The 118047-nt window shown below is 40.2% G+C and overlaps 6 protein-coding genes and 1 long non-coding RNA gene across 21 annotated transcripts; 3 read left to right on the top strand and 4 right to left on the bottom strand.

The window, feature by feature from the left end:
• Positions 1 to 33316: 33316 nt before the first annotated feature.
• On the bottom strand, positions 33317 to 36131 carry c1d (C1D nuclear receptor corepressor). Of its 3 annotated transcripts, none has more exons than XM_015945019.3 (5): positions 36039 to 36131; positions 35602 to 35746; positions 34596 to 34662; positions 34105 to 34160; positions 33317 to 34022 (listed from the first exon to the last, which is right to left on the bottom strand). In XM_015945019.3, the coding sequence occupies exons 1-5, from the start codon at positions 36059 to 36061 to the stop codon at positions 33819 to 33821; spliced, it is 495 nt and encodes a 164-aa protein (XP_015800505.3). In that variant the 5' UTR covers positions 36062 to 36131; the 3' UTR covers positions 33317 to 33818. The 3 variants fall into 3 exon arrangements, with proteins under 3 accessions (XP_015800505.3, XP_015800507.3, XP_015800508.3); XM_015945021.3 differs by having other exon boundaries at positions 35975 to 36103; XM_015945022.3 differs by having other exon boundaries at positions 35919 to 36062.
• Positions 36113 to 49305, top strand: LOC107376075 (uncharacterized). Of its 6 annotated transcripts, XM_054750399.2 has the most exons (11): positions 36113 to 36202; positions 36550 to 36741; positions 36831 to 37009; positions 39203 to 39288; positions 39519 to 39599; positions 42260 to 42377; positions 43037 to 43212; positions 43462 to 43674; positions 43841 to 44042; positions 48480 to 48602; positions 48937 to 49305. In XM_054750399.2, the coding sequence occupies exons 6-11, from the start codon at positions 42368 to 42370 to the stop codon at positions 49023 to 49025; spliced, it is 813 nt and encodes a 270-aa protein (XP_054606374.2). In that variant the 5' UTR covers positions 36113 to 36202; positions 36550 to 36741; positions 36831 to 37009; positions 39203 to 39288; positions 39519 to 39599; positions 42260 to 42367; the 3' UTR covers positions 49026 to 49305. The 6 variants fall into 6 exon arrangements, 5 of the variants coding, with proteins under 5 accessions (XP_054606374.2, XP_054606375.2, XP_070398693.1 ...); XM_054750400.2 differs by lacking the exons at positions 36113 to 36202; positions 36550 to 36741; positions 36831 to 37009 and adding an exon at positions 37727 to 38565; XM_070542592.1 differs by lacking the exons at positions 36113 to 36202; positions 36550 to 36741; positions 36831 to 37009; positions 39203 to 39288; positions 39519 to 39599 and adding an exon at positions 39622 to 40188 and having other exon boundaries at positions 48937 to 49074; positions 49182 to 49270.
• LOC129166959 (uncharacterized) lies at positions 49303 to 57105 on the top strand. Of its 8 annotated transcripts, XM_070542587.1 has the most exons (8): positions 49303 to 50089; positions 50254 to 50503; positions 50590 to 50708; positions 50882 to 51024; positions 51197 to 51461; positions 51581 to 51761; positions 56733 to 56832; positions 56957 to 57105. In XM_070542587.1, the coding sequence occupies exons 1-6, from the start codon at positions 49867 to 49869 to the stop codon at positions 51718 to 51720; spliced, it is 1140 nt and encodes a 379-aa protein (XP_070398688.1). In that variant the 5' UTR covers positions 49303 to 49866; the 3' UTR covers positions 51721 to 51761; positions 56733 to 56832; positions 56957 to 57105. The 8 variants fall into 8 exon arrangements, with proteins under 8 accessions (XP_070398688.1, XP_070398685.1, XP_070398687.1 ...); XM_070542584.1 differs by having other exon boundaries at positions 51581 to 56832; XM_070542586.1 differs by having other exon boundaries at positions 56733 to 57105.
• dnaaf10 (dynein axonemal assembly factor 10) lies at positions 52499 to 58000 on the bottom strand. Its single transcript, XM_015945023.3, has 8 exons — positions 57732 to 58000; positions 57210 to 57310; positions 56942 to 57072; positions 56770 to 56871; positions 55334 to 55449; positions 53484 to 53618; positions 52992 to 53089; positions 52499 to 52913 (listed from the first exon to the last, which is right to left on the bottom strand). Exons 1-8 carry the CDS (start codon positions 57915 to 57917, stop codon positions 52706 to 52708), a joined length of 1077 nt encoding a protein of 358 aa, XP_015800509.3. The 5' UTR covers positions 57918 to 58000; the 3' UTR covers positions 52499 to 52705.
• Positions 58001 to 58191: 191 nt separating this feature from the next.
• Positions 58192 to 62378, top strand: pno1 (partner of NOB1 homolog). Its single transcript, XM_015945024.3, has 7 exons — positions 58192 to 58504; positions 58935 to 59081; positions 59176 to 59259; positions 59488 to 59548; positions 59643 to 59760; positions 61949 to 62019; positions 62128 to 62378. The coding sequence occupies exons 1-7, from the start codon at positions 58307 to 58309 to the stop codon at positions 62193 to 62195; spliced, it is 747 nt and encodes a 248-aa protein (XP_015800510.3). The 5' UTR covers positions 58192 to 58306; the 3' UTR covers positions 62196 to 62378.
• A 171-nt stretch (positions 62379 to 62549) lies between these two features.
• ppp3r1a (protein phosphatase 3, regulatory subunit B, alpha a) lies at positions 62550 to 115954 on the bottom strand. Its single transcript, XM_015945025.3, has 6 exons — positions 115688 to 115954; positions 91911 to 91950; positions 73278 to 73454; positions 73030 to 73089; positions 71834 to 72018; positions 62550 to 64814 (listed from the first exon to the last, which is right to left on the bottom strand). Exons 1-6 carry the CDS (start codon positions 115688 to 115690, stop codon positions 64767 to 64769), a joined length of 513 nt encoding a protein of 170 aa, XP_015800511.1. The 5' UTR covers positions 115691 to 115954; the 3' UTR covers positions 62550 to 64766.
• On the bottom strand, positions 107899 to 115681 carry LOC139062127 (uncharacterized). Its single transcript, XR_011515710.1, has 2 exons — positions 110531 to 115681; positions 107899 to 110196 (listed from the first exon to the last, which is right to left on the bottom strand). It is a non-coding gene; the product is annotated as an uncharacterized lncRNA (long non-coding RNA).
• Positions 115955 to 118047: the final 2093 nt, after the last annotated feature.

A 118047-nucleotide genomic window follows, 5' to 3' on the forward strand; every position in this document is an offset into this window, starting at 1 on the left:
AACAACTGGCATTTGTGAAAACCGGAAGAGTTGCTGCAAAAGCTGAATGGAAGGAAAGGAAAATGCTGCTTTGAAAGCATTGCTTCTAGACCCCAAACACTGAAAAGCTTAACAGAAATGTCCCCACAATGCCGTAATTCACCAGGTTTTGTTGTCTCACAATGTATCGTAAAAGAACTGTGAATTCTTCTTGCCTTTGAATGCCACATTTTGCATCACACAGCTGCTCTCCCAGTCTCTCAAATGGATAAAATTAAGATGTACTTTAACAGAATCCAACTTTTAACACCATTGATGTCCATGGACACCTTTTGGTGCTGATCAGTGACATCACTCAATGCCAAAATTGTAAATGGCCTGTATTTGTACAGCACCCTCTTGGATTCTACGGCCATCCAAGGCACTTCACAACATGATCCGTCATCCACACATTCACACGCTGGTGATGGTGAACTACGATGTAGCACTGGGGCACACAGGCAGACGTGAGGCTGCTGGCGCCACCGGTCACTCTGTCCACCACCAGCAGGCCAGTTGGGTTAAGTGTTTTGTCCAAGGACACAAAGGCAGCTTTCTCTGTTGCAATATTCTGACGTCTTAACAAAGTCGTGAAAGGGCTGAGAGAGACACAACAGCCATCGTATCTCCTGGTCACTTTCCCCTTCCCAGAAAGTGGATAGGAACTCTTATAGTGGACACTGCAGCTGGACGCTGTTAGCTGGTTTCAAACGTGTCTCAAATAATAAAATACTTTTACAAGACATTTTAACAAATAGTCCCGCCACAAGGCATTAAACCGAGAAAAAGGAATAAAGCCAGCAAATGTGCACTATTGTAAAAGCTAATTTCACCATCAGTCAGCTGGAGTCAGGCAGGTCACCCAGTAAAAACAAGAACTCAAGACTCGCTGTTACCACTGCTCCTCATGAGCTGACATCAGTTGTTTTGACTCCACTAGAAACCAAATGGAACCGTATTCTTGGCGGTCGGCTGAGGTTAACGCTTCAGTTTCAGAACTGATTCAAAACATGGCTCTCCACCAAGGCATCCACCATGTTGGGCTGAGTATTATCTAATTCCCAGCGACACTTTCCTCCACGCTGGAAAAGCTCAGTGAGATTGGAAGTAATATACCAAACAGTGTGGAGAGATCATTTTGATACCGTGTAAAAGATTGGAAAAGCACAGGGGACGCACAAAAAAGCCTCTTAGATTGTATAACTTAATCATGCATGAAAGAAAGCAATATAGAAACATTCAGGGCCAATTCAAAATCACTGAACATTTTTCACCTCCTGCTCACGCTCTCCAACTCCTGAGCTTCACTGGCTGGGGCAGCACGGCTCTAAAGCCAAGCTTTTATGAGCTTTGGCCGTTCATGTTGATGATTGAATCCCTTTATTAAAAAAATACAGCTTTTTCCTTTCAATACCCGCTTTAGTGTTAGTGAGCTAAAACCAAACTAGCAACCCCACAATACTCACTGCCTCATCATTTTGAAGCTACGGGATATGAAAAACTGTTTGACTAATGTCTATCAGCGGACTCCGTGAAATCACGGTGAAAAGAGGAAAAGAAGCAGAGGAAAGAAAGTGAATCAGTCCCGGAGCTTGTTTTTAAATCCATCCCAGGGAACAGCTGTTGTTCATTCTGTACAGAGAAAAAGCACCAAATCAGGCTGTTTTTAGCCCAAATAGCTTACGCACAATTACTCTGCCGGGGATCTGTGTGTGTTGGCTCGTTGCTGTAGTTCTCCCTATGTTTTCTTAATAATTCGCTTGTGTTGTCATGGGTAGATTGTGTGTCTGGGCAGGCAAAGCTTTTCAAGGCTGCTTAATCTACTCCTAGCCTGTCTCTTGTTGCCTGTCCTCTGTGTCTTAATCACAATGATATTCTGTACCATGAGTCCAGGTGTTTGTTTTTCAGGGTTCTTGTACGGTTCCGAAAATTAACCTTTTAAAAGTTGCACCATTTGGCTTCTTGCCTTAAAATGTTTGAGAACTCTCAAATAGTCAGGCTAAAAGTTGAGTGAATTAAAGGAGACATGACGTATATGGAGACACATAATGGCTCTATAGTCTATAGAAAACATGTTTATGAAGTTGTTTGCACTAAATCCCTCTCACATAACATGATTTCAGCTGTTTTATTCTTGACATTTTAAGGACCTTCCAGAATGAGCCGTTTCAGGGCTCTGTGCTGGAGCTGACCACGCCCACCCATGTTCTGCTCAGGCTGCTATAAGTAAAAAAAAAACAGTGAAATGCTGGAGGGGCTTGTAGTAGAGCTGCTGCTCTTCCAGCAGCAGCTCTCTCATGCAAGTGAGAGATGGTCCTGTTCTGCTTGCTCTGTTTGTGACATCACAAATGGGGACTTTTTTTATACGGCCATTTTAGGCACATAATTCCTGAAACCAACAACTGACAGAAAACAAATAGATGGGTTTTTTCAAGCTTAGAGTGTTTTTAGAGACAGTAGAGAGTAGGGATGTTCAGATCCAATCACATGACAGGAAATCGATGCTAATCACGTGTTTTCAGACTTGATCGGAATCTGACTTTACCTCCCAATCCGGACTCAGATACTTGGTTTGACTTACAGGGGGAGCTATGGGAAACCTGGTTCTCCTGAAAGGTTGTAGGGCTCAACTTATGCACCCAGAGGGAGCCCGAAAAAATATCCTCTTTCTACCTGAGTAGAAGATCCACTTCCAGGTCGATAACACGATGGCGCCTGTGCCACAGTCACTGGCCACTTTTTCAAACTTTTATCTACTAACCTCCTCCTTTCTGCCTTAAGTCTGTGGTCCTCTTCAGTAGTGTTCCAGCTACCATCCCCTATGATTGCCAGACTCTTCTGTCCTTCTGTTCCTCCGCAATTGCCCAAGATGCGCCAAGGATTTAAAGGCACAGTCTGCAACATTTAAATGTAGAATAACTTTAAAAATGTTTTATTTTGACCATCTGACCCAATTTTATTAAAAAAAGTAAATAATCTTTAATATTTCAATTTTCTCCTAAGTCCCTCCCCTGCCCTGTAGAGCTCAGCCAATATTTCTGCAAGCCTAACGCGTTGACCAATAGCGCTGCGTTACCACCAGGGGTAGCTGTCAATCATCGAGCACGAGCAGGTCTCAGCGTGCACAACAGTGTCACACGCCTCACTCGGCTTACTGCAGAAACATGGAGCAACAAAACCCCAAATTACCGATTCCTCGACTGCCTTCCACATCTCAAAAAATATTTAAAAAGTTTAAAAGCCCTTCTTCAAAAGTGGCTGTAAGACGTTTGAGACAGTCGAGTAGAATTTACATTGGAGATTGTTTTACACACGATAGAGTGATTTTCGTGATCTACACGGCCTGAAAACGGATGAAGAGTTGGCAAAGTATCTTTTGGACAGGTAAGTTATTTATTGTTTTTCGGATAAATTTACTTAAAATCTTTCTTTCACTGAAAGAAGTAATAGAGCAAACAAGCTTTGTATGCTTGGTGTCCTATTGGCTAATGTAGCATTAGCTTGAATGCTAAGTCGACATGAATCGATGCTAGTCGAACTAGTTTGCTATATTTGGAAGAAGTTTGAGTAACGAAAGGGGATTTTAGTTTTTTTTATATGGGGGTTAATAATTAGTGTGGCGTTTAACTATAGGCCATATCAGTGTATTGTTTTAAGCTCTTGTTTATAACTTCCCCGTTAGCGGGGTTCGGTTAGCATCTTGAAAGCTGAATTAGATGTTTACACTTTCCTGAGCTGCGTGTTTGATTAAAATGAGTAATCAGCAGCTCATGTAGTACTTGTAGAAGTCTGAGGAGATGATTCAGCAGTTAGAATTAGGTGTGATTGATCAGGAACGTATCCGAAACCTTACGTTTCCATTAGCACTGAAAGACATATTGTGCTAACCTGGGTGGGCCACGTGTACAGATTACTGTCTGAGTTTGTGGTCTTACCTACGTGAAAACTCCATATTAAAATAAAAGCAATGATAATCAGCTCGTGCAAAAATCTGTGAAGGCTGGGGAGACATATGTTTAGCTTGTGATCACTAATTTTTGGGCTTTGTTTTTTACAGTCATCGGTCCAAATATGAAGCATCAACATCTACACCATTGAAACGCCAACTGTTTATTTCTCCAACACCAGTGCCAGCTCTGTCTAGCATTCATGGAGAGTCATCTGAAAGGTAAATAGCTGCGTAAAAACCTCTACCAGGAATATTATAATTTTGCCTCTGTTTGTTTTAAGTTAGTGGTGGATTATTTTGAAAAAATTCTAGAAATGGGATAACGAATGACTATAAGAAAATGTATAGAAATAAATAGTAAAACTACATTTTATATAGCACCTCTCAAGATAAAACTCTTGAGGCACTTCACAACAACAAAATTAAACATATTTAAAAAAAATATATTTTTATTTCAAAGTTTATGAGAAAAAAATAACACAATTGTGTTTTTAAAATGTAAAGAGAGAGACAGGAAATTATTTGTAAAGAAGGAATTCAGTGGATACAGAGAATGCGTAATAAGTAGAGGGAGAAAAATAAGGAAAGGGTGATGATGACGGCCAATAGACGAGGTCTACCTTCAAAATGATAAAATATGTATTGATTCTAATCATATTCTTGTGCTTGTATTTTATTTTCATAGCTATGAGAATTTGGAGGAGATGATGGAACAAGGTGAAACTAAGAAACCATGATCATCAACCAACGTTTGACAAGCAAGAAAGGTCTTCCTCGACGCTACAAGCTAAGGCCTGAGGATCCAAGGCGTTACGGTTTGCTGTCCGGAGTCCCTGCACCATCAACGGAGGAACTTCTACAACACCTACGGACTTGTGGTGATGGTAAAATAAAACATTGTCTGCCTTACATCTTCCACACAATAGTCCATTGCTAATCGAGTTTATTTTTTATTTACAGGTAAAACTTTGCCACAGACATAGGTGTTGGGGGAGGCAAGAGAAAACCCAAAACCTTCTTTATTTTTGTTTCCTGTGTTTTATTTATTTACTTTTTTAAATAAAGATATATTTTGGGGAAATAAGGACTAATAATTTAAAAATGTATGTAAAATGCTGGAGGTAGACATACGTTTTTGTTGTTGTGCAGGAGTTTTAAAATTTATGGTATTTTTACAAATGCAACAGAGAGTTATGCTTTAGAACACTTTATTAGAGCATCAAACAAAAATATATAAAAAACAAACTTATGTAAAATATCAAATATATACATTTATTTACAATCGTCTTGGAATAAAACCAGTGTAGTTACTATTGGGGTCAGGGAATTTTCCCTTATCCTCCAGACAACGCAGCTTGGGATTACTACTCTGCGTCCTCCACCAAGTTTTCCATGCTGCCATGCTACAAATTGTCTGTGAGCTGCATGGTGGAACTGTCTGTTGTCCTCACCAGGGTCCGGGTCATCATAAACTGCTCGAAACTCATTCCACAATGTTCTGGCCAGGCGAAGAACACCATTTTGCAAAATAAACTCCTCCATGTGTGGTACAGTTGAAATACATGTCTGGGGAGGCTTTTGGCAGCATTTCTTTTCCAAATCAGTTGGCATATCTCTGCAGTGGGAGCATACACACCATGAAGGTTGATTGGATGTTGGAGGTGTTGTGGCATTTGGACCAGAGAGGGCAAGTACATCAAAGAGAACACCAGGGTCTCTGTCCAGCACCATGGTAAGGATGTCAATAGCCTGCTGAGGGTTCAGGTTCTTTATGTGTTGCTACAAAAGTGGAAAGAGATGCTACAGCAACAGTTTTTAGGATAATTTAGTGTAATTTTGTTATGCTTACACGTTCAAAGTCTATTCGCTCGGAACGAAGATTCCGAACTCGAGAGACATCTTCATCTCCAAGGTCCACAGCTGAGTGTCTCGCACTTCTTCGGCCTCTAGACGCACCACGGCCTCTGGATGCACCACGGCTTTGAGATGATGGTGGGCATCTCCTTTTTGCACCACGTCTTGAGGATGCAATGGGAGGTTCAAACTCTTCCTCAGAGGATTCCTCAATCACTGAACTCTAAATTGTATTAGAATAAAAAAATTATACTATTATAAAAAGTATTCTTGCATATTAATCAATTTTGACACAGATCAGGTTTACATCTAGTCAAAATTTGGGCTAAACCAACAATAAACAGAAACCCTATGAAAACAACCATGATTGTAGGAGGACTACACAGAATGCAGTGTTTATTCATGATTTCCACATAAATTATATGCTATGATATATTCATCCCATCTTGAATGGCAAAGCAATTAAAAATAAGCTAATTACTCGTAATAAATGCTAACAATTTGATAGGATTAATTTTATTTAATATAGATTGTCAACTGTTACTGGTATTTTAAAATATATTTATAGATATTCTTTATAAAATGCCTTTTGTAAACAGTAAGTGTTTAATGTGCTGGTTAAAAACAACTTTCTTACCTCAGATAACTCCATTGCTAACACTAGCTCAGCTCTATTATGAAGAAGCAATGCTCCGATGTTGACTCTGCTTTTCCTGCGCGTGCACATTGGGAGGTGTGGCTTTCGGCTCTTTCAGGAAGGGCGGGGGAGTGAGCAACAGCCGTTCAAATTTAAAAATCTCCTCCTCACCCTGACGGCGTCATTTTACGGAGCGTGCCTTTAACTTCCTGTTTGTTTACGTGAGCAGCGCGCTGGCCTGGAGCCAAATGCTGATTCCTACCCGGACGCCTCCAGCGATGTTTATTGGATCCTAGGAAAATGTCAGAGGAAAAGGGGTAAACAAGCAGGAATCCAGATGAAAATAAGACTTCTTTTAAAGTGTGGTTTATCTAGTAAACGTCAACATGATCTTTTAGCTTTGTGTCCTTTTGGAGACCTGGGCGCCACTTCTGCATTCCCGCCAGGCTGTGATGTAGTGTGATTTCTCCATCCAAGTGTTTTAAGGTCTGTTTATCCTCATTCTTCAGTGGTTTCTCCTCCTTTTCCATTCATAAGTGGTTTTAACAAACACTGTGGATTGTCCACATGGTCCAAACAGTTCTTTCCTTCAGGAGTTTAGTGACTTTACAACGTCCACTGTGAAGCTGCCCAGACTGGTGATTGTTGGTGATTCTAACATCAATGTTGATGATCCCTCAGACCATTTTACCATGAATTTCTCCAGCCTCATGGACTCCTTCAGCTTTACCCAGCATGTTTCTGGCCCCAAACACACCATGGGACACACTCTAGACCTTGTTTTTACCCTGAGTCTAAATGCTGGCAGTGTTTGTCCTGAGGACGTTTATATTTCTGATCACCATTGCATTTTCTTTAACTTGTCTCTTTCTGCGTCCCCACCTGCTCGCCATCTGGTAAGTTCCTGTTTTCTTAATGAGAGCACAGATAGCAAATTTTCTGCAGATGCTTCACGCACATCACTGCCCTCCTCTGCAACTTCCTGCACATTTGCACTGGTTCATCAGCAGGTGCGTCACATTCTACATATTCCTCCCCATGACTCTCACAGATATTGTGAACCACACAACAGGTCAGCACCATGTATTTAAGAAGCTCTACATCACTGTTGTTTCTCTTCAGAAGACATCGCCACCTACCCTTAAGCCTCCCAAATGCATTTTCAACCACAACTCTGGCTCTGCACATTTTCCTGTTGAACGTCTGTTGTTCAGCAGTGAGACGACCGTTTTCTGAAAATGGGTTTATGAGCCAGTTCTGTAGAGGATAGGCAGAGTGCCCTAGCACATAAAAGCCTACATTTACTCCCTCAATGTTCTTGGTGCTAGTCGGGTGCAGCTGTCCATGAGCAACCAAGTCCCAAAATGTGGACAATCACAGCACACGGGCATCATGTAAGCTACCTGGCTGACCTGCATTAACATTCCAGAACATGCCTCTGCCATCCACAATGCCCTGGAGGATTATGAAATGCCAACCTTTCCTATTGAAATAGTCTGTGTGGAATCCCTGTCGTGCGATTATTGGGATATGGGAACCATCGATGGCACCCGAAGCCCCCACCTGGTCTCACAATAGTCAGCCATTTTCTGTAGCTTTTGCAGAGTTGGAAAAGCAACAACCTCTGTAAGCAAGATTTTACAGACAGCCTTACAGAAGTCCCGCACACAGCGGCAACCAGAGGTCGTGCTGACACCAAAAAGAAGTCAGATGCTCCTGTATTCACTGTTAGTTGCAAGCTTCCACAGTGCAATTGCAACTCTTTTCCTGAGTGGCACACAGGCTCTGGAGTTGGTGTTCCTCTTCTGCATGGCTGGACAGAGTGTACAAGTAGCCAGGGCGCATGATCAATTGAGTCACAGTGACAGGACACACACTGTCACAGACGTATGACATTCTGTCTCAATCTGTCCCCCGTCTGTATTCTGGGCATGTGTGTGTGAGTGTACGCGCATGTGTGTGTGTGTGTGTGTGGGGGGGGGGGGGGGGTGTCTTGTTCTGTGTGAAAATGAAGTGGTACAAGTGATAATGCTGCAGGATTTCATAATTGTATCCTTCTCAGCAGCAGCACTGCAGGTGTCCAAAATGTGCGTAAGCCAGGTCCTTAGTCAACTTAAAGTTGCGCACATTTTTATGCTAAATTTTCTTTCATGTATCCCAAAGCTTGCGTGGAAAGTTGCTTACGCAGATTTCCGACCCCGTTTTGTGCGTAAGCAAGCTTGATAAATGAGGCCCCTGGTTATAATTTGTGATACAAAATTGTGAATGATACTGCCGTTGTAATATCCCACTGAAAACGTACAACCTCCTTTTCTATTTGCTAAAATTGAAACATTGTGGATAAAGTACTCCAAACATCTTTTACAAAACACTATTTTATAAATATTACATGTCAAAGAAGACAGAGTAAACTATGTTACATGATCAAAGTAAAGTGCTCCGAGAGTTGACGTCACTTCTCCCAGCATGCAACAGTTCAAATCGAAATGGCGCCATCTTGGCAGGCAGAAGCCCGCAGCTGGGCTATTTGTTGTCAGAAAACTCAAACGGGAAATATGGTCGATTCCTGTTGTGACCCAGGATGCCAGAACAGATGCGACGACATAAGGGATGAGCCTTCTACAGGATTCCCCAAGATCCAGAACGCCGCAAACGTTGGATCACTGCAGTAAAACAACAGTGACCGGGCTAAAATGAAGCTGTGGGATCCCGAGAGTAAAGATTTTCGCTAATGCAGCAACCACTTCATATCAGGTGCTTAAACCAATGTTTCCTCAACTGTATATGGTATTTATTTTAAATGTGTTTATTGCGATTCTTAGTGGGCTTCCTAAACTTATTTTGGCGTGGCTTTTTCTGTCTTATTACTCACAGCAGCAAGTAAACATCACGTAAAATGTTGCCTCGTGAGTTCTGCGTGCTGCCGTTTACGTGTCTTATGATCACAGCAATTAACCGGCTAAGCTGTATTTCATTTTAAGCAATGGCTGATCAATTGTCAGATCACACATATAAAGCACTTTGGATTGGACTTATCAGGATGCTGTGAGGGCTGCTAGAACGGCCTATTTTGCAGACATCATTGAAACAAACTCCAAGAATCCCAAGATTCTCTACAAAACACTGAACTCTGTTCTGGTGTATCAGGAGCCCAGCTTCATGTCCACTACAGCTGCTGGAAACTCTGAAGATTTTCACAAATTCTTTCTTCACAAAGTATTTGGCATTAGAGCAGCTATTTCTGGTAATTCTATTGACCCTGTTCCAGTTCCTCCATCACCACCCACCCTGAGCTCCCTCAATACCATTTGTTATTCTGAGCTGAGTAAGCTTGTTGCGAGGCAGAAGCCATCTGGCTCTCCACTTGATGTTCTGCCGCCTCGTCTCTGGAAGGCTGCCTTTCCGTGTCTTGGCCCATCACTTGGTCAGATTATCAATGGGAGCCTCAGCACAGGTGTGGTCCCAGCTGCTTTGAAAGCAGCAGTTGTTCGGCCGACCCTGAAGAAACCTGGTGCTGATGTCTCTGTGATTGCAAATTACAGGCCTATCTCTACCCTGCCTTTTACATCAAAACTGCTTGAGAAAGTCGTTTATCAGCAGCTGGTCTCACATTTAGCTGACTCTGATCTGTTTGAGGTTTTTCAATCAGGGTTCAGGTCTGGCCATAGCACGGAGTCAGCTCTACTGAGGGTCCTAAATGACATCTATCTATCACTAGATCAGGGCACATCTGTGGTGCTTCTGTTGTTAGATATGATGGCAGCTTTTGACACAGTTGACCACGTGATTCTGCTTGATCGCTTAGACGATGGGTTGGGATCAAAGGGTCTGCTCTGGATTGGTTTAGATCGTATCTCCACAACAGGACATTCTGTGTTAAACTAGGTGATGTTTTTTCTTCTTGGGAGGGGCCCCGCTGGGGGGTCCCACGGGGATTGATCCTTGGTCCTCTTTTGTTTGCCATTCATTTGCTTCCTCCTGGGTCAGTCTTTTGTAAACATGGCCTATCATTCCATCTCTATGCTGAGGATTGCCAGATTTAAGCTGGGTGAACACTGTGCGACTTTTTCACTTTTTTGAGACGATTTTCCACTCGTGCGAGAATCCACGAGATCGGGGCGAGTTTTGGGCTGAGCGTCGTGTAGTGTACAGGGGGTTACGAGAAGCGATTAACACCACGTGACCAGCTACCGATCAGCAATCGTGAGCTTGCACGGGCTTCTGGAGTGTTTGATATTTTGCTCGTTCCTCGTGAGGGTTGAAGCGGCGCAGCGAGAGGCTGCGACCCAGAAAGTACCAGAACCGCTCCCGGCGCATGCTCAGTCATGCATCAACACTGCTCGCCCGCTATTTCCCTAATAACCCTAATGTTCATTTTTATTTCTACAAGTTTTTTTTACACACAATGACAAGGATTGTCAAGAAAGCGTGTTTATCATGTTCATGTCAAATTAAACTGATCACAAAACACAGATTTACTTTCTTTATTTCGTTTTCCTCATCCAACCCCCATAAATCCCTGTTTATCCTCCTGCAGCACTCCTGAAGGACAACAGGCAAAACAAGACAAAAAAGTCTGACGTGTTGTGTAAAAACTGCTATTTTTAGCATATTTTTAGGGCCGACGTGTTGCTACCAGACGTACAGTGTGAGCAGTCAGGTCGCATTCGAGAACTGGGTCGTACAGTGTGAGCACGACTCGTGAGATCTGCCCTGCGAGGAAGTCGTACAGTTTGAGCTGAAGCTGAGTGCTACGAATGAAAAAGTCGCACAGTGTCCGCTCATCTTTACTCTCCATTGTTCTGCTTTCTTTCCCTCATCTGTGATCGGTTGACATGCTACTTCTGTTGCTACAATAAATTCATCATGTGGTATTTTCTTTGGTGTTACTGCAAAGTTTAAACCTTTTTTCTGCTTCTGTTAGTTCGTATTGTGAAAGGTTACATACCCATGTACTTTGTGTGGTATTATCTTGTTTCTCTTTTCTCTTTTTCTTGTTGATGAGATTGTTTAACTTCTTCATGTGTCTGTCTTTTACTTTTATGAACTCTTTTTCCTGTTGCTCCATCATGCGTCCTTTAATTTGTTCCTCCGTTTTTTCATCTAGTTTGTAATTCCTTTTTAAGTCCAGGTGTCTTCTTTCCTGTTCGTTTTCCACTTGCTTCTGTTTGGTTGCGATGTTTCTTATCCTTTCTTTGAGTAGTGCTTTTTGTGTTCTTTCCATTATGTTCGTGCTGTCTTGGTCCGTATCGGTGTTTTCAGCTGTAGGCTTGTTGGCGTGATGTTTTCGTCCCGACATCTTAAGCTGAAGCAAAGGCGGTTCCTTGGACGTGCGTGTTTCTGATGTAAACGTTCCAAACGGTGGAAGTCCTTTGTTCCTTGTTGTCCGTATTTTTCTTTAAACATCTTTGGTACGTTCTTACTGTGTTGCTTTTCTAACTGCATTGTTGGTTCTTTTTTAAAACACAGAAAGGGTTTCTTTTTTACTTTGCTGCTGACAGTTTCGTTCGCGGCTGCAAACTTCCTTAAAGCTGACGCTGATGGTGGCATCACTTCCGCGGGCAGCAGAGGACATTCACCCTCTGCTGCCCGCTCTCCCCTCTGTGTTTCACACACTGTGTTTTAAAAAAAGAACCAACAATGCAGTTAGAAAAGCAACACAGTAAGAACATACGGAAGACATCTATGATAGTTTCCAGTCAGGTTTTCATAGAGCTCAGTCCACTAAAACAGGTCTTCTTAGAGTCTATAATGACCTTCTGACCCACAGTGATACAGGGGACTGTTCTGTTCTGTCCTGCTGGGCCTGACTGCAGCCTTTCACACTCTGTTGACCATCTCTGGAGTGGTTCTTTACCACATCCCTCACCCATGGTGTCCCACAAGGTTCTGTGCTGGGGACTCTGTTCTTCCTTCTCTATCTGCTTCCTCTTCAGCACATTCCGAGCTCCTTTAAAGGAATCTCCTACCATCTTTATGCAGATGACATCCAACTGTACATCTCCTTTAAGCCCCATGAGATGTCTAAGCTGCAGCAGTTACACTCCTGCTTAGACTCTATTAAAACCTGGATGGCTGGGAGCTTTCTACAGCTGAATGAAGATAAGACTGAGATCCTCATCTGTGCCCCAGACAAACTGGCTCCCAAAGTCAGAGACTCTCTTGGTCAGCTTGCTTCTCACACCAAATCCTCTGTCATGAATCTTGGTGTGACCTTTGACCCAGCTCTCACCCTGGATTCTCATGTCAGTTCTCTTGTTCGCTCTTCCTTCTTCCATCTCAGGAACATTGCTAAGCTGAGTCCCATTCTGTCCTGCTCTGAACTTGAGACAGTTATCCACACTTTTACCTCCTCACACTTAGACTACTGCAACTCTCTTTTCACATGTCTGAGCAGAACCTCCCTAAACCATCTACAGGTGGTTCAGAATGCCTGTGCTCGGCTTCTGACCAAGTCCTCCAAACACACCCACATCACCCCGCTTCTTCTCCAGCTTTGTTGGCTGCCAGTCAACTTCAGGGTTCATTTCAAGATCCTGGTTCTGGTCTATAGGGCCTTACATGGACAAGCACCATCATACATTGGTGATCTTCTCAGTCCCTAGACCCCCAGGAGGTCCCTGAGGTCCAGTGACCATAGCCTACTGGTTGTGCAGCGCACCAGGCTAAAGATCAAAGGTGACAGATAATTTGCTGCTGTGGCCCCCAGATTCTGGGATTCTCTCCCCTTGAGCCTGAGATCAGTGGACTCAGTGGTCTCCTTTAAAAAAAACAGCTGAAAACTCACTTGTTCAAGCTGGCTTTTGTATGATCTTCTTCACCACTCTCTCCTTATTCTGTTCTTTTTAATTATTCCGCCTTTCCCCACGATCCACTGATTTCCCTCTTTCCTATTCATTTTCTCTCTCCCTTTCCTTATAGTATTATTTTCTATCACAATTTTAATAATTTTTTTCATCTTAAACATATTTGTAATTATTCTTTAAAATATTTTTACACTTTAATTTTTTAATTTATTTAATTTTTTTTTGTGAAGCACCTCTTGATTTTTATCTTGAGAGGCCCTATATAAAAGATCATTTCCTTTCTTTCTTTTCTTTAATTACATTATTTATATGGACTCTTGGGGATTATTTTGACAGGAGGCAGACAGCGGCAGAGCGCTGATTATTCATGTTCTCTGCAGGCAGCTGCGTCCTGTGCACGGCCACATTTCATTCTCAAAGCGACACCACCAAAAAATATAATTAACACACGATCATTAATGCCTGCTCATATTCTCTGGTCATTTGTGTCTTTGTGGCTGACAGCTCCGCTGCAGCGGAACTCATCACCCGTGCTCCGGTGACTTCACCTCACTGGCGCAGCCGCACAGCACCCACTATGCTACTTTTGCAGTCGGTTGCTGTGCCTAGTACAAAAGTAGCTCATAAGGTGAAAAAGGATGAAGCCAGGTAGCAGTTTTTGTGGTGGATGGAGAGGAGATGCAGGAATGCCAGAGACAGACAGGACAGGAAAATAAAAACAAAAAGAGCTCAGAAAAGAAAATGTAGGCAGATTTATCCCACTTCACCTTTTTATCTTTATTAAGCAATCATTTATAATCATGTAATATTCATATATTTGATATAATTTAGATCAGCTTCAAAACTCAGATCCACACCCAGGGCTGTATCAAGGCATTTTGGGGGTCAAGGCAAAATCAACTCCTGGCAGGTATTCGAAGTTGAGCTGGTATTTGTTTTTATATTAGTCTTTTTTATTTTTGCTGTTGCACTAAATTCCAAAAGTGAATATAGATGTGATCTGTGTGTTAACAAAGTTGTTAAATGTTACAATAAAGTTCATTAAAATAAAAAATAAGAAACATCCTGGATCTGTTTTATCACTTTCTTTAGTCTTTTTTCATGTATTGGAAGTATCAGATTGGGACTCGGTATCGGTAGATTTCCAGACTGGAGGACAACAAAAGCTGATCCGAACATAGTAGAGGCCCACATGTGAGGACAAAAAGACGGATAAGGTGATCTTTCTATGATTCTGGATGTCCCCTTTAAACAAATATTTCTCTGGGCTGCAAATATTGGCATTAAAAACTGAAAATAACCTTTGTGAGGAAATGTGTGAAATGTGTTGCGATAGTCCTCATTTTCATTGTTGCAGAGTCGTCACAAGCACCAGAGGTCTGTCATAAACTTCTTTCATTATAAGGTCTGTTGAGTCAGAAAGTGCGAGAAAAGCAAGATGACTTTGGGAAAAAAAAAGTTGTTAGGAGAATAAAATCTCAATCTGACTTGGTCCGGGATAGCCTCAACAAAATAGCAAATAAAATTTGTCTGAACCAAAAACAAATTTGCACACTTTTGATTAAATTACAAACCTTTTCATGAGATTTTGAAACACGCAAACGTGTCCCTTGCATCAATTTTGTGTGATTGCAGTTAGAACCTTCTATAATTCTCTAGTCGCCAGTTCTAGCAAGTCTGAGCCTTAGTGATGACCAAAAGTATAGCTTATTGTCATCTAATGCTCCTTATTACCTACGTGATGAGCAACTATCTAAAAATCTTCTCGGTACAAAAAATATTTTTCTTTCTTTTTCTAAAAAAGTCTGTAGCATTCATAAAAATTTCTACCTGAAGTCTAACGAAGCTTGTGAAGCCCACTGTTAACCTGACTTCCACTGTAAACACACCAATCAATAGTGTGTGTTTGAGCAGCGGTCGATACGCTCCGTGGGAGTCCATTTGATTGATTTTCCACCTGCTCAGTCGCCTCGATCACCTTGACCTCGATGGTCCGTTCACATGGCCCGCGTTCATTAAACCAAACCGAAGACATGTTTGATAAAACAAGAATACACACACACAAAGACACCAACACACATTTAGGACAATACATGCTTTTAGACTGACTGACACCTTTTAGATGTTACAGAAGAAGCTCCTTGACCAAGAGTCACTGTAAATTATTAAATCTACTGGAGATTTTAGTTCAGGAAGGTAAATAAGTAATGCTGGTGTAAAGTATCTTTATATGGCTCTCTTGTTTGCTCTGCTAACATCCTTTAAAATGTTTTGTTTGAGAGCCTTTTAGGTAAAAAGTTTTATGCATTTTGTATTAGTATAGTTCAATATTTAAATAGGTAAAATTTGACAAAATACAATTTTTTTTAATTCAGAATAAATAATGAATAGATTTTTTATTAATCTAACACACATAATTCTGTTTTTCTACACTTAAAATTTATTTTTGACATTTATACAGTGAGATGGATACAAAAATAAACAGTAGAAATTAAATAAGAAATTAAACAAATAAGAAAATTCTAAGGCATAATCATTAAGAGATCCCCCGTGTTATGAGTCAGACTTATTATTTTATCACCACCCATCAAAGGAAAAGACTTTGTTAGTCCTTTAGCAATTTGCAAAAAGTAAAAGTATTGAAAACAAAAAGAATCTGTGAGACAGTTGTATTTATTCAGAAGAATACAAAGAAAGGCTTTTTCCGTGAGTATTTATCTAATCAACACACACACACACACACACACACACACACACACACACACACACACACACACACACACACACACACACTTGGACATTCTTTCTCCCTGGCTGTGGATAGGGCTGTGGGAATGAGGTCACACCTGCACAAGCTGGCAGGGTGATAAACGATGTTGCTTTAAACTCTGGAGACCGTCATTTTTGGGAGCCACTGTTTATCCTCCATTGAAGTATAATGGGCGCCTTTGAAGGCCGCAGCATTCGGGACAGAGGCTGCCCTCTGTCTGTTGTTTTGAGAGCAGGAGAAACTAGTGCTCGATTAGCTAATGACACATTCTGCTTCGATTTTCCATAATAGGACAAAGCGGCCCTCTGACATTCCGTCTGGCATTCCCTACCCGAGCTGCAGAGGAAAGTTTCTCACAGGTCCCTGACAGCACATTAAATCAGTTCAAAACAGCTCTGCAACTCCACGCTGCCAGTATGAAAACAAACAAAGGAAACAGACATTCAAATGTGAATTTTACTTAAATGTTGGTGAACTTCTTTACTGGAAACCATCAGTCGTCACCCAGAAGCCTTTTGTCAGACTCATGAGCTGTCTTTTCATGCTAGTTTGGAGAAGTCATGTAGATCCTCTTACCACCTGTCTTATCAGATGAGGTTGCATATCTGGGTGCTTTTAGGCCTGAAGCAATAAAGTAACGCGAGAATGACAGACTGATCTGCAGCTGTCTGAGTGTGGACCATTCCAACCCGTCCTCTGAAAGAACCCCGGTGCCTCATAAACACACAAAAACACAAAAAGAGCATTTATAGGTATAAAATAACTACACCAAACATGTATTTAAACATAGACCTGTAGATATATTGCATTACAGCACACCTACTTTGTAAAAACACAAGATTTCATGCAACACCAGAAACAAATTAGTCTCACTGATGTCAGTCCAAGCATGAAGGGAGTGTGTATTAGATCATGCCTGGCCCAAGCCGCCTGCAGCAAGTCAAACATGCATCCAGATTTCTTTGTCTTAAGTGGTTTTAAAAGGATTTATGCAGAAGATAACACACCAAAAGTCTTAACTCAACAGTTTTTACTTATTTTAGTCATCAGTTCTGCAGCTTAAACTTGTTTGTTTAAAAGTAAAATGTCGTTAGAAACTAAGCAAAGCATGAACTTCAATGCATTTACAAGGATTTTGTTTGTGCATCTAAAATTTGCAACTTGTATAATATGTACCCACACGGTAAAATCTTATAAATTACACTTACTTGAAAAAGGCATGCAAACCGATTGCACTTAGGTTAATGAGTACGCAGGACAAGGTAATTACATGTTTAGGTTGCTAGTACTTACAAAGTAAATTCACTTAAGTACAAGTTTCTTTAAATAAGAAAAAACTAGTACAAAGTACCATGAAATATGATCTAGTATTTCTGAGTATATACTTAAGCAGTAGTTATCTGTAGTGCTTTGTACTAGTTTGTATTAGTTATAGTAACTTATCTTTGAATGCATTTTATTTTGTACGCACATAATTACCTAGTCCTGTGTACTTGTTATTCCAAGTGTATATGTAAGTAAGCATTTTCCACTTTCTACAAACCTGAGTCACAAGCGAAATGAATCGATAATAGCAGCTTTTCTTGTTTCATTGTTTAAAAAAAATCTCTATGAAATCGAGCCGCTTCCCTCAGCTAAACAACCTCAGGGTGAAGTTGCAACTATAACAAATGGGTTTAAATAACAACATGCAGCAGCAATCTCCTCACAGCACGGTGCATTGCAGTTGTCATTCATCACACCACCGCAGCATTACGCAGGACTTCCACAACAATTACTTCAGTCATTAAACTCCCAGTGTTGTTGTCGTTTTCTTGGGTGATAAGGGCGATTACTGGCCAAGCGAGGCCTAATCTGCTCTGATCTGCTCTGCGGTAAGAAGAAAAGTAAACCTCAGCTTGCCACTCAAGGCTGAGTGGGGAGGAGGGCTGAACTGCTGTGTTAGGATGCCCCCTAGTGGAGGAGCCGGGTACTATGAGGTTGAGCTCCTTCATTGAGACTTAAAAAGATTCTAAAGAAAATTATACAGTTCTGCAGAAAGCAAATGTATTTATTTCTCAATGTTTTTAACTTTTTTTTAAAGGAATGGTCCTTTAATGCTCCATATGAACAGGGTTTTTGTGATGATTTAAAAAATGCATCAAATGGCAAAAACTGAACAATAAACAAATTTTTTTTTTTCACTTTTATATTTACTGTTTTATTTTTTAGATTGATCACATTTAAGTTTGAACAAAAGCCTAAAATGTTCAGCATTGTTGTATTTCACTTGAGCTCCACATAAGTTTGGTAAATGGCCTTTATTTGACATAGCGCCTTTTAGGGTCCTAGAGCCCCCAAGGTACTTTACAACACAATCAGTCATTCACCCCCACACACACAACATCACACTTTTGGTAATGAGCTACATTTTGGCTATGGGCAGAGGTGAGGTTGCTTTACTCAGGCGCCACTGGAATATTCGACCACCACCATGCAAGATGGATTAAAGCCGGGCGGACACTGTGCGACTTTTTCACTCGTAGCACTCAGCTTCAGCTCAACCTGTACGACTTCCTCGCAGGGCAAATCTCACGAGCCATGTGCTCACACTGTACGACCTAGTTCTCGGATGCGACCTGACTGCTCACACTGTACGTCTGGTAGCAACACGTCGGCCCTACAAAATATGCTAAAAATAGCAGTTTTTACACAACACGTCAGACTTTTTGGTCTTGTTTTGCCTGTTGTCCTTCGGGAGAGCTGCAGGAGGACACACAGGGACTTATGGGGGTTGGATGAGGAAAACGAAATAAAGAAAGTAAATCTGTGTTTTGTGATCAGTTTAATTTGACATGAACACGAAAAACACACTTTCTTGACAATCTTTGTGAGTAAAAAAAACATGTAGAAACAAAAACGAACAACGTGTGTTATTAGGGAAATAGCGGGCGAGCGGCACTGATGCAGGATTGCGCATGCGCCGTGAACGGTTCTGATACTTTTTGGGTCGCAGCTGCTCGCAGCGCCGCTTCAACAGTGCGATACCCTCACGAGGGACGAGCAAAATATTAAACACTCCAGAAGTGTGTGCGAACTCACGATTGCTGATCGGTAGCTGGTCACGTGGTGTTAATCGCCTCTCGTAACCCCCTGTACACTACACGACCGCTCGGCGCAAAACTCGCCCCGATCTTGTGGATCCTCTCACGAGTGGAAAATCGGCTCAAAAAAGTGAAAAAGTCGCACAGTGTACGCCCGGCTTAAGGGTCCATCCCAAGGACAGAGATTAAGTGGCGCTTGAACCTGCAACCTTCCGATACAAGGGCAGACACTTAACTCTTCTGCCACTGTCGCCCCACTTTGTGATCACTTTTCCATAATGTAAATTTTTTTATTTGCTGATTTTTTTCTGAACTGGGCATACAAATTTCTATAAAATAAAGCAGGAAATACCGTTATTTTATGCAAAAACTCTAGTAAATGATGCAAATATTGGCCAGAACCAGATTAAAACAGATCCCTGTCAGTCTTGTCAGTATATGGACCTGCTCCTGCTCTCACAAGCTCTTTTACTCTCTCAGGCTACATCATTCACATCATCATAAAACCAGAGGCCCTTCATCACTTTACAGTACCCAGTGCTACCGTTAGGCCCTCAGCCTTCCCCTCCACACGAGCTGTAAACCGTGGCTCTGATACAGCAGGCAGAAAGAGGGCTTATGGATGTGCCATAAACCCCGTTATTTTATCATGGAGGAGACCTGGTGTATGAGGAAGAGAGCCATCCACTCCATGCACCAGAACAGCTCCTTTTTATCTGTTCGCACAAATGCAACTTATCCTTCAACAAATAAAATATATACATTTATTTTATTTATTTTTTGTTATTGTTTTTACACAACATTGTAAATAAACCCCCACGCAGCTGGAAAAGTGCTACATCCTAAAGTTTACACACATAGATGAACATCCAAAACCCCTTTTCTTTATTTGTATTTCACACATTTTTTTTGTCAGAACAGTTAAAGATGAACAAATCTACAATGGAAACATCAGAAAATATGAGGAACTTGGGTTTAATCATTTAGAAATTTTTATTTTTCATGGTTATGTCTTTTAATTTCACAAATATTGAGCTAAAATGCGGTTTGCTATTAGCTGAGTCATTCAGAACACATAAGATCCAGTTTATTTCTGAAGTGAGTTTAAATTTTTCAAAAACTTTTATTTTGAGTAGTAAATGTCTACAAATGTAAAAGGGAGAAACTGAAGTGAGGAGGTGCAGTGTGATACAGTGAAGAAGTAAACATTTAACACAACACAGATGGCTGAGTGAGACCGGTCCTCCATGGGAGAGCCTGCATGAGTCTCCTTCAGAGTAACCTAACTCTATCTCTGATCACATCGAAACAAGTGATTAAGGCTCCTTCTTTAAGACTGAAATGGACTTTTGCCTTCTAATTCAAATGTTATTTTTATTCATTTATCTATAGTTTTATTTTTTTGTCTGTGGTATTCAAGCTAAATTCAAAACCTACTTTTTACTCAAACTTTTAATTATTAAATTGTTATAAATTCCTGATTTTTAAGGGTTTTTATTTACTTACCCCAGGGTATAATTAGTTTTTATATAATGATCTTATGTTAGTGTCTGTTTTTACTGTTCCTAGTTTTTATTTGTACCTTGTCTCTTGATCATTATGTCTGTGCAGTATTTTGTTTAAAGGCACTATATAAATATATGTATTATTATTATTATTATTATTATTATTATTATTATTATTATTCGGGTCTGTCAGATTTCACGGTTTAAATGAGAAGTTTTATTTTTTATTTCTGGGTAAGGGTTAGGTTCTGAACAATTGCAATTTTAGTACAGCAAATATTAATTTTTATAGTTTGTTTTTTAATATAGATTTTATTATTTTAATGAATACAAATTCTTGGAAGAGGAAGAGTTTTAGATCATTATATGATATGTACAAATATTTGAAATGTAATTATTTAAAGGATAACCCCTTGAGATGCAACATCTCGTTTTCAAGGGGGTCCTTATAAAAAAAAGAAGAAAAGAAAAAGTGTATCAATGACGATACAGACAACAAACTTCAGGTTACAATACACAACACATAAAATCATACACTCAAACATTCATACTGCTCTCTTTACCCATATTCCAAATGCAATCCCTCAAGTTGTATTGGTGCAAAAAAATAAAAAGTAAAACTAAGAATTAGACAGTTACAAAGAATCAAATCAAAAACAGTGACATGTATTCGGTAGATAATCAAACATAGAAGCCTTAAAAGAATTAAAAGAGGTGATAGATCTAATTGTATTAGGTAGCTTATTCCAATCTGATGGTGCTTTTAATTGAAATGCCAGTCGACCAACTTCTTTATTAATTTTGGGAACATAAAAAAATAAGTGTTCAATATGCATTAATCTAAAGGAAGAACTAAATGGGATTAAGTAATGTTTCAAATAATAAGGATACTTTAAGAAATGGCTTTTAAAAATAAACTGTAACCAATGAAAATGCCTTCTTGAGTTTAACGATGGCCAGTTCAAAGATTCGTACATATGACAATGGTGGGTTTTGTATGGACACCTCAAAATAAATCTGCAAAGACTGTTATAAACAACGTTAAGAGGATGAAGATTTGTGTTAGGATTGTTCTGATAAACTATATCAGCGTAGTCAAGAATTGGTAACATTAACTGAGTAATAATTCTTTGTCTGACCTGAAAAGTAAAACAGTTGATAGAAGAGTATAGTATTTTAAATCGGTATGAGATTTTCTTGACCACTAAGTCAATATGTGATCTAAATGACAATTGTGGATCTAAAAGAACTCCTAAATATTTAAGCTCATTTACAGTTAACACTGGTGTGCCGTCTGTAAATGTAATCACATGATCAGTTGGTAAAGAAGTTTGTTTTGTACTGAATAACATATAATAAGACTTAGGCCTACTTTTGTTTCAAAGAAGTTTATTATATGTAAACCAATTTTGAACTTGATCAAAGTCAGACTGCAATGAGCACTGAATATGAGAGGTGTTATCACTAGACAAATAAAGAACTGTATCATCCGCATATAAATGAATTTGAGAATTTGAGCATACCTGTTCCTTTAAAATCACCAAACAGTCACACAAATGAGGCAAGTAGAAAAGATGCATCAATTAATGTTTTATAATTGCATCCCAACCTTCTGAGTCATAACTGAAAGAAGAGGAGCCTAAAGATTCTCATCCATAATTAAGACATAAATGAGGATTTTCCCAGTTGGATGAATAAAACTGGTGCTACAAGTTGCATGACGTTAAACCGATCTGAGCCTTTCTCAGCTGTTGAGTCTTCCATGAACAGAAATCCCATCAAGACCTCTCTGCTTCCACGACGACAGAGCTCCTTCTGAACAAGCACACAGATGATGGTTTATGTGCTGCGTGGCACCATCGTGCACGAGTAAAAGAAGTTAACTTTCAATGACCCTACATGTCTGCACAAGAAGCCATTTTTACACACAAATTTCACCATCGCACACACAAAAGTCCTGAGGGCGATCATTTGTCATGTGGAGAGGAATCTTCAGTCATGCTCCTTACGCTGAGGGTTCAGACTTGAGGCATTCCTCTGGAAATTTATGTCCAAACAGCTGTGGTCTCATCCGCCTTGTGCAGCTAGGAGAAAACGTCGTCCCAGGAATTATGAGGGGAATCCAATCCATTATACACCTCCAATCAACTCCAAGTGTGCACAGATGCACATGTGAGCTGTTTTCTGTGTGCCTCTGCAGAACCTCTCAGTGTGTGTAACAGTGAGCATTTTGTGTGTTTGCAGCTGCCCGTCCCCTCCTACGTGCATGTGTGTGTGTGTGTGTGTGTGTGTGTGTGTGTGTGTGTGTGTGTGTGTGTGTGTGTGTGTGTGTGTGTGTGTGTGTGTGTGTGTGTGTGTGTGTGTGTGTGTGTGTGTGTGTGTGTGTGTGTGTGTGTGTGTGTGCGCGCGCGCGCATTTGCAGCCATGTGCACATGGAATCTAGTGATGGTTGTGTGTTCAGGTCTTTGATGGCTGGACCTGTATTATGAGGCTTTATGCATCGGAAGGCCACGGTTTAAAGTGGAAAAGCCCTGATTTCACATTGCAGCCACATGGACATTTTACCAGATACAAAATAAGGGGGGGGGGGGTCCAGAGGTAGGGACTGGGCTGATGTGATGCATGAGGGCTTCTCGTGTCCTGAAACACCATAAAGCTGCACCTGCATCACTAAAAATACAAAAAAATCCCCCCTTTTGTACAGATTTTAAAGCTAAAGAGAGAAACTAATTATTCAGTTGGATTCTGATAAATTCTTAAACCTTGATGTTTGTGTGGATACAACATAGGAGCTGGAGCGATAATGTAAAGTATGCAAACTCAATGATGTGTGATGATGATGGGGCTTGGTGATGAGGGTTTGAGGCCTCGGTGCATGTTTTCAGCATGGAGTCACTTTCTGTGTAAGGCGGCCGAGCCCCGCAGGCAGGTGGAGTGTTGTATAATAAAGGCTTTGTTTTTCTCTTATCCTGAACTTGTTCCATTATTTCTTTAACTTTCTGGAAAACATCCTTAAAGTTATAAGAAATGTGTTTGGATTTAAAAGAGAAACTGCAAGAAATCCACTTAAATAAAAAAATATTCAATCTTGATGTCATCTCAGATTAATGTTATAAGCTTCTTAAAAAGGCCAAAAAACTAATTTAGGATCAGATGTATGCAATTCACTTTCAGCTTTACCAGGACATTTTTGGAGGAAGTTTTGTTTTGATGGTCTCATCAGATGTCAGAACCCAGATTCAGACACACTCCAATGCATTTCGACTTATAATATTGAAAAAGGATCCACCTTTAATGACTCCTTTGTCACGCATAATCTGCAGTTCAGTAGAGTTTCTTTGTCAGGCACAATAGCTCAATCTATAAACATTATAATCTATATATGAATATAAATAAGCAAAAGAAAATCTTCCTGAACTTTTCAACAGAGTCAACAAGTAAAATCTGAGGTTTGACACCTGATTAAAACAAACAGATGAATACAAACCTTTGGAGGGGAAAATAAAGAAAATCTATTTTTTCCCTTTAAATTTTCTAACTGGAAAATACAAAAAATGTGAAATCTTGTGTTTATGTCTATTTTTTATTACACTTGGGTTTCACACACACACATTTCTCATTCAATTTATTAAAGGGGACATGTGCAAAATTTACCTTTTGCATACTTTTGTGCTTCCATGTGGATCTCTACTGTCTTTATAAACACTCCAAATGTGAAAAAAATCAATCTATCTGATTTCTGTTTGGTTTTGGCCATTAACAAGCCGTTTTTAAAAGTCCCCTTTTGTGATGTCACAATTTGGGAAATTAGAACAGCACTACCTCTCACGTGCTAAAGAGAGTGGCTGGAGAAGCAGCAGCCCTACCCTGAGCCCCTCCTGGATATCTGAGCATCATAGCAGCTCATAGCAGCTTGAATGGTGAATGGGTGGGCGTGGCCGGTTCCAGCTTGATTTCTTAAGTGACAAATTGACAGAACCCTGAAATGGCTCATTCTAGAAGGTACTGAAAATGTTGTGCCTAAAACTGCTGAAATTGCTTTATGTGAGAAGGAGTTTATGCAGAACACTTCATGAACATGTTTTGTGTCGAACATAAACTACAAGAAAAAAATGTCATGTCTCTTTTATTGTACAATTACTCAGAATGTAAAATAATGATCTTATAGAGACTAAGAACTGTTTCTTTGGAGGTTCCTGTATTCTTACATGCTGTGACTTTAGTTTTGTCTTTAGAAAAACTCAGTGTGTGATTTATGTTCATGTGTTTAATCCTTTGGTATCCAAATCAGGTCAATGCAGTCTGCTCTCTGCACACTTTATTCTTTAAGGAGACGTAAAAGTCTTGAGTCAAAGCTAAGTCTACCTTCGTCTCACCTTAAGAGCTCGTTTAATCTTTTGCTCCATGTAATATAAACTTCCTCTCCACAAGCTAGCTGGAAAACAGCATAAATAAACAACCCCCAGAACAAACTGGAGACTATTTGGAGCTTGTTAGGGTTCAACATTAGAGTTTGTTTGTTCAAATTTGCTCATGTGGTGATCTAACTCCTTTATATTGAGCACATATGTGGAAGGGGGCATGAAAAGGCGAGCAGTTGGGGGTGGGGTGGAAAAATCCATATTTTTCCAATATGCAAACGGGGACGTTCATCAGGAGAAGCTTGACAAACGTCTCTGAACCCAGTTGGAAACAACAAGTTTGTGGGAAAAGTCGTGCTGCACCGAGACGGGACTATGGGCTAAACAAATGTCATTTTGGATGCTGGGATGATGGGGAAAAAGAAAGATGATGAAAAGATACATTCCAATGAATTGAACTCACTGGTTTGCTGTTTCCTGGGCTTGATTAGAGAAATGTAGGGACTGCAGATACATTAAGATTAAGATCTGAGCTGTCCAGAGGGAACTACACAGAGGAAACTATGAGAGTGCCTTGATAAACAGTGACATTGGCTTTAATATGAGGAAGTCTCATTACAAACTGTCCTGAAGCCACGGGGACGCAACTGTTTTGTGACTAACTTTTAATCAAAAGGTCAGATTTTAGACCCCGGCTAAATTTAAACAATGCCCAGCTTGATTTGTATCAACTGGAAAGAATATTTTAACAGGATTAGTAAAACAAAAAAAAGTTTCTTCCATTCACAAGGTAAGTGGTTCAAATCGTCTCATAGACAAATCGGAGCTATTTGTCGTGACAAATCCAGCAGCTGCTTCCGATCGCTCTGTGAATCAACTCTGCTGCCACTAGTGACTGAAGAATTAGAGCATTAGTGCATGTTGACCTTGTGTCTACCTGCCCCCCCCCCACCCCCACCCCCCCCCACACACACACACACACTTAAACTACAGAATCAACAGTAACATAATACACACTAATTACCATGATGGATCATTTCTAAAAGAATGACTAATTTACCTCATTAACTTTGTAACTGAAGATCTTCCTTTGATGTGATATCCAACCAGTTTATCTGTGTTTTTTTTTTTTGTTTTTTTTTTGGAGGGGGTGGTAAAATACAAATAAAATGAACTGGTTGGTTTGTCTGGGTGTTCTTGTTCAAGTTTAAAGCATTATAACTACCTGAGAAGTTAAGGTGTTCCCCGATTACAAACCCTGGTTGATCAGGGATGTGAAGGAGGCACTAGGAAGCATAAAGCTGAGTCCACGCTGGAGGCATCAGTGGCGTGGAATGCTAGCAGAACGTAGCTGCTACAAATAGAGCCCATCATGGGATATAAGGTTGACATGGATTGGGTTCTGTTTTTGCCGTGAGCCGCTTCTGATCGGGCTAGACAGGAAATGATATTGTAAAGTTTCTGGTAATTGTCAAAATAAAAGACTATTGCACAGATGCAATTCAAAATTTATGTAAATCACACCTATACGTGTGGCCTGACAACATATTTAATACCAGTATTGTTCCAGAAGTGTAATGGTGTATTTTCTATTGCTTTAATCCTTGCAGTGGAAAGGAACACCTATGTGACATCAAACATGGATATCAAAGGGGATTTCTTTCTTCTTCTTCTTGGTTTAATGGCAGATGGCATAAGAAACCTGTGACCTTTGAAGACCTGAGGGATTTAGTGATCTTGCAAGTCCAGCGAGGAGGACGGCAGAGATGCTGCTTTGCAGCTGCGACTTTTGTTTTACTTTAGCTTTGACTGATTACTATTTGTTGCATTGCTTGTTTTACTTATTTATTTATTTTAATTACTGTTGTGTTACACATTTATGTTGTTTTATTTCTATAATCACATTTTATTGGATATTTTACTATCCATATTAGCTCTTGTTATTTTACATGTTACGCATTTTGATCCTTCCAGCGTTTCCTCTGTGGAGCCCTCTGCCTCAGGACCGGTGGTCGGTGGCGGCGGCTGGGGCGCTCCTTGGGTAGTGCCCAGGCAGTGGTGGGGGTTTCCACCCTCCCTCCCAGGTCGCTCTGGATGGGTGTCTTGGCTGCTGCCGTGGATCTGCTGCTGTTGAGGCAGATGGCACCTTTGATGGTGTGTCTTTCATTACCTGTCCAATCTGAGCTCAGCCTAGTGTTTACTGTGGTCTTTTAATGTGTTGTGTGTGTGTGTTGTGTGTGTTATGTGTGTTATGTGTGTTGTGTGTTGTGTGTGTGTGTGTGTGTGTGTGTGTGTGTGTGTGTGTGTGTGTGTGTGTGTGTGTGTGTGTGTGTGTGTGTGTGTGTGTGTGTGTGTGTGTGTGTGTCTGTGTGTCTGTGTGTCTGTGTGCCTGGGAATGGTTTGTGGATTGGTGGTGAAACTGTCATAATTGTTTTAAGTGTGGGAAACGGAGGGAATGTGGGTTATATGGGTCATTTTAATATGTTAAGCACTTTGTGTTGCTTCCTGTGCATGAAAAGTGCTACAGTTGTGGTCAGAAGTTTACATACACTTGTAAAAAATATAATATAATGGCTCTACTGAGTGTCCCGTTATTTCTAAAACTCAGATTTTTCTCTGATAGAGTGATTGGAACAGATACTTCTTTGTCACAAAAAACATTCATGAAGTTCGGTTCTTTAATGTCTTCATTATGGGTTAACATAGAAAAGTGACCACATTTGCTGGGTCACAAATATACATACAGCAACATGAACTAGCAATTTAGGTGACTTAGAAACGTGTCAGTGAACTGAGCTTCATAGCATGGCCTCTTAACTTCTTGTGAGTGATTATGAGTGACTACAGCGGGTGACTTCTCTTAGGCCAGGTAAATAGGGCCCATTGGATACAAACGCCCACAAACGCTACAATGGGAAAATCAAAGGAGCTCAGCGTGGATCTGAAAAAGCGAATTATTGACTTGAACAAGTCAGGAAAGTCACTTGGGGCCATTTCAAAGCAGCTGCAGGTCCCAAGAGCAACAGTGCAAACAATTGTTTGTAAGTATAAGGTGCATGGCACTGTTTCATCACTGCCAAGATCAGGAAGAAAACGCAAGCTATCACCTGTTGCTGAGAGAAAATTGGTCAGGAGGGTAAAGAGTGAACCAAGAATCACCAAAAAGCAGATCTGCCAAGAATTAGAAGCTGCTGGAACACAGGTGTCATTGTCCACAGTCAAACGTGTTTTGCATCTCCATGGACTGAGAGGCTGCCGTGCAAGAAGGAAGCCCTTGCTCCAAAAGCGGCACCTTAAGGCTCGACTGAAGTTTGCTGCTGATCACATGGACAAAGATAAGACCTTCTGGAGGAAAGTTCTGTGGTCAGATGAAACAAAAATTGAGCTTTTTGGCCACAATGCCCAGCAATATGTTTGGAGGAGAAAAGGTGAGGCCTTTAACCCCAAGAACACCATGCCTACAGTCAAGCATGGTGGTGGGAATATTATGCTGTGGGGCTGTTTTGCTGCCAATGGAACTGGTGCTTTACAGAGAGTAAATGGGATAATGAAGAAGGAGGATTACCTTCACATTCTTCAACATAACCTAAAATCATCAGCACGAAGGTTGGGTCTTGGGCGCAGTTGGGTGTTCCAACAGGACAATGACCCCAAACACACATCAAAAGTGGTAAAGGGATGGCTGAATCAGGCTAGAATAAGGGTTTTAGAATGGCCTTCCCAAAGTCCTGACTTAAACCCCATTGAAAACATGTGGACAGTGCTGAAGAAACAAGTCCATGTCAGAAAGCCATCAAATTTAACTGAACTTCACCAATTCTGTCCAGAGGAGTGGTCACAGATTCAACCAGAAGATTGCCAGAAGCTTGTGGATGGCTACCAAAAGCGCCTAATTGAAGTGAAAATGGCTAAGGGACATGTAACCAAATATTAGCACTGCTGTATGTATATTTGTGACCCAGCAAATGTGATCACTTTTCTCTGTTAACCCATAATAAAGACATTAAAGAACCAAACTTCATGAATGTTTTTTGTGACAAAGAAGTATCTGTTCCAATCACTCTATCAGAGAAAAATCAGAGTTTTAGAAATAACGGGACACTCAGTAGAGCCATTATATTATGTTTTTTACAAGTGTATGTAAACTTCTGACCACAACTGTATATAAATACATTTGATTTGATTTGAGACTCCCGTGGTGTGAACCACACGAGTAAACCGTCCCGCATCACTGATGCCTCCAGTGTGGATCCAGCGTAAGGTTGGATGAAGGTGGGAGGTGAATAAGGACATTTAGTGTAAAGTAAGGAAAACCAAACATCAATATTAAAATATGACTGAAGAGAAGTTTTCTTGCAACAACTTTAAAGCTGTTTGGGATGAAGGTCACAACAGACCAAAAAAAGGTCAAATCAGGCCTGTTTTCGTTATTGGGATAAATGATGATGATGACATCACGTAAACCCTAAATGATTTTATCTATGTTGTCTTTTGATGTTTCTTCCTACACACAAAGTTTACCTTCTGATGTATGACGTGATCATGTTGACCCTCCTGCTTTTACTGTCAGTGCTTCAAATGTTAAAACGATGTTTCTAAAATGCAATGTGAGTTAGAGTCCTGGTCCGGATATCATCACAGGAAGGACTTGAGCAGGTCAGCTATGGCACTTTCGATGTGCTTGCTTGCTCAGCAACAAATCCTGTGTGTGTGGAAGGAATCAGTGGTTGTTCCAGTTCCAAAGAGAGTGTTTCTTAAAGAACCTAATGTCTACAGGCCTGTTGCACTTCTATCCTTGTTGATGAACGCCTGCAGTGAAGCGGTTCTTAACTTAAGTGCAAGAGAAATTGGACCCCATGCATTCTGCATATCAGATGCTACGGTAACTATGCTACATTTGATATCTGAACTAGAATATTGGTTTTTCTTTTGCTGATGCTGATGTTGATGTGTTGGTCATGATTTTTGAGCCAATATCTAAATATTTCCTACCTTATTTACATGATAAAATGTCACTGATAACATCAGTTGATGCCCAACATTTCTGCTAAATCCGTTTTTAAATGCTGAATTTAACCAACAGTTTGATCTCAAACTTTTTTACTGCTTAGTGTTAAAATCAGACATCTGACTAAAGTTAAACAAGTCAAACTTGGTGTACAAAAAAATATTTGAAAATTATTTTAAAGCGTTTATTAAGCAGATGCTACTCAGAAATGTAAATATGCATTTAAATTAAATTCTGCAGCAGCACCGGGCTGCCCAGGATGAGCCCGACTTTAAATTGGCTTTACTGAGGAGGTATATTGGGATCAGCCAATATATGAAAAACTGAAATGTCAGCCCGATATATCGGTCTACCGCTGGTCTAAACACACAGAGAATAGTAAAACTCATGCTGGGCTCTTGTTTGCTGTATTCCTCGGCTTTTTACTAAGACTCTGCCTCAGATTCTTCGTTTATAAATATTGAAAGATTTTTAACTCAATCAGGGTCTGGTACAATGGATCCATGACTTTTTTTTATCGTGTAGACCTCAGAGGGTGAGAGTGAATGGAGTCCTCTCAAAGAGGAAGGTGTCTTTCCTAGAGTCTCCACAAGGGTGCGCCCTTTCTCTGCTCTGGTGTGTTCTGTACACAATGGAGGAGTCATTGTCCTGGCTGGTGTTTAATCTAGTTAGATGGTACAGTGCTGATCCTTCTGCTGCAGGATGGAGGCTGACCTGTTGTGGAGGTTGTGAAAGCCACTCTCTAAACCTGAATGAGGAAGAGGACATGAGCCTGGGCCTCAGAGGTGGTGGAGTCATACAAATACTTGGGAACTGTAATTAATAAACAGTTAAACTTCAATCAAAATATATCTGAGATTTATAAACATGTTTGAACATCAACAGAACACTGTTTTATTCCTTTTGTTGGGTTTTATTTCATGGAAACATGTCGCTTCAAAACAAAAGAGCAGGATTGTGTCGGAAGTCACTACAATAACCAGCCAAGCTAATGTCCCCGCCAGGTACTGCAATGGCGCCCCCAAGGGCAATTTCTGCCCTCTCAAGAAAAATCCAGTGTTAATAAATCATATTAATGTTCACTCAAACCATAAATTGATCTTGTTTATTCAAGTCATAATTGTAAAACAAAATAAAAATAATACAATTAATGAGTAAAGAAATAATCAGAATAAAGACATACATATGTTTCTGTTGCTCACCATTTTAAACAAGTTTTTATCTCCATAGTTTTTGGTGAACACATCAACAGGTGAATTAAACTAAAAATGTGAATTTAACATTTTAAATAACTGAAATGTGTTTTTCTGAAACGTTTGTGTTTGTAAAATTTAAGTTAAATGGATACAAACAGTTTTCTTTTTAATAAAAAACAAATAAAGGGGCAATGCAATACATCGCCATGGGCTAAACTCTACCACATGGACCATTTTTGTGTGCCAGCCCAAAAAACTCTTTGGCTCCATCTGGCCATCTCTATCACAATTTTCTGGAGGCGCCCCTGAGGTACTGATGAGACGGGACTTGTTTATGCATAGGTTGATTCTATAGTTATGCTTTATTGCTGTCATCATGCACAAACTCATCTTTTTTCTCATTCTAGGGAATTTGTGAGCTCTAAGTTGTGCCGTGACTAATTTCCTCTCTTCTTCGAGCTGTTGTGAGATGGTGAACAAGCCACTTCTTAGTTCATCACCACCAGCAGCTGGAGGGGGGTGGGACTGGGACTCCTTATGCTATTTTCATCAATATAAAAAATAATAACAAATAATAGTGATTGTCTGTTGGCCTGGGGACCATTGTTAAAGGTGCATGCTGGCACCTCCTGTTTTGAACTTCACAACCCCAAACCACCTGTGGGCAATGTAAAGTCAAGGAGAAACAGGCTCCAGAATTACGTTTCCCTTTGCTGTCAACAAGCTGAATTTGTACAATCGTTGAAAGTCAGTGGTTGGATTACATTTCATTTTTATCTAACTGCTTTTATTGTATAATTCAGCTCTAATGGGGTCCACTAATCTGCTGGTGGAACAGGAAAATTAAAATCTGGTGCAAAAGTTCATTTATTTCATTAATTCAGTGTATAAGGGTAAACTAATACATGAGATAGACTCATTCCATGCAAAGCCCGATATTTCAGCCTTCATTTACTATCATTGTGATGAGTATGGCTTACAGCTGATGAAAACCCCACATTCAAATCTAAGACAATTAGAATATTGTGAAAAGGTTCAATATTCTAGACTCAAAGTGTCACTCTAATCAGCTGATGAATCCAGAACGCCTGCAGAGGGTTCCTGAGCCCTTAGATCCGGGGGGTCAAACTCAAATGCACGCTGGGCTGAAATGAAAAACTGGGACGAAGTTGTGGGCCAAACCAATATTTATTGAAAAATTTTCACATTTACCTTTATTTACAGATATGTGTTGCTGAATCTTTTCATTTGGAAACAAACTTATGTTTGCATAAACACTGAATCTGGTGTGACCAAATTACACACGAGCATGTAATGTTTAAATAAAACACATTTTATTTAACCTTTATTTTTATTTAACCTTTATTTAACCAGGATAGAGACCCATTGAGGTTAAGAACCTCTTTTACAAGGGTGTCCTGGCCAACACATCAGTTGTTACTCATTATGTCTCAATCATATTACTTTTTTATTCCTTAAAATGCGTATTCAGCATATTTGAATTTTTAACCTTTTGAATCTTTTAAGTATTTGTTTTGTTTTCTTGTTTATTCTTATTTTTTACTCTCCTTTTTTGCCTGTGATGTTTTTGCTAGCCTGGCCAGCAAGCCAGCCAATGTTTCCTTATGAGAATGTCACAGAGCGAGTCTGGCAGGCCAGGCTGTGTGACACCAAGCTGTCCCCACTGAGGGACAATACAGGGATTCTCCATTCTGTTCTTCCATGTCCTCTCCAGTTCTCATTTTAAAGTAGGTTAATTCTTTTTTAGAGGTCAGCAACAAAAACCAAAAAATAGCAATTCTCTTATATGCAAATATCTCACCTTTCATGCTTTGAAGCGGAAAAAGGGCATGAAAACAAAATAATTCAAGCTCAGTTTGCTCCACTATGATGCTCACCTGTTCCAGCCAGAAACACATGCATCTCTGGGGTTGGGCTCTGACCTGAGGATGGAGTTCATCAGTGAGACTCCTGTGTTGTCTAGTTCATCTTCATCACAGACAACAGTTGCTCACATAGATATGTGCTGCTGAACATGGAGAGCATGATTTAAGCTGCTGCAAACCAAGTGTCCCTCTGGGACAATAGTTTATCATACGCAACACCAGAAAACACAACAGCTGCACGGCTTTCAGTCAGCATATTTTATTCTTTTACAAATGTGCTGCACCTGATGTTACATTTGAAAATATAGTCTATAAAAAATGAGTGGCGTAAGACAACTTTCAGCTGAAATATCAATAAGCAACTTTTTGATGCAGTTTTTGGCTTAAATGCTAAAAAAAATTCAAATAAACTAAAACTTGTTGGCCAATAAAATATACAAACTCAGCAAAAACACAACTTTTGATTTATTGAATAATTTTCAAATTAAAAAAATATTTTTGAATAAAGTCATGTTTCAATATCAAGATAAGCTGATGTGAATCTTGACCACTTGCTGTCAGAGATGCAACACAATCACAGATGATGTCTCCAGGAGAGAAAAGTTCTTTTTGTCTCCCAGTGAACAAGAGAAGATTGTTACAATGTTGATTTCTTCAACACCAACTGGTTAAGAAACAAAAAAAAAACTGCCATCAAAATGCCTTTTAGTCCAAATATCAGTGTCTGCTGAGCAAATCCTAAAGTTCAGCTCTGTTTTGGGCGTTTTGCGTTTGAGATGTCAGAAGTTGCGTCGGCCGGTTTCTTAGAAGCAGCCTTTTTCGGTTGTTTGCTCTCCGGATCAAAAAGCGCGTTCCTGAGAAAGCGTGAAGCAGCTCCTTTATCCAGACGAGCAGCTTTCTTTTTGTCAGTGATCTCTTTGACTCTGTTCATGTAAGTCCTTATTCGTTCCTGATGAACAGGGATGATTCATGGAGATTAGACCATCAGAAAAAAAGAGAAAAGCATGAAAACACAGAGAAGAAACACCCACCAGCTCCTGTTTGATCCCATGTTCTCTTGGGTTTATTCCTTGAGTCACCAAGTACACTAGAACGAAAAACAAAAGTTAAGACTGCTTTTTCTACAGGGGCATGATAGTTTTTCATAACTATTTTCATTGATCCTACAATATTAATAGAAATATTTGAAAAAGAAATAAACACCCGGAACAAGTCCATGCCTAGCTCATAAACAGAACTAGAAGGTAAAAAAAAAAACATTTTATTCAGGCTGGAAATTTAATGCTCATTAAATTAACAAACATCCGAGTAACTACCTTTCCACGCTTTCTGATATGACTATGTGAGTTACAAGCAATGGAAATTCAATTTAAATTTATATAGCGCTAAATCACGACAACGGTCGTCTCAAGGCACTTCACACAGTAAATACAGGTCAGTTCATTATATTACTACTTATATTATATATAAGGAAACCAGGAAACATTTATATATGATGTAATTTTTAAAGGAAATTTCTTACTCCAGAATAATGAATTCAGAGTGTAGACAGACATCAAATCCAACTTGGCTTGGTCCAAAGGATCAAGCTGTGGAAAATTAGGAAAAAATAGCATCACATTTTCTATTTAACATCAATTAAACCGGTTAAGTATTTTTACTAATCCATGTGGATCAGTATCCCAACACGCCGCTTGTGATTTCTAATATTATATTACCTTCTCAGTGGCCTAGTGGTAGAGTGTCCGCCCTGGGACTGGGAGATCGGGATTCAAATCCTGGTAGGGTTATACCAAAGACTTTAAAAATTGGACCTAATACCTCCCTGCTTGACACTCAGCTTTAAAGAGGTTGGACTGGGAGGTTAAACCACCCAATAGTTCCCGAGCGCAGCTACAGCTGCAGCTCACCACTCCCCACGGAGACGGGTCAAATGTGGGGATGACTTTCACCAGTGTGTGACGACTAATGGGACTTTAACTTTATTAAGTTACTGTTTAAAGTTTTTATGTCAACCAGCTTTGATCAGGTTCAACATGGGATGCTTTGCTTGAACATGAATGAACAAAACTCAATACCCAGTTTGAATCACATTTTAGGAACAGTGTCAGCTGTTCAAATGTCTCTTAATACCAGCTGGTGTTTATTTATCCTGGCTGTAATTCTTGTTTGCGTCAGTGTTTCATAAATTAGTTAAATAAACTTGTGATATTAAAAAATCCATTAGCAGGAATGAGACAAACTGATCTGTGATCAACTGTTGATAAATAAAAGTAGATAAAATGAGCAGGGATCATCCTAGGACTCATATAGACAGATGTAAATGACTCAGATCTGTATCAAGGACTGAAAAAATAAAATAAATCATGATTGAGACTCTCCGTATTAATTATAAGTTGAGAAAAACTTTGACATGTGGCAATGTCACTGTGTTCCATTACCAAGCGGGGCACACTGCCTTATTATTATTAATATAGTTCCGTAATCTTGTTTTAGATTGTCCATCCGACACTTTACATTCGCTGTACCTTTTCCAGCTGATCATTCCTGGACATGGACATCAGTTTCTCCAGCATGGTTTTCACCGCATTAACGGAGGAGTCGAAAGTAGTCAGCTGTTCGTCTATTTCGTACGGGTAGTCCTCGAGGCTCCTGCTTTCTGCTGCCATTTTCCTGTAAAACGGTAAAAATAAGATCTCATAAATCCCCGCTGTAACTCGGACACACAAACATTCAGATCTCTGACACATTTATAGCCACTAGCTTGGGCTGGTGCTTCCCCATCAAATCTACGGGTCCTCGCGCGCAGTAAATGAGGAGGAAAAGTCATCAAAGATTAACTTACTTATCACAAAACAGTATGAGCAGACAGGCAAACGTCTTGTAAATCTTTATATCTACCTTGTTAGAACGAAACACGCTTTAAAACGACAGGAAATGGCGTTCAATAACAAAGAGCACGCACCCCATTCTGCTCTCTTCTGCCATCTGCTGTCTGGAGGAACGATGTTCTTCTTCGCCTTAAGTTTCTTCTTCTACCTTTTAAAGATGGTAGATGAACAACGCTTGATGCTTCCGCCACCCACCGAAACGGAGTAATTGACGTGATTCGAATCTCCGAATTTGCTGGTAAAACTAAACTAAAATGTGCAAATAAGACGCCACGAGACTGACACAGGTTTTGATAGCTACCATACATGTTTGTTAACGTTAACCTTTAACTATCATCAGCTACAGAGAGGTTCAGTATCACTTTGCTGTAATTTAATCATATTTGCCATTCACGTTAGCGTTTTTATATCCTGCTAACTAAATAAATAACTACACACCAAGTCAGTTCATTTAAAGTGAGTTAGTATCACTTTAATAAGAAAGATCTACATTTACTGAGAAAGTAAAACTAGAGCCGAGGCCATCGTTACCATGGTAACCCGGGGCGTCAGCATGCTAAATGAGCTTGTTTGGTGTGCTTTTAGGGTTTGGCTGCACACGCTCTCAAGCAGTGAAGGCTGGACATGGACAACTGTGATTTGGAAAAGCTCTCAGTCTCTGATGGTGAGCTCCATCTTCTCACCAGAAGTCACAGACTACCAGTGACTGTGGGGAGCAATGTCAACAAAGTAACTCTGGGCCTGAGCACCAGCGACTGTGGAACATCATACAGTATTGTAAGTACTCTCCTGCGTGTTTGGAGAGCTTTTATTTAAATTCTTGTCAATTTTTTTCCTATTAACCCTTTCAGAATCTGTCTTTTCAGCTGTCTGGTTACCGCCCCAGCACTGTTAAACTGAAAGATGGGCTGAACAGAGTAGAAATTGAGGTTGTTGCTGAGGATGGCACGCTAAAAAAATACAGAGTGGAAATCTCTAAGCTCTCGCCAAAGCTTGCAGAGCTCACTAATCTGGCCCTTCAGACCCAAAGTTTATGCATACACCGGTGAGTAAAGACTTTTCTGGATTTATCTCTGCTGTTGTCTGATGCTTACTCAGAAATGAGCCATTTTACCTGTGTAAATCCATGCTTCTTGGTGGCTATGTGTATTCAAATTCACTTGAAAATATAATAGATTGTTTTTAACTTTGCAGTAACATTTTTCTATGGTTATGGTTCCCTTTTATTATAATATGGTAAGGCCCCTTCCCAAGGTTCCAGACAGTCTTATAAAAGTAACAGTAAATGGGCAAAGCAGCTCAGAACCAATTCCCCTGAATGTTGGATACTTCTGTGGAGATCTCAGTCTGTTCAGCAGATGGTGCTATTTCACAGGTATGATAGTTTATCCCAAATATGAATCTGATGTCACATAATCTGTCCTTGTGACCAGATAAAATGTAAAAATCACTCACCAGAATACATAAATCTTCACAAATGTCCTTTTTACGCCTCAATTAAAGATTCATTTCATTGTAAAGGGTTTTGTTTTTTTATTTATGTTTATTGTTTATGTTTATTCGACTTACAATTTATAACCTATAGGGCATGTTGTGAAGACAGAGCGCACACACACACACACACACACACACACACACACACACACACACACACACACACACACACACACACAAAGACAAGTAATGTGTATATAGTTATATATCGAAAGTCGACCCACTTAGCGCCTGTCCCCTGGGAATCAGCTGGAAGGTCCCAGAACTGGAGCTGGACAGGAAAGTGTCTGAGGCTCTGGTTCAGTGTTTGTTTCATTATCGAGGTAAAACTCAGCATTTCAGCTCCTCACAAGCAGATTTATTATGTAAACTTCAAGTAGAAAATGTCATTTTCTGCCCCAAACAAAGACAAAAATGCACATTTTAAAGAAGGAATGAACTCATGAGACTGTGAAAACATCCCCAAGCAGCAGAGAATAAAGTCATTACCTTTTCTTTGATTATTTAAGCATTGAGTCAAAAGCTTGGATAACATTATTTATATTTGATGCACTCTGTCACTCAACAGGATGAAACTGTAGATAAGGATCACATTGCTTTAGTGAAAGGGATATCACTTAAACCAAACTTGTTTCAGTGAACGTAGCTCTAGATTTACTTGTCAAATTCATCTCCAGAAACCATTTGTACCATACCACCTTTATTTATATAGCACTTTAAAACGCAGCCATACGGCTGACCAAAGTGCTGAACAGTCACACAATAAAAACATAAAACAGTACTATAAAATACAGCCAACAATAAAAAAAGACAAGCCGATAAAAAAGTACCAATAAAACCTTACAATGGAAGATAAAATAAAAGTAGTAAAAGCCAAACTAACAGCTAACTATTAAAAGCAAGGGTAAAATAGTGTGTCTTTAGTCTAGACTTAAAATCTCCCAAGGTGGATGCCAGTCGAACTGTGACTGGAAGTTCGTTCCACAGTTTAGGACCCGCAACAGAGAAAGCTCTTTGTCCACATGATTTGTAACACGCTTCCGGGACCTCGAGGAGCAACAGGCTGGAGGACCTGAGTGTGCGACCGGGAGTATAAATTGAAAGAAGGTCAGATAAGTAGGTTCAGGGTAGTGTAGACTTGAAGGAGTTTATACTATTCTCTTCTCCTCGTGTGTTTGGCTGGTAAACCTAGTATTGCTCTCGTTCGTCTTTGGTATTTGACTTGTTTGGATTGGATTTAGGATTAGATGGTTTGGTAACTCGACTTCGGAACGTTTATTGACATTGGCTTTGGATCTCCCTGAGCTTTCCCTCTTATCAGGACTGCTCTTCTTATGTGTACATTTTCAGTTAGTTAATCCCCAACCCTTTCTGGGTTGGTGTTTTCCGTTCTCCCCTTTGTATATAGTCCCTTTAGCTTTGTATATAGATATTATTATTGTTGTTGTAAATACCCTTCGGCGCACCCTTTTGTAATAAAATCTTCTGTTTTAGCGACACAGTACTTTGTTATTATTTCACCCGCACACCTTTTTTATTACTCCCTCTTCCTCATCACTCCTAGAGAGCCGGGGACGTAATAACACAATCAAGATTCATGTCTGGTGTTTAGACAAGCATATTTTTATCATTTATAACAGTTTACAGGAGACTTTTGAGGAAATAGACCTTTGCTTTTATTACACCAGAGTTGTGTCCACCTCTTGCATCATGCATGATTTATTATGATGTTTCTTTAACAAAGGATGTGCCATCGTGACGGCTCTGTCAGAAGTCGGGTCTCACTGTCTGGACTGTCCACACAAACCCACCAGGGAGCCGGATCCAAAGGTTAATATGAAAGTTTAAGCAGCTACAGAATCACTGCTACTGACCTGGACTCTTCTCATCCTTCATTAATAAGCTTTCACCATCCCTCAGCCCCTATGTGTGTGTGTGGTTCCGTGTTAGCTTTTAATGAAAGGATGCATATTGGTTTTGTATCCCAAATGTTATTTTTAGATAAACACGATGCACCAGCTAGGTCTGGTTGTCATCTGAAGTGCCGCCTTTTCTTGCAGGAAGTAACAGAGACTGGCTGGTATAAGGAGAAATTTGAAAGATCTGGATATCTGGGGATAGAAACCAAGCATGTTTGTAAGGTAATTACTTTGTGTGTGTGTGTGTGTGTGTGTGTGTGTGTGTGTGTGTGTGTGTGTGTGTGTGTGTGTGTGTGTGTGTGTGTGTGTGTGTGTGTGTGTGTGTGTGTGTGTGTGTGTGTGTGTGTGTGTGTAGCTTTAACTAAACATCTCATGAACCACTGAACAGATTTTAAAATAAACTTAGAAAGTTGTCACTGAATTTTAAACCTATAACCAATTCAAGATGGCCACCAAACAAATTAGTCAATCTTTTTTCTTTAAGCATCTTTTATACGTTCATTCTGTGTATTTCCTCTAACTGCATTACTTAGTTGTTTTTTAACACATTAAAAGAGTTGTTTTTACCTTGTTTTTTGCTGATGTTTCAACCCTGCCTCAGAGGTTCGAGCGGCGAAGCTCTGAGGAAGACTACAGTGTTAGTCGAAACGTCAGCAAAAACAAGGTAAAACAACTCTTTTACTGTGTTAAATGCAGAACAAGTAATGCATTTAAATGAATCAACCTTTTAGATATGATGCAGCTGACAGCAATACCAGATATAAACTGTTTTTTGTTCCAGAATGGGGAATTTCAGGTGTTCCAGTGCAAGGTAAAGCTAGTATCTATGTCCACACAAGGTAAAAGTGAAATAAAATAACAGAGAATGAGGAAAAAGAATATACATCCCAGATGTGTACGGTACATTGAAATGTTTTTTTAAAGCAAAATGTCTGCAAAACTGCAGTGACGATTATAAAGTTTCACAACTGCTAGGAGGAAAGCTCTATATGGTGCTGCGTCCTTGTGCGTCTAGGATGCAGCAGTCTATCACTGAAGGAGCTAACCTGTTCTGCAACAGGACTGATGTTATGTTAGATTTTAGAGTTCTTCTGGGTCCCACCACCTGCACTGGTTCCATCTGACATCCTGTAGAACAGAGCTGGCCTTCTTAATGAGCTTATCTACAGATTCAGCAATAACGAAAGAGATCACTGGATGTACAAATTATTAACTTTTGTAGTCAGTCAACTTTCAAATAGCTTCACCAGCCAGCTGTCAAGTATCCCATTTTAATGGGGAAACTCCCTTATTTTAGCCCTTTTCCCCAGTGTCTTCACATATTCTTCTTCTTCTAATTATTATATTTATCTTTACAGATACGGAGTTAAAATGTGGTTAATACTGAGCGTCATTGAGAGAGTTTTGCTACATTGCAGGAGATGGAGCTTAATGTTATTGTCAGGTCAAAACAATCATTTTAGTGCAAAACTCTCATGTGAAAGGTGGCAGGTGATGTGTATATCTACCAGGCCTTTCATTAATTAAGATTTACTGTTTGTGTTTATTTTTTGTTAACTTTCCAGAAGCAGAAAACAGTCAGTAGAAAAAAATACATTTTTAACACCATTGGGAAAAATTAATTATATGTTCATGATTAAACCACAACAATTGTTAGAAATTTATCAGAAAAAAAGATGTTTTTTGCAAAAAAGTTTTAGCCTTTCAACTGTAGTGCCCAGCTGTTTCAGTAAAAACACCACCGGTGAGTTGGAAGCTGCTGAAACCTAATAATAGGTATAATAAACAAAGTCAAATTAAATACAAAAACAAATAAAAAAATTAAATGGGAAAAACCATAATGTCTGCTTCAGTTTAGAAACAAAACCAACACTAAAAATGATGTTTCCATTTATCCTCAGAAATGAGAAATTCTTTGGATGAAGGGATAATTTCTTAGAAGGAAATAAAACATATTTATAAGACAAAATTTTACTCAAGATTCAATTCACACATAATAAAAAAGGTCAGACACTGATGACATTAAATTGCTGTTTTTAGCTAATCTTTAAATAAATAAATCTCATTCCTGCTTAGTAATCTCAAAGCTTTTTGTCACGAGTTGGTGTAGGAGGATGATTTAGGACCCAAGATGCAGATACCAGATGGACGAGGCAGAGGTGGAGGATAAAGTAAAAATCCTTTATTAAGGTAGTAATCCAAAGGCAGGAGCCAAAAACCAAAAATCAAAAATCTAAACGGAGTCATCAAAAACACTAGAGAACTGGAAACACTGGAAGCTAAGAACAGGAATGAGACGAGACTGACAAGAATCACCAAAACACTGCTGACAAATAACAATGGACCAACAAGACAGGGCTAACTGGGGCATGATGGGAGGCAGATGAGTTGCAGGTGTGTGGGGAGAGGATCAGGTGAAAGCAATACTTAATCAGGGAGGGAACTCACATGACCTAAGAAAAAACCTAAAAACAAGAAAAGCAACCACATAACTAATATTCTAAAGGAAAGGAGAACTACAAAAGACTGGTGGGACAAAACATATAAAAGAGACCCATAAAATGAAAAGCTGAAACTATAAACACTGCAGAGGGATGACTGGAGAAGACTAAAGGAACACAGGACCTGAGAGATATATTTGGAAGGCTGAAGACCAGGGGACAAATGAGGAACACAAAGAGACACATAAATGAGATGCAGACAAAGGACACATGAGGGCGCTATGAAACACAAAAGGAGAACCTGGAGTGGGAACTGGAGGGGCTGGGGAACAAAGGGACACAGAACATGACACTTTTATTGTGGCAGGATTTCATTTAATGTCCTGTTTTGAAGTCACGCTAATGGAATTGTTGACCAATAGTTTGGTCCGTTTACTGCAGATACACAGCTGGGAGATAAGGCTCCAATTAGTAGAAGAAGGAGAAGAGAATGTGGAGAAGCTGTGTGCCTCGGCTGAAGAGCATCTCAAACTCTACAGGAAACACCTGATGAAAGCAGGTACGTTTACACAAGCATCATCAAAATGATCATCCAGATTAACATTCTCCTTCTGTATCCCACAGATAGATTAAACCATCTGTTAGCTCTATATGTTTGCTCTTGGTCAGAGGACATTATTGAGCTCCAACTTATCACGACATCCCAGCAGCAGCTTTTAAAAACGGCATGCTATTGGGACGGATTTGTGGCGGGCGGCCTCTGGAGCCTCCTCCTCTGCTCTAATGAGCCGGCACTCAAATTTCTGCTGGTGTTTTTTCAGCTATCCGTGCCTTGCTAATTGTTTGATGACTCACTGACGTGACATTTGAGACATATCCCGGAAGACCTAAAGACGACTCACAGGAGCCGAACTGTGAAGCAACACTAGAGAGAGAGAGAGAGAGAGAAGGTGTTTAGTGTTGCAACAGCTGGATCAGGCTGAACCCAGAAACCTGGAGCTCAGTTTAACTCTTTTGCTCCAGTTTAAAGTACAATAACCTTTTTTTTTACATTGTATTTTTAAGCTATTTTTAAGTACTGCAACTTCAGACATTGAATTCAAGTATAATGATTAAAGCAGAGTGAAGGGAAACATTTTTGCTGGGTGGGCATTTATTCAGACACACATGTAAATCCTCCCATTCTGTTGTCAAATGTGTGTTGGTTTTGCTCTGCAGGAGTCGGATTGCAGCAGGAGGATGTGGAGTCTCCTCTGCATCGCCTGGAACAGGCTGCTGGCTGTTATGCGTCAGCTATCAGACTCAGCTTCACAAATGCCAGACTTCACTTTCTGCTCGCTCTGGTTTTAGAGGAGCTACACCATGCTACGGAGATTCATGGCCTCCAGGAAAAGGTTGTCCCTCTCCATGATCAGCTGTTTTTTAGAACAAATGTCAGTGAAATAGAAAGTCCGTTTTTATCACACTGGGTGTATTTTTATAACACGCAATGCTTGGTTTTTGCGTGTATTTGCAAGAACTTTCTCATCTTGCAAAACTCAATCTGCTGTTGAATGCATATTTATATTTCTCATCAAGTGGATTCGCAGATTAAATAATGAGATTTTTACTCATTTTAAAATGATTTTACTGATTCTTGTCAGGGCTGCGCAGTGATGCAGTGGTTAGAGCTGTTGCCTTGCAGCAAGAAGGTCCTGGGTTCGCGTCCCAGCCTGGGATCTTTCTGCATGGAGTTTGCATGTTCTCCCTGTGCATGCATGGATAAGGAGTATCAGCAGCTCAAAGAGCAAGGACAGTCCAGTAATGCTGATTATGTTCAGACGCTCTACATCTGGCTCTCAAAGAAAACCGGCAAGGTGACTTTGTTGTATTTTCACCTCCCTGGTATCACATGATGTCAGTATCCATTCTCTTTTTACTTGTTACTCTGATGGTCATTTAGTTTCCTTCCTCAATAGTTTTTTTTTTTCCATATTAAAATCCTCAAAACATCAACAAATGACTTTGGACCTGTTGTTTCAGGGTAGCAACGCGGTGATGCGGGATGAGGAGAGCTACATGTACCGGGCCTTCACAAAGTACCTGGATGCCTGGTCTCTGAATCCAGACAGCTGGGAGTTCAACCTCCATGTTTGGAGGCTTCTGTTGCTTCAGGGAAGGAGAGAGAGGCTCTGCAGCTCCTTCAGAGTGGACTGGCTCTATGCCCTCTGCACCCTGCTCTCAGGTCAGCTCATAAAAGATACGAGGCCGACAGAAAGTATAGGATAGGGCCCACAACCAGAGGATTTCTGAGGGAATTTTGCTGACAATAAGCCAGTGTTTTAATGTAGAAATGGTATAAAATTAGAGTTTCCACAAACGACTATTTTAATTGTGGACTAATCACCAGCAGGTTCTCAGCTCAGGTCAGGACAGAACCGGAAATTCTCCACAGGTCACCGTCCTTGGTTGTTGTAGAGCAGCTGAGTACACCTCGTGGAGTTTAGTTGTTATGAAGAACCAGAAAATGATGGAATGTGGCATCAGACTCTCCTGCAGCATGTCAAAAAGTGGATTTATTTTTTACTATACCACAGATTATTACAACATTTTTAATACATTCATAATGTGAACACCTTTCTAATCCATGTTTCTCCTGAAAACCTTTTGTGTTTGATTAGTAATATGATGAAATAATGATTAAATATGAAATATTTATGTTTTTACGTTTTATTTAAACACATTAGAGACTAATGTTTAGTGAGTGTTTTTATATAATTTTTTTCTGCCTGCTTGTATTTTGCTGTGGGTTTTAAAAAAACAGGAATGTGACTCGAAATTACCATGTTTTTTATTGATTTTATTATTTTTTTCAAATAAGCTGCCATTTTTTAATTTATCTGCCCATAAACCACCATTTTGTGAGGAAGCAAATGGATAAGAAACATCTTAAAAGTATATATTTATTAAAAAGCCTCGTTATTCATATGCAGCTTCTCATAACAGGTCAGGCAAATCTCAGCTGTCATGCTGTTTTTGGCACACCTGTTAAATTTTGCCCCACAAAAATAAAATTTCACCAGCCGCCACTGTTTACCACACAACTTAGTCTGTCACTCCCTGACAGAAGACCTAATCAGAGAGAGGGACAGATGTGCAGATTAAAAAGCTACCCTGAGACGAACAGCTGTTTTGTGAAATGTATGAGTCTGGTAGAAAAAATTGTGGGGGGTGCTGTAAGTCACTGCCTCTGTGCCGCTCTCTCAGGGTGTTTGTCAATGTCATGGCGCCTGGCCTCACAAGGCGATGTCTTGCGAGGCCAGGCGACTTGCTCACGAGGGCACTGTCCTTCCTAGGTCAAAGAAAATGGTTAAATGGAACAGACTTGTATCACGTGACGTGACGGCCGTCCCATAACGTCACGTGACACGGGAGATAACGTTATACTTTATAAATATATAACAAGCCTTTTACTTTTTAAATTGTGTTTATATTGGTTAAATTAAATATATAAGCGAGTTATTACCCGCTAGCCACCGAAGCTGCAACTACTAAGCAACTAACCAACCATAAATAACTGCTTTGAATCTTAAAAAAACATTTTAGATATCAGCCCGACTGCTACAATAATTTAACTTACATTTAAACTGGAAATTTGTCCCCGAAGTAGCTGCTGGCTTCTGATCCCCCATCCTTTTGAAAATACTGTGCTGTATTCTGGGTCTTTTTTGACCAAGGCTAGGCTACAAGACACCTCCCGTGTATCCTTGCTCAGTTAGCTAAACGGCTAACAAACGAAGAACACACGCCTCGGTAAAACATGAACATTGGAACACGTCTTGGCGGTTCCTGATGATGTATCTCTTAGGCAACCGGGGCAGGGCCAAGACATCAAGGTGAGCTCCCTTGGCATTGAGAAGCACCCTCGGTCTGCCAGGGGGCACCTCCTTTGGGCATATTTTCTTATCAGGAAATGTACGTGAAGTAAGTCTCCACCCATGGGGGATGTAGTTCTCAGCGGCGGTTGAGCACTATCACCTCCAATTGTTCAGTTTTAACTCAACACCTCCCACTTGAGCTCATGGTTTCTCAAACCCAATGAAGTCACACAAGTACTTGGCTCTTTCTGTTCATCAATGGGAACTAAAATGGCAAGGCGCCTGACATCTCTATGAAGGATTGTGGCTGGAATTTTGTTGTTATGTTTATGTTTATTGGATTCTGATAGAAACAAGATAACTGGGAAAGGTCCTTACAAGCACATCTCTGACAATGCCTTTGTTGTCAGTGTTGACGCTGTCTACTCGGGCTTGCCTGTACTGTCCTCTTAGGGCGTTTTGGTCAGCTACCCAGACCACATCTCCCACAGCAACATTCTGCTCTTTAGTGTACCATTTATTCAGTACAAACAGGTTTGGTCAAGCCAACTGGCTCCACTTTTTCCAGAATTTGCTGACCTCTGTTTGAATACTTTTAAGCCTTTTAAATGGATAGCCATCAAACTGGAAGTCTCCAGGGTCTCCCTTTGGGCTTGCGCACCCTAGAAGCAGCAAATTTGGGGTGATGTACTCCACACAGTCATCCCTGCTTTGGGTTTTGGCATCAATAGCTCCTTCGTTAACAAGGGTGGCAGCTATGTAGAGAAAAGTCTGAAATTCCCCCCAGGTGAAGACACCATCTCCACCAAGATTGCTTAGGGCCTGCTTCACGATTCTGACAGCTGCCTCTGCTGCACCATTTCTATGGGGAGAATCTGCAGGGTGGATCTTCCAAACCCATTCTGTTCCATGCTTGGCAGATAGGTTGTCAACTTCAGACTTGTTTAGTTGGTCAAGGAATTTGTACAGCGTTTCCAGAGCAGGTTTGGCTCCTACAAAGTTGGTGTCAGGGTCTGACCAGAGTTTCCTGGGGTACCCTCTCAGTGAAGTGAACCTTTGGTAGGCCAACAGGAAACCCTCGGATGACTGATCACTTATCACATATGCGTGTATGGCACGGGAAGCCATGCAGCAGAAGACGATTCCCCATACCTTAAGTTTGGTTCTTGACTTCATCCTTTACTTCGTATGGGCCGAACAGGTCTAAGGTGGTGAATTCAAAAGGAGCAGCTGGGTTTGTTCACTCTGGAGGCAAATTTGCCATTATTTGCTGACACAGCCTTGCTCTGTTCTTCCTGCAGGTCACACAACTGTCAACCATTTTCTTTGCTAATCTCCTGCCTTTCAATACCCATGCTGTCTTCCTAATCCGGAGAAGAGTTCCTGCTACTCCTTCATGGTTAGCTTCATGGGACTCTTGGGCTAGCAGACATCCATGCTTCAAATGGCAGGACTGGTATGGCACTCTTCTCTTCATTGAACATCTGGAACCTACCTCCACAAAGTAAGAGTCCAGTGTTCACATCTTTGTATACTGCCAATCTACTGAGAGTTGTGTCTGGAAAAGTTACATCGACCTGAGCTGCAAGAAAGAGGTCATCACATGCTCTTTCAAGGTCTTTGCTGGTTAACCCAGCCTGCGCAGATGTTGTTGCCTCCCATTTTTGCAGTTTTGGGTTTGAATTTGTTGCCACATGCTTTTTCGCATTCATCAACAACTGTTAAGTTCCACTCTTGTTTATACTCCAAAGGGACACTTTGGGACAACTCCTTCACTTTCCAACAATCTTTATTATTCCAGTTTAGTGATTATCAGGTTGATAACCATTGGCGTCTTTAGAGTCAACTCATGAGTAGAGCTTGCTTGCTTGTTGTACCTTGTTTGACTGAGAACAGAACTCCCACCATCTTTGCCCAGGTGTTTTTCATCACCAATCAGTGGCCATTTTGCTGGTGCTTTCTGGGGGATGTAGTTCTCAGCGGCGGTCGAGCATTACCACCTCCAATTGTTCAGTTTTAACTCAACAGTAAGTATTGCACTTTGAGGTGTGCATGCTTCCAGCAGATGATTCATGGAAACACAGAGACTGAAAACTCAAGCTGGAAAAAAAAACATTAAATGAAGAGTGAAAAAGGACAAAAATGAACATTACAGACTGCAGTTGGTCACATGGTGGGCTTTTGTATTCACTATTATTATAGTCTAATTGATGTGGTAAACTGCTTATTTGGAGAATGGGAATTCATTTTTGTGTTTTGGAATTATAGTCATTAATACATACAATGAAGGGGAATATATCACACATGGTCCCAACAAGATTTTTTTGACTAGTTGCCAGTGGGACTCACATATGATTTTGAAAGGGCTTTTGGAGCAGAAATGAGACATTTAATCTATTTTAGAAGAGATTGTTCTGAGCTGTAAACTCTTAGGGGACTGGAGAAAAAACACAAGTTCTACAGCTGGAAGAAACTGTGGGAATGAAAATGATGTAATCTAATGGTAAATGGCTTGTATTTTTTTTTGTGTTTTCTACAGTCCTTTAACCCCCCAAGGTACTTTACAACACAACCAGTCCTTCACTCATGCACACACACATTCACACTGACAGAGGCAAGGCTGCCGTACACTGATGCCTCCAGTCTCTCCGATCACCACCAGCAGCAGTTGTGCCCAAAGACACGACTATGACAGACTGTGTGGGACTCGATCCGACAACCCTTACAAAACATCAAGAATCAGTGGCAGAATCACAATCTAGAACTTCCCAGCTATATCTGCCTTTTGTCGGTTCTCTTTTCAGATTCTTCACAGGGCTGGCTCTGCTGCAGCAGGAGCAGGATGCATCTGAGGCCACGGAGAAAGAGGCTGCACAATTCTTACATCAGGGGCTGGAGCACTTTGTCAGCCAGCGCTGCAGTAAGAGGTGTGTGTTTGTGTAAGTGTGTAAGTGGAGGTGGATGCATTCAGTGAGAGAGGGAAAGTGAGGTCGTGACAACCTGTCATGTATCAGGATGTTCCATTTAAGCCTGCAGGGTAGAGGATGGGATGCTTCATATTATAGCTGTTGTCTTTGAGTGATTCACTTCCAAGTTTTAGATCTTCTTTGTAAGATTGTGGGGTGATTCTGCATGCATGTGTGTGTGTGTGTGTGTGTGTGTGTGTGTGTGTGTGTGTGTGTGTGTGTGTGTGTGTGTGTGTGTGTGTGTGTGTGTGTGGTGTGTGTGTGTGTTGTTTCTTTTCTTATTTTCTTTCTGCAGCTGGGTGGAGCAGGAGTCATCAGACCCTCTGTCCATCTACAATGCTCAGTTCCTGCGTGACCTTCTCACCCTCGGCCAGTTGCAGCTGAAAAGCCTTCTGCCTGAGAAGGCCATGAGTGCTGGACAGGTGTCCCACATGTACGTGATGATCTGAGTCAGTTAGAAACACACAAATGCACTCTAAATATCTGAAAGCTGCATGAAAAGTGTTTTTTTCTTATCTGTCCTGGAAAACGTAAATGTAGCCGCTCTGGCCGCCCGGAGTGTGAGTCAATGTGTGAGTCGGAGCGAGGCGAGCAGGCAGCTGGAGTGGGTGCTGCTGGATGCTCATTTGGCCCTGCTGCAGAGACTGATCCAGCAGGGTGAGAACGGGGCTAAAGCTGGCAGCAACATGCAGTCCCTGGTGGCCAAGAGGTGCCAGGCCCTGTTAGCTCTCATCCGCCTCACCACCTTCGCCTCTCGTCAGGAGCTGCTGGACATGCAGGAGCGAGTAGGAAGACCCTGATTTTATTTGATCGTCTGTTTCACAAAAGTTTACAACAGATGAGTTAGTTATGTACCAACTCTTTTGCACAGACATGTCAACTAGCATTATTCACCACTCCTCGAGACAGCCATTTCCTGTGCCTCCTGGGTCTGGCCCAGCTGGCTCAATATAGCCCCATTCCCACCTGTACCGGGTCGGCCCGGGCCGGGTAGCATAGGTTGTTTACATATCTGGGTGGCCTGGAATTTTCCCGGGCCAACCAAGGCTCATTCTCGGCCCTCTTCCCGAGGGGTACTGCTTCAGGCCGACCAGGGCCAACACGCCCACTGCTGACAGCAAATTCACACCTTCCATTAGAGCAAGCCTCTGATTGGTGGGTAGAATCAGCCCATTCACACCTTCCATTAGAGCAAGCCTCTGATTGGTGGGTAGAATCAGCCCACATGGGCTTAAGGCAAGGATGTGTGGAATCAACCGGGCCAGGCTGGGGCCGACTGGGGCTACCCGGCCCGGGCCGACCCGGTACAGGTGGGAATGGGGCTTATGACAACAACCCAAATTCAGACAGGTCCGGTGAAGACCTGAGTGATGCTTGCCTCAGCTTCCAGAGCAGCATAGAGCTGGAAGGACAGCACCAGAGAGGAGAACCACCTCAACAGCTGAACAGTGAGTCTATGCTGTCCTCCTTTAGCAATATTTAGATTCTTTATGCAGTTGTTTTGGGTCTGTGGGAGAAGACTCCCACATGCATGGGGAGAACATGCTAACTCCATGCAGGATGCAACAATGCTACCATCTGCACCACCACGTGTCTTATCTTTTGTTTTTAGAACAAACGTGGTGGCGGGAACATCTGGAAGCTCAGAACAAGGAAGCAGCTCTGCAGACCACCACTTGGCAATCTCCAGCGAAGATTCCAAGCAAAACTAATACAACAAAAAGAGGAGCTAAGCAGGGCAGGGGATGTCCAACTCAGGGGTGGGCTGGTGGGACTAGAGCTCCAACTACTGCCCCAGCAGGCCCCCCTACCACCAGGGGAGGCAAGGCTGCTCGGCTTCCCGCCAAAGCTCCTGCTGGCAGGTCAGTCATTTGGCCATTTTTATCTTATTACTTAACACAGACTTTTCCTGCAGTTTTTTTATTAGGTTATATTTTTCCTCCTGTAGGGGGAGAGCTGGAGCAGCGGCTAAACCAGATAAATCGGCTAAACCTGCCGGCAACAGCCCTAAAGCCAAGCTTCTGTCTGACAAGTCTGAGCAGGACTGTTGTCCCAAACCTGTTCATGGTAAACAGAGACCGTTAAACCTCTGCTATGAAAAAACAGAGACACGATTTCTGGGGTTTGGTTACAGGATGAACATTCAGAAATCTGATTAAATGAAATACTTTTAGTTTAGTCTTTGTGAAGTCTACCTCATCAGAATGGAACATAACTGCGTGTCTTATTCCACTGAGCAGAGGAAAGGGTGAGCGTGTCTGGCCCGTTGAACCGCAGGTCTCATGTGGCACGGCTGGGTCTGGCTCGGGTCCTCTCACGCTCCATTGACACCCAGAATGAGGCAGAGCAGCTCTACCAGGAGGTCATCGCCATGGCGCCAGAGGTCAGTTGGCATCCATCACATTGACCTTTGCTTAAGTTTAAGATCGCATCTTCACCAACTGTGACAATCTAGACCAAGGTTAGGGAATCCTGGTCCTTGAGTGGCACTGCTGTTTTAGTTGTTTCACTGCTCCAACACACGTAATTCCATGGTTAAATCACCTGTTTGCCAGGTTCGGCATCAGGACAATCACACGATTTTCTTCTTCAGAACCATAATGCCTACATTCAGCTTGTTCGGCTACATGCTGGAGCCCTCCGACCCCCAGGCTGCTGTGGACGTCTTCTGCAGGTTCCCCCTGAAGCCCGTGGCCGAGCAAAGCTTCAACGACGCCTTCATCAGCGGCGAGATCGTTCGCCTGCTGATGTCACAGAAGCAGCACGACCACTCACAGCCGGGCCCCAGCCTGGTAGCACACGGTAAAGTCATGGGACTAAGTGAGTGTTACTGTTTGTCATTCACAGAAATACTGCAGCTATAGTACATACGTGCAGCACGTGTGATCTTTCTGAGGAAAATAACAGCGGGGTAAATGCTCTTTGAACGTTGTTTGCAGGTTGCATAGAGAAATACGTCAATATTCTGGATGGAGAATCGAAAACTGCACTGCTGAGGAATGTTTACGCAAGAATCAACAACAAGCAGCATGACGACCCAGATCTGCAGGACTTCTTTAAGTTCAAATGCTGGATATGACCACATCCGTGACTCATCGACAATGAATTTATATCAGAAAGGTGATTTTATAACTCCTGCTTATAAAGACAGATATATTTATTAGGCATGCATTGATATGATAATGCGGGCCCGATATCAATATCAGATATTATCTCTGTTATACCTGATATTACAATATAAGGAATGTAAGAAAATATCAGTTCACTGAAATACGATATTTTGTGTAATTATACTGAATCAGCATTTAAAAGCAGTGTGTATATTTCTTTATTGAGCATTTACATACAAACGTTTACTATATTTCTTTTGTGTGGAGCAATTCAAACCCCGACTGCTAGGTGGCAGCAGTTCTTACTGCCTTCAAACATCTTGAGATAACGCTTCTGTTCTGGGTTTTCCAATTAAGTTCAGTCAAAAAATCACAAATATCGCCTGGCTTTTAGATTTTATATAGTCTCCCCTGTATTGTGACATATTTATCATGTTGCCAGATTCTTGTCAATAAGAACCCCAAATACAAAAATTATATATAAATATATTATCATATAAACTGCACACATTTACGCCTGAGATGATTACTATCATATGACCAAACATTGTCACCCCTTCCCCTTCTGAAACTAATACTAAAATGGCTTCTAGATGGAAAAAAACATTTGGTTATATTGACCCAGCTTTACTTATTGGACCGATACATAAAAAAATGACTAACATCAGCCGATATGCTATTGATGCCGATATATCGTGCATCTCTGGTATTTATCTATAAACACTGATTGGAAAGAAAAGAAAAGACCAAACTTGAAAACTTTAATAATATACAACATTTACATCAATGCTCACCATAGAAAAGAAAAAAGATGGCAGCGGTACAGCTGTGCTACAGATGTGCTCCAGTGCACATCTTCTGACAGAACACAACCAGGATGTTACTTTTACATTAACGGTAAACGTGGAGCGTTTGGTTCCTTTGCCAGGAAGAGAAGATCAGTTAGATACGTTTTCACACCAAGTTGAGTTTGGTGACAATAAGGACGCGGACAGACTGGTCAAATCCTGAACACACACACAGGCCCTGCTTGTCGGGGCTCCAGTCCAGGCTGGAGATGGGCTGAGAGGACAAAGTGGCGTTCTGTAGGAGACTGACTGAACCGGCGACGCCCACATCCATGCCATCAGAGTCCTGCTTGCTTCTCTTAGCTGGATACTCACTGAAAGATGATTTATATACAAATCGGTGACGTGGCAGCCATAAAGCAGCCTTCTTGGTGTGAAATGTGATAACTTACTACTTCCACAGATGAAGGTTTCCTGCTCCCCCTGCAGTCATAAAGATGTCCCTGTTCTGAGGCAAATGTCTCACCTGCCAGATGGTTGATTTATGAGCCTAAAATAAGAAGCAGAGAGAATATTTACCTTCTGAAGCTTCAGGATTCATATTTGGAGACACTAATTGAACAAATATTTAGAAAGGTGGGGTCCCTGATCTCCTAGGCCTCACTAACACTTGTTGGACTGGTTTTGTGCACCGATGGGACGATTAGGTGTATTTTTCCAACATTATCCCACAGAAACCCTGGGCCCTTTGTCAGTTTTGGCCGGCGACAGGAAGCCACTGAGAAGGTTGGACAAACACGACCTAAAACGCTTCCAGCTGTGAAAACGGTGGGATCAAGGTGCACCTCTGTTTCCCGCAAACGTAAGAATAATACCGGTAATCACAGTGAGCTTTTGTGATTTTTCCCATAATTAGAATCGAAATCTTTGCCCAAGTTACTGACCTTTTCTGACACCGAGGCAAAACCTTTGACAGGGTGCTGCGTCCTCATGTCAAACACGTGGAACTTTCCCTCCAGCGACGTGGCCACCAGCTTGTTCATGTCGATGTCTTTCCTGTCAAACTCCACACAGCAAACCTGGAAAACAATACATCCTGGTTTATAAAAGCATCTGCCACATGAATAAACATAAACAATAACGACTCTCCAATCAAAGGGATGTGCTGAGATGGAGACAAGCACTAGTGGGTTCAGTTATATTCAAAAGGAAGTGAATCAGAGCAGTTGTACCCAAAATTAACATAAATTCTTTACAGAACACCAATGTGGTTCGGCCCCAGGCCCGACATCTCTCCTCTGATTGGCTAACAACAACGCATCTCTACTCTGACTCTGTTTGCTCTGCAACATTAATGTTTTATCTCCATAAATAACACAAGTCTGGAGGCTTTCTGCCATGTGGTGGAGTTGCTAATGCTAACAGTTAGCTTCTAACCTATGGTTTTTCAGTGAACCACACCTTTAAAACACAGATCTGTTCACATGAATCCATCTGATCTTAAATATGTTTACCCCTTTAGAAACAAATGTTTCATTGTAAAACAGAAACATTCTTTTTTGTAAACCAAATAAATAAAAAATAAAGAGTTTATAAAAACAGCTTAATGTAGAAAAATATATAGACTAGAAGAATTATTACAAGCACCATGTGAAAGCTTTAACCTGTATCATTTTGATACTTTTTTCTATAAGCAGCACTTTCTGTTTATCTTTAATCATTTGAGGTCCTGGTCAACCTTTAACTCTACTAGACTTTGGGACTGGGGCATGAAGCAAACCAAGAGTTACAAATTATTGCTGTAATTTCCCCAAATGAAATAAATAAATAATAATAAAAATGTGTTTTCATTGTTCTGGTCAAAGATTCTCCAGAGCTTCTGATGGTCTTTGTGTGGAGAATCCTGGTCCTCTAGATCCACTATCCAGCATGTTTTAGTTGTTTCCTTGCTCCAACACACCTGGTTTTAATCAGAGTAAGAACAAAAACAAGCTTGATAGCAGATTCACCTCCCCTGTTTTCAAGTTTTCTCTGAACTTAGAGCCTGGGGGAGGTGGAGGACAGAATAAGAAGAGTCAGATCTAAGCTCTAAACTAGATCAACAGAATATGAAGCAAACACTCTGAAGACCTGAGAGATTCATCATTCTTCAGTTAACCATCTACAGAATGACCTCTAATAGCTCCTCTGAGTGTAACATGGTGTTACAGTAATATTTGTCTTTAAGAACTAAAGTGCGACACAGTCTAGAGAACTATCATATAGTTCATTTATCTACCGCCACATTACTCGTAAATGTTTTGTGCGTGTGTAGTTAGTGTTCAGCACTTTGGATATCCTTTGGTTTGTTAAAGGTGCTACACAAATAAAACTGGTGATGATTTAAAAAGAAGACCATCTGCTCCTTGTAGGACCGGTGAGAGCAGACTAAAGCACCTGCTTGGTGATCAACCACTGGGGCTTTGGCCTGTTCACTGAGCCTTTTCAATGGCTGTTTCAATAAAAACACTCCTAAACTCCAAACGTCATCTTCAGTCTCCTCTTTTTGTCGTGACTCAATGAGCCGGGTCATAACAGAACCAGGCCTCTATTATACAGAAGATTAGCATGGAGAGTAAACTGGTTTACTTTTGGTTGTTTATGTTTTAGTAACACTAACCCATCTGTTTTATTCAGTTAATGAGATAATTATGCAGATTTTATCATTGTTTTCTAAAATATTTGTGAGTCTGTAAAAACAGAATTTTTTCATTCCAAGTTTCTAGTTAAAACAAACACGAAAATATCATCTCACCCCGTTTTTAATGTTGGTTTCCCACCGCAGAGACATGTTCCTCAGGTCAAACAGTTTGATGTCCCCGTTGTCATAGCCAGCACACACACATCGGTCTTCATCATTGAAAGCATGACCTGAAAGGAAAATGAAGCAATAGAAAACCTAGAAAATGTACCTGGGATTAGACCAGAGAGTGCAAATATAGTTTATGGGTTTATTTTCACATAAGAAACATCAGGTTTTGGTGCTTCTACATCTGCGTCTGTTTTTCCATTTTATAACCGGGATCAGCTTTAGGGCCTAAAACTAGGGTTGGACAATATATCGGCATCAATATCGGTATCGGCCAATGTTAGTCATTTTTTTAACATGTCGTTATCGGTTCGATAAATAAAACCGGGCCGATATTAACAACCGAAATTTTTTCCATCTCGTCTCCAGTTGTTTGTCTGTTTCAGAGGGTGGGGGAGTGATGTGTAATTGTTTAGTCATGTGAACAGTGAATGTTATCATCTCAGAACCGTAAATGTGTGTGTGGTGTGTGTACATAATAACGTAAATTCAGCTTTAATAACTTTTATTCTATAAAAAATCTGCTGATTTTAGAAGCATTAATGTCAGTATATCGGTATCGGCAAATATCGGTTATCGACCATAACAGTGACCTTAATATCGGTATCGGCAAATATCGGTTATCGACCATAACAGTGACCTTAATATCGGTATCAGCCCAAATATTTCATATCGGTGCATCACTACCTAAAACACATAACTCATATAGCAAAGAGACAGGAAAAAAAAAAGACTTCTGCAGACTTACTTGATTTTATTCCTTATAATTAAACACCAGCCCTTGTGTAAGTGAAGGATGTGAACAGCAGGTGACCGTTGTCAGTAAATGTAAATTTCATGGAAAAAATAACCCAAAAATATTAAATCAGCACTCTTGCTCAACTGTTTACTTTTTTGGAATATACAATTCCAGATGTGACACAAAACTATTTCATTTAGAAAATGAAATGAAAACAATACGGCAGAAATTGTAGAAAGAAACGAGGCTAATGTGTTTGCTGATGTGTGAGGAAGCTGGCATCACAATGATGAACAATCTTATTTATCTTTGGCAAAGAATTCAGCGAATTTAAAATGTGAAAGATGTCAATTAATTATAGAAAAAGTAAATAAATAATATTTAAATTTTATTAAATATTATAACTGTTCCGTTTTTTATTTGAACAGATTAGAACAAGTATATAATTTCTAGTTATATAATTCATTATTAATGATATAATTAATAGATTAGAACAAGTTCCTTTTTTTTAACAAACCAAATGGTTTTAGTTTCTTACTGAAATATTTTTGAGTCGTATTAATTAGCTGAATGAACTGAGTGAAGGGTCCATGTTTTTGTCGCCAGGTATTGTCTGTAATCCCCCTCTGAGGATAAGTTTTACCAAATGCAACTGTCCAGCAGTCCCTCTTGGTTTCCCCTTCCACAGGCTCCATGTTGGCCACAGGTAAATCCTTTTGTCTAGGGTCCCACACTTTTACTGTCCCTGTAGGAAAACAGTAGTATTTTTGTTATTTTACTGATGTGTGAATAGGAAAGACATCTAATACTTTTACCATCTCTGCTTCCAGTAACTATCTCAGGAGCACCATCACCAATCCCCAGGCCACCAACACCATCTATACTATTTACTATCTCCTTGTGGGCCTTAGCCGTGTACACTGGCACTTCAGGAGACTCAAGATTCCTGCAGATGACACCAATAAATAACAAATAGTGATACTTGTCACGTCCTTGTTATTCATACAAATGAACACAAAACACAGGAAAGAAAGGGGAACCGGTTCTTTCCTTGAATATTCTACAGATTTTGTGGCAACTTACCAGATATTAAGATTTCCATCAAAGTCCCCAGTTGCTAAGTGTCTTTGCTGCAGAGAAGTGGCACCAAACGTCCCACACTTTAGAGGTTTGGGTTTCTCCACCTGGGATGAGTCGAATGTATGATTCTGTTTATTATACTGTTAAAAAAATCTATCTATCTATCTATCTATCTATCTATCTATCTATCTATCTATCTATCTATCTATCAATCTATCTATCTATCTATCTATCTATCTTCTAATATTTGCCATCAGAGAACAAGTTCAGATTTCAGATTGCACGTTTATCTGATTGTATTTATTTGTGTGTTTTTACTATTTTGTCATTTAACTGGGTTTTTTGTTCAACGAGAAAAGGGCATTTCCTATCGACACACTGCCAGTTGCCATGGATACTTCCGTTCAAGACTTTTCTAGAACCTATGTAACCCAGTTAATTCCGGGATAACCAGAGAAAATGACACGTCCTAAACAAATCTTAACAATAACATAATGTGAGTAACAATAACAGTAATGGCCTCACTTCTTTAATAAGCTGAGCCTCTCCGTGCTGCAGCTCATATATCTGAATCACTCCGGTCCCTCTAGGATAGTTCCCCAGGCAGATAAACTTTGCGCTGCACGGAATCCATTTACTGTCAAACACCGTGTAGTTTAAACTCTTCTGAATGTGCGCGATCACTTGAGGCTTTGAAAGCGGCGATGACATTTCAAATGGAGGGGATTGGTTCCCAGCAAAACTGCAGACAAGTCTACTAAAAAGGAAATAAACTGGACTCAAAACAAACGTCATTGAGACTAAGAAGACCGCAGCTGCCTAAAGGAATGCCTGACTAAATACCACCGTAGTGAATACATATACCAAATATAAACAATAAAATAACTCATAATATGTTGAATGAATGTAATATGTTATAAATGTCTCCATATTAATAGTTTTTTTAACAATCCTGGCGTGTATTTGTACGTTTTTATGTCTAGGCGTTGATGATGTCGCAGTTTGGGTCCTTGCCGTCGCACGAGGCCATCCGATGCGACTGTGGCCAGAATCTGCTTCAGTTTCTTGTTTTGTAATCTGATTTTTAAACTTTTGTTGAGATGGACAGCGATAAAAACCAAACCCCAGAGGTGGAGGTGGGCGCGGAGAGTAAAAACGACTCTGAGTCGTTCACAAAGGTGAAGTCTAAAAAGACCCAGAAGCGAAAACGTGAACAGGACGGGGTGGACATGGACACGGAGGACAGCGTGGCGAACAAACGACCACAGTTTCCACCAATATCTGCAGACAAATTACGGGTATTTACGAAATTGCGGTGTTTTCTTATATAATACATACGTTTTAGGATCAAAATCAGCACTTTCTGTAAATCATGTATATTTATATTATTTACTGTTCTTACATTGGCTTATTAACTAGTAACAGCTTTGCGCCTGCGCACTATGGTCGACAAAAATGGTGCAAGCTCGCATTTAATGTCACAAATGACATTAAAACATACTTATGTTAAAATATCAATTTAGTCCGTGCTCAATTGCTAATATTGGTTTCCTTGGCATTTGTTATCCTCTAACTTGGTTGGAATAATGTGCTCAATGATGGAAAGCAACTGAAAAGTTTAATTTAAAATGATCACTAAATATTATAAAATATATTTTTAAGTGAAGTCTATTTGGCGTTATTCTTTGAAAATTTTTGTGGAGATTAACGCTGAATGTTGTGTTGCAGGGACCAGATGAGATGCGCAAAATTCCTGTTCCAGGTCACAGATACACCCCTCTCAAGGAAAACTGGCTAAAGATTTTCACCCCCATCGTAGAGAATTTACAACTCCAAGTCAGATTCAATCTTAAAACCAGGAGTGTTGAAATTAAAGTGAGTTTCCTCTACTACGTATTCCACCAGGAGAACAGCTTTGTGCTGGAGCTCACCCTTCTGTCTGGATTTGTATTTTCTCTTTTTTTTCCAGACATGTAAAGAAACGCAGGACATCAGCGCACTCACAAAAGCTGCAGACTTTGTCCGAGCGTTTATTCTTGGATTCCAGGTTGAAGTGAGTAAACTATCGGAAAGTTTCCGTGAGCTCAGTGTTTTTCTGAGGCACAACGTCAGATGATTGTCGTGGATCGTTAGTATCAGGCTGTGAACTAGTGGAAAGTGGGATTTGAGTGAAGATGTTATGAATTTGCTTGAGTTTTATTTGTTAAAAGAAATTTAAATCATTGCCACATGTGGTTTTTTTTTTTTTGTTGTGTTTTGCTGAGTTTCTACCTCTTCCCAGGATGCAATGGCTCTCATCAGATTAGATGAGCTTTTCCTTGAAACCTTTGATGTCACAGACGGTAAGATTGCAACTCCAGAGTATTTTTGTCAGTACTGAAACTGCACGTAGCATTTCACTTTTTGTTTATCAGCATTACCCTCTCGTGTCTGCAGTAAAACCTCTGAAGGGAGACCACTTATCCAGGGCCATTGGAAGAATAGCAGGGAAAGGAGGAAAAACGAAATTCACCATTGAAAATGTGACAAAAACCCGGATTGTGCTTGCAGACACGTAAGCTCTTATGTTTATCATTGAAATGCATGATTTTCAGTTTAAAATGTAATATTTTGACAGCTGGTGTTGCATTTGTTCAAATAAGACATGTAAAATGTGGGGGTAAAAGTTTTTATACTTAAGATTTGTTTACAGAAATGTTCCAACCTTTGGAACAGTTTATCTAAATACTACATTGCTCAAAAAATAAAGGGAACTCAAATAAGACATGCCAGATCTGAATGAATGAAATATTCTTATTAAACAATTTGTTTACATAGCTGAATGCGCTGGCAACAAAATCACACAAAAATTATTAATAGAAATCAAATTTATCAACCATGGAGGTCTGGATTTGCAGTCACAATCGAAATTAAAGTGGACAAACTACAGGCTGATCCAACATGGATGTAATGTCCTTTAAACAAGTCAGAATTAAGCTCAGTAGTGGGTGTGACCTACCTACAACACCTGGGCACGCTCCTGATGAGCTTCTCACAGACCTGGACTGCAGCATCCACCAACTCCTGGACATGATGGTGGTGGATCGAGTGAGACACGATGTCCCAGATGTGCTCAGTTGGATTCAGGTCTGGGGAACGGGCGGGCCAGTCCATAGCATCAATGCATTCATCCTGCAGGAACTGCGGACACACTCCAGCTACATGAGGGCTAGCGTTGTCTTGTATTAGGAGGGACCCATGGCCAACCGCACCAGTTTATGGTCTCACAAGAGGTCTGAGGGTCTCATCTCGGTACCTAATGACAGCCAGGCTGCCTTTGGCGAGCACATGGAGGGCTGTGCGGCCCTTCCCCATACCGACTCGCTGCCAAACCGGTCATGCTGGAGGATGTTGCAGGCAAAACTTTCTCCACGGCAGGTGTGATTGACTTGGAGTTAATTGTGCTCAGGGTCCGAAATTAACACTCGCCACTCACCAAATGCGAGCAAATTGCTCCATTTGGCGAGTAAATTTTTGAGCTCTATCTGCCACCTGGCGAGTAAATGTTTGCACCAAATTAGTTATGTTTATCAGTCATCTTCCATGGATTTCTGTGATACTCCTCCCACCTGCATGCAACGTACACAAACGTACACGAAACGTGAGCACTGCATCCAACGTCATTTCCGCCTATCCCATTCAATCAGTTTATCAAGTTAGCAGTTACCTTCGTGTTAAAACTAGCGGTGAAATGTGGCGGTTTTTAACTGGAGTCAGCCAGCCTTCCAAAGGAAAACTCGTCGAACTGGAAGAAAAACCACCAGGACCAGTGGCAACCAGAAGATTTTGTGAAAAGTGGCGAACTGGAGATGGCGGAGTCGTGAGACAATGGCTACATTATGATGGCCACGTAGCGTTGCTGCCTTTCACAGACAACTGTCCCTCGGCATTCTTCAAATATCCAAAAAATGCCCATACTTCCGACTTTGTCTTCTTTGAGGGATAATAAATGTCCCGAGTGCCATCTCTGGCCATTATTTCAGCTTTAGCTTAAAGAAAGTTTTGGTCGTAAACAACAAAGTGCGCATGTGCCGCCGGCAACTTTAGCAGATGATACGGTGGCTGGTAAGGGTCACCGCGCCTACACCACAGCCACGGTAACCCACAGAGATATTTTTTTTTTTAAAACAAGACGGTTATTATTATTGTCAACTTTTTTACCGGGGTTTACTGCTACACCGGTTACCGTGACAACCCTAGCCCTGACACACTTTCAGATATTCTCATGGTGCAGCTGTGTTCTCCAGAGATCAAGGACTATGACCCAAATGAGGCTGTAATGCTTTGGCACAAAGACGGTGTCAGAAGCAGGAGGCCAGACGTCATGGACAGAGAAAACAAGGAGTCTGACTAGATTTCAATGAAAGAGTTCATAAAAACTTCTCTAAAAATAAATAAATAGTAAACATGACAGAGTTAATTATTTTGTCACTCTGTTTGGAATCAACATAATATAGAATTACATGCTTTAGATAGATCTAAATCATTTAGAATTTTGGCCGGTAAAAAATATGCTTGGCCGGTAGATTTTCATCGTCTACCAGCCAACTTGGCCGGTGAGTAAAAAATTTAATTTCGGACCCTGATTGTGCTGTTAAGTGTTCCCTTTATTTTTGAGCAGTGTATTTTGCATGTGTAAAATCTAAAGGTTCTGAGTTTAAAGGAAAATAAAATTAGCTAATTTCTTTTATATTTTTCAACAGTAAAGTCCACATTTTAGGTTCTTTCCAGAATATCAAGATGGCCCGGACAGCAATATGTAACTTAATTTTAGGTAAGGACTGTAACTTTTCAAGTAAATGAACTAGTTGATCATTTCTAAACTCTGTAAACACACATTAATACTAAGAAAATGACCTTTAAACCACCTTACCCCCCACAGGAAGCCCACCTTCAAAGGTGTACGGTAACATCAGAATGGTGGCCAGCAGGACTGCAGAGAGATTCTGATTGGTTGCTGTGCGCATTTATCATGTCTTCACACTAGAGACTTCCACGTTGGCCTCGTGTTTTCAGAGGTCGTGTGGTTTTCTGACCAGCTCGAGTCATTTGTGAGGAATAAAAAAATTATTGGAAAGTTTGAATTCTGAGAATAAACACAGAATGTAAATAAAGGTCATGAAAGCACAGTCATTCTTGAGTCAAGACTTTCTGAAAGGTGTTCACACTTTGAGCTTGTGTTTACGTTTGAGGCTGGATTTGTTCAACGCCTTTAGGATGATGGCGCTCACTGAGAGAACGTCAGCACTGCAAAAAGATAACACGGGTCAAGTTTGGGGTTTGGGAGAGAAAAAGATGATCTCATTACTTTCAACATTTCAAAGTTTATTTAAATTTTATTTCATTTTCATACAGTATCAAGTTTCCAACAGTCCCACAGCATAATATGCAGCATGCAGAAAAAGAAAAAAAAAGGTTCTCCAACTTAAATCTTTTCAGATATCCCCACGCAAACTTAAAAGAACCCAAGTCCCTCAGAGAAAAAGTAGCACTTACAAACTAAAGCGCGGTCTGAACTATACAGAGAACAGAGAGCCAGAACTGCATTTAACAAATACTTATATACAAAAGAACAAAAACATCAAATTTCCCCTTTAAGCTGAGTACAGTGTGTGGCAGTTTGAGACAGGATCAGATATGCAACTTTGACTGGAATCGAAGCATCTCGCTGATCCGGGTAAAATACAAAAAGTTACATGTAGTTCAGTTCATTTGGATTACTGCTCATAATATGTGTACATTTACCAAAGTTTGGCAACATCCATATTGTATACCATTAAGTTCTTAAATATATTAACATCACCATTCATGTGTAAACAAGATTTTTATTTCAAAAAATTGATCTACATGCACAACAAAAATATACTTCCATGTCATGCAAGCACAGGGAGGCCCAAGCCGTGCAGAGCTTTGGGATGGGGGTGGGGGGGCTAATGGAGCGCTCCAGATCTGACTGATGGCTCCTGTTAAAACCAGCAGCTGGCCTCCAGAGCAAAACCAACCTCTATCCCAATGCTGCTTATAGTAAAACGTTTTTCCCATGAAAAATTAAAGAAATTTGGTTGACTTATTTATTTTGCTTCCTGCTCATTTCAGCAGGGATGGAGGGGAGGAAAACGATTGTGACAGAAAACAGGAAGAGGGAGTGGAAGCCAACTTTTGAAATGTACACGCTTTAACTCAAAGAGAAAAACCCCTAAATACTAGACTACCTCATTGCACACTGATCATACCAACGTCTTAAGATTTTAAGTGTTTGCGTTGAAGAAAACGGACCCGACTTCCTCAGAAGGGCTCAAGCAGAGGCAAAGCGTTCTGCTGCTGCTGTTCCATAAGATGGACACATCCATGACCTAATATACACATATTGGTTTTACAAAATGCTGCCTGCAGGTAAGTCCCTTAAATTGCATCGTCCTTGCACAAACAGCGTATAATCTCACAACTATTCACTCAGGTCTTTGACAAGTTTTTCCTGCAGTTGAACGAAAGCCTGAAATCCGTTCTGGTTCTGATGCAGTTCCCTAGCGCTGAGCTGTCCTTTACTTCCAGGACTGTCCTAAAGATGCACGCTGTTGGACGAAAATGCTTCTTTGAGAGTAAACCACGTTATAAGTTTTGCAGCCACTATTTTTGTCCTTTTCCTTTGTTGGTAAAAAGACATTTTCACGGCATTAAGTTTGTCTACCTAGAATTTATCTGACAGGAAATGAGGTTAATGTCCAATATAAACGCATTCTTAAGTATAAACAAACCTAGCAGACTTGTTACATAAAAAGGAGATGCTCTGCTAATAAGAGTGACTGGAAACTTCACTGGTCGGTTCAAACTGCGCGCGTGAGCCAAAATGGACAAAGAAAATCAGAAATGTTATTGTGTGTCTGATGACTCGCAGTCGTGTTGATGGAAGTGTTTTGCACCAGCTGATCCAACGTGAGCGACTGCGGGCGGCGATGATCGGTAATAACTGGAACTGGTGTTTGGATATGTTCTGGTTGGCACTTCATACCCTACTTTCTAGCTGTTCGGTAAGTGTTAAAACACTACACACTTCCCCTCACAAAACAACTGTAGATATACTTGTATTTTTTTCTTCTTTATAAAAGACAAGAACAAAAAAATAAATATCAAAAATAAACAATTAACAAAAAAGAAAGAGAATGAAATATGAACAAGCCAACCAGCCTCTTCACTGTGCCCCCTTTTCCCTCCATCCTCCCCTCATCCACAACCGGAGATGCTCTTGTAAAAAGACAAATGGATGCCCTTCAGTCTCTTAAAGTGCTACGACCGGGTTATTGAGGATTTACAGTTCAATAACACTTCAAAGTTGGCTTCACGAGGCCCGTGGTTTTCCAAAGAAAGTGGTGTCACAGAGAAAGATAGACAAAAAGAGAGAGAATACTTCCATTGATTTACACAGAGAGCGTTTTGCCAGACGTCTTGAGCAGATCTTCAGAGATGGTGGAGAAAGCGAGTGTCGAGGAGGGGGATTCAGCAAGCAGGGGGGGAGGCGCGCGCTCACACGTCCACCACCATCTTTTTGTGTATATCGAGACCGCCAACAACCTGGGAAAAAAAAAACAACCATTCAGGACTCTGATTCTGACACACAATTCCATTTTCATTCAGTTCTAAGGCCATTTCTCATGTGTTTTGCTATTTTCTGTTAATTTGCAAGTACATGTTTGGATCGTAGTTAGACGTCTATCTTCTGCTCCAAATAACATTCTGTGCACAAAACAAATAACCGGAGCTATCTGGGCTTTTATGGCTTTGTTTAAGTCTTTAGTAGATTTACTGAGTGCATTTCAGGATGGGTCTGCCTTGCAAGTCCACAACTTAAAGGGGCCATTTTTAGCATGTAGTATTGTTTCCTCATGATAAATACCCCCAACACCATGTTGGCTGCGTTTTCCTGTTCCAGCTATAAAAGTACAATTTTATTTTGAAATTCCTGAAACGTCCTAAAGTATAAGTTGTACATCACTCCATCTTCCTGCACTCAACACCAGGCCCTGCACCTCCCCCAGAAGCTAGTCTCTGGTCTGAAACCCATCTCCCCTGGCCAGCTAATGATAGTCTAGTGGTTAGAGTGCTGGGCTGGCACACTGTATTACGTAGGTTCACATCCCGGTCTCAGCAGTAACTTTTTTAGCTGCTGATAGTTTCAACACTTTATTGGTAAACTGTTTAAAAACAAGGACAAATATGTATTATTTGTTTTTACTTTCTTTGTTTATTTAGTCAGTGTGAGTCCATGTGAGGTGAGCTGAGTAAATCAACTAAAATGCTGCTCGGAAACGACCATATTCAAAGATGTTTAGGGACGCTAAATATTTAACAGAAAATAATCAACAAAACTAAAATATAAAAACATGAAATCTGCTTCAGCTGGCTAAATAATTACTGCCGACACCAGGCAGACGCCTTTATAACAGGACTACCATAGCCAACACACCAACCAACTTGCCTAAGACGCTGTTGTAGGCACGGTTGTCGAAGCGGAGTTTCACTAAAAGGAAACGTTTTATTTCTGGGTATAAATTTAAGCTGATGAAAACAACTGGTATTTAAGATACATGACTACAGTGCCAACGAGTATATGGTACTCGCAGTATCATATACTGTGAGTACCTTTGTTCTCAAAGGTTTAGAATGGCTTGATCTGGAACTATTAAAGTTTCCATCATGAATGAAAAGAAGATGAAACCAATTAGTATTTAAGCAATTTCATTTTAGATTTATTTTTTTAATATTTCAGAAAATGAAAACAGATTTAATTGTTCTTATTAGTCACCACAGGTTGTGAAGTTAAAACATGTAGATCAAGAGATTTGAAAACATATTTTAAAAGACACGTGTAATATGTATTTAAATCTAAGCTGTTTTAGAAACATTAAAATATCCTTCAGATGAAGGTAAACAGCCCCTCATGCCACACAGGCTAAACTAATCGATCTACGAGTCAGCAGGAACATTAGATAAAACTGAATCAGCTACATGAATCAATCACAGAAAACATTTTTGGATGATTGCTTCTTTCACATAAACCAAAACACAACTTAACAGAAAGCCTAACCAGGAGAGATAACAGGTGAATGGAGCATTGATAAAGCAGCACAAGAGCTTCTGATGGGAAATAAGTGGAAACGGGACATTTCCTAATGAACTAGACTCCATAGATTCACAGCAGTGCCAAACTTCTCTGTTGCCTATAATATCTACACCTATAAATAACCAGAGAAATCTATGTAAACAACATCCCAGTGGTTTATAAAAAACAGCGCGAACTATGAAACTGAAGCCGTTTTAAGATGGCAGCAAAACACTCAACCATTAGCTCATCTGTTGGATGTAACTATTCTATTGTAACACATACAGGCTGACCTACTCCTCAAACATGGCTGCTAAAACATGATCCAAGATGGCTGCCGAGTAGGTGTGGTGAGATTGCTGAGCTTTCCTAATATATGAATATCAGCAAAATAAGACAACATCCACCTTTTCTAAGCTTGCTTTTTTGTGGCTTAAGTAATCAGAAACCTTTGGCTTAAACCATTTCTGAGCTAGATGAAGTATTGAACATTTATTCGATACATGAAGTGTTGGACATATTTTTTCGGCACATGTTCCAACCAGCTGGGAATCTGACAACGCCATAAAGTTAACCATCCAAGGAAACTGTTTGGAACAACGATGTCTATGGAGAATCTGGTCCAAGATATGGAGGAGATAAAAAAGTCCTTGAATTTCATGTCACATGAGATAACTAAAGTGGCAAAACAGCAAAGCGGCCTACAGGAGGTATTGAAAGAAGTCAAGCAACTTAAGGCTTTAATACAAGAAAAGGACAAAAAAATTGAGCTGCTTGAACGGAGGGTTGACGAGTTGGAGCAACATTCAAGGTTGGATGATCTCTTGATATCAGGACTGGAAATACACCGTACCTATGCACAGGCCGCAGCCTGTGACAGGGGAAAAGACATTGAAATCACTGCTACTCATTCTCCAGGTTCTCCCTCACTTGAGGATCAGGTGATCAAATTTTTCAACAGCAAAGATATTGCAATATCCAGTAAAGACATTGTGGCTTGTCACTCATTGGCTCAAAAACATAGTAAAACATCAACCATTGTGATCAGGCTTGCCAGTAGAAAATGTAAAATGGAGGTGCTGAGGAATGCAAAAAAATTAAAGGGTACAAGTGTATATGTAAATGAGCATCTTACGAAAAGAAACTCAGAAATCGCAAGGCAAGCAAGGATCCTGAGAAAAGAAAAGAAGATCCATGACACTTGGACAAGACACTGCAAAGTACTGATAAAGCTAAATGGTCCCCCGGAGCAGGCAAAAGTGATGGTCATCAGAGATATTAAAGAACTTGATCAATACAAATGACATATGTCTGCTGTGGATCACCAAGGATGAATAAGAGGAAGACAACCAACTTCACGCATGGATGATACAACAAGAAGATATACGAAGAATCTGGATTATTCAACTCTCAATACAGTAAGAACAGAGACTGGTAATTCAAGTTATGAAAATTTACAATTGCAAAGGTTTGACTACACAGAATATAAACCACAGGATATGCAGGATGACATTGACCCAGATAACAATTTTTACACTAGAGTACAAAATCATTGTGAATACTATACTGAAGACCAGTTTGAACATAATGTCACTATAAAAGGTAAATTATCTGTTATACATTTCAATTGTAGAAGTCTAAATTCAAATTTTGTGAAGATTATGCAATGTTTGAAGCAATCAAATCATCCATTTACTGTAATAGCAATCTCTGAGACATGGCTCCAGGAAGGGAGGATATCTATGTTTCAAATTGAAGGATATAATATGTTTTCCACAAGTAGAGATTGCAAAAAAGGTGGGGGTGTGGCTTTGTATATTGATAAAAACTTTCAAAGTAGATTGGTGGGTGATATGACATTAGTTATGGATAACATTATGGAGTGTGTATCTGTGGAAATACAAATAGAAAAGTCTAAGAATGTGTTAGTCAGTTGTATGTATAGGAAACCAGGATCTTGTGTTGAAATGTTTAAAGAAAAAATAGTTGATATGTATGATGATATAATCAACAGAAAAATGTGTTTTGTCTGTGGGGATTTTAACATTGACCTGTTGAATCCTCAAATGCAAAATGCAAATACAGAGTTTATTAATTCCATGTTTAGTTTGGGACTGTATCCACTAATAACTCGGCCAACTCGAATTACAAAAACTAGTGCGACACTGATCGACAATATTTTTACAAATATTCTTGAATATGATGTGTTAAGTGGTCTTGTAATTACCGATATGTCTGATCATTTACCGGTTTTCACAGTCGTACAAAGGACAACTGTAACTACTCAAAGTGAATCTGTGGTTGTTACAAGGCTAAAAAATCAAGAAGCAGTAAATTCATTTAAAACTGACTTAATGGAACAAAATTGGGAGGAGGTTTATGTGGAAGATGTAAATATGGCTTATGGAAAATTTTTAAATATTATAACTTCTCTTTATGAAAAAAACTGCCCTTTGCTTTATAAGGTGGATAAGAATAAATATGCTAAAAAGCCGTGGATAACTAAGGGGATTCAGAAGGCTTGCAGGAAAAAAAATAAGCTGTATAAAGACTTTTTAAAGAAAAGAACGGAGGAAGCAGAACAGAATTACAAGATATACAAGAATAAATTAATAAGTATTATGAGATCTAGTAAAAGAAATTATTATAGCAAATTATTGGAAGGAAATAAATCTAACATTAAAAATACGTGGCGCATATTAAATGATGTAATAAAAAAGGGTAGTGGAACCAATAGTCTTCCAAATATTTTTCTAACAAAAGACAATCAAGAAATTTATCAGTCTAAAGAAATAGCAAATGAATTCAATAAGTATTTTACCGAAATTGGGCCAGATTTGGCAAAGGATATATCAAATACTAAATTAGATGCTGATGCTGTGAGTAAAATAACAAATTTAGACAAAACCATATTTATTCAAGGCACAAATGAAAATGAAGTTATAACAGTTGTTAAAACATTTAAAAGTAAAAAGTCAGCAGATTTACATGGATTTGATATGTCGGTTGTAAAAGAAATCATTGAGATTATAGCCAAACCACTTACACATATTTGTAACCAGTCTCTCCAATCAGGAAGATTTCCTGAAAGGATGAAGGTTGCAAAAGTCATTCCTATCTATAAGGCTGGAGACAAACATGACTTTTCTAATTATAGACCAATTTCTATTTTATCTCAGTTCTCCAAAATACTAGAAACAATATTTCATAAAAGATTGTATGACTTTATTGAGCATCATGATATTCTTTCTGAACAGCAATATGGTTTTAGACGTGATCGGACAACTTCTCTGGCAATTGTTGATCTAGTGGAGAAAATATCTGATGCAATTGACAACAAACAATATGCTGTTGGGGTCTTCTTAGACCTGACCAAAGCTTTTGATACTGTTAATCATGACTTATTAATAAAAAAATTGTGTAGATATGGAATCAGGGGTGTGGCCTATGACTGGATTAAGAGTTATTTAGAGAACAGACTCCAATATGTCCACATTAACAACACTGATTCACAGCTACTGACAGTGACCACCGGTATCCCACAGGGGTCAGTGTTGGGTCCCTTGTTGTTTATTCTTTATATTAATGACATATGTTTAGTTTCTAAAACATTGCATTTCATACTATTTGCAGATGATACTAATGTTCTAAGTTTTGGGAAAGATTTAATAACATTAATGGACAAGGTTGAGAAAGAATTAAATGCATTAAAGTGTTGGTTTAACTTAAATAAATTAACTTTAAATTTAAATAAAACAAAATTTATCATATTTACTAATAGAGCAATTACAGTGGATACAAATCTCAAAATAAATAATACAGAAATTGAAAGAGCGAATGAAATAAAATTTCTTGGCGTAACCATAGAAAAAAGTTAAGTTGGAAACCGCATATTGACTCAATTAAAGCAAAGTTATCGAAATCATTAGCAGTTCTCTATAAAGTTAAAGAATTTTTAGATGAAAAAGCTTTATATCTTTTGTATTGTTCCTTATTTCTGCCTTATTTCATGTATTGTGTTGAAGTGTGGGGAAATACCTACGAAACCCACTTAAAGCCTTTGTTTATAATTCAAAAGAGAGCAATCCGACTTGTAAATAAAGCAGCTTGTAGAGAGCATACACATTTACTTTTTATTCATTTAAAAGTATTAAAGCTAAGAGAATTAGTTACATTAAGAACTGCACAGTTTATGTATAAAGTGATGTATAATTTGATGCCAAAACAAATTCAGGATCTGTTCCAGATCAGAGAGAGTGTTTATGATCTCAGAGGGTATAAAATGTTTAGAAAGCCTAAAGTAAGAACTAAAATGAAACAACTTTGTATTTCTTGTGTTGGGGTTGATGTGTGGAATAAATTAGACCAGGAGCAAAAAGATTGTTCAACAATGGTAAAGTTTAAGGGTATGTTTAAATCAAATGTGATTAAATATTATGAATCAAGTCAATGAAAAAATGCATAAAACATTAAAGGTCTTTTTTTTTTTTTATTTTATGAAGCTAGAATGGGGATTTGAATATATTCCCATACATTTCAAACATGATGTAAAAATTATGGAATCGGTACGCTATTCTAAAATTTTGTTTAAGTTCAAAGGGTTTGGGGGGCTGGGCTTATAAGCTTATGCTTCTGCCCGCGCCCATTCTTAGCATTGTGTAAGTTGTGTGTTTGCTTGTAAACCTGCAAATGTTTCTTTGTTATATTATATTGTACTATTGATTTTAATTTCTCATTAATTTCTCATTAAACACACCGACACAGATGACAGCAGGCTATTCCAGACATTTTTCTCTCGCCGTAGAAGGAGAAGCTCAGGCATCAGTAATGACATTAGCGATGGCTCCGTTCCATTAGGTGTCCCTGTAAGCCGCCACAGTGAAGCAGCATGTTCTCCAGCAGAGCCACAATGTGATAAAATCTCAGCGCCACACTGGCAAATACGCAAATACTCCATCCTTTCTCCTACCATCACCCCTCAAACTAAATCTATTTTCATCACCACTGTCTTTGATTCAGCTGCTCACACAGAGCAGCTACAGAGTGAGAAATGGTTTCTCTTTCTCCATCCTGGAAATAAACTCATTTCAGTTCAAGGCTCAGGAGATCTAGCTGTCAAATGTTGGTCTCCTCCCTGTCAGAGTCAGAAATGGAGCCTTTTATTTCAGAAGGTGTCTCAGAGCAAAGCCTGGAGGGGGTTCTTAAAAGAACACCACCCACTGTGTTGGACCAAATTTCTTCCCCTCTTTGATCTTAAATTAGATCTGGGCAGCAAGCCTCGACTATAAATCAGTGTGAAACCCGGCTTCTCTGTTTAAACATCATCTGTACAGATAAGATGTACATCACAGCGATGCTCAAGACTGTTGGATGACACAGATCCTCCTACACGAGCGCCGTCTCAACAGAAGCATATCCCCTTTGACCTCTGGATCCTCTAAACAGGCTGCATCAGCAGAAATGTCATGGAGAACACACAGAAGGGACTTACTGCACAAAACTCTTCAAAGGATATCCTGCCGTCTCCGTCCTTGTCTGCATTTATAATAGTCTTGTCCACGATCTGCTGGAGCTGCGTGTCCTTCAAGTTGTTGCCTACCATCATTTTCAGCACTTGAAAGAGCTCGCCGTTGGAGATGTAGCCGTCCTTGTCCATGTCGTAGATCCTGAAAGCGACTGTGTGGAAACAGATGTATGGAAACACTGGCTGAGCACAGAACATTCTGTTTACAGAAGCATCTCTGGTAAGCCTTCAGCACGTTTTAACAACGCGGAAAGACCGAGATACAGGAAAAACTCTGAAACACACCTTTCAAGATGGAGACAGACTAGGGATGTTCGTTTGCTTTGCTCCCGATCCAATTGCGAGTCACTTGACTGCAAGAACCTGCCGGTACTGAGGCCTGACCCAATACTTTAGAAATGCGTTAAGAAAAAAGGGGAACGCACTAGTTGTCCTTTAAAGGTGTAGTTTACTCATTTATTCAATGCATTAGCAGTGTTCTCTAGAGTAAATCAATGCCTTATGAGTAATTAAAAACTGAGCAGGGTTAGTTTTTGTTAAGGTTGAGCATCAGATTCGTAGTGGTAAACGCAGCACTACCTTTTCCATCTCGTTAATGCCCAGAGTGCAAGCATTACACGTGTGCTACGCTGCCTTAGTTGTTCGTTTAAAAACACATCCACATTACAGACATTTTCTCTCTCGAGGCGACAAGTACGCTCTGTTAGCTAGCAACTACAAGCTATGGTGTGTGAATTCCTCTACTACCTTAAATAGTGGGACTTAAAGTGTTGATGTCTGAAAAAAAAAATAGTGACGTAGAGGAACTTGTTGAATTTAAAACCAAGTCATTGTTATTCCATTCAAAAATCTCTTTCTCAGGATGAGTTTAAAAAGTAATGTTATTTGTTTTATTTGGTTCAATCTGATTTTTCCCATCGATTCCAATTTCCTGAAAATCACGTGATTGGACCCCATTTCTGATCACACGATCGGAGCATCCCTTAGACAAACACATGCATCTGAACTAATCTAGCAAAAACAAGTTTTATTTCTTTGCTGCACTATGAAGTTGAGGCCTGATAAACTCAAAGCAGCTGTAGTTTAGCGAAGAATAATCGTAACAGTCAGAGCGAGCGCGCTCCGGCCACGCGAGGATGTGAGAAACGTGCAGCTTCACTTACATCGCAGCTTCTGTTCTTTGTCTCCTTTCACACTAAACTGTGAGACGCCCTCGATAAACTCTAAAAAAAGAGAAAAAAATAGAAGAAGAAGAAAACAAACTTTAACATCACAAGCATCCCTCTTTTCCTTCTCTGGCGTTGATTTCACAAAAAACACATTAAAAAGCAACATGATATATTACACTGGGTCAAATTTAATAAAACACTACAGTTAAGCATGTTTTTATGTTAATGACGGCCATCTTTACCTTTAAAGTCCACCTCTCCGTTCCCGTCTGTGTCAAATATGTCGATAACCCTCTGCACCAGCGGGTTCTGTTGCAGCTCCGGCAGAGACATGAACTCCTCCACGCTGAGAGAGCCGGAGTTATCTAGGTCGAGTTTCTTAAACCTCTTCCCTAGCCTCTTAATCTCATCAGCATCGACTGGACAAAAAGAAACAGACACACAGAGAAGATCTGGATGACTTTGTAACTGATCGCTTTACCACAAAAAAATACAAAAAAAGAGAGAAATCCGTGTCGCCCTGAAATCCGTCATACTGCACATAACAAAAGAATACAAGTAAAAAGTAACTGAAATGTAGAGTGTTTCTGCAAACACACGTGTCCTTGTTCATGAACTGTTGAAGTCAAATGTTGAAGCCAGAAACCAAACAACACTTCAACCCAAACTATTAAACATCTTCTTCAGCTAAAACAAACAGGAGCAACTTCGTTTATGACCAAGTCTCTGATGTGATAAATGCAAAAGAAGAACGGGAGAGAAACACCAGCTGTGGCTCCGGTTCAAAGGAAACATAACCTAGATGGAGCTCCTGTAAACTCACAGGCCTTGCTGTCAGCTGGTGCGTCTTTACGAGGCGGCGTTTGGTCCCGTCTCTCTCCTGCCATCAGCAAAAAGCCTCCGCTCTCAGGCCCACGGCTGAGCAACAGTAAGGCGTAATCCAGACGCAACAACAAAGCCACTTGTTCATTTCTATATAAGCTCATTCACATACAGTCACATGATCACACCGACCAACCACCAACTCTTACTTTACATGCTTTAATCTGGGGTCCTAAATGACACAGGCCATTAACCTGGCTAAAAGACTATTTACATTGGTTCTGATTGAGTTTACCAACCTACACAAGAACAACAGCTTCAGCTGCCTGACAGGAAGCTGATATAGAATCACTAATCAATCCAAATAATTACTAGTCAGGGAATAAAAAAGAGCCAAATGTTACATCAGCAGCAGAGTTGAGCTGGAGTTTTAAAAATAAACCAGCTTCAGCCTTTTGGTAGCAAGTTGTAGAAGGTCAGGCTGGGAGTTTTCCAAGCTGATTTCACCTGCTTCTGAAAAGACAGGTGACAGACTTAACACCACGTATACGTATGGCTCCTTTTAGGTCTCTATGGTTTTATATTTACTCATGTTAGACAAGTCATACCCTATAGCCTGACTGAACGCCGGAGATCTGATCCCAACTATTAAATGAAAACCGGCATCACCATCAAATCAAACCTGATTTTATAGGTCAGTGCCCACACACACTTTATTAATGTACCTTCTCATATTAATAACAATGCTTTTCAACAGGTTTAATCATATAAGACATCAGAGGTGTGCCATCTTAGGTATCCCACAGCTCGATTCCATTCAGGGTCCTTTGATTCGATTATTAAACGATTACCACGATTTTTGATGCTTTTTTTTCCACAGTTCATCACGTCAAACCTTTTTCATACTTTAAAATTAATTTAGCATATCCAACATACTTTTGCATGAAATCTACAGGATAAATGTGAAAGTAAGCACGGGCAGACAGTTTTGCTTTTGCGAGCAGGATTAGGTGAGACAGCAAACTGGAGCGATGCTGAAATCCAGAGCTTCTGGATGCAGATCTTACGTTTAAATCAGACAGTTCACGTGGGACTGTGAAGGACAAACACCTTTTGGAGCAGCTTGTGAAAAAACTTGTGTGGCTTCAGTCAGCATAAAAAACAAGTTGCGTTCAAGCTAAAAGGAAGTCTGATGGCGTGGAAACTGCCCCCCCCCCCCCCCACTTTATACCACTCTTTTAGTAAAACCACATGATCACTCCACATTAATCCTTCCTCGATTGTTGGCTGGTTAGGAGGAACCACCACCGACTTCTTTTCTTCATTTTCCCCAGGATGGAAGCGTGTAAGGTGCTGTTGTGTGTCAGTAGCATTGCTGTTGTATTTTAGTTTACCTTTACACTCATTTCCTTTTAAGTGTTGGCTGACGCAGCTCAGAAATATCGCGTGGACATCGAGGGCAGTTCCACTGGATTGCCAGACTGGGGCGGCGGTCCTCTATTTAAAAAGGCGAACCGCAAAGCATGTTGCAATTACAGGGAAATCACACTTCTGAGCCTCCCTGGTAAAGTCTATTCCGGGATTCTGGAGAGGAGGGTCCAGCGGATTGTCGAACCTCAGATTCAGGAGGAGCGATGCGGTTTTTGTCCTGGCCATGGAACACTGGACCTGCTCTATACCCTAAAGGAGGTCTTGGAGAGTGCGTGGGAATTTGCCCAACCAATCTACGTGTGTTTTGTGGATTTGGAGAAGGACTTCGACCGCATCCCTAGGGGGGCCTTCTGGGGGGTACTCCGGGAGTATGGGGTACCAGGTCCTCTGATACGGGCTGTTAGGTCCCTGTATGACCGGTGTCAGAGCTTGGTCCACATTGCCGGCAGTAAGTCGAGCTCATTTCCAGTGAGAATTCCTCCAACACTTTGCAGATGTTTGTCGGCATTTATCTATAATCGTTTAATAATACACAGATCAATTTTGCATCGGCACATGTCACATGATGCATCGATTATGAGGTGAATTGGAACACCCATATAGGGAGCCTAAGTCTCCTCCCTTTCTGGTTTGCTCATGGGTCTCTGGAAGAATGAAAACATGAACGCAAGTCAACAGGGCTAAAAGAGCTATTTTCTAACCCGCTTTGCCTTATGCCCTGGATTGCAAATATGTTGTACTTCAATTTAAATTTAAAGTAATGATGGGTGTTCAGGGGTGGACATTAACTTCAAAACCAACCGGCCAGCCGGGCCGGTAACTCTGAATATCTACCGGCCCCGCTGGTCAGCTGCCAAAACGAGTCAAAATAACTGAACCGTTTTATATGTAATAAACCTTTATTTTGTACACATTCACAAACATAATAACGTATTCAAGGTTGAATTTGTTTATTCCCTCAACAAAATTCGATTTTGTCGTCGCATACTTCCAGCATACAACGCAGTACATCACCAAATCCGCTTTGCTGTACTCGAGCCATTGACTGTGTTCGAGATGAGCCAGTTCTGCGCAGATTAGACCAGCGGTGATCGGCGAGCAGTGCATGCCGGTTAGATTTGTGTCCGACTTGACGCCGACTTGCTCTGACGTCATGCATACGTAGGCAACGATAACCTCGTGAGATCAAGGTGGCAGCAGATTTTGGAGCAAGGCACTGCAGTTGCTCTCCACCGGCTGCAAAACCTAGGGGATGACGGGAAACGCCAGGCTCTCACCTGATCTAAGATCTGATTGGTTCACATTTTGATCCAAACATCCGGTGGTAGAACATGAAATGTTAGTTGGTCACATGTATTCTGTAAATAATGTTATGTTGATGATGATAACTATATAGGCCATAAAGAGAAATTTGTTTTGTGTTCTTTTGTCACGTTTCCTATGAGCACACTGAAGCTACAGCTGATGATAACCTTTACTTATTATTACAGTCATGTCTTCATATACAACATATGATATCCACAAGCATGTGAGGATGTGTTTCAGCTGCTAACAGGCACCAGAATTAAAATTGAAAATTGAACAAGTGTGAACGCTAACGCGATATCTTCAGCCATCGTCACCCGTGAGCTACACATGCAGGGAAATCTGTCCGACTTAAACGCCGGCTTTCAGCCACTCCCCCTGCTGCTTCCGTCTGCTCTCGTCTGTTTTCCAGGTGAGGCGCTGTTCAACTCGAACACGGCCATTCTCCGCCCCTCCCGTCTTCTTTAAACCGACAAGAATCATTCCACCTACGCACACGCTTCTCTGCTTCATACCGTTTCGAACTGTCTCGCTCATCCTCACCAGTTTTAAAGCGTTTTGCTGGAGATTTCATCAAGAATTCCCATCCCTGTGGCGGCGGCATCTCCCTGCGTGCTTGTGTGTTTCTAGCGTGGTTCCACTTCGTCTTTAATAGTGAACTTATAGTTCACGTGACTATAACTAGAATCGTGCAGTACGTGGCTAGAGGCGCGCAGGTTCACGCGTGCGAAACGAAAACGGCGGCTTCCTACAGGGCGCGGCTATGATGTAGGTGAAAGCCGGTGTGTAAATGACAAACAAGGCTTGGGCGCCACCCGGGCGGTAAGTCGTCAAGTATCTACCGCCCGACGAGAAAATTTAGCAACAATGGCGCTCGGGCGCTTTAAAGGTCCCCCCCTGGTGTTTGATGCCAGTCATGTACTTTGAGATTTATCAGCTTGTAAAAATTTGTAATTAGCATGACTACAAATCAGACGTCAGTATGTTGCATATATGACATCACCACAGAATCTCCTCTCCCCTAGTGTAGATGCTACTTACCACATGGCCAGATTAATCTATAAATGTAAGTCCTTAATCGACACTAGAACAGGCACAGATCATATAGAGGACTTAAGTTTACTAACTAACAAACCCACACGCTGAAGTCACTGATGCTGAGTGGTAAAGTAAATGATTTCTAGTTACATCCAAGGAGTATTCCTACGGAATCTCTGTTACCGGAGGGCTAAGGAATGATCAGGAGCACTAACTGGTTCCAGTTGGATGACTGGAGGATGATCTAGAAATATTGGAGATCGGGACGAGGAGTGATTAAACTGACGTGTGATCGGTAAACAGGTGAGTGGATCTTCCTCAAATGGGATGTCCCGCGGTCATGCCTTCCTTGTTGCTCGCTGGCCATGATGCATTTGGATGTAAACATCCCCCTTTAGCTTCTGTTCAGATGACAACATCTTCAACACACCTCGCTAGTAACGCACTGCATTTTCTAATCAGTAAAGGAAACTATGTTGTAACGATGGAGAAAGTAATTCAGTTGATAACATGTTACGGAAATGCTAATTCTGTTGGTAACACCGTTATTTTCATTAATATTCATGAAAGACAAACACCTCTCTGATTGGCCTACAGCAACGCAACTCTTCATCTGCCTCTGTTCGCTCTTCTTTCTTGGGTAAAAAAATGCAATGATAATGTTTAATCTCCACAAATAACACAAGCCTATCTGTTATGCCATGTTGTGAACAGGCTAATGCTAATATTCGCTTCAGCTAGCTGAGACGCAAGCACAAGATCAATACAGCCTTCTGTGGTCACAAACCAAGGAGATGAATAAAATTTGAATGCTCTACAACGGCTCTGGCTCCGGTGCGGAGAACTAAGGTGCGCAAACAGACATGCGCGGGATTTTCGAGATCTTGCGATACAGTCCGAGCAATAAACGCAGAAGTTAGATCCAAACACCCGTTGTGTGGGAGAAGCATTGAAATGAACAGTTTAATCTGCCCATCATTTGTGTTGAGAGATCAGCAGTGTTTGGATCAACAAAGTGTGACTACTTTGATAGTGGAAACTGTATTTATGGCTTATTTTTGTGCATTTAACGTTCAGCTGCCATTGCTAGTTGTTAAAAGTTGTTAAACCTGTGCATATGAAACAAAAAACGCTTTTTGTTTATCGATTTATAGTGAAATAACGGACGTTGTGCTTGCTCCCTTTCCTGTTGGGCGGTTGTGATTTCTGTCCATTGACTGCGGAGGTGCTCCGGCGTCCGGCAAAAATAGAATCGATCCCATTTGTGCCGGATGGCGGAACGGCGGGCGGCGCACTGTGCCGCACGGCCGCAATAGTGGGACAGCTCTGATTGACTACAATGGGACCGATTTTGCTGCGGAGTTCGTGCCGGAGCAGAGCGGAGGTAGTGGAATTTTGGGGTAAGAGTGTTGGAGGAGGAGCAGAGGAAAGGGTAAGAACAAGAGACTGAGAAGGAGAAAGTTAGGACACGGAAGCTGAACGGATGAGAGGATGGTTTAAATCATGAACCTTGAACTTAAAGAAAGAAAGAAAGAAAGAAAGAAAGAAAGAAAGAAAAATTTTAAACAATCAAAAATATGTTCAAAATGAAAAATTATAATTAAAATTGTGATAAAAATAATAATGTAAGGAAAGGGAGAGAGAAAATGAATAGAAAAGAGGGTAATCAGTGGATCGCAGGAAAGGCAGAATAAGTAGAAAGAACAGAATAAGGAGAGAATAAGAACAGAATAAGGAGAGGGTGGTGATGAAGGTCAAGCAAAAACTAGCCAGGTGAGTTTCAGCTGCTTTTTAAAGGAGACCACTGAGTCCACTGATATCAGGTTCAGGGGGAGAGAGGTCCAGAGTCTGGGGGCCAAAGCAGCAAATGATCTGTCACCTTTGGTCTTTAGCCTGGTGCTGCACAACCAGTAGGCTATGGTCACTGGACCTCAGGGACCTGCTGGGGGTGTACGGACTGAGAAGATCACCAATATATGATGTGCTTGTCCATGTAAGCCTGCTACATGATTTGTCATTTTTCCTGAATTAAAAAATAAAATAAAATTATGGGTTGCTTTTCACAATTTTGCAGCCAAACACAAGGAGACATAATCCTCTTCTTGTTCTTGAGGATCTACCATTTTAAAAGTAGTGCCACTGCTTTTATTTCTAACAATACTTAAGTACCTACAAGTCAAGTTTTCTCACATGGAAGAATGTGTGTCATTACCATGTCCAATAAATTGGACCAAGAATCTTGTATTTTTATGATCTCCGGTGAGTAAACCAGTTACGTGTCCAGTGGAGGATCATGACGTCGTATTTTTTTGTTCTTTCCATGTCTAATAATAAAACTGGAGACTACTTATGAGACCAAAGTGAATTTATTGTCCCAAAGGACCGATAAAAATCACAGAGGGACATCAAGTGTTAAAAAACCGTCAACAACAGCATATGTTCTAAAAACAAGGAGGGGTGAGGATCAGACATGTCTGGTAAAAATAAAACACCCTAATCGCTCTCAGCCACCTAAACAAGTGTTACATGAGAGATACTCCATCATAAAGACTCCTAGTTTCCAGCATTAAAATGTCTAGGCACATGTTTTACTTACATGGTAAAATGTGAGCTTCACACCAGGTGAATTCAGCGTTGTGCAAAAGTTGTTCTAGCTGGTTAAAAATAACTATTTACTCTCAGCATCTACTGCAAGCAGAACACTTCAGCTCACAGTTACTACATGCCACCATGCGTCAGATTTCCATACATTTTGCACAAAAGAAATGACATTTATTTGTATTTTGAGGTCACCTGGTTTATTGTGACTGACTCAATGAGAAGCACACCTTTAAAATCAAATACATAAAACCCAGAGATCCAGTGTGTGCCCCAGGATTGGGCTATCAGAGCAGAGCACGCAGCTTTTCTGAGACACAAAACACCTTCTTATCAGCAGCCTCCTGTTCCTGTTCACACCAGATGACACAAGCCCAGCTCATATTAGCCGAGTCCACACATGGAGCATCCATGCTACAGATCAATTCACCTAAAGTCATGTTTCAGAGAGGAGTTCTACAAATAAAAAAAGTCATAAAAATAGCAAATATCTGGCTTTTAGTATCAAACATTATATCGTATATCTTATCTGTATATATCGTATCGCCAGACTATTGCCAACACATACCTCTATTAAATATGTTTATTTATTTAGGAGACGCTTTTATCCAAAGCGACTTACAATTTATAACCTATAGGGCATGTTGTGATCTGTGGGGGAAACCGGAGTACCCGGAGGAAACCCACGCATGAACGGGGAGAACACGCAACTTCACGCAGAAAGGCCGCAGCAGAGCCGAGTTTCGAACCTGCGACCTTCGTGCTGTGAGGCAACAGTGCTAACAACTGCGCCACCATGCAGCCATACATAAATACTAGGGATGTGCATTGGTGAAACAATGGTGGTACGATACATATGACGATATATTGAGATACATTCAGTCAGATGATAATGGTGATTTTTTTAGACTGAATTTATTGTAAGAAAATTCAATAAACAGTCCAAACTGATGCTTAACATGTTTAAAATGTGGTATCTGAACTAGGGCTGGACGATAATTCAATAGATCAATATATCTATTGAAAGGCATGTGGTGAGATAGATAAAAAACGGGTTGATAAAACTTCGATAAAAAAAGTTTCCTTTTCTCATTATAACCTACCTATCAGGTAGCAGCATACTGGACTCACTACTTACTCCTAACCAATCAAAACCACAGAGTCGGCACGCTACGTCACCAGGCCCTCCCCTCTCAAGCCAAAACAGAGCATGAGGCAGCCGCAGCAAGATGTCTAGGGCTGCCACGATTAGTCGACTCGTCACGATGACGCCGACAAATAAAATAGACCTTATTTTATGAACATTTTTTCATCTCGCCTGCTGCGGCACGTTCAGCGGTTGCTTTCTACCTTTCTGCTCAGCCGCCGCTTTAGCCCCGAGGCGCATGCGCAGTGGTGGCCATCCAGCTCAGCCTTCATCACTGGAGAAAGTGGCAAGTGGCAACGTAGCTGAAAGTTTGTTAGCCTAGTGAACTAGACCAAATTCTTGCTTTGCAAAGTTTGGTCTAGGCATGCTCCATAGAGCTCCGGACCCCACGTGACTCTCAGTTAGTGGACGCCATTTTGGCATGCAAAAAAGGTAAACAAACACGGATGTAACCATGAACGTGAACGGGATCCGCTTGGATTTTACTTCGTCGGAGTTTACTTCACACTTTAAAACAGAAGAAATCGTTTTATATAGTCAGAAATTAAATAGACTAAACATCTCCGACCCTTACCGTGCCCCTGGGATACTTTTTAAAAACACCAGAAGCTGTCGGAGCGGACTTCTTACTGGCACAACACCGGACCTGGCCGTGGGAACCCCTTGGGATTCCCACGGCCGGAGGAGCTGGGGAGAAGGTCTGGGACTCTCGACTCTACTGCCCGCTCCGACGCCAGAAGCTGTCGGAGCGGACTTCTTACCGGCACAACACCGGACCTGACCGGGGAACCCCTTGGGATTTACCCGGAGGAGCTGGCTCCGGCGGCTGGGGAGAGGGAAGTCATGCTACTGCCCCCGCAACCCGACTCCGGATACACGGATGAAAATGGATGGATGGACGGACAAATAACAGATTTACACGTAAGTAGTCTCGGTGAGACAGATAATAGCAATCCAAAGTGCTTTTTATGTGTGATCTGACAAATGATCAACCATTGCTTAAAAATGAAACACAGCTTAGCCGGTTAATTGCTGTGATCATAAAACACGTAAACGGCAGCACGCAGAACTCACGAGGCAATGTTTTACGTGATGTTTACTTGTTCCTATGAGTAATAAGACAGAAAAAGCCACGCCAAAATAAGTTTAAGAAGCCCACTAAGAATCGTAATAAAAGCATTTAAAATAAACACCATACACAGTTGAGGAAACGTTGGTTTAAGTACCTGATATGAAGCGGTCGCTGCATAAGCGAAAACCTTTACTCTCGGGATCCCACAGTTTCATTTTCGCCCGGTCACTAGCGCGTTTTATTACAATGATCCAATGTTTGCGGCGCTCCGGATCTTGGGGAATCCTGTAGCTGGCTCATTCCTTATGTCGTCCGCGTCTGTTCTGCATCCTGGGGCACAACAGGAATCTACCATATTTGCCGTTTGATTGAGTTTTCTGACAATAACAAATAGTCCAGCTGCCGGCTTCTACCTGCCAAATGGCGCCGTTTCGATTTGAACTGTTGCATGCCGGGAGAAGTGACGTCAACTCCAGGAGCTCTATAGGAACCTCCACAGCTCCTACCAGGACTCTGGCTAGCCAATCACAGCTCTCTAGAGGGGTTTCAAACACATAAAGAGCTGTGATTGGTCCATAATGGTGGGCCAATCATAGTGCTCTATCTGCTTAGTGAACAAATCACAGAGCTTTATCCACTTTGTGGGCCAATCAGGGCACTCTATATGCCTGGTGGTTGGGATGATGCAACAGAGTGAAACAAGAGTATGTCATATTCATTGTCCAGTGGAATGCGGAGATCATTTGAAACACAACGCTAGAACCCGCCCCACAACCGAGAGCCGTCAATGGAGCATAATAAATGTATTATTTAGTCTGGCTTGCCAGGCTAGAAAGGTTTGGGAGCATTATACAAATTCAAAGGAAAGGCCCGTTAAGTGCAAACGCTGTAAAGTGAAACTCTCCTTTCACAGGAACACATCAGTGATGCACGATTCAATTTTATTTATATAGCGTCAAATCACGACAAGAATCATCTCAAGGCACTTCACATAATAAACATTCCAATACAGGTCAGTTCATTAAGCCAATCAGAAATAATGTTTCCTATATAAGGAACCCAGCAAATTGCACTGACTAGTGTCAGTGACTTGATGCAATCCTCATACTAAGCAAGCATAAAGCGACAGTGGAGAGGAAAACTCCCTTTTATCAGGAAGAAACCTCCAGAGAATCCTGGCTCAGTATAAGCAGCCATCCTCCACGACTCACTGGGGATCGAGAAGACAGAGCAGGCGCGCGCACGCGCGCACACACACACACACACACACACACACACACACACACAAAGAGTCGCCTCAGTAAGTTTACCTCATTAGCTGCTGATGTCAACAGTTACTTGTATTTATAGCTGTAGCTACACCAGTAGAGACGGTGATTTTATTACCTTTAGAACACATTTGTATGTCACGTATTTTTGCTCTGATTACAAATGCTTATGATTTATTTCATTCCTGTTACGTCCCCGACAGGTGTTAAAATGTGAAGGAGAAGGTAACATAAGAAATGCGACAGTGGATTTAAAATGGTTTTAATTGTTATAAAAAGGTTCTAAAAACAAATGCAAACAGATGTAGAGCATTATTAAAATAATGCAAAATAAAAAAAAATTCACTATAAGGTTAACAGTTAAAAGACAACTTATCAACTATATAAAACACCTGGTTAAAACTTTGTTAAAAGTTTTACCAAAACTGATGGCGTTCAAAACCACAACGAAGTTGATATAAGTAAAAACCAAGTCAGAGTTAACCTTAAAACTGAGTCAACCAAGTTGATAATAACAAAAGATCCATGTGGATCACACAGACTTAAAACTATGACAGTAAAAACTCTTCTAATCAAAGTGGTTGAAGAAAAAAAAAACTAAGGCCTGGAGGATAGTAGAGCCCCTGCACTGCTGCCTCCCAGACTGCTGAAGGCACAGCCTTTTTATCCCAGGTGTGGGTCATCAGAAGGATTAAGATCAGCTGTGCTCCTCAGCAGCCTGGAAAAGAGGAGGGTCGGTGTCGGGCTGATCACCAGGGCTGGGTGATCCTGGCTCCTGCATCCCCGCTACGTTACAGTGGAGGTAACAGACATATGACAACAACCATCTACCTTCACCACCTTCATCTGATCCCACTTCACCACCATGATGTAAAAGTAGAGTTAAACAACTTTTAAGGTGTGTGTGTGTGTGCGTGTGTGTGTGTGCGTGCGGACACAAATAAAATAAACATTAGAATAAAATGCATTTTATAATAAAATAAATAGTTTGCTGACTGAGCAACCAAGAAACTAATATTTTTAAAGCATAAAACATTTTCTTTGTGTTACAACTTAGCCTGCATTATATGATATAACAGAATTATTAATCTGGTAAATAAACTAACTTCAACATATTTTATCTTTATGGTACAGCAGATCCTCAGAGCTGTCAATGATTGCCTAACTGCTGACGTGTGGACCAGTCGTGCTACAGAGGCGTACCTTGGTGTGTTCTGCCATTTCCTGAGTTAAGATTGAAAGATGAAGCGTTTCAACCTTGCCACCATGCCTCTAGTGAGCACAAGTCATTTTTGTGCAAAATTTATTTTTGGTTTTAGGTGCCTCCATCCGACTGTAGCATTTTTATTAATAGGTTACAAAGTTAATTAAAATTATTTGATAAGCTATCATCTTGTCTTTGATGGCTCATAGCTGATCACACTTCAGACTAGAAGCTAATGATGGTATATTAGAGCATCCTGGTGAAATAAGCTAAACTTTTATAAATGACACAATTAGTGCACTACTAAAAAAGTTGTTTGTGGCAGCCCTAAAGATGTTGCAACGAGCAGAAGTGGAGAAAAAAGAAAGAAAATACCAAAAATAAAATGGTCAGGGTTGCATGTAAAATATTTTCTACAAATTTTCTTATGTTTTTGCATAATTATCTATATCGATCAATATATATATTTTTTATAGATATAGTTTTTTCTATATCATCCAGCCCTAATCTGAACCATAACAGAGGGTTTTACATTTCAATGGTGGAAACAAAACCTGTTGCACACTGCTGCCAACTAGCGGTCGGCGTTTGAATTGCAGCAAAAGAAAAGAAAACACACAAATGTTTGTATGTAAATTCTTCCAAAAATTAGATACACGGCTTTTGAATATCAATGTAATATCGCAGAAAAAATATCACAATATTTTCTTACATCCCTATTAAATACATTCCTACACAAGCAGGTCCTTATGTGACTGATACAAAACAGCTGTTTTAATCTGAATTCCAGTCAGGTCAATTAAATGCCAATGGGAAAACCCCCAGCTCTGATGTTTCTGACATACATACAAAGTTGGGTATAAATGCTGAGCAGGGAACATCTGAACACTGTACCCAGATCCCTTATTGCTGTCAGGAGTTGCCAAGAGAGTAGGAACATGTATTATTCATGCTAGCAAAGACGACAGCCTTCACACAGTCTGAGTCCCCTGCTCTGTCTCAAACTAACAAGTCTAACGTCGGCCAGCATCCCAGATCCACACAGCACCCAGCTGAGCCAAATACAACTCATAAAGACCATGAAAATGCTGCATTTACCACAGAAATATGTGTACATACCTTCTACAACATTAAGCTCTTTCTAATACCAGAACTGCATCACAGCTGTATGTTTCCTGGCCAACCACAAAATCTGATTCAACTATTTTTTATCTCATGCATACTCTTCTGTATGCAGCAAATTATTTCCAACTTTTACGAGCACAGCTCTTTCATTACAAGATCTCAAAATGCGATGCAAGACGTATTGCAAATGAGCTGCAAATTTACAACAAAGTAATAATAAAAAAAGCAATGCACCATCTCTTAATTTTAATGACAGCTGTGTTCCCGAAATGACAACGCTCGGTGAAAAAGGTGGCTGCTGGATGTGAGAGCCAGCAAAGGTATGAGATGTTCTGTATTTTTCTATCGCTGCAACACCTGTACAAAGAATCACGAGGCAGAGGAAGTTAAGCGACTGGGATAAAATAATACCAATCATGTTGTACATTTCTAGCCTGATTTCACACATCTCCACTGCTTCTTCATTTAGAAACAAGAAAGGTTCAGTACAGACACGTAACCTGCAAAATAAACTTGTCTTCGTCAGAAAAGCTGCTTACAGAGAAAAAGAAGATGGGCATGTTGTTAACCTCAGCATTAAACTACAGCTTTGAGGCTTGGACACAACAGTGATGAGGTGGTGATGCTGCAAATGCAATGGATTTTTTAACAGATGTTTTAAACACAAGGACTAGATGGTTTTATCACATTTACTAGAGATAAAATGTGTTCGATATATGCTACATGTATTTTGTTTTTAAATGGGAGAGGTTGCTAACATCTGAGCTGCTCACACTGCTATGCTAATGAGCAGCTCTGAGGGACACCCGATGTAACTGTGAGATGATTATGATAATCTCATATAGTCCACCGCAGAGTGCACACACACTTTCAGAAATGCTGTATGCACCCACAACAGTGTTACTAGGCAACTGGAACCCATTAGCCCCTAAGGTAGTCCACATACACACACACGTACACACACACACACAGGGGAAAAGGAACATTTAAACAATCATGCAGCAGGTGAATGCATGAAAACACATACATATAAAGATGTCATCAAACCCTTGAGTGAACAAAGAAGGCCAACACTTGCATGGCCTAGTAGCATCTTGGCTGTTTTTGCTTTGATGGTGTGTGTCTGTCACCCGAGTTCAAATTTGTGTGCTGCAGTTAACCTGAAATCAGTTTAACTCAAGCAAAAACGCTACATCTTACAATGAGACTCACCAAGTTAGCGACCAGGGGGGTTCAGTGCAACTATGTGAGCAGAAAATCTGCTAAATATAACTGGCTTCCACTACCCATTTTTGTTTAATTATTAAAAAAACATTATGTTCCCAAAATGCCATTAATGATTGTGTCCTCCAAGCATGCTAAGCCCTCAAACAGCCCTCCCTGCCCATTAATGGAGACATGTGACTAGGGCTGCAACTAACGATTATTTTCATAATCGATTAATCTGTCGATTATTTTTTCGATTAATCGATTAATCGGTTTGTTATTGTTTAGCTATTTAACCTATACAAGTGATGAATACATTTCAGTTAAGAAAAAGAAAAACATAAGAGAATTGTGCAGTTGACTGCAATCTATTTTATTGCACATGAACACAGTCAGCGGTGTAAAATGAGCTAAACAGTGCAAAATATCAGTCCAGAATAATTTTGGGCATCAAAATATAAGAGGCAAATTGCATAAAAAATAATGCAGAATCTAGAATAAAGTTTGTAAGCGGTATTCATTGCTGGGGGGTGAGTGTCTTGTTCCCCATGTAGTTGTCCATCGTTGCTCGTTTTTTTCTGCATAAGAAACACAAATAGACTGAAATAAGTACACATATAAAATAAAGCAGCACACACACTACAACACTTAATCAATATTACATTATTTGAATTAATTAACAATATACAGTGATCATTTATTTTGATAAAAATGTGTTGTGAGGCGTTTTACAGCGTTAGACAGTAAAACAGCCTTTTAATAGGAAAAAAAAGGACTTTCTGAATTTCTCCTGTATTTAAAAATTGAAAGTGTACAACTATGCCACGTTATATTCACCTGGACACAGCTCGTCTCTATATTTTTCTCCGCTGAGTTGTCCTTTTTTGAATGAGGAGCATGGGTTTGTGCCGTTTTTCTCTTAACGAGAACATTCTTATAAACAGACGTGCTAAATTTGGCAAGCGCATGATACACAACACGGAGGAGATTCACGATTGCATCTAGTCAATCAGAAGTAGAACGCCGTAGACTGACGCGGCAAAAAAAAACCTGTTTAACATTCACTATAACGAACTCGGCTCCCAAATTTGATCTGTGTTAGCTTGTTTATTTTCTGTTACTTACCGGATTCACCGGACTTTCCTCTGCTGCATCAGCTCCCACATGTTTTCGTCTCAAATGTTCACATAGGGACGTCGTGCTTCCGTCGTGCCATGGTTTTTGCATATTTTGCAGGTCACCCGTCTTTTAAAAGCATCTAGAGTGAAATGCTCCAGTACTCATGAGGTTTTTGTCCAGGGTTTCTCTTGTTTTGTCGCTTCTATTTTTCTTCCGTATTTCTTCTTGATCCGCCATCTCTCACAGCAAGATGAGCGTCAGTAACGTGATACGTCATGAAAACCGAGGGCACTTATTGGCTCATTTCTTCTTCTACGGCTCCACTGGTAGATCAGTGGCTCATTACTGCCACTCACTGGCGGTAAATTTAACAGATTGTAACCGATGTCAGATTGTGGTAAAAAATAGACTTTATGCGGTAAAATATGATTATTAAACAACTAATCGATGACTAAAAAAGTTGTTAACTATTTTAATAATCGATTATAATCGATTAAATCGATTAGTTGTTTCAGCTCTACATGTGACTCCATTAGCACAGCTAACCTGAGTCGAGAAGAGCAACAGGAGTGAGGAAGAGGAAAAACGAGTGTTTTCCTAAAAACTACAGCCTAAACCTCATTTCCTATGGCTCTACTAGCATACAGGACAAGGCCTGAGGGTGGGTAAATATGAGATGGTTACATGCTCAGTAATTACATGAGTTTGATAAACGACACTGCACCAATTAGCATAATGGTGTCGTATTAAATAAACCCGGGTGTAGTAACCAACTGAAAGACACACCTTTTATACTTGTTAGTATGAGCTGTGTAAAACATCTAATGACCTTTGTCTCAGTGCATCATTCCTTTTACTTTGAGGGGTAAAAGTCACACAATTATGCAGAAGTGTACTATTTATTATTCAACTCTTTCTATGGCAGGAACTCCCCATTTTAGACCCACATGTAAGGAAGTTGGTGACCAAACTGCAAATAAAAATTCTCTAAACTGCAAACAAATTGAGATTTCTAAAAGGGGCGGCGGTTATGGATGAAAGTCGAAGGGAGGGGTGAGTTCTGTGACATTGTTTGTGTTTAACATCTAGCTTCTTCTGCAGATTTGCCATTGCAGCTTTAAAAAGTCAATTTAGTTTCATGTCAAAAAACAAAATTTTTCTTTAATTTTATCAAACACAATCATACAAAACTTATGTGTTAAACTGAGCCACATCTGGAAATCAAAACCAGGCAGGTACTTTTAGGTCTTCTGCAAGATTCATATGAATACAGAGGAGATAAAAGCACTGCAGCAACAATGTAAACATTCTAGTCGGTGATCACGGTTTGCACAAAACCACTCCTTAAACTGTAGAAGTTCACACACCCTCTCACATTCCATGAATCTTATCTCTTACAGGCTATTGGTGAAACAGGGCTGTAGGGTGTATGCTAATGGCAGAGCTGCAGCACTAGAACTATGCATTAGGCTGATTACTCTGATAATATGCAACATGCCTGCATGAACCAAACTGAGGACAAAGCAGGTCACAACATTGATGGTGTGTATTTATAGCTGTTCTGTCATCAGAAAACTCCCAACTCACCCCACCGACAGGCTCAGGCTCCCACCCTCAGGGAAACCCCTAGCAACAAGGAACTCCAGCAAGCTGCCCGCTGTTTATTTTTATTTTGGGTGGCTGCAGACAGGGCTGCAATATTTTCAGAGTGGCTGCTACCTTTCTTTTTTTCTTCTTCTTTAGACTGTAATGCATTTAGGGACCTGTGAGTAGCATTTCCTTGCTCTTCAGCAACACTAGTGGTGTGTATGTGTTTTATAAGTTCAAATGTTCATACATTTACAAGTAGAACATTAAATTTAAGTTATATATTACATTTGAAATACCCACCAATGATGAATCACTGCACTGACAAGAAGTGGTAGGCCTTTTTCAAGATGTCAGCCAGCATTGAGTTATTACCTTTGTCTGCAATAAATCTTATCAGGACAGAACATCAAGATAAAATCCTCTCGCTGACGTACTGGACATCCACAAACTGAGCTGGGGAGTGTCTGGTGACAGGTTCATGTCATTGGGAACCGCGCTTTGCTGGTTCATGTCACACTGAGCAGTAAGGTGTAGCAGGATGCCCTTCTCTAAACTGGTAGGCCAGAGTTAAGGTCTTCACAGCTAGTGCCTGCCTGTCCAAGCAGTTGATAAGTTCAACAGCTGTTCTGTCTGTGGAGGGTGAGAGCCAGAAGGCCGGCAAAAAAAAAAAAAAAAAAAAAAAAAGATCAAGAGGAGAAAAAAAAATCTGAGACAAGATTAAAAGTTTGATAAATCTGATGTTATTTGTAACACTGAAAGTGACATTCTTGCTCTGATCGTTCCTCCTCAGTTATATATCATGACAAAGTAAAACGTTTGCACAGGTATTTGCTTCTCGTGTCTATACTGGATATTTAAAAGGAAAGAAAATGAAATACGAGAGAGATAAAAGATGGAATAAAGCCTAGAAATACACAGTGAACATGATGAACCTGGTAGAAAAAGAATGGACCTGGAAATGGCAATAAGACCTAAATCAGAACACGAGGAGCCTCGATTAGTTCAGTTTACAGTCATGATTCATCTGGATCCAGCTGGCCTCTCTGCAGTGCCATCACACCGAGGGATGCCTGGAAGGCCAAGGTCCTGTCCTCCACTAAGTATGGACAAGCTGCAGTGTTGTTTTGTAAACCCTAACCATTCACTCTAACCAGACATGGTCCTTTACATGCATCTTGGTTACATTCAAATATGTAAATTATACTTCTGTTTGACAATTAAATAATTTGCTGAACAAATTGAAAGCTACAAAAAATAAATAAAAATAAAATAAAACACTACAGAAAAAGTGACATTTGGATTCTGCAGCAGAATCCTGCAGTTCTACGTGGATCAAGAAGGACTTTAGAAAACAGACATTTGGCTGTGCCTCTGCCTCCCACATACCCTTTAATATCGTAGCATCAGCAATCCCAACTTCAAAGCCCTGATGTAAAAACTACTAATGGTACAAATGAATGATGAGGTCAATCTCAACATCGACTTGGTCCCTAAGGACCGCCTACACTACAGAGGGACCGGGAGAAATCTCAGTGCTCATTAAAACACTTGCAGCAGTGGATCCTCGTCAGCCTGGATTTAAACAACTACCAGGTGTAAAAAGGGCCATTTGCACAATCCACATCTTACAGGACTTTTGAACCAAAGGGTAGTAGAGATATCTTCTTGATGCATCAGAGCAGGTAAAGGAGGTCTATAAAGAAGAAATGTGAGTCTTTTCTTAAGCTCTGCTAAACATCTCCAAGCGATCTACCATAAACAACTCCTGTACATACGACCTATAATTTGATTATCTGGGGACAACGTTGTAAAGATCACCACTTCTATAGGAAATGTAATCAGTGTGAAAAATAATCACATCAATCCTTAAAATGATGAAAAGAACAGAATTTGAGTGTCATGTCAGAGATTAGGGTGGGAAAAAAAATCTAGTTCAATAGAAATACTTACAATGTGAGCACATCTCCAGGGGGTAACTAGCTTCATTTCCCTGAGAGAAAAAACAAATAAGAAAAGAAACAAGTCAAAATATTATTAAGATTATAACAACCAACCTTAGAACAGTGTTTCTGTTGCCACAGAGTCATCTTTAAGATATACGTTTGACTGTTTACGACACTGCAGGTTTACTTAAATCAAAACTTTGAGAGTAACTTGTTGGAACATAAACTTGTTGGAACAATGTTGAAAGTTTTCCACTTGGGAATTATCTACAATGACAAGAAACAAATGTTATTTTTGTCTTTTCAGAGATGATTGTTGCCTGCTCTTCTTGGTATTGTTTTGACATCATCAACCATGTAGATAATTGGTACACAAGTGGCCAGAATGCAGAAGTCCGAGCACCACTCCTGGTAGTTACTGTATTATGTTTTCAGTCCTGCTTCTTTCAGGTACATGAAAAGTAGACTGTTCTTGTTTCAAAATAAAAAAAAAATACATGTCTGAATTTATAACAGGCATCGAGTCTTGTTGATAAATGTAGATCTTACATTTCTGCTTTATGTTCAGTCAACTATCAAAATGTCCTGCTTGAAGACAATAGGTTCATCCGTTTTATTAGCTGGACCTGGCTAAGTCTCTTGAACTATTTGTATTTTTGACTTTATTTTAATACATCAGTATATTATGTTGTGCTGCTGTTGTTTATCTAATGTTTTATTTAGAGGTGTGTGATGACAAAATGCATCAAATAATGAAATTAAAGCATCTAGCATTTCACATTATACTTTTTTCCCATGGTGTTGCAATATACACCGTTAATGGCTGAATCCATTTATCAGTTCTCATCACAGTAAAATGTGATAGCAGGCATGGAACTGGCAGCAAGTGGAAGTACGACCATTAGCATTTTTCACGGGGGAACCGTTTTCATCAAAACACAGGTCGCTACAAGCACAATAACGAAAGCAAAGCAAGGACATAGTTCCTAGATGGAAAGAAGCGCTTATTTATGTGTGGATGCAATCTAAAAAATCTGGGGTTTTCTCCGGGAGCCTCCTGCAACAGCTTCTGTGAGTGACAGAGGAATAATTGGAGAGCAAGGAGGAGACTAAATGCTGAGCCTAAAGCAGAACAATATCTATTATCCATCTTGTTAATTATTGTTTCTGCAAACCTGACCAGAACTGCGGGAGAATATGTTGGGAAGTAAGCTAGCTTTAGCCTCTTTATGGCTAACTCTTCCACCTGAAAAGGTGTCAGAACAGTCAAATTACCAGATCAATATCAGAATATAGATTTCTTTTTCTGGATAGTCTTGGGTGGGTATAAAGTGGCATCGCTTTGGAGTGGTCCCACTCTTACCTATCCGACAGAACTTTCAGGGTTCAGATTAATGATGGCTCTTCTCCTGACTTCTCACTCCCTTAACAAGTGCCACAGGATTCTGTTCTAGGGCCTCTTCTTATTTTTACCTACATCCTTCCCTTGGTCAAAGTTCTGGAGAAATATGGCCCAAGTTACCATATTTATGCAGAAGATTGTCAGATCTACCTGTCCATGAATTATTTGAATACTCTCTCACTCCTTGACCATTGTTTAGCTGAGGAGAGGTGGACAAACCCTGAGTGGCTGACAACTTCCTGAAGCTTAACGAGTCCAAGACCAAAGTCATTCTTATGCATTGTGGTTTTGCATATTTAGTATACAAAAGGGATGAAAGTGTAACTAATGAATAGGGGTGTGATGGTTCACGGTGGGGTGTTAGGGTTAGGCCGGATTGGTTTGGTCCATTTGTGTACCGTTTCGGTTTATTTTTTCTGTAAAATAAAACATTTTATTTGCGTGATTAAAGTGCATCAGAGAAAAGTTCCTAGGCGAGTTTCCGCACAGACGCTGTATTGAGTGACGCATGATGGCTGCATGCGCCCGATCTCCGTTTGAAAAATATAATCTGCAAATTCTGATGAACACCTTTCAGAGCGGATCAAACCAACTAGCTGTCACTGCTACTGGATCCTGTGGAGACCGTGAACGGAGCGTCGCGTCGCCCCTCCTTTCTCTCACACTTTGCAGGCACGTAGCGGCAAAAATGTAAACAAACATGTCTGCTGAATTTTCCCCGTGACAATTGATGTAAAGTTTTCATCGTACAACGAAAAATACCATGCGGAGGAAGGTTGTTATTTAATGAGAGTTTTAAAGAAGAAACTCTGGGCGGTGTGAGGTAAGTTTTTAAGGCTTGCTGCAGAAATAAAAACACGGAACATCAACAGTCAAAGACAACACTTGTCTGTATGAGCGTGACACTAATAGCTGCGCAAATAACCGGTGAAATTATTAAAGACATCATGCTAGATCAGCAGCCTGTGATGACACCTGTTTCTGCTCACTATAGGAGCAGTTTCAGATATTAAATAAATAAATACATAAAAATAAAAATATACCAAAAATTTATTGAACTGAGCCTTCAAAACAAGGAACTGACCCGAATACGATTTTAGCACATTGTTACACCCCTACTAAAGAAATGGTTAAAAAAAATCGTTTTTATCAGCATCTGCTTGGGACGAAAAGTTAAATATCTGTGCATTTATTTTTTACATATTTTTAACATGACAGTTTAGACATTCTAAACTTAAAGGGGCATTATGGAAGTTTGACAGCCAAAACATGTATAGAAATAATACATTTCTTCTTAATACATTCTCCTGCAATGCCCTGGTCCTGTAGAATGAGCCCTGGCATTTTTACTGTGATTGCCCGTTTTTCTGTAAAATCACAGAAAAATAGAGCTGCTCGGGTCGAGCAGGCTGCTTCATGCGCGTTCACGCTCAGGCATAGCCCTCCGAACCGTTCTTTGAACGTTGTTTCAGCTATCACCAAAGATATAAATATTACAGATACAGAAGACACCACTAGCGGTTTAGCTAGCCTAATAAGACTTCGGGCTTTTGTGCAGAAGATCCGGGTTAGATTCTGGATGTGAATGTTGTTATTTTAGAGTTTCTTTTTTTATATTAATGATAGGGCCAAAATATGATACCCGGCAGTTAATTAAATACAGGCTAATATTAGAGGATTTACGATATATATATATATATATATATATATATATATATATATATACATATATATATATATATATATATATATATATATATATATATACACACACACACACACACACAGTGTTTCCCTTACATAAGCGTAGCCGTGGCGGGCCGCCACGGCTGAAATACCACCGCCACGCCTACAAGATCCCAACGTTTTACTGATTTTTTATTTTTTATACCGTTTCCCGAAGAAGCAATGGGAACTACTGTGTTGTTGCTTGTGATCACAGCCGGCAGGCAGCAAGGAGGAGGAGGCAGGGCAGGGTGGTTACAGCTAGGGACGAGCGTACGGATATAGCATTTTTGACGAATACGAGCATGCAACGAGTGTAAAACTCGTAAATATCTGTAATCGTGCTGAAGGAGAATCCTCATTGGATAACTGACTGTCTTAACGCTCTGTGATTGGCCAGTCACATAGAGCGCCCGCCCCTCCCTACACACAACTCTGCAGCCGGGAGCTCAGTCAGCTCGGCTCAGGCATCCATGCGCACACACAGGCAGTAACGGATCTCTCTGTGCTTGCTTCACTGTCTCTCACGTTTTTTCAGTACTCCCTACATTTTCTTCAGCTCGCCTCTTTTTCAGTTCAATATAAAGTTACTTTTTTTTGTAACGTACGTGGTGCATTTGACAAGACAAGCTGAAAATGGCTCGTGCACGCGTCGGTCACTGCCTCCGCTCCGGTCGGGTTTTTTAAAATTATTTTAACTCTCTCCCTCTCTATCTCTCTCACACACACACCTCAATCAACATTGTTTTGTTTAACTGTGTGTGGGGAAAATGCCAACAACGTTAGGAAAAAAATCAGTTTAATCAAATTAAAATAAAATAAATTGTGTCTGGTTCTAGTATTTCATATTTCCTAGTTCCTACAGCATGAGTTCAGATGCATTAATTCATGCACTTAAATGTTAATGTTCTGATTTAACTGAAAAACTTGTTCTGTAATACTTTTACTATTGTGATCAAAAATATTTAATCTCATTTCTGAGGTTGCTCTGTAAATAGTTTTCAAATAAACAATAGTTTATGAACAAACAACTTCTGATCAATTCATATCAATTTCAGATTTAAAATAATGTATTGATGTAAACCACACCCACTAATTTCCAAATAATAAATAAGAGGTGCATTCATCTGTGTATCTCCTTTGATCTGCATTAGTGATATTTTCAGCACCAGAACAATGAAGCAAAGAAACAGATTCCTGCGTTTGTTAGTAATTTCATTTATTAGGTGCATCTGACCTGTTCTATTTTTCTCTGCAATGAGATCAAATCAGTGCTTCTATTGGTTGTCTCCTCTCTGCACTAGAAAAATGTACTTTATTATAATGTTCACTGTAATGCATCTTGATGTTCTTAACAAATAAATTAAATCAAAGATATTGGTCAATAATAATTTGTGTTTCAGTCATTTTTATACTGGCTTAAAAATACGTCATTAAGTCTACTAAGCAGGGGTGTAGAAGGTTTTTAATAGGGCCAGCCCAGTAATCATCTTGGACCAAAGTAAAAGGGGCAGAAAGTCAAATAAAAGGGGCAAAAGGAGATGTTTTTCCAGACGCCAAGAAAAATTAAATGCCAAATCCCCCCTGCAAAGTGTGTCACTGAGAGTTTAAAACAGAAATTATTCTTGTGCAAATATTGGTGTATTCATCTTTAATACTAGTTATTACAATGCAGCAGTTGCTGGATTGGTGCAGTTCAAAGTGGAGTGCATCAAATAAAACAATATTAACATAAAGGTAAGACGTGTCATAATTAAGGCTGCTCATCTGCTCAGTTTACCTAGCACTCACACAAAGCTAGTGCCAGTTATGTCATCTATTGGCTTACCGCTGTCTTGCTGTGAAGAGCGAGGCTTGCCACACAGAGGTTCGTGGTATTTTAAGAGCAGCAAGGGGAAAAAGGTGACATCGGATTAGCCAAGACAGCGCCTTAGCATTTAACATCCTATCAGATGAGTGAAGTCAAGTCGCTACTCGCTGGCATAATGATCAGTAGTTGACAACTACATGGTCTTGCTGTCTGAAACAAGTTGACATTGGCTGCCATTTGAAGTGAGAGAATTCCAAGTGTGGCTTCATGTGTACCACATAGCTCCTTCTGCTGCTCCACAGTAGTGGCAATGTGATACTTTATTGATCTGAATCAGAAAAAACATTTTGTTTGGAGCAAAAGTTCAATGAAAATGTTATTTTAGAAACCAGCGGCAATCACTCCTGGTCCTGGAGGGCTGGTATCCAGCATGTTTTAGTTTTAACCCTGCTTCAACACACCTGATTTCAATTAGCAGGTGATTAAGAAGGTCCTGAAGTGCATGATGAGCTGCTGCACAGGTGATTCAACCACTGAATTAATGTGTAGGAGCAGAGAAACAAGAAAAACATGCTGTATACCAGCTCTCCAGGACCAGGAGTGATTACCACTGTTATAAACCTTCACAACACCTTTGTAACTATGTATTAGGTGGTTATTTTGGCAGAAATATCGAGCCTTAACAAGACCGCTGGCTAAGTGCAATATGTTGCTGTTGTTTACATATACACCACAGAATTCCACATACATACCAATGTAAATTAAGATGATGTGCTTAGATATTTTTTTTATATTACAGCCATTTTGAATTGCCAGCAATATATCATGAGCTTGGTAATTATACAATTCTACAAAAATTTACCCTTTAAATTAGGGCTGCTCAATCATGGTAAAAATGATAATCACAATTATTTTGATTGAAATACTCCAAATACTGATAACAAAAGAGAAATACAGTGCAAGCATTTGTAACATATAAAAAGAGGAAAAAAAATCTTCTATGTTGTAGTGAACTTCCACAACCTGCTGTATAATAATTATTTAGGCGTGTCCAGCAGTGCCGTAGGGGAGTGTGTACAATAGCATGATGCAATGTGCTGCTCAGATAGATCAGCTATATTTATTAGCCTGAGAACTCGTAGGTGTGGCGTGAGAGCACATGAAGACAGTCAAATGTGTGTCTCACACTCTTTGCGTGAGAGTTTGCAGCCCTGATAAAAGATGAATCCACTTCAGATATGCTGTATCTTGATTTAATTTTGCTTGTAACAAATAGTTTTGTGAATGAGTGAGATCCACTGAGAAAGGTTTATGATTGGTCAATTGATGTAACGTGATCACGCTGAACGTACGCACATCATTCCCTTTCCTAATGTCCAGAGCGCAGGCTGGGTGTTTTGCTACTCTGTTGGAATTGTCAATGACAAAGTTCAACAGAAAATAGCTAAGGGTCCTTTGAAGTGTTGCTAGAAGCTTTTGGGAAAAAAGTCAAGAAGGGGGTCCAAAAAGTTGTTAGAAATAGCGACAAAGTTGCTAAATTGGCAAGTGTGGTGCACTCAATTTGCACCTCGAGGCAGAGTGAGCATAAACCGTGAGAGTGGAGCTAATAATCTGCTCAATTTGTTATGCTAATTCAAAAACCGAGATTAGGATTAAAATTCAATTAATCGAGCAGCCCTACTTTAAATATATTGAAATATAAATTTTAAGTTATAGATGAGGAGTACTCTTGCCCCTGCCAAGTCAGACCTGACTTGGTTTTATCCTAGATCACAGATGTCAAACTCCGGCCCTTGAGGGCCGCTATCCTACATGTTTTAGTGTTTTCCCTGCTTCAACACACTCGATTTCAATCAGGAGGACATTAAAAGGCTTCCCTCGAGGACTGGAGTTTGATACTCCTTAAACCGTCGGGCATTCGTCAGTAGACTGTTGAAATGTTGAGCTCTAGTCTCAAAGAGACGTGATTAGAAATTAGAATCTGATTTTTAGTGACTTATCAGCCAAAAATGGCAAAAGTTTTAATTAAATCCCCTTTAGTTAGATTAAAAATACCAGTAAAGCATACAAACAATAAAATGTGAAAGGAACCAACACTGCATGGCAATTATTCCCATTAAAACACAATAGACCAATAGTTTAAATACTTGGTTGTATATTTTTTTAAAACCTGAATAACTACAGAAAACTGAGGTTATATAATGTGTGGTTGTTACACTGGCATGCATCCTTGGTTAAGTACTGAAGGGTCTCTGCAGGTGAATAGACTTAGGTAAAGGAGATTTGGTTTGGGGGATTACAGGTTAATTAATCTAGGCCTTAATTATCTTCGTGGCCATCATGAGGTCAAACAGTAGCTCTGGCCATTTCTGTAACAAACCTCTTCATGTAGATCTTGTTATTCAGTCTCAGGAGACACCAACAGAGATAGCATAACAGATGGGATGATTGAAAACATTAAAAAGTGAGATACATGGAGTTGCATCACACGCACGCACGCATACACGCACGTGCGCACGTGCACACGCAGTCAGAAAGAGATGGACTAGTTTGCTCATCAATAAAGCTTGCCTCATTCAAAATCAATTAGTCCAATGCGCATAAAACACGTTTTGCATAATGAAGAGTCTGGCAAAGTGGCCGGCCAGCTCAGTAGCAACACTGCAGCTGACCCACAAACCCAGCTAATTATAGACCTGCAGCACTGACAACATGAAAGACTGCACGAGGCTGCAGAGATGAAGAAATTTCCTAAGATTTTGTTTTCTTTTCACAGGAAAAAAAATGAACAAAAAAACCACTTTGCAGAAAATAAGCATGTGGTCGGTCACTTAAAGGAGACATAACATGAAAAACCCACTTTTTTATCCATTAACACGGTGTGTTTCACATTTTAAGTGTCTAAGTGAGCAAAAAGGCTTATATTATTCACTGGAGTTGCTATTTAGATATTTAATAATTAAGTTTTGGGCATATTTGTCCACCCGTTCAGTTTTTACATTATCTATTACATCAGTAATTAATTTAGTGAGATAACTACCAAATATGGTAATGGCCCTCGGCTAAACACAGAGCCAATCCGCCATTTTTTCTTCTCGCTAAGATTTTTTGTAGTCCTATTGGAAAAATGCAGAATGTCTGGTTATTTTAGCCACACACAGCTCAAAACTGTTCCTCGTTTTAAGGAAGGGTGGTGTGGCAGTATTTAAACCCAGGAGCTGATGACACTACTGCTAAAAAAACACAGAAGAAAAAGTAGTGTGTTTGCGTTTGTTTGTGTGTGTGTGTGTGTGCGTGCGTGCGCGCGCGCGCGTGGTTCGTTCGTTCTGTCTCCAGGCTAGTGGCTAAGTACTGAGGGCTTCATCTATCTAAAAGGAGTTATTTCCATCTGAATTTGGCAGCACCGGGACACAGCAGCAGAGCGGTAAGCTTCATATCACTCTAAAATGTCGACAAACTTTACTTTAGATTTACGGGCATTAGCAGCACTAAAGCGTTAGCATCCGGCTTGCTATCGCTAGCACAGTATGCTAGTAAAGTTAGCACCCAGATTAATGTGGATTTGGCTGATTTTCGTGGAATAAAACGTGATTTCTGATCAACGCCTTCTTTTACACCAGATGATAACCTCCCACTGATTGTAACAGCAGAGAGCCTGTGTGTTATTCTACATGAGTGTGATGTAATCTTAGCATCCAGTAAATAAAGTCCCATATCAGCTAAAATGCAGCGTGACAAAGTCATTAAAGTGCGTCAACACAGTGGATTTAATAGAGTTTTAAAGAACGATCTCTAAGTGAAGTGAGGTTAGTTTTTTGTCTCACTGCAGATATAAAAACTAACTCTGCATCAGTCAGACGCAGCAAAGCTCACCGTCTGTATGAGCGTGAGCGTCGGAAAGCTGATAAAATTGGCTGTAAAATAATTAAAACAAAGTAAAAATGTTCCTTTGCTTTTTAGAGTCCACATCCAGAAGACTGGAGCCGTGTTTCACTGACAGGCTGTCAGACTAACGCCCTGATGAGCTCAGCTGGGACAAACTGGTGTGATGTTTAGGTAAGTGAAGATCTGCTTCTCCAAGTCCTTGAGATGCTAGTAAAAAATAATTTAGCCAGCTTGCTAATGTTACTTTTCTTCTCCTCTAAGGAACACAGAACGTTCAGATGTTGGCGTTTCACGTCACCTACTGAGGAAGGAGACCCACCAGTAAAGAGACGGTCTGGACCAGACCAAAGTGAGTGATGACACACCTCAGCCACCCTCATCATTAAGAACACCTCACCCCCTGAATCACTCCGTCTGATGACAGCAGAGTGATTTATTTGATGTTTTACTTGTTTAGTCTGTTTAGAAATTATTGAATTACATTATTTTCTGTAATCGACCATCTGATCTGGATGTGTGCAGAATAACTTTCCCCAAATTCAGCAGCAGCTGGCCTACAAAAACAGCTGCAGCATGTAGTAAGTCTGTCTGCACTGCTCTCTAATGAGCTTCCTTTCATAAGGAATCATTTGTATAATTTTAGTGTCACTATTTTATTACATTTGTAGGAAAATATGAAGTCACTGCAGCAAAGTGAACTTGTGAACAAACACAAACGTGACTATAAACATGAAAGCTAAAGAAACAACTTTCCTAAAGCTGCTTGTAAACAAAATATGTCATTAAAGTTATTGTCTATCATTGCAGAATATGGCGATGACATCATGGAACTGGTCTTTGGAAAAGTTTTCCCTGAACCAACTCCGTTTCTAGATGAGGTAGAGAAGATCTGCATCTCACCAACTCTCTGGTCTCAGTATTCAGACAACGGAGGTCTCCCACTGTTGTCCAGGACCAGTTTGAAGCCCACATACTGCCCCTCCCTCATCATCAGGAAACATCAATCCGTATCCTGAGGACAACAGAAGACGGCAGGAGGACAGGAACTCTGAGACCTAGACACCACCAGCACCGAGACACAAAGCACCTGTGTGCACAACGCCTGTTTTAACTACTAAAGCCTGTTTATTATATTGTTCTACTTATTTGCTGTGAGGTTAATACTTAGAAAATTTGTATATTAATGTAAACAATAAAAAAAAATCACTGATTGTATGCTTTCTTTTAGATGTAATGGTCCAAACTCAGCCTTGTAGACATTTATTGCATCCTGTAGGTAAATACACAGAACAGGCTCAGATCCAGGATGACCCAGCATGCTCTTCTTCCATTCTGGCTGTTAGGGATTGTATCAATAACTCAATGCCTACTGATGTTTTCACCTAACAGTATTTATTTAGAATGCAGGTAAGATTTAACTATATTTGTTAGCAAAGCAGACTGATCTTGGGAATTTCACTGCAGCACTGATGTCCACCTCTCTGTACACATTAGAGAGAATTACCACTTTACAGCTAAACACATTTAATAAAGATATAGGCTACGCATTGCAGACAATAAAAACAAAGTTGTAAGCATTAGAATTATAATGATGACATTAAAGAACACTTGGAGGAATGTTCTTTATTTTTGACTAGAATCTCAAATCTTTAAATTAAAATGTAACTGCTTTTTATCCATTTTCAGCCATTAAGACACCCAATATAAAATAAGACTACTTATAAAATTATTTATAATTATATGTATGTATATAGATAGAGATCTTAATAAAATATATTCTTTGAATGGTGTTTTAATGAGCTGTATCATTTTTTTAAACATTTTTTACAGAAATAAGCAAGCAGCATTCCTTGTGTGTGTGTGTGTGTGTGCGCGCGCGCGCGTGTGCCTGCTCGCTTGTCCCTCCGTCGGCCGTGACGGGTGTGTGTGAGTGACTACAGACAAATGCATGAGAGAGTTAGCAGCCATGAAACAGCTTGATGAACTACTCTCCCCACGTGTTTTAAAAATGCTAATATGCTATGCTAAATCTGCTATGCTAAATAATGATTTCTCTATAGAACTACAAAGTCCGACTGGGGGAGGAGAGTACAGGACTGCACTATGGAGGGGGGCGGAGTTTACAGCTCCTCCTCCAGTTTAAAGAGACAGTACCCCAAAACGGCTCGTTCTCAAGACTCTCCTCAGAACAGGGGTAGATGAGGGTCTGTAGAGCAACAATAATGAGGAAATCAGACCAAAGAACTGCAGTTCCACTGTATTTAGACCCCCAACTGAAGGATTTAGATGTAAAAAGGAATAACTTAAAAGCATGTTATGTCTCCTTTAAATATGTGTATAGTTAATTGTGAATTAATGCAGGCTAATTATTAGTTAGTATTGTTTATCGGATTAGGATTTTGTGCTAAAAAATATTAAATAATTTCACTGAAAAGGAATCTTTTTTAATATCCAACATTTGGCCTTGAATTGTGTTTTTATTTCTGTGATTTTATTAGTTTAAATCATTCTTTTACACTGAACTTAATAATGGGGATTCACATGTCTGATTGAGTTGATGCAGCAAATGTTTTGGGGGAGGAAACAAGCTATACAGTAGGGCTGGGAGGTATGGCAAACCTTTCATACTGTAGTTTATAAATACATACTATTGGTTTTACGCATAGACAATTAACAAACATGGTTCTCACCACTGCCATCTTGGCCATGTAAAATGTCTCGTCACGCCCAGATAATCCAAAAATGGGAAAAGAGGTGAAGATGAGAGGGGAGCTGTGAGGGTGGGAGCAAATGATTGACACCCATAAACTCTGAACCAGTGTAGCGATGAGCTAACATAAAGTAAACAGAGCTAGGAGCTAACTAGGGGTGGGTAGTATGGAAAAAAAAAAAAAATCATATTAGATTTCATTTTTGCAAAATCACGATCACAATTTCATCACAATTTTTCCTCCTTTGACAATTCAGACATTTTGGAAGTTATTTACCATTAAAAACCGTGGCCTCCAGAATGCGCTTATGAACACGCAATCGCAAGCAGCACTGTGTATTTGATGCCAGACGGTCTGCTGCGCAGCAAGTTCTGAGTCTGACGGACATTTCAGCAGGCATCCCACTCTCTTTACTTTTTGTTCATAAATGTGACGAGTGTGGGACTTTAGTTGTGCGTCAGAATTAAATAAAATAGAGTCGATGGAAATAGCGTGAAAGCAGTGAAATTGATCCTTGCAGAAACACTTCCCCAATGAAAACGTTCTGGACGTTGTCTACGCTATTCACTGGTAGAGCGGTATATGAAAAATTCATATCATAAAACAAATAAACACTAGTTTTCAGCACAAACTGGTGTACCACACAGTCCTACTGTAACATATCTATGTTATGCTTTAAAATAAAGATATTCCCCAATTTTCCTCAAATAAAGCTTTCTGTGACTTTATGCCCTAAAACTTTGCTTGATGGCAATCTTGTTGTGAAACTTGTGTCTTTTTTTCACTTGGAAATCTGGCTTGTTGCACTAATAACTGCAGATACTGCAGATATTTACATAGTGGCACTCACTGTTGGCTACAGGCTTCTGAAATGGTGCAGTGACTTGCAAAAATCCAGAAGATTCATAAACACTGCAAAGTCTGGAGTGGGCACATTAGGATAGAGTTAGAAATGCAAGCAAAGAGGGCTGGCATCCATCACGCTCCTAATCCAATCTGCGGTGCCGGGGATATTGTGTGCCACACCACAAATGGTGTGTAGGGAGATACGACAGACCAATCCATATCCCTGGCTTGACGGTGATGGGAAAAAAAGTCTGTATCTGGCCTGAGTGCGTTTAAACAAAACGCTTCATTAACCTTCTGTAAAGATGGGACAAACTGAAGTATTTCCTCTCAACTTTGCTTGCTTTATTGGTTCTAATATCATTGAATACATGACTCCTCTTACAAAAATATCTGAGATTCATACAGAATCATACAGATAACATACAGAAGCAAACAGTCACCCTCAATTTTTTTTTTGCTTTGGAGAGCAACAAGCAGCTGTGTATTGCTGCTGTAACACTGAGGAAAAAAATGAAATAACTAATCCACCATCCATCTCCACTCAGATCAGTTATTCACACTCTTTTTTTAAAGCTCACCCTTAAATCTGGTTTAGTAAAATTGGTAGAGCAGATGTTTTTGTAATTTACTTGTTCCCTCTCTCGACTGTTAGCTCGATATTAGCTGGTACATTATGATGACACAATGTTGTTGTGGGCCTGTGTGTTCGTGTGTGTGTGTGTGTGTTGAAAATCTGTACCAGATTTAAAAGTCAAGGTCAAATATGAAAATAATTAGCAAAATCTCAGCTGCCTGAAGGAACTCAAGCTGGGCTAATCCTCTCAGCCATTCCAGACCCTGACTTGTGCTTGTCTACTGAGGTTTTAAATGCCTTACAATGCCTAACTACCAAACCTTTTTATTACGGGACCCAGTAGAGAAACAGATATACTGCTGCACTGTATGAAAGCATTCACTTGTCCCCTGTAAGGAACTTAAAAAGTAGGGATGTAGGAAAATATCAATATGGCAATATATCATGATATTTTTTCCTGCAATATTATATCGATATTCAAAAGCTGTGTATCCATTTTTTGGAAGAATTTACATGCAAACATATTTCCTTTTCGTGCAATTCAAATGCCGACCACTAGTTGGCAGCAGTGTGCAGGGACTTTTCTTTCCACCACTGAAATGTAAATAAATCCCTCTGTTATGGTTCAGATACTTCATGTTACATGTTACACATCTGTTTGGACTGTTGATTTATATTAGGACAATTCAATAAAGTAAAAAAAAAAAACACTAATATCGTCTGACTGAAAATATCGTAATATATTGTATTATATCGTATCGACATAATTTCACCAATACACATCCCTATTAAAAAGTAAAGTAGTCCCCTGATAATAATTGGGCACAGTCTAACTGTACTCCAATGATGTCTGCTTTATGTCTTTCTGCTCAAGGCACATGCGCAGTAGTGGCTATCCGGATCAGCCTTCAAATCAGAATCACTGGAGAAGGAACTCAAGCTGGGCTAATCCTCTCAGCCATCCCAGACCCTGACTTGTGCATGGGGAGTCCGTAACGTAGCTCAGGAGTTTGGTAGATCAGAATTTTTAAGACTAAAGAGAAGCATGTAGAGTGCAAAATCTGCTAAGTGAAACTTTCCTTTCACAGGAGCAAATCAATGATGCACTAGCACCTTAAAAGGAAGCACGTGATGGCAGAGAACAAAGAGTCGCCTCTGTAAACCTTTTGTTAGCTGCTAATATTAACAAAGGGTTACTTGTATTCATAGATGTAGCAACGACAGAAGTGAGGGCGATTTAATTACTTTTAGAGCACTAATGATTTATTTTAACTTACAACGTTACTGTGTTTAAGAAAAGTGCTCCTGTTAAATGGACGAGTTTGTTACAAAGCCAAAATGACAATTTTAGCAAACAATTTATTTTTGGTGTTAGGTGGCTACCTTCATTTGACTGTAGCATTTGTATTACCAGGTTACTAAAGTAATTAAAAGTTGTTTGATAAGCCATCATCTTGTCTTTATTATTAGATGGCACATGGCTGATCACACTTCAGACTAGAAGCTAATGATTGCATCCTGGTGCAATAAGCTATACTTTAATGCTTGACACAATTAGTCAACTAATCGTCAACAAAAACGGCGATTAGTCAACTATTAAAATAGTTGTTTATGGCATACCTACTTGAATGCCAATAATTCAAATATAATTTAGTCAATACCCATACATCTACCACTTTCTGCTTCTTACAAAACAATAAAATGATTTCTGCACAATTCAATTACCATATTTTCCAGAGTATAAGTCGCAGGACCAGCCAGCTATGAAAAAAAGTGCGACTTATAGTCTGGAAAATACGGTAATAATAACAAAGTAAAGTGATCTTTCTGTCCCACTGGCGAGTCTTATTTTTATAAATCCACTAAACGTTCCTTTTAACCACACATCACAAAGATGAGCTGACCATCAACACGTTGAATGGGTCTTTTAATTATTCACTGTGCGATCGGCCTGGCACATCAGACAAATGGCTGCTTCCTGGTGGATTAACTGAACATTAGCCTGTAGTGACTGCTGGCCCTAGAGCTGGAGACTGCACAGACACAATGACCAAGTGAGGAGAGTAAATCCAGATTGAGTAGGTTGGAAGTGTGGCATGGATAATGTAGGGTTGATCATCACTTGTGCTGGTGCTTCTCCAAGGCTTTTATCTCTTTTACATTAGCTACAGCTAAATCCGTATGTGGGTGGCGCTTGATTGCTAAGGCAGCATATGGTCCCCTTAACATCAGATCATTCCACTACATGCTTAAGCAACTGTATCTCCCCAGCCTCAACCTTCCCCCGCGGACCAGAAACATACATTCAGGATAAGCAGCAAGTCTGGGGGACTTTCTCGTCCCCGGTTCCTACCTCCGAGGGTGAGAGATGGGAGTGCTGCAGAGCAAATGCAAGAAAACCGTAAATCTAATTAGAAAAAGCTTGTTTTCCTCATCTTTTTCACATGCAGAATTAACTCTAAGGACAATCAACTTGTATCAAAAGGCATCGGCAGAAAAGTGATTTTGCACTTTTTCTATGAAAATGACTCAACATAATGATCATTGTTGTAGCCTTGACAGAAGAACGGAAGTTTTCACCTATAAACCAGCCCAACAGTTAGACTTTGTTTTAAAGGTCAATAATCAAATATAAACACAAAAATCAGTTTAGCTTTATTTCTGACTGTAAAATCTTTAAAAAATGTTTTATAGCATACTGCTATCTCCAAAATTTATTTCTCCAATAACTGATTTGAAAACCATTTTATATTTTTAAAGAGCAAGTAACGTCTAAATTAACTTTTTTTTGCTGATGAACTGTATAAATGAGTGTCTACTAGTGTTTTAAATGTGTGTATTCATTATTTTAGCATTTTGGTGCATTTTCTTTAAAAATTAAAAATTCTGCCTAAATACCACAGTATAGCTCCACCTTCAGCTTAAAACATAGAATTTGACTCATTTTGAATAAATTTTAGCCAATGGCTAAATAGTAAGATACTGCGTAAACCAGTAGAGTACTACGTAGCAGCTCTGTGTCAACATTATAAAAGCATCGGGAGTCTCGGCCACGCCTTGTGGCGAGTTGGGAGTTGGGTTTGCATGCGAGTGTAGGTTAGCCGTAGTTCAGCATTAGCATATCCTAGTCTTTAGCATAGCTTTTAGTGTTATACATACTTATTTAGTGTTAGCTTGGCTGTTGGATATTGTAGTTTAGTTACTGTTTGGCTGTTAGTGTAATTAGGAAAGTAGTTCAGGTTTAGTGCTCCATATCGTGTTAGCATGGTGAGCTGGTGTAGTGTAGTATGGTTGCGGAGCTCTGTCGGGTTGCACTCCTGTCCGCTGGACTTAGAAATTAGGCGCCAGTGGTTGCGTGTCTGGAAAAGATTCAGCTCCCGCCTGGTGCTGTAGTTTGCAACCAGCATTTTACCCGCGATTCTGCACGTCTCCGTTCCAAGAGGGAGGCTGTGCCCACCGTGGCTCTTCCGCGATTTAGATACAGCCCACCGACTCTGCTCCCCCACCATGACGGGCTACAGTCTGAGGTGAGTAAGCTAAATAAGTTTTAACATCTTCTAAAGACAATTCCCTTCCTAAATGCAAAGTTTGAGAGACGTGGTTCACTCCATTTAGCTAACATCAGCCTGCACTGCCTTCGAGTAGATTTGTCAAGTTCACAAAATGTGGTAAGGTTAGAATCAGTGGCGAATCTGAATATATCTCGAAGCCCTGGCCGACAAAACGGTCCACATGACTGTCAGGCTCAGAGAAAATTCGGGTTGTTTTTGTGTCAGTCGGTAATTCTGCAACAGTGGCTCTAACGCAGCACTAGTTGACAGACAGCATTACAGCGTGAAATCCAGCACAGCGTGACCCGGTTCCGTGAGGAATTCTGTTCAGGAGGTCGCATTTCAGGATCTCCACATCATATGTGACTGACTTTTACGTTATAATAACATCACACACTAGGAATGTTATAAAGCGCCTTTATAGGACAGTTTCTTTTGTATTTTATCTGACTTTATAAACATCAATGTGCTTCTATTTTTTTTCAGGCTAAATCTGCCCAAGACACTGGCTGTCAGACTGATTTTGTAATCTGCAAGAATGCACTTGTCCAGGCTGACGTGGTGTTACCCGTAGCAAAGGTGAATTATTTTTAATAATCTTTTATGTAAACATTTTATTACCTTCTAGTTTTAATTTGTTTTACAGATTGTTACACGTGATTTTATGCTCTTTTAAATGTTTATAAATGTGCTGCTTCTTTGTTTTTTATAGAGCTCCCAGCCTCAGTGTGTCTTGTGACACAGGGACCATGACAGAAATTCATCTTCCAGAAGGTCCCAGAGCATCCACACCTCCTGAAAAGACCAAGATGTGAGGTGTCTGCTGTTGATTCCAGCTTCCACCTCAGTGCCAGTGCAAGCTCAGTGAACTGTTCAAGGTAAAAAAAATTAAAACATTTCAGAATTTTTAAGATATTAACAATTAAATAAGTATGTGATTACATCATGACATCATGAAGGAGGCTACTGATTCTGGCCCTGTGACACTTGGTGGTGACGTGTGAGCTGATTCACCTGGTAAATAACTTTTACATTAAATATTTAGTTTTTGCTATCAAAAGTAAATTAACTAATAACCTGCATTATTGCAGGACACTCAGCAAAATATGGACTCTACACCATGAGGCAGGCACACGTTAATAACTCTATAAGAGCACATAAGGTGAGCAACACCACAATTATTTTTATTACTGTACACTGTCCTGGATTTGTTTTCTTTCTGCATCTCATAATTAGCCTGGCTGATCACCTGATAACTCCTGTCATCTGGTTATGACAGCATGAGGATGTCCTCACACACCTGTAACCTATCAGCTCATCTGGCAGAATAGAGAGAGAAGAGACAACACCACATCTCCTGTTCCTGGAAAGCCTTCAGCCATCCTTCGATGACTGAGAACCTCCATCAGCTCTGTCTCCTGTCTGCCTACAATTATTATAATAAATATTGTGTTTGACAAGTTTTTTGTGCTGCCAAATATCTCATTTTGATTCCAGTTTTGATATTTTAATGGATATTTATAAATTACATTAATTGAATTGTCGCATGTTTAACTAGCTCTATTGTGATGAATTAAACTAGCACCTCACTGTTAAAAGCTCGTTTTAATTTCAAACATGTTTAAGTATTTATGGACATGAACAAAAACAGGAAATATATAAATTGAGATTTATTTAAGTAATATAACAAATAAGGGGGAAAGAGTCATTGAAAGGCACATTCTTCTGGAAGCTCCTGATCCTGACGACACCAGCAGAAGACCAGCTGCAGACACCAGAGGACCACCTGCAACCAAGAGCAGCTAGTATCAGTAAATAAATAATGAAATCAGGGCAGTTTTAGTGGGCTGAACACATTACAGAATAATTTTCTCATGGGGTAGTTTCATAACTTTATGCAGCAGACCGTAACTTGAGCCCAGAGCTGCTATCCTGCACGTTTCAGTGGTTTTCCTGCTTTAACGGGTTAGATTGGCTGTCAAGCAGCTCAGCTATTTGCTGCTGATTAAAACCAGGTGTGCTGAAGCAGATAAACCTCTAAAACATGCTGAATACTAGCTCTGGGGGCCGTGGAGCAAAACCCTGCAGCTAATCTGATGCTATGGCTAACGGCTACTTACATTCAGAGATGGTTCTGTTGGGTCAGTTCCTGTAGTTTCAGGCAACTCACACGCTCAAAACAATAAGGCTCAGGTCCGCTTGTCTCCTCCAAATAGACTTGGTCCCTTTCTTCTCGAGTGTCTGGATAAGGAGGGGGAGAAACGTCCTCCACTTCTAATGACTGCTCAGAGTGAAGGGAGCTAGCATCGTCTAGTTAGCCGTCGTCTTCGTCACTGCCGCGGCTCCGCCCTCTCGGTCCTCCAGGCAACGCCTACCATTGTTGCAGTTTTTAAAATTGATACGTGGGTGGGGTAAGACTCTGAGGCACACTTGACATGCACTTTAAAGTGCCATAGTTTTGTGAATATCTTTTCCATCCTCATACATCCTGCATATCTGCCTCATTCTCTCCACAAAGCAGTTTACTGTTTGGCTCTCATGATCACTTTGATTCAGGTCTCATTTCAAATATTGGAGTTGGAACGTGATGCCGCCACAGTAAACCACTTATGTTATTTTGGCAAAGTTTTCTTTGATAAAACCACTTGACATTTATTAAAAGCAGTGAGGCTCCATTTTGGTTTCACGTTCCCAAAACGCATTTGTCTATAGAACTTTGGATGTCTTTTTTTTTAATCTTTTTCTACTCTAAGTAACACAAAAAATGAATTTCTGCCTGCAGATCTTCATTACATTCTTTATGTGATTGTCTACCTTTGGAGTCCAAACACTTAAAATTGACCTATGATGTTTTTTTCAGTCTGATCAGCACCAGTAAAGCCTGATTTATACTTCTCAGTTTGCGTCGGTGCGGAGATATGTAACGCCATTATGCGTCAGTACAAGGGCTCTCCGGCGGGCTCACCCCTTCTGCACACTGGAAGCAAAAGTGGCGCGGAACGACAGCGAAATGGCACTGCTTTAAATAGAATCCATTATAATCTAGGGAATGTAACAAACCAGCCACATCGCGCCACTGAATATAGGATCGGGTTCTATTTTTTCCACGAGCTTCTTCTGGGATGCATCAATTACCGCAGACCCAGAACGGACTGAAGAATGCATTGCAAAAAAATTCAGAAAATATGAACGTTTATTCACCCATGAAAGAAGGAGTACAAAATATGGAGCAACCGTTTTATTTGTGGAAGGAAATGACAGGAATCATGGGTGTAGTGGTGGTGACCGCATTAAGAGGTGGATGAGAATGAAGGACTAATTTGGCCGTGTTATAAAGTCTCTGAAATATTTAAACACATTAGTAAAAACACAATCGTGGGCCAAATTGCATGAGTGTTAAGGTGGCAGGATACCTCAGAAAAGTGCTGGCGGGAAACTGTTCTGCAACACTCCCCTGTTTGCGTTCCAACACTCCGTGTGCATCTCTGTTGTTTTCTAATAGAAGTTGTAAAAAACTCTTTCAAGTGATCGACTGAAGCATGGTGCAAATTCACGTAGTTTTACCTTCGTGTCAAGTGTTTCACCGAAAGATGATAATTTTGTCCATTTAAATTAGGGCTGCACAATATATCGAAAAATTATCGTCACCGCGATAACAGGACGTGCGATAGGCCCATCGCAAAGCACGTCAAAAACGGCGATAAATGTTTGGTTCAACATTTCCATCCGTGTCATACATCAACTTTTTGTAAACCAGCTCTGTTTTTTACGCGGAAGTATTATTTGACCAATCAAATGTAGCCCTTCTGAAATGCGGCCAATCAGATGGGTCCGTTCACGTAATACGCCCGCCCCCTACGAAGTCCCTTAGGATGGAAAGCAACACCCGAACATTAGCGGCGCCGTTCCCTTGTTCATCATGCTGGCTCAGAGCAACGAACGCACTTTGTGCTGATGTTTCTGGAATCAGCGCTGCTTTCAAACGTGAACGTGAGTCCGCTCGGTGTCGTTAAGCAGCTGATAATAACCGGGCTGACTCCGACACGTCCCGGTGAACCAACCCACCTTCATGTCGCTAGTGTTCCACCGGGTGGTGATGTTAGCCCCAGGCTCCGGTTAGCTTCCAGCTAAAAGGCTACAGCACTCTCCTCCAGTCCCAGCCTGCTAAAGAGGGCCTGGAAAAGTTCCCCCACACATCAAAGTGATTTTTCATTTATGAACTTTTATAACTTTGTTAATCAGGATAGTTGATTTGCTGCTGCACATAAACTGTCAGTCAGAAGCTCTGCTAGCCGGTTATCTTAGAGGAGCTAGTTCAATTTGTTAGCTTGTTATCAGAATCATAGTTGCAGTTTCATCATCTGAGCTGCTTTTTAAGATTTAGGTAAACTTGCTCAATTTGGGGTTAAAACCAAACGTTTTCACATATTTTCCATGTAGTTTTTTGCCAGTTCCAGGTAGACAATTGTTTTTCTCTTTCCCTCAGAAAATCTTAATATTCTCCTAGTTTGGCCCAGCACAGTTCACTTCCCAATTACAGCAACAGCCTTATATCATAACCACAGAAGTGGAGAAAATGCTCAGTAGCAATGAGAGAATTTGCTGTTGCATTTAAGTGATGTTAACTATTATTTAACATTTAAACTTATTTTCTGATATTTTTTATTCAAAAACCCTGGTAAGGGATGATTTTCTGTATTTGGAGCATCAGAATAAGTTTTATGGTGGAGGTGATGTTTTAAAGTCACTGAGAACCTGCATGCATGCAGTTTGTTGTTTTGCTGCTAATACAGTAGCAGGTGCAGCTGCATATTTTTGCAATAAAAATGTTATGTTGTAATGGAATTCATGCATTAGTTTTTGTTTGCTTTGAACCCAGAGCAGACGTCACACGCCAGACGACATCAACACTGCATACTTTAGTATTTGTTCATTTATTGCGAGTAAAATCGATATCGCAGTATTAAGCACCGTTATCGAATATCGCAGGTTTTCCTAATATCGTGCAGCCCTAATTTAAAGACATGCTAGGCAGAAGAGCTGTTTGTTTCATCTGCTCACCTTACTGCCGGCTGCTTTATTAGAATTAAAAAATCTGGTGAAGTGGAAATTACAGTTGGGGGAGAATTAAGGAAATTCTACGGTTCTATGTAGAGGTCGACCAATATTAGCATTTCTATTGCCGATACCGATATGTAGGAGACATGGTCAGCCGATGGTTGATGTGTACTGCCGGTGTTTTATGGGCCGATTTACATGGCCGATATCTAGACATTTTCCACCTTATTTTCATGCAAAAATGTCACTAATAACATCAGTTGGTGCACAAAATTACTGAAGCTGAATCAGTTTTTGAACTATGAATTTAACTAACTGTGTGTACTTCCCAGTGATAAAGTCAGAAAACTTAAAGTTTATGTAAAGTATTTATTATGCAGATGTTATTAGTGACAGTAAAAAGTCATTTAAATTAAATTGTGTAACAGCACTGGGCTGCCAGACGATGTGCCTGACTTTAGGTTGGCTTACTAAGGACAAATATCGACTGATGCCGATGTATCAAAAAACAATATATCGGCCTACCCCTGGTTCTATGGATCATTTCAAAAACACATCTGTACATATTTAGACCATTCCATGTTGGTAACTCACACAAACCAGATACACATGTGCACACACAAATCGGTGTTATACAATCAAAGGAACAAAACTGTTGACTAAAATAGCTTGTTTCTTGCTGTACACACAGAGACTTTTCAGCTCTGTGACTACCTCCAGTCTGGCTCAGATGCATTATTGGTAATTTCCTAATCAACTAACTAGTCTTCACAGAACGTTTGCTTTTGAACCTCTGATGTCGTCCTTCTTTGTCACTTCAAATTACACTTCTCAAAGCTCCAAACAATAAAATGAGTTTTAAAAAGTCCACATATATTGATGAAGATGGTTCAAAATAACATACGGAGCACCGGCCTGTAAAATAACTAGCTGGATCAAACCCAAAAGCCCTGTTAGCTCTGTTTGAGGGGTGTTATCTAGAGGTTCACAAAAGTCATGGTTCTGACCAACTTTGTCAACAACATTGGAATGCTAATAATACAGATCCATCCCTTTTTATCTTGGTCAAATATATGGTGCCAGACCACTGATAAGCTAGTGTAATAAGGAAAATCAAGCGATTTTATTTGAAATGTGTATAAAAGGATTCTGAAATGGGGTGTGTGGTGGAATCTATAGAATCTCAATTTTTTTAACCATCAATGTATTTAGTGTATTTCAGACACTTTGCTCCTTGATAAGAGCTAAACATGAATATAGATGAAGGGATTGATGCTATGGTCCTGTCAAGACTCTAGCAGGTTACATCTGCAGACCTATGACTGATCCACATCCTCTTCAAGTAAGAGCTTTCTCTGCTTACCTAGACTGTATTTGTAACAATTTGAACCATTTAGCATTTGTGTTTGATCTTTTCAATCATAACTGAAGCATAAAGGTTTTATACTGATGATTGTACATCGTTTTTGGCTTTCAAGTATGACCCTTCTTGGGTCTACAGCCTTCTTGGGCGTGTTTTTAAACGTGTTTTATTATAAAATGTATAGGTTACCATGAGGATGTATGGTGGTTACTTGACTGGCACACATTTGTGGGTGCGTGTAGCAATCCTATGGCCTGCTATGTGTCAGCCTCCTTTGGTATCGATGTAAATTCATTTGAAAATCATGCAGATTATTAATAAAACCCCAGTAAAATCTGATTAAATAATCCTGCGGCTGCATACACATCGCCGCTCAGCCCGTATGGAAATAAGTTTCTTTTTTTTTAGTGAATGCAGAACGATTGTGAGAGCAAACACGTAACACGAGCAGTCGGTGCAGATAGTCCTGCCTGCTGTGTAAAGGGTGCCACCATTAATCGTGAGCCGAGGCCTAATAAGCGTGTATTTTTGTCACTAAAACTAATTTGCAAAGGCCTTCTTGCTAATAAGAGTTCGCTATGTCGAGAAGGGATAAGAAATATCTGGGCCACAAGCTGCAGGCTATAGTCAGGAGCCCTGGGGTATAGCACAGAAAGCGCGACGCGGAGCCAAATGTGAGAAAAGCGTTTCCTACTGGCTCGCGCTCGATGTTAACGGCTGCTAGCTTAAAGCCAAACGCTGACTGCGGAAAACAACCTAAACGCCACATTACTCGACACACTGAAGCACGGGCCTGACAACTGGTGTGTTTACCAGTCGGCGGAGGCTGAAAATAGGAGCCGTTGCTGCTGCTTACCATCTTGCAGGTCGATGATGAAATCCAGGCGATGAGGACGGAAAAAGGTAAAACAGGAAGAGTTAGAAGGCCTCTGAACTGTGACAAGAAATGTAGGAAAAACACGGTAAAGGTGCCTCTCTGAGGTCTGGTCCTGGATTTTTACCCAGCTTCAGACTCTTCGCCGTCTCTCTCCGTTACCGAGGCTTTCACTGCAGTGGCAAAGGGAGTGAGAGCCGCTGGGAGGGGACAGACAGTAAGCGGAGGAGGAGGTTCGGGTTTGACAAGCAGGCGGTGGTGGAGGGGGGGGGGGGGGTGACTAGGGGGGAGGTGCAGCAGTACTGTACATCCGGGTTCTTTCGCTGCATCTCTTAAAGCCAATGATGAGAGCTTTATGCGTGGGCTCCCTCTGGTGGCTATACTGTGGTAATGCAGGAAGATGTTGTAAGGCGCAAAAGGCAAAAGCTATGGGTGGGTGGGTGGGGGGTGGGGGTGGGGGCTTTCTAAGAGGTTCATGACAGCGATAAATTTATGTGGTTATTTTGTTTTATTTCAGCCCATAATGAAATAATATGTGTCAACTCTGAAAAATTGTGTTGAGGCCTTGCCCACTACAGCTGCGTTGTTCCAGTCACATGACCCTAGTGTTGTGTTTGCACCTGAACTGACCAGTACCTACACTGACTTGTATATGGTAGCTGCTTCCCTAATTATTGTCTCCCTATACTAATATCTTTTCATTGTGTTTATTTCTTAATTCTAATTTTTGCTTATCATTTATTTTTTCTTGCACCAAGAACCGCAGCAATTTCCTAATGTTGTGATTCTCGCACATCTGGCAAAAAACTCTTCTGGTTCTGATTCTGTAATGAAACAAGAAACAAATCAAATACAAATCTAATAAAAATGTAAATGAGGAATACTACATAAATAAACAAAGTTAATTAAATAAATTAAAATAATATAGCTTAGTTTAAAATTAAAAAATGAAGAAAAAGAAATGTATTAAGGGAAAGCAAAAATAAATGCAAAAAGGACAGGACGAATCATGGCCTGTTTGTGGCTCATTAATTATAATATAAGCCATCATCACCACCGGTTGCTTTCTGAATGTATTATTTATTTTTCAGCTACAGCAGAATCTGCCCTCTAATGCAGGAGCAAATCTAGGTGATGTGTGAACATGGGTTGTTGATCCCATCAGCCATCTTTGTTTTGAGAAATTTGTGGCTCAATTAGTTGTTTTATTAGTTGGATGGCAGTGACGCATCTTTCTATGCATACACTCTTAAGCTATTTTGATGTCAAAAGCAAATTAAGTATTTACAGGACAAAACAGTGCATGCAATAAAGAGGACAGCATACACATAAAGATATGTTACTTTTATTAACAATATCATAATAAACACTACTATGACAAAAGGTAAGAATCATAATAAAAGGTCTATAATAAAACACTACATTGCACATTTCACTGCCATTGTGTTGCTTTGACTGTTTGCATAGATCCATTAAAATTCTAAGTTTAAATATTTCACAATTTTTATCTGTATATGCACAAAATTTGAAAAGATTTAACATTTCTCTGTACTATATATATGTGTGTGTGTGCGTGTGTGTGTGTGTGTGTGTGTGTGTGTGTGTGTGTGTGTGTGTGTGTGTGTGTGTGTGTGTGTGTGTGTGTGTGTGTGTAATTAGTCACAAGAATACAAAAAACAGTCCATAGAGAGGTCATTAAGAGTTTAGGCTCAGAATTACAAATAAACGATTCTTTTCTTCACAAACAACCAAGTTCTTTAGGAAGTAGAGAAGACAAACATGTTAAAGACAACTGCACCCAAATACAAAACTCCTACTTTTAAAAACTGCATTGTACAGTTCACATGACAGACATCCACACAACTATACACACTTTTATCACAAAAACCTGTTTAAAAACCAAATCAGTCAAGATGTTGCCTTAAAGCACAAATAGTGATGTATTTTTATTTTGTTTTTTGGCTTCAATGTTCTGACCCAAAGGCTGCATCAGGAGTTTTTTATGTTTTGATATAAGTAAAGATATTTAGTAGAGCTGAGTAACGTCAGCAGAGCGGTTTGGGGACCTGGCAACACCAAGGGGATTTCTAAGTTAATAATTACCTAAAACTTTGTGCAGAAATGGTTACAGTTAGGTAGACTGTACACATATTCACATGGATATGACCACGTTTCCAGTGGCTGACTCAGTTATAACTTGTTGCTGATGGGAAAACAGAATATTCCCTGTTCCACCAGGCTTTTACATGTCATGCTGTAATTGGAAGTAACATGAAGCAAGCCCTTTCTTTTACTGAATTTTAAAACAAAACTTTTTTCATCAATAATTCCAAAAACACACA

The sequence above is a fragment of the Nothobranchius furzeri genome, chromosome 12, assembly GCF_043380555.1.
Source record: "Nothobranchius furzeri strain GRZ-AD chromosome 12, NfurGRZ-RIMD1, whole genome shotgun sequence".
NCBI classification, from domain to species: Eukaryota; Metazoa; Chordata; class Actinopteri; order Cyprinodontiformes; family Nothobranchiidae; genus Nothobranchius; species Nothobranchius furzeri.

Bases quoted from the DNA above. Each gene is read 5' to 3' on its own strand.
- c1d (XM_015945019.3), bottom strand. From the start codon at position 36,061: ATGGCAGAAGAGAGCAGAATGGG. The intron at 35,747-36,038 runs GTGCGTGCTCTT...ACCGTTTTACAG, and splicing joins GCAGAAGAGAGCAGAATGGG to GAAAATGGCAGCAGAAAGCA. The intron at 34,663-35,601 runs GTACAGCGAATG...AATTTTCCACAG, and splicing joins GGAATGATCAGCTGGAAAAG to CTTGATCCTTTGGACCAAGC.
- LOC107376075 (XM_070542592.1), top strand. From the start codon at position 40,111: ATGATGCAGCTGACAGCAATACCAGATATAAACTGTTTTTTGTTCCAG. The intron at 40,189-42,259 runs GTAAAGCTAGTA...CGTTTACTGCAG, and splicing joins TTCAGGTGTTCCAGTGCAAG to ATACACAGCTGGGAGATAAG. The intron at 42,378-43,036 runs GTACGTTTACAC...TTTGCTCTGCAG, and splicing joins GAAACACCTGATGAAAGCAG to GAGTCGGATTGCAGCAGGAG.
- LOC129166959 (XM_070542585.1), top strand. From the start codon at position 49,867: ATGGGCTTAAGGCAAGGATGTGTGGAATCAACCGGGCCAGGCTGGGGC. The intron at 50,504-50,589 runs GTCAGTCATTTG...TTCCTCCTGTAG, and splicing joins GCCAAAGCTCCTGCTGGCAG to GGGGAGAGCTGGAGCAGCGG. The intron at 51,462-51,580 runs GTGAGTGTTACT...CGTTGTTTGCAG, and splicing joins CGGTAAAGTCATGGGACTAA to GTTGCATAGAGAAATACGTC.
- dnaaf10 (XM_015945023.3), bottom strand. From the start codon at position 57,917: ATGTCATCGCCGCTTTCAAAGCCTCAAGTGATCGCGCACATTCAGAAG. The intron at 57,311-57,731 runs GTGAGGCCATTA...GACTCATCCCAG, and splicing joins AGGCTCAGCTTATTAAAGAA to GTGGAGAAACCCAAACCTCT. The intron at 53,619-55,333 runs GTGAGATGATAT...ATTGTTTTCCAG, and splicing joins AAACCAACATTAAAAACGGG to GTTTGCTGTGTGGAGTTTGA.
- pno1 (XM_015945024.3), top strand. From the start codon at position 58,307: ATGGACAGCGATAAAAACCAAACCCCAGAGGTGGAGGTGGGCGCGGAG. The intron at 59,082-59,175 runs GTGAGTTTCCTC...TTTTTTTTCCAG, and splicing joins CCAGGAGTGTTGAAATTAAA to ACATGTAAAGAAACGCAGGA. The intron at 59,260-59,487 runs GTGAGTAAACTA...ACCTCTTCCCAG, and splicing joins TTCTTGGATTCCAGGTTGAA to GATGCAATGGCTCTCATCAG.
- ppp3r1a (XM_015945025.3), bottom strand. The intron at 72,019-73,029 runs GTAAGTGAAGCT...GTTTCCACACAG, and splicing joins CAAAGAACAGAAGCTGCGAT to TCGCTTTCAGGATCTACGAC. The intron at 64,815-71,833 runs GTAAGTCCCTTC...TTTTTTTCCCAG, and splicing joins CCTTTGAAGAGTTTTGTGCA to GTTGTTGGCGGTCTCGATAT.